Source organism: Diabrotica virgifera, chromosome 4 (assembly GCF_917563875.1).
Source record: "Diabrotica virgifera virgifera chromosome 4, PGI_DIABVI_V3a".
Taxonomy (NCBI): domain Eukaryota; kingdom Metazoa; phylum Arthropoda; class Insecta; order Coleoptera; family Chrysomelidae; genus Diabrotica; species Diabrotica virgifera.
The window spans coordinates 83,121,046-83,265,224 of record NC_065446.1 but is presented as its reverse complement, the minus strand read 5'-3'; positions in this window follow the sequence as shown (position 1 = coordinate 83,265,224).

The window sequence follows — 144,179 nt, the reverse complement described above, 5'->3', positions numbered from 1 at the left end:
ACGTTAGTGCGTCGCTGAGCAAAAAAGGTTGAGAACCGCTGTTCTAGGCAACAGATTGCACGAATAAATCTTATTCATTGGCTAGTAAAATCGCCTGATTTAACTCCCTGTTCTTCTTTTGGCGTGATGGGTAAGACTTAAAATTGACACTAGCAAAACATAAGGATTACGCTTAGTTTTAGAGGTATACCACTTTCAATAAATTGATACTTATTCACAAGAATAAAGATACTATGGAGAAAAGTCATGAATACCTCAATTCTTCAGAGAAATCCCTATCCAATGATGTATGACGTATATGATAATATATTATATCCTATTTAAAATTAAAGGTTTCTAAAATTGGAACAGAAGGAGTTAACAAATGACATATTTATATTATTAAGAGCGTAGGCCCAAAATTTGGGGCCAATCCTTTTTAAATGCATTCATTTTTTTCAAATCCTGAGAAAACTAATATGTATTTTTGAAAAATTTAAACGCAGAATATGAGATTACATTATTACGGAGGGCCGAAAGTGCCTGAAAACTTCCATAATATTTATTTTAATAAGTTACAGTGGTGAAATGGGAAGAACAAGTTTAGTGTGATATTTAATTTCAAACATCTAATTCAAAAAAACTTTTTGTTTATTCTAAGGAAATTTCAGCCCTTGGTAATAATGTAATATGTCATTCTGCGTTTAAATTTTTCAAAAATATTTATTAGTTTTTTCAGGATTTGAAGAAAATAAATGCATTTAAAGAGGCTAGAAATTTTGCGCCTACACTCTTAAAAGATGTCTCCTTTGGTAAAATCGACCTATTTTAGACAAAGTATCCAGTGGATATTACCAAATATCATCATAGTGAATTATGTTGAGTGACCAACTCTGTATAACTTGATAACAACATTTTACACCAGTTAATAGGGAAAAAATTCATCGATTTCACGTAAAAATGTTAAACAGGGTTTTGAAGGTTTTAAACGATAGATGAGGGATAAATGATGATAATTCCGTGAAGACGTACAGCTAATATTTCTTCTTCTTTTTTCTAAACAGTTACACAGAATGAAAAACTCAGTTTTTTGACTATAAATCGTTTCTTGTACATTTTAGAGAAAAATGTTTCAAATAAATATTGTAGATCTTAAAAAGTTCTTTAACTTGGTGGGACAAGTATTAAAATATATAAAGAATTGACCGAGATAATTGTAAAAAACCCTCATATTTGCACTAATTTATAAATGTTAATAACTGTATTTTTTGCACAACGAAATTTAATTTAACTACTTTAGATTATGCCAATTAAAGGGTTATTTCAGTGTTCTAAATTTCAACCAGATTGACCAAATAGTTTATGAGTTATTCAATTTGTTTATGCCAGAGAGCAATTGTTTAAACAGCTGTTCTTGCCCTAACAGTGACTCTAGAGATATTTTACAAATCCCAATCGATTATTTGAGACTTTAATTTTAAGATGTATTGAAAATGTTTAAAGATTTTATCAAAATTGTTATTAAAAAAACCGTCTGAAAAAGACCCTACTTTTTAGGTTATAAACAATTGGAATAACATTGACAGTTTTTATGATACACGCTTGTACGTAGGTTCACTGAAAAGCTGGTGAAAAAATATACTTTAAAATTGTAAAAAGAATTTTATGTGACCAATATAAATCAAGTTAGAATTTTTTTTTCAATAAATCATATTTCTATTGTTATAAACATTAAGAGCTGAAAATTTAATGAGTTGTTTAAGAAAATCTGTATTTTATGATCCACTTCATATATTGCATATGCGGTGAAAAAATAAAAAGTCATGACTACTCATGAGTCATGACCCGTTAAACTGATGGTATTCGTGAAACACCGCCAACGAATGTGAAGGTGAGAATAGCTTCGTTTTATTTTTTAGAATGGAATCCCAATTTAAAACAATTTACAATTAATTCAACTTATATGTGCAGAGCTCAACAAATCTGGGTACCGAACTAAAGTAGCAGATGAAGATGCAGACGTATTAATAGTGCAGACATCTCTTTACGAACATACATATGAACCTGACAAGATCGTTGTAATAATTTGTAATGATACCGATATAATCATAGTATTGACGCAACTCTCTGTTCCGGACAATTACATATATTTTGAAAGAAAAAAAAAGCGAAAAAGGACAATCTATCTATCTATTATAGTTGTAATAGGTTTAAACAATCTCATATAAGAAAATACGTTGGGTTCTTCTTATATAGTTTTACTGGGTGTGATACAACTTTTTAGATCTGACAAATATTTTTTATGACGAGAATGCTAACAAGGAGGACATCATGAATAACGGATATATCATTGTTGCTTTGTATTCTGCTGCAATTGATGTTACATATAAAAAACACAATAACATATTGGCATTAAATGAGTTACGATTTTTAAAATTTGTAAGAAATACAGGGAAAAAAATTTGCGTTTATCATCAATTACAACACTGGTTAGGTAAAAAACTGGATGCTACCCATACCCAATATGGATAGAAAAAGACTGATATTGATTTTGAACCCATTTACACCTTATATTGTTTGACTCCTTAAGTGATATTAAAACAAATAGCATGTAAATGTTTAACGGGTTGCAAAAGTACAAGATGTGGCTGTAAAAAATATGGTATAAACTGTACGGATCTTTGTACACACTGTGCAGAGTGTGCAGTGGAAGAACAGGAGAAAAAATGTTGCAATCGCGCTGCAGTGGTTCTTGACGATGTCGAGTCAGACTTTGTAGACGATGAACTAACTGTAACTTGCCGAGAAGTCTAGAAATTGTAGATGTTCACTAGAATAATCAAATTAAAATTCATAAACAATGTTTTATTATTTATTTTTATACTTATTAGATGCCTACCTAGACAAATATTAATAGCTTCTTTCAATTAAATCATAATAAAACAAAAATTAATTTTTTAAAAACTATTAAGGACTTTTATATACTTTTAATTAATGCAATTAAAATAAATAAATATTGTATTGTACTAATTTATAATTATTTTATACTTATATAAAAAATATACTTTGTTTAATAAAATTTAAAGGAATTTTTACGAAATACTTGTAAAATTCAATAACTTTTATAGTATAATTAAATCAATTGATTTTCACGGGATTTTCCCATTTTCCTGGAAGTTGAAATTTGCACAGTTTTTATTATTTTTTTGAGCTAACCCAGTTAAAAAAAAGAAGGTTGCGCGAGCTATGGAAGGTGATAATTTATTGCAGTTTTTTTTCCAAAAAAAGGAAGCGAAGCTCGAACAGTTCCCACCTTCACTTTCGTTGGTGGTGTTTCACGAGTACCGTCAGTTAGCGATACCGTTATAATAATAAGTTTTTTTATTATTTCACTGCCTATGCAATCTATACACAGGATCATAAAATATAGATTCCCATAAATACAATATGTTCAATTTTCAGCTCTTAATGTTTATAAACAAGGCAAAATTGATTTATTAAAAAAATAATAACTTGATTCATATTAGTCATATACAATTAATTTTTCTATTTTAATATGTATTTTTTCATCAGCTTTCCAGTGAGCCTACATGCAAACGTGTGACATAAAAACTGTCAAAGTTATTCTAATTGTTTATAACCTAAGAATTAGGGCCTTTTTCAAACGGTTTTTTTAATAACAATTTTAATAAAATGTTAAATTTTTTTAATATATCTTAAAAATAGATTCTCGAATAACTGATTGCGATTTGCTAAATATCTCTAGAGTCACTGTTAGGGCAAGAACAGTTGTATAAACAATTGCTCTCTTGGATAAACAAATTGAATAACTTATAAACTATTTGGTCGATCTGGTTGAAATTTGGCACACTTAAATAGCCCATTAAATAGCATAATTTAAAGTAGTTAAATTATAAATCATTATGCAAAAAGTAAAGTTATCAATATTTATAAATTAGTGCAAAAGTGAGGGTTTTTTGCAATTATCTCGGTCAATTGTTTATATATTTCAATATGTGTCCCACCAAAGTAAAGAACTTTTTAAGGTCTACAATATTTCTTTGAAACATTTTTCTCTAAAATGAACAAAAAACGTTTTATCGTCAAAAAACTGAGTTTTTCATTCTTTGTAACTGTTTAAAAAAAAAGAAGAAGAAAAATTAGCTGTACGTCTTGACGGAATTATCATCAGTTATCACTCCTCTACCGTTTAGCACCTTCAAAACCCTGTTTAACATTTTTTCATGTTTTTTTACCTATTAACTGGGGTATTTGTTTAATTTGAAAACGTTGATTTTCCTATATTTATATAATGAATTAAATCTACAAATATCCAATGAAAAAACAAGAACGCAAAATTTTAAACGCTTTATTTATTTTCTATTTTAAATTTAAAATAAAATTCACTGAATTATATTTATTCTGTTTATTGAAAAACAAATTTCATATATAGTTAAAAAAACTAGAAGAGGATTAAATCAATTATTCTAATACAGTCAAAACCGCTTATTAGAATACCTCTTAAAGGAATGTCCCGGTTTAAGGAATAGAAATTTGAGGTCCCGAAACGTTTCTACTAGCGACCAATGATCTGTTATTAGAATATCCCGGTTATAGGAATACTTTTGATTGGCACGAAGGCAATTCCAATAAGCGGGTTCGACTGTATACCTGATTTGATATTAATTAAACTTGATCTAAATAAAAATTGTAATAATTCTTAGCAAGAACTAGCTCTGTTGTAACATTTTATGGTATATTATTTAAAGTACATACCTCTAATATCCCAAATAGTTTTACCTAATTAACTATAAATGTACTTAAAATTAAACTTAAAGGTCCGTATTTTACAAAAAATGTTGCTTATTTAAAATATACCACAAAACTAATGATAGGGACTCCAGATACGTCAAATGTAAAGAAACCTATAAAACAAAATTTTGCAAGATACCGGAAAAACCAGAGGCGTAACAAAAGCTTGCGGGGGGCCCAATATATCAAGGGCCCCATCTTTCTGCTTCTTCTTCTTGTTCTTATTCTTCTTCTTCTTGTTCGTTTATATAGGCAGTACTGCTTGTTTTTCTTCAACGGTGCCTTTCATTCTGCCCCTAAGTTGTCATTCCATCTTTTCGTTGGGCGTCATATACTTCCTCTGCCTAACGGTGACTTGTCCCTGGCTATTCTTACTATCCTTGATTCAGGCATGCTGCTTATGTGTTCATTCCACTCTTCTTTTCTATTCCTTACCCAGGTATTTATATTGTCTACCTCACATATGCGTCTGATTTCCTCACTTCTTCTTTATTTCGTTGGTCTCCAGGTGTCTTCGTGTTTTGCTTGTATCTGGTCTTATTTCTGCCGTGTAAGTCATAACTGGCCTAATAACTGACTTATATATTCGGGACTTTGTTTCCAATCTTAGGTGTGTGTTTTTTCAGATTGTGTCGTTTAGGCATCCATTCTACTGGCTTTATTATCTTCTTCGATATTCTAATATAATGCCATCTAATATAATGTACAAATTTGTTGTTATATAAATTGTTATACCTAATATTTTACGCATACATACGCAACGTTTTTATGCTCCGTTTTTGCAGATTTTAATTTGTGCTTAGATCAGTATAATTGTAGTTGATTGGATTCACAGGTCTGGAGTCCCTCTCTGATCTGGTTTTTTGGTAGTCCACAGAAGAGTTCTCGGCCTTGGAATGGGGTATTGGTCCTTCTTTTGCGAGGCTATCAGCTTCCTCATTTCCTGCAATTCCCTTGTAATTTGGCACCCAAATCAAAGTTACTTTGTTGCGTTTCGCCAGCTTCTTAATGGATTGTTTTAGTCCCAAACCAACTTTGGCTCACAAGTAAACGGCTTTTGAGCCTTTAAAGTAGCTTGACTATCTGATAAAATGAAGACTTTTGCCCTACTAGTGTCTCGGTTAAGACATTCTTGGGCACGAATCGGTATGGCATGTATTTCTGCCTGGAATATAGTTGGGGCCTTTCCAAGAGATTTGGATAGCCTGAAAGTCGGCCCAGTAACTCACACTCCCGCCCTTTCATGTATCTTAGATCCATCTGTATACCATACGAGTGAACCTTTCTCCAGTTTCGGTTCAACTGCTTCACCCATTTGATGGTTTTTTATGACCACTTCAAAGGGTGTTTCAAAGTCAAATTTGACTGGCATCTGTCGGATTATCCTTAGAATTCAAAGGAATTTCTTCCAGGATTTTAATATGGCACACTAGATCGCCAGGTTTCATTATTTGTATCTGTCGCAGCTTTAATCTGTGGATACTGCCTTCCATCTAATGCAGAACTGCAGGGGAGGAAGGTTCAGCATCGCCTCTAAAGCTGCAGTGGGGCATGTTGACATTGACCCTGTGATTTCCAGACAAGCTAACCGCTGTACTTTTTCCAGCTTGGCATTAGCTTTGTTTGTTGTGTTTTTGGCAACCATACGAGTGATGCGTATGTGACCATTGGCCTAATAATCGTTTTATATGTCCAGAGAGTCATTTTTGGTTTTAGGTCTTAAGTGTTTGCAAAGAATTGGGGCATAATATGTGCTTGGTGTAAAGCAGAAATACATGACAATATTAAAAACACTATCTAAAATAAAACTACCACAGATCGTGATGAGAGAATGACAACTAATAACTTAAAAAATAAAATGGACCAGTTTGAATTTTTTTTCTAACTATTTTACAAAATAAAATTTTGGAATCTATAGGAAAATCCAGCTGTCATCTTTTGCGGTCCAAAAATATGTATCTTTCACATCCAACAGTAAGTACTTCTACATAACTGTAAAGAATTTTTATCGAATCTAGGGCAAAACTAGAGATACGTCATTTTTACAAGAATCCAATGATTTTGCTACTAATTGTGACTTGCTCTGTACTTGTAAGAAAAAAAGGTTTGATAGAGTGAAGAAGCATTTTGATGAATTATTACAAGATCAACGCATCTCAAACCCTGACGAAAGATATAGTGTAGGCTTGTTTTCAGAAATCTCGATGTAGTCATTCAACAAATTCAAGCTAGATTTATAAGTATATACCGGGTGTCCCAATAAGAATGGCTCTCGACCATATCTCAGGAACCGTTTACACTACAGCTTTGGAAAAAAGTTTATAACAAAAGTTGCCCCTAGAAAAGCCTGGAAATTATTTTCATAATTGTAAGTCCACAGCTAGAGGGCGTAATTGAATATCAAAAATTAAAAAATCGAAATTTTACAAAATTTGCCTAATGAAAGGCACTGGAAATCCAATAATCGTATTCTTCATACAATTCTGTGCATATTTTATTTCACAAGGTTAAGTCTACCTGTGCAAATAAGAGGTGGGGGTGAGTGGGAACATTGTTATGAAAAATCGCTGTAAGTCCGGTTCTGCTTAATCGATTTTTACAAACTTCGTCTTGTTGAAAATGTAATAGTTATAATTGGGAAACAGCCTATTACGTAATATGCCGGCTAGAAGGCGCTATTTATTTTTTTTAGAAATCTAGTTTTCTTTGGAAAATATTAAATACAAGTATGTATTTTTTTTCCTGCATTACAAAATTAGATCAAATTAGCAACAGAATACCGAAAACCGCATGTCGATACCTTTTTTCTTTCTCGAGATATCTTAAGAAACATGTAAATTTTAAACATAACAAAGGAACATTCTCCAGGTGTCACCGTATATAATGAATCAAAACAACAATAAGACAAATAACACTATAAAATATAACAAAAAAAGAGTGTGTGTACTTTGTACGCGAGTAAGAAGTTATACTTCTATTATTATGATTTTAAGGAAATAAATACATATATTTGAAAAACTTTAATTTTATTTTTATTTAAATATTACACTAATCTTATTACTTAAAATAATACCAAAAAAATAGCGTTAATATGTAAATTTTTATGAATTGTTGCCTCCGCGCATTTGCTTTTCTCTCGATGAATCGTAGAAAATGGAAAAACGTCAGATTCTCTACACAAATTTTTAATTTTTATTTCATTATATTTTAATATCAATTATCCTATTCCCAACTAAGATAAATAAATAACTGTTAGTTTCACCGGTAAACTAAGTTAAGGAAGTCAAAGTGGAAACAAGTAGTGTGCTATGGAAAAAATAGAAGTATTAGAAGTATTAACTTCAAGAAGTCATCTTGTGTCAAATTATGTGTCAAATCAATAAAACATAAAAATTTGTTCATTGATGGTGTGTTGCGGTTTGTTTCTATTAAATTTTATATAAAATTTATACAGAGTGAAATTCAAGATGACTTTTACAATCTAAGAAGCATTTGACATGATAGCCACATTCTTTGAATTCATAAGAAATGCAACTGTTGCGGCTAGAATATCTGCAATGAAATATCCCCAAAGACGTCACCCCAGTAGTAGAGTTGTTCATATTTTTTTTTATTTATTATATACGGTGACATCTGGAAAATGTTTCTTTGGTTTTTCCATAGCACACTACTTGCTTCTATATATTTCCACTTATACGACAGCAACAGTTATGCTTAAAATTTACACGTTTCTTAAGATATCCCGAGATAGAAAAAAGGTATAGACATGCGGTTTTCGGTATTCTGTTGCTAATTTGGTCTAATTTTGTAATACAGGAAAAAAATACATACTTGTATTTAATACTTTCCAAAGAAAACTAGATTTCTAAAAAGAAAATAAATAGCGCCTCCTAGCGGGCATATTACGTAATAGGCCGTTTCCAAATTATTACATTACATTGATGAAAAAGAGCTGTTTTCAACAAGACCAAGTTTGCAAAAATCGATTAAGCAGAACCGGACTTACAGCGATATTTTCATAACAAGGTTCCCACTCACCCCCACCTCTTATTTGCACAGGTAGACTTAAACTTGTAAAATAAAATATGCGCAGCATTTTATGAAGAATACAATAATCGGATTTCCAGTGCCCTTTCATTAGGCAAATTTTGTAAAATTTCGATTTTTTAATTTTTGATATTCAATTACGCCCTCTAGCGGTGGACTTACAATTATGAAAATAATTTCCAGGCTTTGCTCGAGGTAACTTTTGTTATAATTTTTTTTTAAAGCTGTACTATAAACGGTTCCTGAGATATGGCCGAGCGCCATTCTTATTGGGACACCCGGTACAAAGTGAACGACGATTTTAAAGTCTTATATCCTAGAAGTGGGTATCTTTCCAAACCGGATTTAGAAGGACACAGTTGGAATCAGCGAACTCTGTTTATGATGTGACCATATTTTTATAGATTTAACATTACCCGTCATTACCGCTAGTTCAGAGAGATCTTTTTTTAAACTTAAATTAATAAAATCATATCTTTGTAGTCAAATGTCAGAAGCACCGTTATTTTCTCTAGAGCTTATAAGTATTGAAAATGAAGTTGCCCATCAGATAAATTTTTATTTTTATTAAATTTTGCAAATTTACAATCTGCTATTAAAAGCTATTAGTAAATGTGAGTATTGCAAATACATGAGAGGAGAAGTTATCCACTGATAACATTCCCAATACTAACACTAGCAAGTTAAGTTAATGTTTGATTATAATTTGAAAGTAAAATTGAAATGAAAATTAAAATTAAAGAATAAAATCTGTTGGCCAATGTCTTTTCAATCTTCGTCTGACTTCTGGGGTTGGAGATGTAGTGGTCTTGCTTCCTCGTTGGGGTGGGCTGGCAGATGTTCTAAATAATTTCTTGTTAGTCTACTGATTTCGTCTTCAACGAACGATTTACCAGAGTCGTCATGCAGTGTTTTGTTACTAACGTACTACGGGGCGTTGAAAATCATTCTCAGTATTTTGGATTGGATTCTCTGAATGATTTTGGTATAAGAAGGCTTGGCACATCCCCATAGTTGCACTGCATACGTCCATATAGGCTTTATTATGCACTTATACAAGAGAAGTTTATTGTCTGTAGATAACTGCGATTTTCGGCCTATTAGCCAATTTATTTGACGTATTTTCATGTTGATTTGGATTTATTTTGCTAAGATGTGTGCTTTCTAAGTGAGCTTTTGGTCAAGTGTCATTCCCAGGTATTTTACTTCTGTTTTTACTGGTAGTAATATGTTGTTCAGTGTGATTCTCGGACATACGATGTTCCTGTTGATGAATGTAATTTGATTAGACTTAGTATGGTTAACTTTGATTTTCCATCTATTCATCCAGTCTTGTAGTAGATTTAGGTGTATTTGAAGGTTTCCTGATGCTACTTGGGGGGTCATCATCGATGGATATTATGCCTGTGTCATCTGAGAACATAGCTACTGTAGTCGTATTTGTTGTTGGGATATAAGCAGTGTATATGAGTTACAGGAGGGGACCCAGGACACTTCCTTGAGGGACACCGTATTTTATGGGATAGTTATGAGAAGTTTCTGTAAGAAGAAATCTGACTTGAAAGTGACGTTCTGTGAGGTATGATTTTAAGGGTAGATAGTGAGAACTGGAAAATAACATCAGATAGATAATAATAAAATTGTAGATATATTAGCTAACAGTAGTGCACAAAGAAAGCTGTTAATCTCATAGAATATTCTATCTATCTATCTAATGAGGCTTGAACGCCCATTCCTGGGCACAGGTCTCACATGTTAATCACCATTGGTCTCTATTCTGGGCGATCTGCATCCAGTCCTTTCCTGCCGTTCTCATAAGTTCGTCTGTCTATCTCATCTGTGGTCTTTCTCGTTTTCTTTTCTGTTCCAATGGTCGTCAGTGTAGAATTCGCATATTCCATCTTTCTTCTATTTAAGTTTTGCAACCTGTCTTGATACATCGTTCAACTTTGATTTTTCTCTGATCCATTAGTTTTTTTTCCTGTCTTTAGGATCGATACCCAGCATCTGTCTTTCTATTGCTCTTTGTATTTTGGATATCCTGTCGAGGTTTTCCTTTGTGAAAGTCCATGTTTGTGAGCCATATGTGATAAATGGTAATATGCACTGGTTAAATACTTTGTGTCGCATATATTGAGGATACTTTTTTATAGAAAAAAATATATATACTAAGGATTTCCACAGTTTTCACTGTATTCTTTTATTCAACCGTTCTCTCCAGTTCTTTATGTCTTGCCAGTCTTCTTCCTGTAGATTTCTTCTCTTCATTGCTTCGTCCACTTCATATGTGAAGGATCTTCGGAGTCTGCCTCTTTTCCTTTTTTCTATCGGGCTCCTCTATGTTATTCAGTTTATCTAACGATTTTGCTCTGCTCTTCTGACATGTCCGTACCAGGTTAGTCTGTTCTGTTCGATGTAGTCTATTATGTCTGAGCTCACTTCCATTCTTCTCTTTATCTCTGTTATTTATCCTATCACTCCTTGTTAGTCTGCAGCTGCTCCTTAGAAATTCCATCTCTGTTCCTCTTATTTTAATTTTGGTTTCCTTATATATTGTCCAATTTTCATACCCATAAGTGAGGAAACTTCTTGTCATTGTATTATAAATATATTCTTCTGTTTGTTTTTATGCTTATGTTCTTATCACACAGCATCGGGTTTAATTTTCGTATGCGGTCTCTTGTTTGTCCTAGTGTATTTTTTATATATTTCTCAGTGTTCCTTTGTTTGATATTATAAAACCTAAATACTTGTACTTATCTGTTCTTCTGATTTGTTTACATTCGTCTATTTCCAGTTGTTTAATTTCTGTATTTTCGTTGTTAGGTATTCGTTGTAGGCATTCGTTGTTAGGTATTCAGTTTTGTTTAGGTTTATTTCCATCCCATGCTTTGTATATTAATGTTCCAGTTTCCTCATCATAAAACTGAGGTCATCTTCGTCTTGTATGATCACTATTTGGTCGTCAGCAAAACTTAGGATATATAGATGTTCGTTCCTTACTGGTATACCCATTCCTTCGCACTTTCTTTTCTATGGTTTCAGATTTTTTTCCAGGGATATTTTGAACAAGGTAGGGAATGTGGAGGATAGAGAAAAATGGTCAAACGTGATCGCGAACATCCATTAGTGGATTGCATAAGAAGAAGAAGAAGGGAATGTGGAGCAGCCCTGCATTTATAGAATAATACTATGTAATAATGTAATAATTTATTAATTTTTGTTCTCTTTTATTCTATAGTATATTTATATATCAATAAAGATGAAAAATGTAAGTTGTTATAAACAGTGCATGAATACATTAATACATATAGGTTTTTGTTACACAAGTCGCATTTAGTAATTTTTTAAAAGGGGCCCTATTTACAATTCTTTTGTTCTATTTTATTCTATACTATATTTATATATCAATAAAGATGAAAAATGTAAGTTGTTATAAACAGTGCACGAATACACTAATACATATAGGTTTTTGTTACACAAGTCGCATTTAGTATTTTTTTAAAATTTATTTACAATTCTGCGGGGGGGCTTCGACGGAGTTTGTTACGCCACTGGGAAGAACAGAAGGCAAAATGTGCAAATTATCAAGAGCAACACCTAGCAAGCTTCAGGGGAAGCTGAAGCCAACAGCCAAGGATATACCCAGATAACAATCTCAAGAAAATACAAGGCCATAACAAACAAGAAGAACAAGTAAGAACTTATACGCCCAAATCACAAAGCCCACCGAAAGTACAATGACAGATGTGACAATAATAATTACTTCTAAAAAACATAAAACAAGACTCGAAATAATGGTGAAGCATCTAGGTACAAAATTGGTCTAATAGTCCATTAACCCGGCACTGGTCGCTATAAATATGAGATTTTCTCTCACGGCTTCAGAATATTGCACACAATTTTTTTCTTGATCAATTACACATGCTGTAGTTCCTTCTAGTCTCCTAATTATATCTTAATTATCCTTCCTCTACAATCGAATAGACTCATCTGCTCAGATGGTTCAGCTGACTTAGTATGGCCCGATTGTTAAGTCAGTGCGCTTCACGTGAGATATTCTCTCATCGCGCAACCACCGTGTATAATATTATTTAGCATTATTTTGTAGCATTATTTTATATTGTAGCATTATTTTATTTTGTATTCGCAATATGAATCGTACAAAAATATATTTTATATTGCAATATCGTTATATTGAAATATTCAAATTAATATTATTTCTATACTAAATTTATAATTAAGATGAAGTAGAAATAAACAAACCAAGACACGTTAAATGCTACTAGGAGCACCCCCGAATCATAATTTACAATGTGTATACATTGTAAATCACAAATCATGATTTCCAAAGTTTATACATTGTAAGTTATGATTCAGGAGTGGTGCTAGTAGCATTTAACGTGTCTTGGTTTGTTTATTTCTGCTGCATATTGATTGTATTAGATTAGATTGTATTAAATTAGATTAAAATGTACAAGCGCATCAATAGTCACATTTTGTAAAGCTAATAATAACCTGTAATAAGAAAAGAAATGAAAGAATATTAAATAATTATCTAGTAAACAACGAAGATATTTTGGCAGTAGGATCCATCCAGCCATTCAATTTACCAGAGATTGCTCTACCTACCCATTTGGATATACTAGTAGCTAAAAACCTAGGACTACAAACAGAGATCCGATCATTCAATAATAAGGAATCAGGACATCACAACTCCATATTCCTAGAAAAAGGCTCATGGGAATGTTTCACAAACGTGGACACTCAGCAAGGCTAATAGAGATAAAAATAGTAAAGGCACAAAAAGCGATGGAAAGATCAATGCTCGGGGTGTATAAACAAAAAAAATAAACAAATGGATTAGAAGCAAAACCAAAGTAAAAGACGCAGGAGAACATGCTGCCAAAATAAAATGGAGCTTCTCACGACACAATGCCCGATTGAAGGATAAAAAATGGAATCACAAAATACAACAATGAAGACCATGGTTAGTAAGGACAAGCAGAGGAAGGCCAGAACTGAGATGGGCTAATGACTTTAAGAAGGTGGTAGGACACAACTGAAAGCAACTGGTGCAAAATAGAAAATACTGGATTAAATTGGGGGAGGCCTATATCTCAAAGTTGGATTACTTAAGGCTGAAGAGGAAGGCACTTGGGAAAAAAATAACAGACCATGGCATTTAGGAAAAAATAAATCGATTTTGAAATACAGTACATATCGACTTACATCTGAATATGGGAGTGAAGCTACAATAACTGCGAGTACAAACACCACCTCCAAGCTTGAAGTCGCCCAGAACACTGCCCTTCGCGTCATCACCGGTGCTCCAAAATCAACACCGATTACATCAATGGAAGTCCAGACCGGTATTGAACCAATACAATGCCGCAGAGAGCAACACGCGTTAACCTTCTGGGAAAGGCAAAGACGAATACTTCCACAAAAATGGGACGAATATAGACAAGCAGCCTCACGTCTTAAAACACAAACCACTCCGCTTACAGTAGCAAATCAAATCATGGAAAAATACCACATTGACCTGTCGAAAGCCGCCCCCTTCCCAGCGCAAACTACACTCGCCCGCTGTCTACCAAACACAGAATTGCGTCTTGAAAACCATAACGACCCGAAGCACTTATCGTCAGACATTGTCCTAAGGAAAGCCGCCCTAGAGACGATACACACCAATTACCCAGCGCATGAGTGGCTTCACATCTACTGCGATGGCTCCTCGATGCCGGACTCGGGAAGAACAGGAGCAGGATATGTTTCAATGTTCTCCAAAGGCTCCATAGCTGTGGGTGCCCCTCTCACCAACTATGATGGCGAAATTGCTGCTATACACGAAGCCGCTAAAAGTCTCGAGAATCTCCAACACCCCCAAAAAGTTGCCTTCTTCATCGACTGCCAAGCCTCAATCCTCGCCCTGTCGACAAATCGATATACCGACTGTGCCCAAACAATATCTTGCCGCGTCCAACTATCGAACTTGCTGGAAAAAGGGTGGCTGATTACTTTACAATGGATCCCTAGTCATGTCGGTGTTGAAGGGAATGAAGCGGCGGATGAACTTGCAAAAGAAGGCACAACTCTTCCACAGCCCCCTAGCTTCCAATCGTACACATCAGCAAAGTCCACCATTAAAAGAGGAATCAAAGCGAAGATAAAAGACCAGCAAATACAAGCCGGTGCTGGAAAATCTTGGGCCCACCTAATAGAGTCACCAATCCCTCACAACTTGCCGAGACCCATCAGTGTAGCCGCGTTCAGAACAACTACGGGGCATGACTACCTGGCCTCCCATCTACATCGCATCGGCGTCCGTGAAAATGACAACTCTCCACTATGTAATCAGCCCCAGATGGATGCTGCTCACTTCCCAGAGTGCCCAGCCCTGATAACAGACCCACCCGAGGAGGATGAAGATCGCCTACGAGAAACGGCTCGTCTATACTGGTCAGCGCGCCGCCAAATGGCTAACATGCCAAGGGTGGGAGTTGGCTAGTAAGTAAGTAAGACACACATCTTTTTGAATTGTGTTAGAAATGACATGATGAAAAAAGTCTACAGGTCAAAAATGGGAGGAAATGCATAATTGCATTTATAATGCATAAAATTTATCCAAAAGTACATTAACATGTCAAAATATTAAGGGTCAAATTTTGTTAAGGTGTAAGGATCGCTGAATATGAATACGCAATCAGAACCATCCCCGGAGCCACAGGTGACCAGAGTCATTGCTTAAGCACGTCATCTGGAATGTGGAGGGATTTCAGCACTAAATTTATTCAGCACTACTCGGGGTTTGTTGGGATCGCTGAACTTAAATGCGTCATCAGAACTGACCGCCGAAGCCGCTGGTGGCCAGGCTCACTGATGAGGCAGGTCATCTTCTGGAGTCTCGAGAGTCTTCGGCACTAAATTGATGTAAAAAGATTACTCGGTGGGTTTTAAGGTTTCTGAAGACGAATATGACATCAGAACCTACCTCGGTGTACCTTGTGCACAGGGTGACTGATATGCACACTATGTGGCATTTCTAGGCTCTCGACACTAAATTGATGCAAATAGATTACTCGGAAAGGAAACAAAGAAGACCCCAACAATTGTAGAGGTACAAATCTACTGAACACCGCACTTAAGCTAACCAGAAAAGTCCTAAACAACAAAATCAATAAACTAACAACTTTATCAGATGAACAAAAAGGATTCAGATCCGGAAGATCCTGCGTAGTCGCCGTATTTGTACTGAGACAAATCACAGAAAAGGCTATTGAGTAAAATAAACCAGCATGTCTATGTTTTATCGTTGATGTTGTATAGACCTGACAAAGGCTTTCGATAGCATCCAAGTCAAAGACGTCTCACATTTACTGTGTGGAAGAAACATACCAATCAATATTATACAAACCATCGAAAACATAATCTACTTTCATAATCAAATGCCGGCAAAGATAAATGGAAAACTAACGCAGTTTACACCAGTACAAACCGGAGTCAAACAAGGTGACTCATTAAGCCCACTGCTCTTTATTTTGATAATGGACGAAATAATCGAAGCAGTACGTAATGGTCATGGTTACAGAATGGGGAACAAAGAAATCCAAATATTATGTTATGCAGACGACGCCGCAATAATAGCCGAGACAGAAGACGATCTCCAAAGAATAACACACATCTCCAATACAACAGCCAAGAAATACAATATGATAATATCAGCAGAAAAAAACTTTATGACATCTAAATACCCACTACGATGTAAAATCGAAATTGATGGGAAAATAAGAAAGCAAGAAGCAAGGTTTAGATATCTGAGAATAGATATAACCAGTTACGTAGATGTTAAAGAGAAAGTACGACAACAAAGCTTAAAAGCAAGTAAAGCGGCGGGATCTCTTAATGACACAATCTGGAAGAACAAACACCTAAGACAAGACACAAAAGCAAAAATCTATAAAGCAGCAAGTAGACCTATATTAACATGCAAAGCGGAGACAAGACCTGACACATCTAAAACGAGACGACTACTAGTAACAACAGAGACGAAAATACTCCGACGAATATCAGGGAAAAGTCTGTTGGATAGTGAGAGAAGCGAAAACATAAAAAGATCATGCAATATAGAAGACATAAATGGATGGGTGACAAAACGGAAACACGAGTGAAACGAACATATTAGTAGAATGGCAGAGGATAGGATGGTACGAGTAGCACGAGAAAAGTCACTAAATGGACGAATAAGTATTGTCAGACTAAGAAAAAAATGGTGCGATAACTTAAACAATTGTGGGAGGCTAATGTTAAAAAAGAAACAGGCTTTAAAGCCTACATACAAGAAGGAAGAAGAAGATTACTCGGAGGTATTTGGGGTTGGTTAACATAAATATGCCATCAAAATGGGGCTTCAAAAACCGAAAACTCTTGAAATTCAATAACGTGGGTGCCTTAGCAGTGATTGTGGGCACCAGGTGTTCCCGAGGTTAGTTCTGATGGCGTATTTTTGTTCATTAACCCCAAAAACCCCCCGAGTAAACGGCTTGCATCAATTTAGTACCGAAATCCCTCGAAAGTCCAGAAGATAACGTGCCTTAACAGCAACCGGGAACTAGGTGCTCTGGGGGTCAGTTCCGATTGCACATTTATGTCAAAAACCCCTTAGTAATATGATTGCATTAATTTAGTGCCGACAATCTTTGAAACTCCAGATGACGTGCCTTAGCAGTAACCCAGGAGACCAGGTGCTTCGGCATGTCGATTATGATGACGTATTCTTGTTCAGCACAGAGGTTAAGATGGCCGGGACACATAGAGAAAATGAAAAACGACCTACTGATTAAGAAGATCACCAGATGGAAACCAGAAACTGAAAGACCCAGAGAGAGATGGGAGGACCAGGTCATGAGAGATATCAAAATTCTAGAAGTGAAAAACTGGAGGGAACTATGCCCATATTGAAATGAGTGGAAGAAAATTGTAAGGAAAGCCAAGTCATACAACAAACTTTGACAAAATAGCGAATTCGAGAGCTCTACGTAAGAGCGGCAAACATTCCACCCGGAATGAAGAGCCCTGATGATGATTCTTGTTCAGCGACCCCAAAAACCTCCGAGTAACAAAAACTGGCCCTTAATATATTTATTTTGACAATGTTATGCCCTTTTTGATGTATTTTGTGTATTGTAAATGCAATTATGAATTTCCACCTGTTTTTCTATTGTAGACATTTTTCCTGACGTCATCCCAAACACAATGCAAAAAGTTGCAAGTCGATAGGTACTGTATTTAAAAATCGATTTACTCCGATGTTTCTTGTTCTATAGGCCCTGGTCTAACTACAACACGAAACAAGAAAAACGAAAACGAAAACAAAGTGGTCAAACATTAAAAAACTTGTAGGTATGGGAATTGGTAATATCCCTGCGATCAACAACAAACCGTTCAACTAAATTGTATACAAATTTTCGGATATTCAGTTTCCAATGGTGACTTATTTAGGACTAATTATCAGAGAATAATAATTTTTTTTAAATGTAGTTACATATTAATTTATAAACTTTTTTTATTGTTTAAATTTTCCGTTTAGTAATTGAAAATATAGCTCAGAGAAATAAGAAAAAGAAATATCCTGTTGGTGACACAAACCCCTTCAGGCCGAAACCAAATTTTTTGAGTAGTATAGACATCTATAATAATAACCTATATGTTTCCTGCAGCCGTAAATGTTTGCTTTTTTCGTCTATTACCAAAAAGTTAAGCATTTTAAACAAATTTGAGAGTAAAAAACTTCTAAATCATATAAAAAACTTCAATATGGCGATCGCTGAATATGTCTATCCTTATTGGTTGCTTAGAAAATTGCAAAATAAATCATAAATTTAGTTTTTATAAATATTCATAACTTATGTAAAAATTAACTTAGAACCTTATTACACGGAATGCTGAAACTTCTAGTGCTTAAATCATACCCTAAATTCCAAAGCAATCGGTAAAATAGTTTAAAACTTATTTAATTTGTTTATCACAAATTAATTTTTTTGCAACACTAAAGTCAGAAATTGATGAAGATAAAGTAATACTTTGAATAGTTTATGAAAGAAGAAGATATACACTATTAATTTAATTAAAAAAATGACAAAAAATAATTCTAAATATTGCAAAATTATTTTGCAAGGACAGGTGAATTAAAAGGGGCGGGGCTAACTTCGTCCCTAATTGTCCTAGGAAAATTGTTTTTTTTTTCTAAATGTGTATAAAAATTCAGTCTTTCTAAATATGAAAAAATAATTTTTCTACGAATAACGGTTAAAAAATTATTCTAATTGTTTATAAGTAAGCAAAAAATCGACATGTTTTTGCAAAATAATTTTACACTGCTTAAAATTACTTTTTGTCATTTTTTGAAGTGCAAACTTCTTTAGGGACGTTGTGCACTTTCTTTGGATAGGGGAAAAAGCATTTAATTCGCGACCGTCATCGCGACCCTCATCGCGACCGTCATTGCGACCATCATCGCTATTATGTGTTTGTATATATACATTGTGTAGACGTATTTAAATTTATAATAAATGTAAAACCTATTTTACGATGGGGAAAAAAGATTAATTTCGCGACCATCATAGCGACCGTCATCTCTTCGGCGAAATAAATGTTGTACGTGTATTTATTATCTGTATGTATACATAAATTGTGTAGAAGTATTTAAATTTAAAATAAATATAAAATCTATTTTAGAATGGGGAAGAAGGATTGATTTCGCGATTGTCATCGCGACATCGCTTCGACGAAATAAATTTTATACGTATATTATCATAATATACGTATAATAATAGTAATATTATCTATTTTGATTCACTCATTCATTCATTCGTGATTGAACTCACGAAATGTAAATTGCTTGTTTAAGTGAAAACTTCTTTAGGGACGTTGTGCTATTTTTGGATAGGGGAAAAAGCATTGAATTCGCGACCGTCATTGCGACCGTCATCACTTATACTATATATATATATATATATATATATATATATATATATATATATATATATATATATATATATATATATATTATTTGTATGTATATGTAAATTGTATAGAAGTATTTAAATTTAAAATAAATGTAAAACCTATTTTAGGATGGGGAAAAAAGATTTATTTCGCGACCGTCATAGCGACCGTCATCTCTTCGGCGAAATAAATATTTTGTACGTATATGTATTGAAGTTAAAACTTCTTTAGAGACGTTGTGCACTTTTTGGATGGGGAAAAAGTATTAAATTAGCGACCGTCATCGTTTCGACGAAATAACTTTTTAAAGCGAAAATTTCTTTAGGGACGTTGTGCACTTTTTAGATAGAGAAAAATATTGAATTAGCGAACGTCATGGCGACCGTCATCGCTTCGGCAAAATAAATTTTTAAAGTAAAAAGTTCTTTTGGGGACGTTGTGCACTTTTTAGATGGGAAAGAAGTATTGAATTAGCGACCGTCATCGCTTCGGCGAAATAAATTTTTGAAGTGAAAACTTCTTTAGGGACGTTGTGCACTTTTTGGATGGGGAAAAATTATTAAATTTGAATGGGGAGAAAGTAATAAATAAGCGACCGTCATCGCTTCGACGAAATAAACATTTGCAGTGAAAACTTCTTTAGGGACGTTGTGCTCCTTTTGGATAGAAAAAGTATTAATTATCGACCGTCATCGCTTCGATGAAATAAATTTGTAAAGTGAAAACTTCTTGAGGGACGTTGTGCACTTTTTGGATGGGGAAATATATTAAATTAGAGACCGTCATCGCTTCGACGAAATAAATATTTGAAGTGAAACTTCTTTAGGGACGTTGTGCACTTTTTCGATGGAAAAAGTATTAAATTAGCGATCGTCGTCGTTTTGATGATATCAATTTTTGAAGTGGAAACTTCTTGAGGGACGTTGTGCACTTTTTGGATGGAGAAAAATATTAAATTATCGACCTTTATCGCTTCGACGAAATAAATGTTTGAAGTCAAAAATTTCTTTAGGGAGGTTATGCACTTTTTGGATGGGGATAAATTACTAAATTAGGAACCGTCATCGCTTCGACGAAATAAATATTTGAAGTGAAACTTCTTTAGGGACGTTGTGCACATTTTGGATGGGGGAAAAGTATTGAATTAGGGACTGTCATCCATCGCTTCGACGAAATAAATATTTGAAGTGAAACTTCTTTAGGGACGTTGTGCACTTTTTCGATGGAAAAAGTATTAAATTAGCGACCGTCATCGCTTCGATGAAATCAATTTTTGAAGTGGAAAGTTCTTGAGGGACGTTGTGCACTTTTTGGATGGGGAAAATATTATATTAGCGAACCTTCATCGCTTCGACGAAATAAATTTTTGAAATGAAAACTTCTTGAGGGACGTTGTGCACTTTTTGGATAAGAAAAAATTATTAAATTAGCGACCGTCATCGCTTCGACGAAATAAATTTTTTAAGTAAAAGCTTTTTTAGGGACGTTGTGCACTTCTTTATGGAGGAAAGTATTGAATTAGGGCCGTAATCGCTTCGACGAAATAAATATTTTAAATGAAACTTATTTAGGGACGTTGTGCACTTTTTCGATGTAAAAAAGTGATAAATTAGCAACTATCATCGCTTCGACAAAATAAATATTTGAAGTGAAAACTTCTTGAGAAAGGTTGTGCACTTTTTGGATGGGGAAAATTATTAAATTAGCGACCTTTGTCGCTTCGACGAAATAAATTTTTGAATTGAAAATTTCTTTATGGTCATCACTTCGCTGAAATAAATTTTGTACATATATAAATTATGTGTATGTATACATAAATAGCACAGGGCATACGCATCGCGTATATCGTATATGATATAGGTACAGCACTTCTTTTAGGATGGGGTAAAAGCATTGAGCTCGTAATTTATATACTATAAGAAGTTTTCACTTCTGTCGGCACTCCCACGAGTGCCTTCAATTTTTTTAATTAAGTTATTAAAAGTATTAAAAATATTATTAAGTAATTTTTTTAAGTAACATTATAATTTTCTGACTTACAGTGTTGCAAAAAAAAATGAATTTGGGATAAAGAAATTAAATAACTTTTAAACTATTTAACCAATCGCTTTGAAATTTAAAATATAATTTAAGCACAAGAAGAAATCAGCATTTCGTGTAATAAGAAGGTTTTAACTTAATTCTTACATAAGTTATGAACATTTATAAAATCTCAAAATTTATTATTTCTTTTGCAATTTTCTAAGCAACAAATAAGGATAGACATATTCAAAGAACGCAATATTGAAGTTTTTTATATGATTTATAAGTTTCTTATTCTCAAATTTCTTTAGAATGCTTCACTTTTCAGTAGTAGACGAAAAAAGCGAAAATTTACTGTTTTTTGATCTTCATTTGTTTATAACTATGCATCATCAAAATCGTCTGCAGAAAACATAATAGGTTATTAATATAGATGTCCATACTACTCAAAAATTTGGTTTCGGCCTGGAGGGGATGTGTCATGAGAAAAATCTTATTTCGCTGGACTAATATTGTTGTATCTTTCTTCCTCTATTTTACCACGTAGAGAGTTTTTAGCCCCAACTTGTTTTGTTCTAGCATTTCAATTTTACAATATATAAAATTTCAGAAGATCTTCCGAGAAACTAACTAGAAACCCATTTTTATATTTAGTTACTCAAAAATAAACTTCTCAACTTTTGAGCATCAAATGTATACTACTTTATAGCTTGGCGAGGTCGTTATCACACATGTTTTGTTTTTAAAATTCTTTGTACTTCTTCACTTTTCAAGAAAGTATCCCATCTCTGAACTTACTTGATATTCAGAAGTGTTCTTAGAGATTTTTTACATGAAAAACTTCGCCGTAACATCTTGTAACTACCATGACTTAAAACTGACGTAGAGTGAGAAACTTTTGTATATAATGTATTCTTTATACGATAAATACAATTTTAGTTTAATATTTCAAAATATGACTTATATGTTATATACAGTGATGAGCACGCTAATAACCACCGGCAAAATAGCGCAATAGATGGAAAATCTAATACATTGCGAAACAAAAAGAGATGAAACTAGTGGAAATGGAAATGATCGTTATAAACGTATACAGTACGTAAATCGTTCAGCTGGACATAGGGAATTTACATTGAGAGAATTGTGGCAACTGCGATAACCTGTGTTAGTTGAAGCTCGAGTACAAGTTTTTGGTGCAATAGAGCTGTTAGAACGAATATAATGAGTGAGCTTTGAAGCAAGGCTGTCCATAAATAAATCAAAATTTTTAAAATATTTTTTATTTAAAAACTAATTTCATAACTATACAGTTTTCCCATTCCCTTAGGCCAAAAATATTTAGATACTGCAATAGACTGTCATATTTTGACGTTTATTTATGTCAGTCGAAATAATTTTGAGGTTAATGCCCCTTAATGCTAACAACCATAATGTCATCGAGAGAGCTTAGTTGCCACAATTATCTCAATATAATACAATGTATGTATTTATGTATCTAAATATATACAATGTATGTTCCCTATGTCCAGCTGAACGATTTACGTACTGTATATAAATTAACATTACATTACATAGTTTCCCAGCTTTACACGTATCAGAGGAGTATGACAACTGTCACTGTGTCAGTAGAATTTTATAAAACACTCCTGTCACAGACATCTAAAGTTGGGGAACTATGTAATGTAATTTTAATAGGGCTTTTCATCGATTGTCATTTGTTTCGAGCTTCTGTCATATGTTGTATAATCTGTGTATAATATTAATATACACGGATTATACGACACATGACAGAAGCTCGAAACAAATGACTGTGAATGAAAAGCCCTATTATTCATACGTTAATAAGGATCATTTCCACCTCCACTAGTTTCATATCTTTGTGTTTAGCAATGTGTTATGTTTTCCATATTTTGCGCTGTTTTGTCGGTTATTAGCGGGCTCATCACTGTACAGGGTGAGGCAAATAAAGGGCCTATTAGAAATATCTCGAGAACTAAAGGCAACAGAATCATGAAAATTGGAATAAAGGGGTTTTGAAGGATGATCTATTAAATGAAAATATTTTCATCTCTTTGCAACTTCCGGTTATACCGGAAGTTGCTTATAACTTCGTTTTTTTTAATGGAACACGCTGTATATTTTTACATTTTTGGATTCTCTTCGATGTCTTTTTTCTTAAAATATGAGGGTTTGTAATATTATACAGGGTATTTTAAAAGGTAATTACGTTTTGTTATTAATTTCGTAGCAAAATTAACACCATGTAGAATTGTAGTAGTTTGACATCTAAAACTCTACTTACGTTAAAATGATTTTTAATATACTCTACTATTGTTAAGAATCATTAGTATAGCTAAATTTTTAATTTTAGTATACAGGGTTGGTCGAAACTCGGAATGAGTATTTTCTGAGTTTTCTTAAATGGAACACCCTGTATTTTTGTATTGTAGTGAAATGATATTTTATAGTACTTTTTTATTTCTTAAGCATTCCCTATACCTAACTGCTTTAATTTGTGCTCAATTGTTAATCGCACCAACAATCTTAACTAAGTAGGTATTTCGATAGCTAAACCATTATTGGTAATTTTAAGGACCAGTCTGGATTAATATGTATTTATTTCTGAAAAATTATTTGGGATTAAGTATTTTCACGGCCAACCTAATAAAATTTTATGTATTTTTTGTTGCAATTAATGTTTAGCTTGAATCACCAATAACTCACAAATTAAAGTAGTTAGGTATAGGGAATGCTTAAGAAATAACAAAGTACTATAAAATATAATTTCACTACAATACAAAAATACAGGGTGTTCCATTTAAGAAAACTCAGAAAATACTCATTCCGAGTTTCGACCAACCCTGTATACTAAAATTAAAAATTTAGCTGTACTAATGATTCTTAACAATAGTAGAGTATATTAAAAATCATTTGAACGTAAGTAGAGTTTTAGATGTCAAACTACTACAATTCTACAGGGTGTCAATGTTGCTACGAAATTAATAAAAAAAACGTAATTATCTTTTAAAATACCCTGTATAATATTACAAAACCTTATATTTTAAGAAAGAAGATATCGAAGAGAATCCAAAAATGTAAAAATATACAGGGTGTCCCATTTCAAAAAACGAAGTTATAAGCAACTTCCGGTATAAACGGAAGTTGCAAAGAGATGAAAATATTTTCATTTAATAGATCATCCTTCAAAACCCCTTTATTCAAATTTTCATGATTCTGTTGCCTTTAGTTCTCGAGATATTTCTAATAGGCCAGTTATCTGCCTCACCCTATATACATAGATGCTATGTAAGACAATGTTAATGCGAGTTAATAGTAAAAGCAAGGTAACAACTATTGGCATATCTCGCAGCAAGGAAAAAAACAAAATATGTATATAACGTTGAAAGGCAACCGCTAATACGTATTTCGGACATTTTGGTCGTCATCAGTATGGTGCAGCCAAGTTAGAATAGGAGTATGTTAACTTGAAAGGATCACTAGTGGAGCAATGCAACCAATTTGTGTCAATAATGTTAGAAGACACTGAGGTTTCCAGAGAAACAACTAACACACCCACGGAGGAAGCTACAGTTACCTCAGGAAAGTCAGTGTGGTATTCGTTTTCTCAGGTAGGTGTAGCTTCTTCCGTAAATGTGTTAGTTGTTGTTCTGACATCATTATCTTCTAACATTATTGCTATAAGTGTTTTTCATTGCTCATGTAGTGACCCTTTTCCAAGTTAATATTCTGTTCCTATTCTCACTTGGATGCACCGTACTGATGGCGACCAAATAGATACGTAATGACAATTTTGAGCTACTGCCTCCAGTATTGCCCTGTATTCAGTACAGTGGAACCTCGATAACTCGGATTAATCGGGACCGCGGCTGATCCGGGTTATCGAAAATCCGGGTTAGCCGGAGAATATGGTAAAAATTAATAAAATACGGGATACTTACAGATAACCTCCATTATAATTACAAAAACATGAAACACATATGCACAGTACGCATCTAAATTAATACGTATAGTTGTATATAGTGTATAGTTTTGTTCATTTCTTGGTAAAAAACTCAGTCATACTGTAGAGATGTACCAACACCATATGATGCTGCAATAAATTGATTAAAGATTCGCCTTTATCAATCCTACCTAATGTTTCTAGTTTCTTTTCCATTGTCACTACAACATTTTTACGTTTTGTTACCATTACGTAGACAAAAATCACGCAAACACAATCTGAAGCACGATTACAGAACGGAAGTGATTAATACGACTGTACTACACACAATAAGGTCACAAGGAACAATGTTGTTATTTAAGAACAGACTAAGTCCATTGTTTTAAAAAGAAATTTTTTAATAGTCACGTCTATTTTATACAATGCTAAGACAATTTGTCATAAATAAAGGAAAAGGAATACAGACAGGTGCCTGTTCTTTCCGATAAGCCGAGACGGTCGCTCTGCCACGGTGTACATGAATCATTTTTACTATTGTATATGTAGTTCAAATTACACAAATATGGGCCATTTCACGAACATACACCTGTTTTGGATTACTTCGACAACGAATATTTTACTGTGCAACATAAGAAGTACGAAAGTAAATGGCGCTAATAATTATTCCAATAAACAACAATGTAATTTGCAATTTACTTTCGTTCTTCTTATTTTGCACAGTAAAATATTCGTTGGAAAGAGAGGACCAGGGAGAAGAAGAATATCTTGGCTTCAAAACCTGAGAAAGTGGTTTAATACATCGACAACCGGACTATTCAGAATAGCAGCAAGCAAAGTTAGGATAGCCATGCTGGTCGCCAACATCCGGAACGGATAGGCACCTTAAGAAGAAGAAGAAAATATTCGTTGTCGAAGTAATCCAAAATAGGCGTATGTTCGTGGAATAGGGTATACACATTCCTATCTCTCAAATATTATTTTGCCTACATACATTTTTATTTGATAAAATTGTAAAAGTGTTTATTTGTTAAATGTTTGTCTGATGAAAATCGGTCCGGGTTAGCCAGACTTCCGGGTTTTTGGGGGGCCGACTTATCGGGGTTCCACTGTATTTCTTTATTACTTCTATTATGTGTCTGTAGACTCCCCTTTCTTTTATGTCCTTTCATACGTCCTTTCTTCGGATTCTGTCAAACGCCTTTTCCAGGTCAGTGAAGCACATATGTATCTCTCTATTCTTCTTGATTACCTTCTCACTTACTTGTCTTAATGTGAATATTAGGTCTTGCGTGCTTCTGTCCTTCCTGAATCCACACATTCTATTGCGTGTGTATTCCTCGTATTTGAAATTATCATTGTTTTTGTTTTCTCTGTATTAATTTTCATATTTGTGTTTGATAGTTCTTCTTCTAGAATTTCAAGATTGTTCTGTAAGTCTTCTCTGGTTTCTGCTATCAATACCATGTCGTCTGCAAATAGTAGCTCCGATAGTTGAGTCCGTTTCATTTGCCAGTATCCTAATGTTAGTTTTTTCATTCTTCTCTTGGCTTTCTTTATCGCTTCATCCAGTACCACTGAGAATAGCAGTGGACTCAGCACGCATCCCTGTTTGACGCCTTGACTTGTAGTAAATTCTCTGGATTCCTCGTTATTGGTTCTTATTGTATTTGTATTATTTTTGTACAAGCGAATAGCTTACTGTTTCTAAATCTATGTCATTCAACGTTATTTTTGTAACGTTCGGTGTATTCGTCATTACTTTTGTTTTTTTCAAGTTCATCTTAAGACCAACTTTTTCCGAAGCTTAAAATAGTTGCGTTACCATGGTCTGTAATTCTTCGAAACTTTTAGCGAATATTACAATGTCGTCAGCATGTCTTAAATGACTCAGTTTTCTTCCATTAACATTTATTGCTCTATCTACCCAGTTAATGTCTTTGAACACGTCTTAAAGTCCCAGTGTGAACAGCTTTGGTGAAATAACGTCTCCCTGGCGAACTCCTCTGTTGATTGGTATAGCTTTGGTTTTCTCATCTATTTGTATTTTCATTGTAGCTTTCCTATAAATATTATGTATGAGAATTCTGTATCGAGAATCTATCCTGCAGTTGTTCATAGCTCTCTCTATTGCCCAAAATTCTATGGATTCGAATGCCTTTTCATAATCAACGAAGTCAATGTATAAGTTAAAGTGATATTCATTGGCTTTCTCTATTAGCGTTCTGACTGTAAGAAGATGATCCGCTGTACTGTAACCCTTTCGGAATCCTGCCTGCTCTACCGGTTGATAGCTATCAAGCTTCGACGATAGCCTATTAGTTATTACTCTCATAAACAGTTTGTACATTTGGGACAACAGGGATATTGGCCTATAGTTCTTCAGATTTCCCTGTCTCCTTTTCTTGAAGAGAATTATTGTCAAGCTTTATTTCCAATCATCTAGGACTTCTCCTTTGTGAAGGCCAAGGATTTTTCAATTCTTCGAGAATAATTTCACTCCTTTAACATTTCGGCAAGTATTCCATCTGGGCCCGGAGGCTTATTTTTCTTTAGGTGTGCCATAGCTTGTTTTATTTTAAAGGATTCTATGTTAGGGAGTACTTCTGAGTTCATATTTATTATCTTTATCTTAAGATTTTCCTTTGCTGTGTTATCTGGGTCTTTGTTTCAGGAATATAAATCACGGTAAAATGTTTGTGTAACTTTTAGGATTTTGTTCTTTTCTCTTGTTTCTTTTTCATCTTTATCTTTTAATGAGATTGTTAGAGGTTTTCCTATGTTTGGTCTTAAGCGTTTTAGGCCTCGATTCTTTTCTATAATTTTTTCTACCTTGTTTTCATTGTAGATCCTTAAGTCTTCCTTTACTCCCTTCTTTATTTGTTTATTCAATTCTTTGAAACCGTCGGTGTTTCGCTTTCCTTCTATTACAAATAGGCGTCTCTTTTCCATCAACCATTTTGTTCCAACGCTTATTTTTTCTTCTTTACTTTTCGTTTTCTTTGCCACATTCAGGCCTGCTTTCAAGAGCTTTCGTTGCATTTCTCTATTATTTGTGTTCATGTCGGTATTTTCTTGTTAATAATATCCTACAAATTCTTCTCTTACGACTTCTCTGTACTCATCTCCCTTCTGTCGGATTTTAGTTTGATCTATCTGATTATAATTATGTGGCCTGTTTCTACGGGTTTTTGTCTGTTTATAAACAATCCTTGCTCTTAAAAGATGATAATAGCTGCCAGTTGTGAATTGATTGAGAGAAGTTATGTCTTCAAAAATGTCTTTGCTCCCACATAAGAAGTAATCGATCTCGTTTTTTGTCTTTTTATCGGGAGATATTCGGTTTGCTTGTTTTTTGAAATATGTGTTCATGGCATATAAATTTTGTTGTTCTTAGAAGTTATTTTTCTCTTTTTGCATTTCGTGTGCCATAACCATGCATTCCTATTTTAGTTTCAGTATTTTCTTCTTTTTCACCTAATTTTGCGTTGAAATCTTCCATAATTATAGCATATCTTGTATCATTTTCATCTAATGCTGTTATCAGACCTTCGTAGAACATTTCAACTTCCTCTTCCTGATGTGATGTTGTGGGAGCATACACTTGTATTACCTTTATCTTAGTTTTATTATCTAGGTCTACTATAATATAAGCTACTCTATAAGAAACGCTTGTATATATTGAAATGTATGGCGTAATATACATTTTGATAAGAAATCCTACTCCACCATATGTTTCGTCTATTTTCCCTGTATAGTACAGGCGATTTCCAGAGTTTAGGTGCATGCATTGTTCGCCTCTTCTTTTCACTTTTGACAGCCCTACAATATCCCACTTTATCTTGGATAGTTCTTCTTCTAATTCGTGTACTTTTTCATCTTTAGCCATTGATTGAATGTTGTATGTGGCTAGTAGTAAATTTTTTGTTTGTTTGTATCTAATTTGGAGCGTTTTGTTGAGCTTGTGCCTCCCCCAGAATCCGAGAGGCTGACCGTTTTTCCGGTGTGAGAGTCTGAGCTGCTTGCTTTACCGGCCTGGGGAACCATTCCATTTTGTTTCAAGTTCAATATGTTTTGTTTTGAGGGGTATATTGGCATTAAAACACCACGCTTGCCGGACGGTTGGTGAGTGTTCGCAGTATCATAGCCGGTTAAATCAATATCAGATTGTCGCCTGCGACTTTGTGGAACCGCACCTGTCAGGAATTTTATTCCACAGCCACGGGCCACTAATGATACAGCTGCTGACCTGTATCATGTCTGGATCAAACGCTACATTTGATTTTACACAAACCCTAAAACTGGGGGTCGCCACTTCCGCCATACACACCGTACTGAAGATGTTCTTCTCCGCCGTGCATACCGTTGTGGTCTTCATCCGTTACCCTGGACAAGGAACCCTAAGCAGGTACTAGTTCCCGGGTCAGGAAACTCCTGGAATCTGCGGAGGGTAGGGACTGTTTCACTTTCCCTGATAGGACTGTCCAAAGGAGTTCCTACCCGCTACCAGAGTTATAAGAGATACTACCACCAAATAGTTATGTTTATCTGTGGTATATCTCGTAGTTTTACCTCCTCTTACAAATACCATTTTCACAGATGCCACCAAATAGTCATCTCAGGATTTTTCGTTCCTTCGATCATTTTTGTGTAGCGGGCAAACTACTGCAATATTTACTATTACTCTTTCGGGATTTGTTCCTCATTCCAGGCTCTCAAGTTCCGCGGGTATACCATCACTTCCTGGAGATTTATTTTTTTTGTGTTTTATTGTATCCCGTTCTTCTTGAATTGATGGAGGATCTAATGGTGTATTGTTGCTTACTCCTCGGGTGGTTGATTTGTATCTTATACTTCGATAGTAGGTAGTTCTTTATAGTATTCCACCCACATATTCAATACTTCTTCTTGTGTATTGAGTATATGCCCCTCCTTATCCTTACATAGTCTGAGCCTTGGTTTTAGTTACTTTTTTGCATTATTCAGAATTTTATAGAATTTTCTGGTTTAATAATTTTATGCCTCAAGTTCTTCCAGTATTCTATTTTTATAAGTTCATTTTTCTTTTATGGATGCACTTCTATTCTGTTCCAAGATCTTCATATTTTTGCTGTTTTTCTGAGGTTCCCATTTCTGTGGTGTTATGGCGGAAGTTGACATGTCAAAAAAATCGTGTTTTTGGATTTTAAATGATTTGTACTCTAAAAAGGATGTTTTAACAAGGTGACATAAGCAGATATGTGCCTAAGTTAAAAATTAAGGTGTTATATGCAGTGGCATAAGTTAACATGTCAAAATTAAGAAAAATTTAAGTAGCCAGAACATGATATATTTATCACGTGATAATAATAATGAATAATTTGTTAATGTTGATACTAATTAGTTTTATTTATATGTATACTATTTACTTACTATGTACCAATACAATATATTTTATTTTCTTAAGTTTGCAAATAATTTTGTCATTGTTACCAATCTCCTTATTTTGATATGTCCTACCAAAATTAAAAAAAAGAATGTGTGTGTACTTTGTACGCACGTAAGAAGTTATACTTCTATTATATGATTTAAACGAAATTAATATACTTTTTATTTATATTTTGTTTAAATATTAAACTAATTTATACTTACTACTTCTCAAACATTTTTATTAGAATAGTGCCAAAAATTAAAATAATAAAAGAATAAAACACACACAAACACATTAAACAAGCCACAAATGATGTCTGAACATTAATTGTCAAAAATTTTTTTAACTAAATACGTATTTTCTGAAAATACAATTATATAATAAATATACTTACAATCATAAAATGTATTAAAAAAAAACAAAAAAGAAAGTTTCTATTGGGACTCGAACCAGCGCTGATAAGAGCGGTTGGTATTGGAATTCATTCGCCTTCTCCGCTTAGCCACGGACACTATGTGTCATTATTTACGAAGATCGACTAACTAAACGGATTAAACTTGTGATATTTTGATATTTTGAAAATTGATCAAATTATTTTAATTTTGAATTGAAATGATTTAGAATTGAAAAAATACAACAAAACATAGAGTAAAAAACAATATATTAGGTGAATATTGATGGAAATTTTGATGGTAATCAAATTATATAAATAAAAGTATTACATACTATGTATTTTGGCAGATCAAATAGGTAGGTTTATAGCCATGATACATTAACAATTATTACGTACCTGTTGCTTTTAAAAACTATTTAAAAGTCACTACAATATTATAAACCTTTTTGTTTCTGTCCTCACAACAATAAAACTAATATATTATACATTTGTTTACCTTTACCTTTACCTCCAAACCACAGCTGCCATATCGGATAATTTTTGACATGTCATTTGAACATCCAATCAGAAAAAAGTTATAATGCGCATGCGCCGGGCTGATAGGTTTTAACATATAAAAAAATCACCCTCTATCGCCGGTAAAGAAGTATAACTTCAAAAAAAAGATGGCAAAAGTTGATATGTTTTTCTCCCTCCGATTATCCTCCTTCTATGTAATAAATTGTTTTTGAAAGTAAAAAATTTGCATAATGCTGTCCATATATTTTTGTCTAATATCATTTGGTTCACATATTTGAGTGCTACGACTTTATATTAACAGGACAAATTGTTTTTTCAAATTAAAAAAAGATGGCAAAAGTTGATATGTTTCCCCCCCCCCCCTCCGATTTTCCCCCTCTTATGTAATAAATTTTATTTGAAAGTATAAACTTTATATAATGCTGTCCATATATTTTTGTCTAATACCATTTGGTTCACATATTCGAGTGCAACGATTTAATATTAACAGGACAAGTTGTTTCTATCATTTGCCAACAAATAGCAATTTGGACATATCAGCTTTTCAAAACGGCAAACAGGTGTATGTTCTCAAAAAACTTTTGATAGTGTGTAAAGAATATTTTATTATCAGCTAAGTACTTTCAACACATAACGTGCCATCATCAGAGCTTCCTAAAAGGACATTTCAGATAAAAATTTTTTTATATAAAAATGAGTGAAAAACTTACGTCCTCTTGTAAATACTTCATAGAAGAGCAATTGCTAAACGACACAATAAAATACATGGAGACTGGGCAAAAGCCACTGATATCGGGTATATCAACCCCTTAAAATGAATAAATCACATCTAAATTCTTTTATTTATTAAAAAGACAACATGGCTGAGTAAAACCATTTTGAGCCCACGTGAACAGCTGAGGAAGACTGTCATTTATTAAAATGATAAAGAAGGTACCACAATCTTAAGCAACCTCTATATTCGTAAATAATAATTAAAATTAATGAAAAAATTGAAAATGACTAAAAAGCTTTTGAGTCATTTTCAATTTTTTAATTAATTTTAATTATTATTTACGAATATAGAGGTCGCTTAAGATTGTGGCAAAAAATTTAAAATGACTAAAAAGCTTTTTAGTCATTTTCAATTTTTTAATTAATTTTAATTATTATTTACGAATATAGAGGTCACTTAAGATTGTGGTACCTTCTTTATCATTTCAATAAATGACATTCTTCCTCAGCTGTTCACCTGGGCTCAAAATGGTTTGACTCAGCCATGTTGTTTTTAATACATATATAAAAGAATTTAGATGTGATTTATTCATTTTATGGGGTTGTTATACCCGATATCAGTGGCTTTTGCCCAGTATCCATGTATTTTATTGTGTCGTTTAGCAATTGCTCTTCTATAAAGTATTTATAAGAGGACGTAAGTTTTTCACTCATTTTTTATATAAAAAAATCTTATCTTAAATGTCATTTTAGGAAGCTCTGATGATGGCACGTTATGTGTTGAAAGTACTTAGCTGATAATAGAGTATTTTTTACACACTATCAAAAGTTTTTTGAGAACATACACCTGTTTGCCCTTTTGACCTACTTAGAAGTGTATACAAGTCTTAGAGTCTTTTCCAATTTATATCAGCTTTTGCCATAACGCCACAGATTTGATGAAACAGTTTATATGAATCGCTCTTTTTTCATGTAATGTCCTCACACTCAGTATCGTACCAGCCATTGCTTGGTATTGGTCTGTCTGGCCCTAGAATATTATTTGCTGTGTCTTTAATATTATTTTTGCACATACTCCATTGTGCACTAAATGTTAGATTTAATTAATTATGTATTAAGTATTTAATGTAATTATCATTAATGATATTATACATCGACATACGTTTCACTTAATGTTTTGATTTAACTTGTTTGCAAATGAACCGTGACTTTTGGGCAAAGACAAAAAGAAACAACTGTTTTTGCGTTATTGAATATTCTTTAACATTTATATTTCATCTCACATCTCGTAAGCAAGAATCTTCCTAGGACCGTACTTTTAAGCGACACATAAAAAACGTATAAACTTTTTCGTATAATGTGAACGTTATCTGCCTAAAACAAACTTATATTTCTCTGTCCGGAGCCAATTTCCTGGCGAATTCCTCTTTAAGACAGCAGAGATTGTAAAAATCCGGTTCGAAGAACCTAATCTTGATAGCTGCCACTGCCCACTGCAATTAACACTTTAGATGGACGAAGGAGCCACGTTTGAGATTAGAGTCAGTTCCCTCTATCGCTCTCGACTTAATACTAACTTATTATTTCCATTTATGTTAGATCAAACGATAGCAAAGGGGCAAAGGCTATTAATTCTGAAGACCTACTTAGAAAAAAGTTTATGGTGAAGTAGATGTTTGTGATATAAAATCGGTTAAAATGTCCTTGGAAATTATAACTTTTCAGCCACATGCTTGTTATCGTTTTGTGCTAATTTAAGAAGGAATATTGATTTACTTAGTACAAATATCCATTTTTCCATTTACCTCTACCGAAAGTATACATTTCCTGACCTGATTCGGTCGGAGGAAAAGTCGTACTTTTCCTCCCTAGGGAGACAAAGTACTTTTACTCCCTAGGGAGTAAAGGTAAAAGTGACGTCATGGGATGTCATTGATGAAATAACTTATTAACGCCGTATATAATATTCTATTTTCTATTACGTAAATATTTATACATTTTAACTTTTATTTGTAGAACACCCTGTATTTTGCATAATGGTAAAAAACAGTAAATTCTTCTTCTTCTTGACTGGCTTTACAACTCGGGGTGAGTCTTCGCCGCATCCACTATGGCCCTCCATCGTCTGCGATCTTGCGCTTCGATTTGCCATTGTTGTACCCCAATCCTAGATAGATCGGTTTCAACATCATCCTTCCATCTTTTTCTGGGACGGCCCACTGATCTTCTACCGTCTGGTCTCTCGAAGAACACTTTAGCACTCTGTCTTCCTCTGATCTTACTACATGACCTGCCCATCTTATCCGATTAGCTTTTATAGAATAGAATAGAATAGAAATATGCTTTATTGTCATGAAAAATTGTACAATTTTATCGACAAAACTTATAAAAAGTCAAGACAACAAAACAATAACAATTCAATTTACTAAAATTACATAAATCGTCAATATATTTACAATAATAACAATAATAATGAAGTTAAACAGAAGTAGTCAATTGCAAAATTTAAGTAAATTGCAAATGTATAGTCTACCTAGTAATTAATAAGTTTAAAAGTTAAGCTGCTGCATATGACACCCAAATATAGACAAAAAAAAATGATAATAAAAATACTACTTGTGCAAAGGGTACTGTAATTTCTTAGTTATTGATTAAGAAAATCTTCTACTGAATAATATGGTCTTTCAGATAGGTAGGCTTTTGTCAGTTTACGGAATTTGGGGAAAGATGCTGCAGATTTAAGTTGTAGAGGGAGATGGTTGTAAAGTTTTTTTGCGGAATATAATATAGATTTCTTTACTAACTCAGAGGACGGGGTCGGCATATAGACGTCAAACGTAGAATTTCTCGTGAAGTAGTCATGATTAGGTCTTGGTGGAAAGACATGTAGATGTTTACGAATTAAGCAAACAGTTTCTAAAATATACAAAGATGGAAGGGTTAAAATTCTGTGATCTTTGAAGTAACTTCTGCAATGTGTTGTTCTTCTGAGGCCAAACAGATATCTAATTGCTCTTTTTTGTAATTTGAAAATAACATCGAATTGGGCAGCTGTACCAGAACCCCAAAAAGGAAGACCATAACGAAGATGTGACTCGAACAAAGAAAAATATGTTATTTTGGAAGATGCTAAATTGAGTTCATTCGAAACAGATCTTATAGCATAGCAAGCTGAGGATAGTTTCTTCCTTAACAAATCGATATGGTGGGACCATTTAAGGTTGCTGTCTAAAAAAATACCAAGAAATTTCACAGAATCAACGGTACTGATCTGGCTGTTATTAAGAGGTAAGGGTTGAAGGACTCCTTTATAAGACAATGCTACTGTTTTATCTACGTTAAACGAGAGTAAATTAGAGTCAGACCAGGTTTTTATTGTAAGTAGATCAGAAGTTATAGTAGCATGAAGAGTTGCAATATTTGAGTTGCTCCAAGTGATACTGGTATCATCAGCAAAAAGAAAGATTTCTCCATCGATTTTTAAACTAGTGATGTCATTAATAAAGATAAGGAAAAGTAGAGGACCCAATACTGAACCTTGAGGTACCCCACATACAATGTTTTTGAGACTAGAGTCTGTATCGTTTGCTCTAACCAGTTGTTTCCTATCATCCAAGTAAGATTGGAACCAATCTAAAGAAATACCTCGAATTTCGTAGAAATTTAGTTTTCTTATCAAAATGTTATGATTTACACAATCAAAAGCTTTGGCGTAGTCACAAAAAACGGTGGCAGTGTGAAGATTATTGTTCAGTGCTTGATAAACCTCATGTAGTACAGAAAAGATGGCATCAGTGGTGCATTTATTATTTAAAAAGCCGAACTGATTTTGTGATAAAATGTTGTTTTCAACTAGAAAGGACATAAGTCGGGCTTTTATGAGTCTCTCAATAATTTTGGAGAGTACCGGTAGTAGTGCAATAGGTCTATAATTGCAGGTATTAGATATTTCACCACCCTTATGAAGAGGAATAATGATGGCTGTCTTCAGGCACTCTGGAAATTTACCTTTCTCAAAGGAATCATTAATTAGTGAGATGAGGACTTCTAACACATTTTCTGGGAGATTAGAAAAAATTTTTATCGATAGACCATTAGTACTACAGGAGGATTTGCTTTTGATACTATTGATTGTTTGGATCAGTTCAGATTTATCGACTCGTTTTATAAAGAATGAATTCGAGACCTTTCTTGAATTAGGGAGATAAGCAATGGGATCTTGTTGTGGCAAAATAGTTGATGTAATATTTTTATTCACATTAACAAAGTATTCATTTAGATTTTCAGGGTCTGGAAGGGAAATTGTTTTAGCAGTGTGGGTTTTATTTCGAAGATCGTTTATTATGGACCAAGTTTCTTTTGCAACACTTTTTGAGCTTCCCAAACGGTTATGGTAGTAGTCTTTTTTAGCTGATTTTATAAGTTTAAGATAGGTTGCCCTGTACTTGGTGATATATTCAGTGATAGAAACGTTGGTAGTAAATTTCCTGATATAGAGAAGAGAACGCATATTCTTGGAAGATATTCGGATACCTTTAGTAGTCCAGGGTTTGCGATGTTTTGGCTTAATTGCAATTAAAGGAAATGCTTTATTGAAGATACGGACAAGCTTATCCAAAAAAGCACTGAAATTATTATCCACGTCCATAGCAGGAAAGCGCCACTCAGAGGTTAAGCATAAATTTTGGAAATTACGAAAGTACTTATATGTCTGACGATGTTTTCAGTACCATATAGAGTCACCAATTCAGCATTGCGGCGCCTTCTCCACTCTCCTGTCAATTCATCTCTTTGAGGACCAAATATCATTCTGAGCACTTTCCTTTCAAATATCAGCAATTTATTTATTTCTGGCTGATGTAGAGTCCATGTTTCACTCCCACATGTAACAACTGGGCGAATAATTGACATGTACACTCTTAATTTAGATTATCTTTTCAGCAGCTTAGATCTTAATAATGATGATAGGGAGTATAATGCTATATTTCCCGCAGCTATTCTTGCTGAGACCTCTTTTTCTATGTGATTGTCCTCTGTGATTACTGCTCCCAGATATTTAAACTCTTTTACTACTTCAAAGTTGTGGTCATTAATAGTTACGTTCTGCCTAACTCTTGGTCTTGGATTTTTGGTCAACAGTATATATGTCGTCTTCTCTTCATTTATTCGAAGGCCCAGGTTACCTGTTTCCTCCTCGAGCTGTGAAAACACCTCTCTTACGTCTCTTGTAGAATGAGCGACTGCATCTAGATCATCGGCAAAGGCCAACAATAGTTTTGATCCTCGATTTGCGAATCCCCCTGTTAGTTTAGACGATATTTTACTTATTGCGTATTCTAAAGCCAAATTGAATAGCAATGGTGATAAAAGGTCTCCTTAAGCCCTGATGTTATACTAAATGGCATCGATGTTCTGTTTCCTATCTTTACCTGTGCATATGAGTCTGCCACGCACATTTGAGTGAGCTGCACTAATTTTCTTGGTATTCCCATTTCTAGCATTGCTAGTCATAGTCTGCTTCTTTTTATCGAGTCATATGCTTGCTGGAAATCTACGAAGATTTGGTGTACATCTCGGTTGAATTCCCAGTTTTTTTCTAATATTTGTCGGATGGTAAATATTTGATCTATTGTTGACCTTCCACTTCGAAAGCCGCATTGGTAGTCGCCTAGAATATCTTCCGAATACGGAGTGAGTCTCTTTAGTAAGATAATTGATAGAATCTTATACGCTGTACTAATAAGCGATATGCCTCTGTAGTTTCGGAATTGCTCTTTATTTCCCTTCTTATATATGGGTATTATAACGCTTCCATTCCATTCTCTAGGCATTTTGTGCTGTTGCTATACTCTGAGAATAATGTCATACAATTTTTGATGTAAAACGTTTCCTCCTTTTTTTATCAATTCTCCATTTATACCATCATTTCCTGGTGCTTTGTGATCTTTAAGGGATGCTATTGCATTCTTTACTTCTTGGAGTGTTGGTGGTGGTATTTCCACATCTGCAGAATGAAATGTAGTCTCTGATTCCTCCATCTCACTTTCAATATTTAGTAAATTCCGAAAGTATTCCTTCCATTGCTCTACGATTTCTGTTTCCATCGTTATCAGTTCACCTGCTTCATTTCTCATAGCTTGTGTTACCCCAACATTTCCACCTTGTCTGACTGTCTTCACTTCCCTAAAGAATTTTCTTATTTGATTCCTCTCGCCACTTATTTCCATTACTCGTATTTGCTGTTCTATGTAGCTCTCTTTTTAGTTCTGAGTAGTTGCCTTGTCTGTTCCCTCGTTCTGTGAAAATCTGCTTTGTTCTCATCTGTAGGGTTTTGTAGCATTTTCATTCTTTTGTGAGTTTTTGTTTCCAGCATTTCTTCGCATTGTTTGTCAAACCATTTCTGTTTTGGGCGAGTCCTCTTTTTCCCAATGGTTTCTTTCGCTACTTGTTCTATCACTGATGCCATTCGCTGCCATACATCTCCTAGGTCTACATTTTGGTCTTCCTCTCCCAGCAATTGAAATCTGTTGCTTATGGCTACTTGGTACTCCAGTTCTTTATTTGGTGTTTGCAGAGCTTCTATGTCCCATCTTTCTCTTTGTTCTTGTTGCTCCATCTTCTGTACTGATATTCGTGTTCTCAACTTTGATTTTACAAGAAAATGATAACTAGCGCTGTCATCTCCTCTCGTACTTCATGTATTAATAATGCTACTAGAGTGTCTTGCATCAATGAGGACATGATCTATTTGGTTACGTGTTCTTCCATCATTTGACACCATGTGACCTTGTAAATGTCCTTTCTTTCAAATTGGGTGGATTTAATAATCATGTTATTAGATATTGCAAATTATGTTAGCCGGTGTCCATTATCATTTGTTGTATCGTGTAGGCTATGTTTACCAATTACTTCTCTTAAATAGTCTTCCTTACCTAGTTTAGCAGTCCCCCATTACTATTTTGATGTCATGTTTTGGTGCTGCTTTATACTGTTGGTCTAGTAATTTCTTAAAATTCGTCCTTCCTATCTTCTTCGGCATCTTCTGTTGGGGCATAAATTGAGAATATAGTGAGATTGAACCACTTACCTTTGAGTCTAATATAGCAGATACGTTCGTTTATTGGCTTGAAATATATCACTGCCGTTTTTAATCTTTTTGCAATTACGAATCCACATCCGTATTCATGTCTGTTCTCACTACCCGACCAAAAGACTATAACATCTTCCATTTCTAAATTTCTCGTTGCTGTCCATCTTATTTCCTGTATTGCTGTTATATCCGTGTTATATTCTTGCAGTTGTCTAATGGCTCTTGTCGCTCTTCCAGGTCTGTACCAACTTAACACATTCCACGTACCTATGCAAATATCCTTATTCCGTTGCGTGTGTCGTTTATATCGAGTATCCGTCTTGTTCCGAGGCAATAGTTTCTGTTTCGTGGCTTCAAAATTTTCATATGTACGGGACGCCGGCCCATAGCACAACCCCCTTTTCGGAGGACCATTTCACCCAGTAAAACAGTACATTGTTATTTTGATTTAACAATGTTTACATTATGTAATAATTTGACTTATATTTGACAGTTGACAGTTATACTATACCTACTTGTTAGTTTTATTTCTCTAATAAAATGTGTTAGTTAGTTACATAAATAAATTTTTAAAAATGAAAAAATTACTTGTTATTTGAGGAAGGTGGAAAAATCATATGTATAACATGGGAGTAAAGTGCCTTTTCCTCCCTTGAATGAATACTGCCGTCCGCTACGCGTCGGGGAGTAAACTTCATTCTCGGGAGGATTCTTCTTTGCTCCCTTGTTATACAAATAGCTATTTAACCTAATTTCTTATTTTTTCCATAACTAGAGATAGTAAATATTAGAACTAAAGGAAAACACATATCAGAAAACCTGTCGGAGTAACTCACCACAGTTTTGATTTGGTATGCCCATCGTGGAGGAGATCTTCGGTCTTCTACCCTTCTTTCTACCAATAGTTTCATAGTCCTCTTTTTATACGAAGCTCTTTCAAAATTGACTAGATGGGTCTGGGTTCTGTCCAGGATACGCGTGCGTAGAATTTTATTGAAGACTCATCTTTCGAAGGCTTCGATCGTATTTCAATCGATTTTTTTGAGTCAATGTTTTAACTGTACATGTAGCAATGGTCTGATCCTTGTATTTCGGTCTTTCCATACTTTGTAGCATACGCTTGATTTCTGAGAAACTATCGCCATTATTGGTTCTCAGGGAGCCCAAATATACAGTTACAAGGCGACAGTGTACAAGGCGACAGAAACTCTCTATCAGCGAGTTTTTGTCACCTTCTCCTGTAACGATGTGCCTCTCACCAGACATTCAGAAGCTCGCCAGCAGAGTACCGAACGCGCATCAATACCAACGCAGTCTAACTAAGTTCCACCACTCCGATAAATGTCAGGAGATGGGCTACCGAAATTCTATTTAAGAACAGAGCCGAGGAACATAAAATCAGTTCCACCCAATTTCCATCGAAAAATACGGTTCCAAATGAAAGTGTTTAATATTTTTCAAAAAACTACCGAGCGGCACTAAGCTTCTAGCTACATTTTGGTCGATAAGATCAACCAAGTTCTCTTTCACTTGATTTTTAGCCTTTTCTGATAATGTGGAAGGCCCAGCCTCGTCAATATTATTATGTATTCAGGAATTTTTTTCACTATTTCGTAAAACAAGTTCAACAGGTACCCTAAGAATTCTCCCGGACAACCTGTTCAAATCATTATCTTCCTCATCACCAGACTCCTCGTCTGTAAGCACATTAAACTCTGGGGGTACCGTATATCCAGGGTGCGCCAAACCTCTGCTTTTCTTTGATTGCGGCTAAATTATGGGATATACAAAAAATGTTTTTAACAAAATTAATGTATATCGAAGCTGCCTATAATTTAAAATTATTTTAGATTATACAGGGTAATTCAGAACGACGGTACCAACCAAAGTTGTGTTTTTTTAAATGGAACACCCTATATTTTAAATCATTTTTGAATATATTTTTTAAAAATATTAAGAATTTATATAAGGTACTATAGGCCTAAAGTTAACATTTTCGAAATATTTACACTTTTATTGAGGAAAATGGTAATATTCAAAGGGCTGTAAATTAGGCTTTCAAGGTAATAAAAATTTAAATGACATTGTCAAAGCTTTTTTAGTATACTGTTATTTTTAAATAAATTAACATATTTGACATATAGCCATAAAATATACAGTGTGATCACTATTTGCAAATACAAAATTTTCTCATTTTTTTTAAAATGGGCACCCTGTATATTAGTATTGCCTTTTGTAGTAAATAATACAACCTTTCTTTTGGTATAAGGCTGTATGTACGTAGCATGTTTCGTTTTATAGATATTTTAAAAAGAATCCATAGATTTTATGATTTTGCGGATTTTTTTTGAACAATTTTTTTACAAAAAAAAAATAATTATAATCTGATATAAGAAACATACATCAAAATGTCAAATATGAAAATGGAAACATAAAAATATTTTACCAAACTAATGAATGCATAAATCAGTTATTATAACTTAGTTATAAATGAAATAAACAACTAAATTTGATATCTACCCTCGTAATTTTTTCTACCACACATTTTACTGTACCAAATTAATTGTTAGTTATATTGTATTTACGGGTAATATCAGTTAAACTTTTAATTTACCTTTTAAATGTTTTCACATCTTGAGAACCTAATTATTATAAAGTATGCTTTGAAACAAATGAATGTTAAATGATGTATCAACCAAATTAATTATTAACATAAATAATATTAACTGGTGTCACAAAAGCTGGTAATATTTTTGTAGTTGAAATTTTTGTAACAATTTTTTATATTTTAAATTTTAATTTTTCAACCGAACAATTGATGGATATGACATTTGTTTTAGGCGAAACCATTGGAAATTATTACCAGCTTTTGTGACACGACTACATAGATACTATTTACTTCACAATATACTTCTATAACGTTCATTTGATTCAAAGCATACTTTATATACGCTCTCAAGATGTAGGTCACATCATCACATCTGTTATCACATCTGTTAGATATTAGGGATGGCGGTTTTTGACATAAAACCGGTTTTCGGTTATACCGGTTTTTTTTGCTTACGGTTTAACCTGGCGGTTATAACCGGCCAAAAAAACCGGTTTTTGGAAAAACCGGTTTTCGGTTTTTTTAATCCAATAGGTTACAAAGTTACATTTACAATTACAATTTTCCTCTCCTCCCAAAATCAAAAAATAAATACAAACGTGTTAAAAGTAATACATGATAAATTTTTTTTTGATGGTAGTAAAAATAAAAGATATATTGCATTATCCAATTTATTTTTAAGTAAAATATTTATGTTGATATTATTTTTTTTAAATCCCATTTCAAAGAGTCTGGGACATTTTTTATAAGTTGAAATGGTTGGGGAATTTTTTGATTTTGGGAGGAGAGGAAAATTGTAATTGTAAATGTATATTCTATTCTAGAAATTCTAGAAATCTATCCTATTCTATCTACATCTATCTATCCTGTTCTATCCTATTCTAGAAATATATATTATATATTTCTAGAATAGGTACATTTTAACTCATTTAATATGTATCCTGTATGGGTGTATCGTTTTGATAACGTAGGGAAATTCTTGGAGATTCGTATTCGTAATCAGTAATACGATATGCATAGGCAGAGCATTATTTTTGGTAATCAGATAAAATCATTCACCGACTTTCAATGTCAAGAGTTAAGAGTTTAGTGTGAAAAATAGATGATGTTTGGCTTGCGTCTAATTCAAACAGACACTTCTTATGTAAATATTATGATTACAAATACCTTTTCAAGGAAATATTAAATAAAACTTAATAACTGATTCTGCTGGCTGATGTGAGATTGCACTTTCAGTTGGCTTCTGTATTTATAAAATAAAATAAAATTTGAATTATGGTTTTGTTTGGAATAGTTACTTGAGAATAATAATTATGATTGGGATCCCAAATAATACCTAACCTAATCCTAATCACCGTAAAAACCTAATAACCGGTTTTTACTTTAAAAAGAAAAAACCGGTTATAACCGGGACAAAAAAATAACCGGTAAAACCGGTTACTGCGAAGTAAAAAAACCGGTTTTAGGTTTAAACCGGTAGGTTTTTCCCATCCCTATTAGATATCGAACTATCAATTTATTCTAAACAAATTGAAAAAGTTCAATGCCTAAAGTTTTTGGGTTTGTATGTTGATGAATGTCTCAATTGGAAAAGGCAATGTGATGATATCATTTCCAAAATAAACACAGCATGTTACCTACTTCGAAACCTCAAAGATATACTAATTGAAAAACAGCTAATTATGCTGTATTATGCTCAGGTGGAGTCTCGTTTGCGGTATGGCATAGTATTTTGGGGTACGTCTTGTAAATTCAGTGAAGTCTTTCTATCTCAAAAGAGAATAGTTCGTTGTATTGCTGGTATTTCTCGAATAACTAGCTGTAAGAGTTATTTTACTAGATACAGTAGAAACCGCTTATTAGAATACCTGTTATAGGAATATCCCGGTTTAAGGAATAGAAATTTGAGGTCCCTAAACGTCTCTACTAGCAACCAATGATCGGTTATTAGAATATCCCGGTTATAGGAATACTTTTGCTTGGCACGAAGGCTATTCCAATAAGCGGGTTCTACTGTATAAACTTTTAACTGTGCCGTGCTTATATATTTTTGAATTTGTGTTTTTATTCATTCAAATCTTGAGAAATTTAAAACTACTAGTCAAATTCACAATATAAATACAAGGCAGAATCAAAAATTACATGTGCCTTTTTCTAAAGGAAATATCCATTTTTACTCACCTGCAATAATAGGTTAAAGAATATATAATATATAAGTTACCCGAGCCAATAAAAAAATGTAAAAATTTGAAGATATTTAAATTAACTGTAAAAGATTTTTTATTGCAGAATACGTTTTATTCTGTTGATGAATATTTTAATAGTTAACATTATTTTGAGTATATTATTAATTTTACATTTTCTATTTGTGTTTGTGTTTGTCTTATAATCTTAGGTTTAGTGTAATTTTAGATTTATATTGATTGTGACTGATCCTATACAAATTTTTGTCGAAAAGGAAATAAAGTATACCGATTTAGCGATACGGCTCACACTCCCTCTAAGGGGAAAATTGACTCATCCCAGATACCAACGGTATCAAAAGGATTGAGCTCTGGTGGGACTCTTTCCGTGTTTTCAAGCCCTAGGTGACTTGGAATGCAGGTGTATCTCCCAAAAATTTTCGTACACTTCTGGCCGTCGCGAGTAGTACAGCTTTCTGCATGGTCTTATAAAGATGTTCATTCAGACCCAGCTTTTTTATGCTTTCGAGGAGGGTCTTCGGAATGACTAAAGTAGTAGACATGATAATCGGTATCGTCTGGGTACTGTGCATTCTCCATTGCCTTCGTATTTGAATTTCCAGATCTCTGTACTTGACGACCTTTTCAGTAAATTTACTACGTAGATTATTGTTGTTAGGTATCGCCACATCAATTAGTGTTGTTTGTTTTGTTAATTTATTAACTAGTACGAGATCTGGTCTATTATGTGCCACTGTTTGGTCTGTGAGCACAGTGCGGTCCCAGTATAGCTTGAAGTTGCCATTCTCAAGCATACTCTCAGGAACGTATTGATAATACGGGAGATGGTCCGTTTGGAGAAGAGTCAGCATGATAGCTATCTTCTGATGAAGGATTTTTCCCACTGCGTCATGCCGTTCCTTGTATTCAGTTGCAGCAAATGCCTGGCAGCCCCCTGTAATATGTTGTACGGTTTCTTGGGCTTGACATCCATATCGGCATCTGTCGTTTTGAACCTGAGGGTCTTTGATGATATATTTCAGGTAATTTCTGATTGGTATAACCTGATCCTGAATGGCCAGTAATGAACCCTTCGTTTCAGGGAACATCTTTTCTGATGTCAACCAATAGTTCGACGCTGTATTTTCGACATAGTCTTGGCTGACCTCATTGGGATGTCGCCCGCGCAGAGGTTTACCCATGCAGGTGCGCATTTTTTCGTCTTTAGTGAGGTGGTTTATGCGCATTTCTGGTTCCCTCAGTTTGAAAGGTGTTGTGTCATCTACTGCGCAAATAACGCGATGTAGAGTAGATGTCTCAGCTTGCAACTGAAAATAATTTCTTAAATTAGCAATTTGTTTATCTAATTGCTCACCTATATCCATAAGTCCTCTTCCTCCTAGATTCCGTGGTAATGATGTTCTTTCTACTGCACTTTTAGGATGGTGTTTTTGTGCCTTTGTGGGGTGTTCTTACTTTTCGCTGAAGATTCTCTATGTCCGTTTTTGTCCACTTAAAATGCCAAACGAATAGCTAAGCGCGGAAAATGCGTAGGTGTTTAGTGCCTTAAACAAATTTCTACTGTTAAGGTGTGAACGAAGCAGCTGTTTTACTCTTCGTATAAACTCAGTAGTTATCTCAGTTTTCATTTGCTTATGGTCAATTTTCTGCGCTTGCTTTACTCCAAGATATTTATACATATCGTTTTCACCCATGGCCTCGATGTTCTGGCCATTTTGCATATCGAATCCACCGGGCTGTACTTTTCCTCTGACTATATTTAAAACACGGCACTTGTCTAGTTCAAAGTGCATACTAATGTCATTTGAAAAGGATTCTACAGTTCTTAGCATCTCATCTAGTTGGTTTCGAGTGGAAGCCATTAATTTCAAATCATCCATATACAACAGATGATTAAGCTTCGCCACCACATTGTTGTTATTTTTGATGCTAAAACCTGCGTCAGTGGAGTTCAATAGCTGAGATAGTATTAATTAATAATTCTAGGAAATGCGAGATATGACGGCGATTAAATGGACTGGCGATGAACCGGCGGCATCGAAACGTCCCATTCCGGTGGGTTCATAGCTAGACAGAACCACAGTGGACTTAACGAACCTCCTTGGGAAAGGCCCCTTGAAAAGTATTATTATTATAGGTAAATTAAAAAGTTATTAACTGATCTTACTCGTTAATACAATTTAACTAACAAAATTGGGTACAATAAAGTTACTAGGGTAGAAAAATTTCTAGGCTAGATTTTAAAATTGGTTGTTTAATTTAATAATTAATTTATCCATATTAATTATTTACTAGTATGGTAAAAAATTGTTTGTAACATAATTTTAAAATTATTAAATTCAATTAAGTTGCACTTGCATACGTTTTATTTTAATCTTCAATTACGTTTTTATTTTTATCTTTGATATTTTAGTGTTTGTTTCTAAAATCAGATTATAATTTTTTTTCAAATAAATTTAATTAAAATTATTCGCGGATATGAAATATCCGCGAAACTCGAAACGTAAAATCTATAGTGCTTTTTTTAAATATTTTCAAAACCAAACACGCTATGTACATACAACCTTACACCAGAAGAAAGGTTGTATGTACATACACCAGAAGAAAGGTACACCATTACTAATATACAGGGTGTTCCATTTAAAAAAAAATGAGAAAATTTTGAATTTGCAAATAGTGATCACACTGTATATTTTATGGCTATAAGTAAAAGATATTAAATTATTTAAAAATGACACTATATTATAAAAACTTTGACCTACCACTTAAATTTTTATTACCTTGAAAACATAATCCACAGCCCTATAAATATTAACATCTTTCTCAATAAAAATGTAAATATTTCGAAAATTATTAACTTTAGGCCTATAAGACCTTATACAAATTTTTTATATTTTTAAAAGCTATATTCAAAAATAATTTAACATACAGGGTGTTCTATTTAAAAGCATAACACTTTGGTTCATACCGTCGTTCTGACTCACCTTGTATAATCGAAAATCATTTTAAATTATAGACGGTTTTGATATACATTAGTTTTGTTAAAAACATTTTTTGTAGATGCCATAGTTTAGCCGTAATCAAAGAAAACCAGAGGTTTGGCGCACCCTGTATAATATAGCATCAAAGTTTAAAGTTTCAGCGGCATCAATCATCTCCAGCACTTCTTGAAGAGAAAACCTTTTCTGCAACAAAAAATACTTAAATTTTAAAAGTCCGATTTTTGCTCCCTAAAGTTACATATATGTAACACCAAAAATAAAAGGCATAATTTACAAAACCATGATAAAATTTCGAAAAAATTTTATTGTCAATAAGAAAAGACATTAATTTAGACTCAATTGAAAACACTTGAAACGAAATATAATAACAAAAAAATAGTAAAAAATATACTTACTCAAACTTGAGATCTATTTTTACCATAAATAATAAACACCGTCACATCAAACACCCAACTAAATAAACAGGTTAGATCAAATCCTCGAACCAAACGCTAAAAACTAGTAAAAAAGTGTCTTTTGAAAGTCTTGCATCGACATCTAGTTAAACTTAGCATCATTTTTCGAATTTCAGGCTTATGATTTTAGCAGATTCTGCGTTACATATAAATATGTAACGCTAGGAGCTTAAGGGTTAATAATTTTATTTTCTCATTCGTTCATAATTATCTCTTAATCAATTATAAGACTAATATTATATTTTTACCTTCTGGATTTAATAGGAAAATTCAGTTATACAACATAACATCGAAGTAGTTATTATTTTACAAGAGACTGAGTTATGGAATAAAGTTATAAAATGGCGATGAAATCACAAGGCCTAAAGCAAGCCATTGCCGAGAAATCGGTTTATGGTACTCCAGTGTGTTGTGAGGGTCGTAAAACGTTGATTGGTGACGACGCAGTATGCTGTTGGATGACAAATGAGATTGTGTCCTCGACGGTTATCAACAAAAACGAACACTAAAAATTTAGCTGGCATTTTCAACAAAAATGAAATAACTGGATATATTGCACTAAGCAATAAAAATTTATTCCCCTGATCTGCTGTAAGTATATCAGTGTTTTAATAAATTCCTTAGTGAATATTTGCTACCATATTCGAATAGGGAAAAATCATTATATTAGAGTTTTTCTCTTTAGCATTCTAACTTAATGCAATATTTACTTTCACCCAATTTTGAAAAACTGTGAAGACGTTGAATTATCCATGTCGTCTGTCGATCCGTCCGTGCGTCCGTCTGTACGTAAACAAAACTCCTCCGTCATTATACCAGGTAGACAGGGCCTAGTTTACCACTAGGCCCGTGAGGCACCTGCCTCGGGCCCGCATTTTAATGGGGCCCGTAAAGATCACAAAAAAGTCTTATTGCAATAACAAAATAAATTTTCAAATTTCTTTCATTTTACGAACAGCAAAAAATGATAAATGATAACAATAAGAGCTATATTCATAAACAACTGTAGATACTATGTGCAACTATATTTCTATTAAATAATTAATACATTTAAAAAAGTTATTAATATTATTAAATTGTATTAACGGGCCCGAAAATTGTGTAGTGCCTCGGGCCTGTTTTGAAGTAAAATAGGCTCTGCAGGTAGAATGACAAACGAGGTGTCGAATAAAGGCTTATAGCCCAAGGATGGTACTAAAAGTGAGAAATTTGAACTAGGACTTCCCATTTTTAAAAATGCAACCGAAAGTACTGTTTTAAAATCGACGAAATAGTACAAGCGATATGTTAATTGACGCTACTGATGTTGATTATAGTTACTTTCTTGTATTCGTTACAAATCGTTACTTTTTTATAAAGTAATCATTTACAGTATTCGTTACTTTGATTACTATGATTACTTTTGTTACTTTTGTATTTGAGTACCGGCAATCATATCGAGAATCGTATTTCTCAGTCAGTAGGTAGGTATTTTGTATAAAGTAATCATTTACAATATTCGTTACTTTGATTACTATGATTACTTTTGTTACTTTTGTATATGAGTAGCTGGTAATCATATCTAGAATCGTATTTCTTAGTAGGTAGCTATTTTGTATAGGTATTCCGATATAACAACGACCTTCACCGATCTGTTTATGGGATAAAAATAATTTGATTACTATTATTATGTTCGTTACTTTTGTATTTGAGTAGCGGTAATCCTATCGAGAATCGTATTTCTCAGTAGGTAGGTATTTTGTATAGGTATTCCGATATAATCACGACCTTCACGAAGTACGAAGTAATCAGAGTAATCAAAGTAATCAAAGTAGATATAATAGTCGTTACTCACTCCGTTACGATTGGTACGAAGTAATCAGAGTAATCAAAGTGATCAAAGTAGATATAATAGTCGTTACTCGCTCTGATACGATTGGTATGAAGTAACGAAGTAATCAGAGTAATCAAAGTCATCAAAGTAGACACAATAGTTGTTACTCGCTCTAATACGATTGGTATGAAAAGTAACGAAGTAATCAGAGTAATCAAAGTAATCAATGTAGATACAATAGTCGTTACTAACTCTGATACGATTGGCACGAACTAACGAAGTAATCAGAGTAATCAAAGTAACGATTTTCCTCTAATAATCGCTACTTTCGGTATTCGTAAGTAACGAGTACTTTGTAACGAATAGTTACTTTTTCAACATCACTATTTGACGCGCGTTAACAAGATGAGAACAAATATATACTTCCGGTTTCATGACTGTCTGTCTGTCCGCCAATATCACTCATCCGTTACTACTACAGATAGAATGACAAATGAAGTGTCGAATGAAAGCTTATAACCCAAGTATGGTATTCAAGATACGAAATTTGACTTCGATTATTCGGTTTTAGAGTTGCAACCGAAAGTATCATTTTAAAGTCACCGAAATAGTACAAGCGAAATATTATTCGACGTGTGTTAGCAAGATGAGAAGAAATGTTGTATACTTTTAATTTTTATAGTATTTCCAGTTAAAAAGCTCTAACCGGAAGTGTCATATTAGAATGGCAGAAATATTACATGTGACATATCAATCGCAGTATATTGAAAAGACGAATTTGAATCTTTAGTTCCGGTTTTAAAGTCGTTTGATTATTTTCTAAAAATGTATTTTCGAATAGTGGATGATTCTTTTTGGCACGTGAAAGCAGAAGCATGTGAAAGTGTTAAAAATATCTATACTGCAGCGATGGTTCTCCAGTGTCGTAATTAAATCATTATAGGTACGGGTGAAGTGTGAAAAGCTTCGAGAACGATCCATAATGTGGCATCGTGGATTATATCTAGTGGTTTTGGGGTAGTCTTGGTTGCGGAGGCATAAACAACTGAACTGTAATCGATTTTGGATCTCATTAAAATTTTGTACAGAAGCAGCAATCAAATATACATTTTGGATAAGGGTAAGGATACTTTATTACGACGGGATTTGTACTTTGGGTGTCCCTGTTTAGGATTGTGGTTCTCATCAGGGTTTTCGGTTGAATGTGTTTGCGGTGAATTACGGTATTTGTCCATCAGACTATCAGAACCAGAGAAGAATTGGAAAAGGTGTTCTTTCCAGAGTGTGTGTGTATGTATGTGTGTACTGTTATATGATATACTTCTCCATGCTTTGCCGTCGCCCACAATTCCTACTAACCATTGTACACTGTAACAGGCATCCAAGCATGCGTGCAGTCCTCGTCGGAATTCAGGAGGCGGCTTTCGACATTGCATGGACAGTTTGTGTGCGAGTGTGAGAAAATAGTTGCGGCTATTTCCTCGGGACGAACAGGTACAATTGTACAATGAAGTTGGGAAACCGCAAAAAACCAACTTCTCCCTGTTCGGGGAAAGGAAAGAGGTCAAAATAGGTGGGTGCGGTAGGCTAACGGAGTGGCCTCAAGGAGTTCTTCGTACTCTGCCGGGAGTTCGTCAATGCATGTTTGCATTTAAGCAGACGGTAGATGAAGTTTTTTCCGTTTGGGCTTTCGACGGCAAAGTACGTGGCCCAAAGAAGAACAGGAACATTTTAGAGTTTGTTGGGTATCGGATAGGGGGCCGTTGATGACTTTTATTGTGAAGTTTCTGTTCAGAGAGTTTATTCATTAGATAATTGTAGGGATATTAGAAATTTTATGGATTTCGTTAGAGAGGAATCGCCAGGCTTTGTAGTTTGCTCAACGTAGGATTTTACGTTCTGCACGCAACAACTTCAGGTTTTGTAATCTATTAAATTTACTGTAAAGGCCTGATGTGAACTCAATAACGGGTCGAATATAAGTCTTGTATTTGTGGATGAGAGTTTTGGTGTGATTCTTGCCAATTTTCCCAGAGAGAGGGTAGAGAAATCTGGCCCTATTTCTTACTCTATCTAAAGTTGCCTTTAGGTCTGCATCCCAATTAAGAGTTCTGGTAAACATCACTCCCAAACAGGTTGCAGTCGGGCTGAGCAATAGCCTTTCTCCCATCAGCCTCATTTTTAATGATTCTTTGCGACACATTGGGAGAGCGAAACACAATTGTTAATGTTTTGTTTGCGTTTTGTGTTACTCTCCAGTTACAACATCATTCTTTGACCGCATTAAGCAGAGTCTGAGCTCTTCTATGGGTGAATGGTGGGTTGTAGCGTGAAGTTCTTGTGAGCAGAGCCGTATCGACAGTGTAGAGGAACAACCGGGTGCCTGGGATATTTAGGTTTGAGAGGTCACTGTTGTATATTATGTACAACAGTGGTGATAATACTGCTCCTTGGGGAACTCCAGCTTTTGGAGTAAATGTGGTTGATTTTTGATCGCATATTTTTACTCTAACAGTTTGGTTATGGAGAAAAGAATGAACAATTCTGGTGAATTGTACAGGTAGCCTGATGTCAATGAGCTTCCGAACAAGTCCGTCATGCGAGAACTGATCGAAAGCCTTTTGTACAGAAGCAGCAGTGTTGAGAAGTCCGACCCCAGAAACGATTTGATACGGTCTTAAGCAAATTGAGCCTTTTGTTGCATGTTCTCGCCAAGGGTGGTATGTAATTAATCGAGGAAAGCTTTTGATTCAACCATATACCAAGGAATTTCACGGAGTTTTCTGATGGACTGACGCTGTTGTAAAGATATAGGCCTGATGCAGTGGATAATTTCTTCGAAATCAGCATACCAGTTCTCTTTGTAACGGAGAAATGGAATCTTGTACTAGCTGTCCAGTCATCTAGTTGAATGCATATAATTTTTTTGCTCCTTTAATATACACCACTATATCGTCTGCATAGATGCTAGCTTTGAGAGGTTTAGGTAATGTATTTAATATGTCTTTTATGGCAACTAGAAATAGGGTAGGACTGAATACTGAGCCTTGTGGCTATAAATGCTCAACGGGACGCAGTGTGCTCTATTTTTTTAATGATGTATCCCCAAAACATATTAAAGGCTCTCTTTAGATCAAAGAAAATAGCTGTGCACATTTGATTTATTGCTAATGCTTCGTGGACATCACTATGTAAGTCTACAATATTATCAATTGCTGACCGGTTACGTCTGAAGCCGGTTTGCTCTGGTAAGAAAAAATGAGAGTTTTCTAGTGTCCACATAGGCTGGGCGTTTACTAATTTCTCCATTAATTTAGCCATGGCAAATGCTGGAGAAATGGGCCTGTAGGATTCTGGGTCAAGTCGAGGCTTGATATTGCCGATGTTGCCAAATTTGATTAAAAATTTGCAGGAGATGTTGTATTGCTAAGATTGATAGTTGCTTTAGGAACACAACGGGTATATTGTCGAGTCCTGGACTTGAGTCTTTCATATCCTGTAAGGAACTATTTAGTTCTATAATAGTAAGAGGTTTAGATGGGCGGTTGCGTGAGATTCTTCTAGAGAAAATATTGTGCCTTCTTTGTCTACCTTGTATTTCCTAAAGTTAATGTTGTAGTTTATTATGATTAGTCTTCCCCCAAAAACAATTACATAGAAAAAAAATGTTTGTTATTATCATTACAAATTGGTCATTCAGGCTGAGATAAGCTTACACTAGAAATTAAAAACAAAAAGGTAAACAATACTTACTTCGTTTGTGGCTGCATGGACTAATCCTAAAGCCAAACACAAAAAATCTCGCTGATAAATTAATAGTTGCAAAACCCGCTGATTTATACAGATTTGATACTGGAGTCGGTTTCATACACTCCGTTACTATCCTGCATGTCTCATTTATAGCCCAGTAAATGACCGGTTTGGCGTGTAATTTTCAGGGGCAAGACGGATTTGCTTGAAAATTTGGATTTAGGTTCTACTTACCCTATATTTCAAAGTTGAAATTGTGCCGTTGGTTGCTTTTACTTGGGGGGTGAAATTTACCCCTTCTCGGGGGTGAAAAAACATATGTTTAAAATAAGTCTGAAAATGGATAAATTGACTAATTCTAAGCAACTTTTGTTCTATAAGGTTTTTTAACTGCTTAATACTTCTCGAGTTATTTGCGAGTGAAAATGTGCATTTTTCAACAAAAAAAAAACACGTTTTCTGGCAGTGTTTCGCAAATAACTAAAAAAGTAAGTACTTTATCGAAAAAAATATTCTTAGAAAAAATGTAGCCTGTAAAAAAAGGAACAAAATGGTATATTCACTTGGACTATAAACCCAGAAGAAGCAAAGTTGTATATCATGAAAAATACGTTCTTACTCGTAAAATTCCGAATCGAATGTTTCAAGCTGAAGTAACCAAAAAATGAAGCACTTTTCGCAGAAAACTCATAAATACTCTTTTAAAACGTCTAAAAATATATTTATTTTTATTTTTTATATAAGTTTGTAGCATCAAAATTATGCGAGTTACGCTCAAAATAAAGTTGTCCCGTTTTTTTTATATACAGTGAGCACGTAAAGGTTGGAATAAATTCATTTTCTCGAGAATGGATGACTTTGGACAAAAATCCCGAAACAGGTCAATTTTATTTTTAAATTACGACTTTTTGGCATATATATCATACTAGTGACGTCACCCATCTGGGCGTGATGACGTCATCGATAATTTTTTTAAATGAGAATAGGGGTCGTGTGATAGCTCATTTGAAAGGTAATTAAATTCTCTATTCAGTAATATAAACATTAATATAACTATTTATACAGGGTGTCCAAAAAAAAATTTTTCGATTAAATTTAGTGACATAAAAAGAAGAATGTATGTAATTTATTTAGTTCAAAATACATTTTACTGCCCTCATAAAACTGAAAAAAATGTTTATTTGAAAAATAATCATTGCTTTTCGCTTAAATTAAATGTTCAAACTGTCATGAGGCTGGTGGGTGGCGGCTTTAATATTGAATTTAAGCAAAAAACAATATTTATTTGCCAAATAAACATTTTTTCCTGTTTTCTGATAGCAGTAAAATGTATTTTGAATTAAATAAATTACACACATTCTTCTTTTTATGTCAATAAATTTAATTCAAAAAAAAATTTTTTGGGCACCCGGTATAAATAATTATGTTAATGTTTATATTACTGAATAGATAATTGAATTACCTTTCAAATGAGCTACCACACGACCCCTATTCTTATTTAAAAAAATCATCGATGACGTCATCACACCCATATGGGTGACGTCACTAGTATGATATATATGCCAATAAGTCGTAACTTTAAAATAAAAATTGACTTGTTTTAGGATTTTTTTCCAAAACGTCCATTCTCGAGAAAATTAATTTATTCCAACCTTTACGTGCTCACTGTATAATAAGTCGTGAAAATCTCCCCCTATTTAACATGCCAAATGAAATTAATCGTTACTGCTTTACCATTTACTTTATATATGTATTGCTAATATGATCTGTAAGTTTGACCGGTTTGAAGTGCTTATTTTTGGAAAAATTTGGTTTTATATTAAAAAAACTTTTTTTTTTATTTTGGAAAAATTACACTCTTTTCAAAATCACTTCAAAAGTATTAGTGTTACGAAAAATATCAAACAGTAAAAAAATATAGTTTTGCTCGCATAAACACTGCGTTTTTTTTTAATTTTATGTAAGATAAAAATTGGGTAAGATATGGCTGTTCAAAATTTGCATACACTGGTGATTAATAACTCGTTCAAGCTCTTTTAACTCAAACTCTTTTAAAAAACAAGGGATTAAAAAAATATATTTAAGTACTCTTATTGCCCTTAGAAAAACCTACAAATTGGTTTTTTTTAGCACTTTATAGCTTAAAAAGTAACTTAGTTATGATTAAAAAACCAACCACATACAGGATGGGGCATTAGTGCGAGGAAGTCCAATTACTCGTTTGTAGTAAGAGATACGAAAAAAGTTATTTAGATAAAGTTGGGGCACAGATAGGACCATACCCTAAATATATTTTCAAATATACAGGGCCACTCGCATTGACAGGGTGACACAAACCTATGTTTTTTTTAAATGGAATACTCTGTATATTTTTGCATTTTTGGATTCTCCCTGATGTCTCTTCTCTTAAAATAAAGGATTTTGTACTATTACATGAGATAGTTTAAAAGATATTTATCTATGGTTTTTGTCATTTCGTTGTAAGTCCATAACATATCGAGGATACATTTCTATTTTAAAATAACTTACATATAAAATCAGAGTTTGTAGTGAATTTTGAGAGTAAACTAAATGTAAGGCCAAATACTTACCATGTCGGGTTAGTATAATAAGGTTTATTTTCCTGTTTTTTTCCTCGTGACTTATTATGAGATCACTAACACGAGAATTTTGATCAAATTCTACAATTTTTACTACAAAAGTTAAAGTTGAATTACAGAGGAAAGGTCTATCTTCCAATAAAGTTGTCGAAGCAACGCAACTCATAAATATTGGCAGTATCATTTTAGTCATCGAATTTATAATGTATAATTCAAGCAATTGAACTCCGTAATTATGTTATTGTTAACATTACTGAATGGAGAGTTCAATAACCTTTCAAATGCGCTACCACACGAGTCCTATTCCCTATTTAAAGATAAGGGGTGGGGAAAGTGGAAGGGAGGGGGTTGACAAATGACAGATGTATGTACCGTAAAAATGTGTCCCCCTTAGATCAAAAATCAACCTGTTTCGTCATTTCGTTAAAATCTAATAAATACTGACAAATATCGAGGTGGACTGTTTTCTTTGGCCCACACTGTATACACAATGCAACTATTCGAATTTCTTCGCAAGGGGTAATTTTTATGACGGTAGAAATTATGTGACAAAAAATTTAATCAGTAAAGGAATCTAAGTTTAATGTAACCGTATAATTAGATAATTCCAAATTGCTTGAATTTACAATTATATGATTTTTTTATCATAGGGGTAGTTTTCACCCCTAAAAAATTAAAATCAACTAACGGCAGTATTCAAATTTTGAAATAAAAGGTAAGTATAACCTAAATCCAAATTTGAATACAAATCAGTAACGACATGGTATTCAATTACATATTGTTTGTTTGAATTTTAACTATTCTAGGGGGTGAAATTTAAGGGTTAAACTGTGATAAAATCTTAAACTATGTTATTTCATGTTAATTGACATTCATTCATTTTATTAAAATATGATTTGAATCAATTACCCGCTTTAATTTACAATTATACGATTTTTTTATAATAGGGGTTGTTTCCTCCCCTAAAAAATAAATAGCAAACAACGACACAAATTCAACTTTGAAGTGGAGGGTCAGTAGAGCCTGAATCCTAATTTTCATGCAATTCAGTGCTGCCCCTTAAAATTACACAGTCTCGCCGTATTTCCCGTTCATTTACTGGGCTATTAGCGCAGTATCAAGAATTATGTGCGTATCAAGTATGGCGCTGAGTATGGTGTTCCTAGATGTTACCTTTCCCCTCGTTTTTACACAATGTTGTCTGTAGGTGAAGAACTGGTCTAAAGTTACTCCAAGACATATAAGTTGATCTGTATGTTCCAATGAATTACCATTCCACGCAATTTGTAGCTTTCGTTTAGCTTCCTTTGCGTAAAGGTGGAAGGCGCAGATTTGGGTTTTGGATGGATTGGGTCTTAGGGAATTCTGCGGGCTGCAAGGCAGTTTCGAGTTTCTCTTCCACCTCTTCACAACTGTTTCTCGATCACATATTGCGAGAACGTCAGCATATAAGACGTGATTGGTTTCAGTCGGCGTGGGTTGGTCGCTTGGATATACAGTATACATGTCCGTACCATATTAGCTATTGTTTTTCGATGTCTTCTATAATTGATCTTTGTACTTTTATTTGTCTCCTGATTTCTTCATTTTTCACATGTTCTAATCTAGACTTTCTAGCTGCTCTCCTCCAAAAATCCATTTTAACTGCCAATAGTGTGACGCCTCACAACCCGGCCTAGTTATTCTTGAATCTTCTCGGCGTTACGAGTAAAGGCCAGACCTTCCACGGCGATTCGAGACGACCGCTGTCAGAGTATTTAAGAACAGGAATTCGAGCACAGGCCAGTCAGTCAATGAACGAGCCGCGACGCGTGATATAATTGTATTCGAATCGGATTTAGTGAAATGTATTTATTAGTTATCGTAATTATTATGTTTAGTTAATTAAATCATAAACTTGAGTTTGTAAATAAATTAGATGTGTGAGTTGGTGTTATTTGTAATTATTAAAATAAATAAGTGATGTAAATAAAATAATATAAGTAAGTCTTCCTTTATTTAAATTAAACTTAGTGCCTAAAAATATAAATAAATAAAATAGTAGAGTCAATCGCGTAACAAATGGTGTAGAAGTGAGGATACTTTAAAAATAAATAAAATATAAATCGTAATAAATAAAGTGTGTGATCATGTCTACCTTGTTTAAGCTAAAAATTGCAGACCTGAGACTTGAATTGGAAGAAAGGGACCTGAGTTCTACTGGGAAAAAGGCTGATCTAGTCGAACGTCTAAAGAACGTTCTTCAGGAAGAGGGTCAAGATCCAGAAACCTATTTGTTTGAAAACAATCATGCTGCTTTGATTTCGTCAATTACATCGTTAGAGAACAAAGTTTCGACAGACATTACGTCGTTGGAGACCAAAGTTTCTAGTGAAATCTCCCAAGTTTCGACAGAGATTACATCGTTAGAGACCAAAGTTTCTAGTGAAATCTCCCATGTTTCGACAGACATTACATCGCTAGAGAACAAAGTTTCAACAGAGATCACATCGTTAGAGAAAAAGGTTTCTGGTGAAATTTCCCAAGTTTCCTCGGATGTTTTGAAAGTTTCGACAGACATTGCATCATTAGAGAAGAAAGTTTCGGGTGATATTTCATCCCTTGACAGCAAAATGACTAACGAGATCTCTAAAGTCACTTCGGATTTTGACGACAATATATCGCCGATAAAATCTACTTTTGAAGAAAAGATCAAGGAAATAGAAAAGAAAATGGAGGAAACGGAAAAAGTAGACAAAGGTATGGAACCCATCTTAACAGACATTAAAAATGATGAAACCAATTACAAATTGGAACCACGGTCGATAGTTGAAGGGAGTGTAAGTCTTGCTCGTGTTAAGGTGCCAAATTTCGACGGAAAGTCTTCCTGGAACAGTTATGTGAAACAGTTCGAAGCAGGTGCAAGAGCGAACGGATGGTCTGAAAAAGACAAAGCTGTAAACCTGGTTATTGCTCTTCGAGGAGAGGCTTTAGATGTACTTGAGACCATAGCAGTAGAGGAAACTAATGATTATGAACAACTTATGAAGAGACTAAACATGCGCTATGGGCAGGAACATTTGGAGTATGTCTATCAGGCGCGGCTTAAAAATCGACGACAAAAGAAAGATGAAGCTCTTCAAGAATACGAGGTCGATATTGCCAGGTTAGTACGGTATGCATATCCAACAGCTCCCGAAGACATGATGGAAAAGTTGGCTGTTCAAACATTCATTGATGGCCTTCGTGATCATAAAATGCAAAGAACACTGCGGTTAGCTCGTCACAAGACGCTGATCGATGTCTTGTCTGCCGCCCTCGAATACGAATCAGCTACCCAGGCCTCTGGCGGGTACAGTAAAGTTAGGACAGTGAAAGAGGAAGAGGATGAAGACAAACTTGATCAGCTGGTAAATATGGTGAAGGACATTACATCGAAGAAAACGAAGACCATGAATTGCTGCAGTTGTGGCGAAAATGGGCACGCACGGAGTTTAAGTAAGAACGCAAATCAAGAAACTCGCCAGCAGGAAATAAGAGAACGGACAGACCCTAGGGGGGCAGCGTCGACTCAGAACTTCTCTAAAGACCATCTAATACTAATAGCTTCTTTGAACTGTCGTGAGGATAGTGTATATGTAGATGGAGAAATAAATGGTAAAAAGTATACATTGTTGGTGGATACCGGAGCGACCAGGACCATTATACGACCGTCAGTTATAAACAGTCATAAGAAGCTCTTACCAGCGAGGTTGCGACTGCGGACTGCCACAGGTGAAAATGCCAACATCAACGGAGAAATCCAGATACAATTGGGGATCGGAGCAGAAAAGTTCGTCCATACTGTCATAGTTGCAGACATCGAAGAAGATGTTATATTAGGAATGGACGTAATGAATTTGCATGGATTTCAATTGGATTTTAAGAATAGGGTAATCAAAGTTGGCAACGAGGAGGTATTTCTTCATCCACATGATGACAGCACTGTGCTAGCAGCCATTAAAGAAGATACAGTTGTGCCTGCGAGGAGTGAAACGATCATCGTAGCGCGGCTACAGGGAACTGTAGAAGAAGGAACGCCTGTTATGATGGAGCCATGGAACCACGACGAGGAGGTTGGCCGAGGAATCATAATTGGAAAGGAATTGGTTACTTCTGCTAAAGAAATTCCCGTGAGATTGATTAATGTCAATGACTACCCAGTGACCATCAAGAAGGAGACAAAAGTAGGAACTTGTGTACCCGTGACGTCCATAATCCGTCAGACGACAACATCAGATAATTCCAAGGACATGTTTGACCAAATGGTTGCAGTTGCAGGCCAGTCTCTAAATCAAATGAAAAAAAGAAAATTAAGGGAATTTCTTAGGCAATATCATGATATATTCGTACCGAAAGGAGGAAAGACAGGAAGAACGACAGTTGTCAAACATAAAATTGACACTGGTACCGCTAGGCCAATTCGTCAAACAGCTCGACGATTACCAAAGGCAAAGAGAGAGGAAGCTGAAAGGATTGTTCAAGAAATGAAGAAATACGGGGTGATAGAGTCTTCTACGAGCCCATGGGTCTCTCCGGTGGTCCTGGTCAAGAAGAAAGATGGAACTACGAGATTCTGTGTGGACTACCGTTTGTTGAACAATGTTACCAAGAAAGATAGTTATCCTCTGCCTCGGATCGACGACACGTTGGACACACTGGCTGGAAGTAAATTGTTTTCTACGTTGGACTTGAAGTCTGGATATTGGCAGGTAGAAATGGATCCAGTGGACAAGGAGAAGACGGCCTTTACGACCGGATCTGGATTATGGGAATTCAACGTTATGCCGTTCGGACTCTGTAATGCTCCTGCGACATTTGAGAGGCTTATGGAAAATGTGTTGAGAGGGTTATCTTGGAAGACGTGCCTGGTGTATTTAGACGACATAATCGTTTTGGGGGAGACGTTTGAAGACCACCTGAAGAATTTAGAAGACGTTTTTAATCGACTTAAAGCTGCCCAGTTAATGTTAAACCGCAAGAAATGTAAATTAAAATGTTAAAGTAAAGTCAATTATCTAGGCCATATAGTCAGCAAAGAAGGAGTGGCCGTGGACAAAGGAAAAATCGATTCCATTAAGGAATGGCCGGAACCAACTGATAAACATCAAGTGAGAAGTTTTCTGGGACTATTTACGTACTACCGGAGATTCATTAAGAAGTTTGCAGATATCGCTAAGCCATTAAAGCGACTTACAGAGGAAGCAAGGGATTATTGCTGGGATGGAGACTGCCAAACGGCCTTTGAAACTTTGAAGAGGCATTTAATTACAGCGCCAATATTAGGGTATCCACTGCCAGAAGGAGAGTTCATCTTAGATACGGATGCAAGCAATGTGGGAATTGGAGGGGTGCTGTCGCAGAACCAAGGAGTACAGGAACGAGTCCTTGGATATTTTAGTAAAGTGCTTTCAAAACCTGAACGAAATTATTGCGTCACGAGAAGAGAACTTCTAGCAGTAGTAAAATCAGTGGAACACTTCTATCAATACCTCTACGGAAGGAAGTTTCTAATCCGAACCGACCATGCCGCCCTTAAATGGTTAATGCAGTTTAAGAATCCAGAGGGTCAGATAGCCAGATGGATTGAACGACTTCAAGAATATGATTTCAAGATCGAGCATCGGGCCGGAGTTAGCCACAGGAACGCTGATTCTCTATCTAGAAGACCGTGTCCAGCAGAATGTTCCCATTGCAACAAAACAGAGTCAAAGGAAGCAGCAGTACCAAGAACAACAGCGGTCAACGACGAGTGGACGCCTACCAAGATCAAGGAAGAACAAGAAAAAGATCCAGTTTTACAGAAGTTTCGAAAATGGAAAGAAGAAAATCGTCGACCATCTTGGCAAGAAATATCAAGCCTAGGCTCAGTAGTTAAGACGTATTGGGCCCAGTGGGACTCATTTATCTTGGAAGACAGCTTGCTTAAACGAGAAATAGAAAATGATGATGGTTCGGTGAGGAGAACACAGTTGGTGATTCCAAAGAGCAGAGTAGCCGAAGTACTTCGTCAGTTACACGACAGTCCATCAGAAGGGCATTGTGGTGTAAAGAAGACCCTTCAGAGAATTCGGGAACGATTTTATTGGATGAATAGTTCCGACGATGTGAAGGACTGGTGTAAGAAATGTACTACCTGTGTTACAAGTAACGGGCCCTACCGGAAAAGAAAGGCTCCTATGAGACAGTACAATGTTGGAAGTCCGTTTCAAAGAATAGCTTTGGATATTGCCGGGCCATTTTCAGAAAGTGACAATGGATGCAAATACATGTTGGTGGTAATGGATTACTTCACGAAGTGGGTGGAGATCTACGCAATTCCAGACCAGAAGGCCGCCACTATTGCAGATGTGTTAATCAAAGACTGCATCAGCCGATTTGGAGTACCTCTGGAGATCCATAGTGACCAAGGAAGGAACTTTGAGAGCGATCTATTTCAAGGAATCTGTGATAGACTAGGCATGAAAAAGACAAGGACCACGGCCTATCACCCGCAATCGGATGGAATGGTGGAGCGTATGAATAGGACAGTCGGCAAGTATTTGACAAAGATGGTGTCCAATCATCAACGAGACTGGGACCAGTACCTTCCGTTCTTCGCAATGGCCTATAGATCTGCTGTTAATGAATCAACTGGGCAAACACCAACAAAAGTCCTATTTGGACGTGAGATGCGTCTACCCTGTGATCTAGAGTTTGGATGTCGACCTGGAGAAGATGTTGCTGGTGAGGATTACGTGAATGAATTACGAAGAAGAATGGACGATATACATGAGTTGGTCCGTTCTAATCTTCAGATCGCTAGCGACCGAATGAAGAAACGATACGATACCCAAGCCGAGAAGGGGTGTTTCAAGGAGCACGACAAAGTCTGGCTTTATAATCCAAAGAAGCGAACAGGTTGTTCTCCCAAGTTGCAGCAGTTCTGGGAAGGTCCGTACCTCATTGTCAAGAAAATCAATGACGTTATCTACCGAATAAGCAAGATTCCTAGGGGAAAGCCGATGATAGTCCACCATAACCGGTTGGCGCCGTACGAGGGAGACCACGACGTAGATGAAGAAGTGGAAGTCAAACAAATTCGAGGAATACCTGACCTTACCTTTGAAGAGTTCATGGGTGCCTACGGAGGTACCGGTAAAGCAAGACATGGTGTTACCAGTGAAGAAAAGCGAGATCTTCTCGCACTTCCCGATGACTATTCGCTGGCCCATACCATCCCGGCCAGTATCAAAGGCGCACGAGGGATGGCATCCGCCTTCCGAAGGAAGTGCCTTCCGAAGGAAGTTTGGTCGAGTTGCAGAACTTCAATGCCAACTGCCAGCTCCTGGCAAAGCATTGAAACTCCAAGATGCATCACGTTACCTATTCTATCTGGTGACAAAAGACACTGTCCGTGACCACCCTACCTACCAAGATGTATGGGATGCATTAATTCAATTGAGAGAGCACGTGTTGGAGTCCGACGTGCAAAAGTTAGCCATGCCAAAGTTAGAATGCAGCCAATTAGACTGGAGAATTATCCGAAATATGGTAGAAGAAATTTTCAAGGACACCGAGGTCCAGGTGTTAGTCTGTTGCAATCCGCATAGTTACTGGTGCGGAGAGAAAACCGTCCCCTGTCAGTTTTATACAACTGGTAGTTGTAAAAGAGGGTCCAGTTGCAGATACCAGCATCCAGTTCCAGTCCCGACAAGGTTCCAGAAGGAACCATCTTTTAAGGGGGAACAATGTGACGCCTCACAACCCGGCCTAGTTATTCTTGAATCTTGTCGGCGTTACGAGTAAAGGCCAGACCTTCCACGGCGATTCGAGACGACCGCTGTCAGAGTATTTAAGAACAGGAATTCGAGCACAGGCCAGTCAGTCAATGAACGAGCCGCGACGCGTGATATAATTGTATTCGAATCGGATTTAGTGAAACGTATTTTTTAGTTATCGTAATTATTATGTTTAGTTAATTAAATCATAAATTTGAGTTTGTAAATAAATTAGATGTGTTAGTTGGTTTTATTTGTAATTATTTTTTTTTTATTGAATTAACGTGTCTCGATTACAATGATCATTGACACAGGTACAATTATACATTATTGAACAATACATACATACAATTGAGGGGCTTAAGATAAAAGGGATCCAAGTGCACTTTTACTAGTTTGGAGATATTTAAGGTTAAAGTTTTTTGGATAATTAAAATTCCTTGTACATTAGCTACTGTTGTACATAGTATTATTTTATTAATAAATACTTAGAAAATTATTATACTTACATACATTTTCAAAAAAATAACCAATTCAGCTGTATTTTGATAAAAAGCACTTGGACCCCTCTTATTCTAATTATTGTCTGGTCTAAAATGTATCCTTAGGATTTTTACAGGAAAAAAAGGTGAGTTTTGAAAAACATGTATTAATAGCTGTATTGGATACATTATTTATTTATAATATGAAACGCTGAAATAGAAAAACGACAAAAATATCTTTACACTAAGCAAGTTTCACTCATAATCAGATTCCAGCACTGCAGCATCTTCTATGTCTTCGCCAAACTTAGTTGGCTGCGAGGAAGACTCCAACGTTTCAGTTTTTTCTTGATATCCTTCTTCAGACACTTCGTTGACGGTATTGATTTTTGATTTTTTATTCTTGTGTTCATGTGGAAGCTTGTTGTAGAACTCGTGGTAAACCGGTGGGATAAAATCAAGAAGTTTTTGAATATTGTCCCATTTCAATTTATTTATTTTTATCGGCTCAACGTTAAGATTTTTTTTAAACATGTTTTCCATGGTAGTAGTAGGACGTCCAGTTCCTTTTTTTACACATGCGCATGTAAAAAATACAGTCTCTTCATTTAATGTTTCCTTAAAAGAAAACGAAAAGGTTTCGGAAGATTTTTTAAACAAAAAGTACCGCACTGGTCTCCATTTAAAAAGAACACCATCAGTGTCTTTTTTGGGATCACTTATAACTTTGTTTATTGTTTCAAAACTGTAAAAGTTTGCTTGGTTCATTCGATGTACATTAAACTTTTTACATGCTGATTGAATTAGCTGGGCCCAGTGCTCTGGAATAAACACCTGTGGATTCTTACGCTTCACTTTTTCGATTATGCCAAAATCTCTGTCACATTCCATAAATGTATGGCCTGGTTCCAAAAACTTGTGGTGAATCTCTTGAATATGAGTAGATTTAACCAAGAACATAAACAGCTTTACAATGTTTTTATTTTTGTTCTGCCCACCGCAGCAATCGCTGTATGCTATGATCTTGGTAACACTTTTAGAAAGTATATTTTTTACAAAATAAATGAGGCACGAGCCAATCTCTTGAGATCCTCTGCTTGAAGTGGATTCATCCCAGATTAACATTTCTGATCTTTCTGTGGTTATATTGTGAATACAAAAATTATACGTCCAAAGCTGTCGCAAATAAAACGCTTTAGAGGTAGTTATTAAGGGTGTGGGAAGGGTTTGCTGGAGATCAAAACAGATGACGTTCGTATCTACAGATGTTTTGTATTTTTCACTATCTTGATTTTTCATTGTTTCGGCCATCTTTGCTTTCCGTTGATGAAGCTCTTGATCAAATTTGGTTATTTTTACTTTTTCTGCATCTGCTGAATATTCTATAATATTTCTATAGGCGTCACATCTACTGCATGTATCTGAGTTTGGCCTGTGAAATCTTAGGTTAAACTCCGTGTTAAAAATGTGTCTGTAATATGAGAGCTTCACTGGATCCTCATGTAGTTCCTCGCATTGTTGAACATATAACTGGTACATTTTGTTTAAATTCAAATCCGGAGATAAGTATCTTGTATTCAAATTTGAATTCCTTGAGTAATGGCTTATATATTTTGGAAATTTGGCTATATGCTCCATAGCACTATTACGTTTTTGTGGATCCATTCTTTTAGTAGGTTGTTGCCCTCTTAAATCTTTTTCGCATACACCAACCTGATCTGTTTTCTTGCAAACAGTTCTAAATCTTTTATTGCTTATGTTCAATGTTCGAAGAAAGAACAGTTTGCAGACTCGCTTATTTAAAAGAAATATCTCTGTGCTGTAGCTTTTATTTTTCTCTGTCAATTTAGACCGAGCTACGTTCTTCTTTTTTATACAGGAAGATACAAAGGAATTTTGAAGATCATATGATGCCAGTTTGTAAAAGCTTTTGAACAAATGGGCTCGTTTTCCTTCCGAGATATTTTCGTTGCATTTATACCTGCAGTTGTGATTGTACTCTTGCACAGATCGTGCAGCATGTTTTTTTCCTTTATAGCCCACATATGCCATTCCAGTATTGCGTAATTTTTTACTTTTGTTAATTTTCCATTTGCTTTCATTTCTCATCTTTTTACGTGTTTTGTTTAAGTTTACATTTTCTGAGATTAAGGATTCTTCCGATGATGATAAACTACCTGGGTTAAAATCACTTTCTTCATCTGTTTCAAACGGGTCGACGTTCTCTGTAACAAAAAGTACTAATTACCAAATTTGGTTAAAAGCAATACTGCTAAAAAATTAAGAAACAGAGTCCGAGTAACAGGCTGTATACCATAATTTTAAAAAAATTTTATTAAAAAACTGTTAAAATATTGTTAAGCTATTTAAATAATACTATAACAGAGATGGTTTTTATTTATGTGCATTTTGCGAATTTTATTTATGTATCAAAAGCGGCACGATTTAGCCGTAAACCTCAATCTCAATGAAAAATGTACAATAAAGTATGAATAAAGTCAATTTTAAGGTTAGCTCAAAACAACAATATACCCAATCCGAATAGAACTAGCATTATAAAACTTAATAAACAAAAACCTACTCACCTTCACTGTCACTGCCATAATTATTCATTTTATATTAATTTTTTTAGCTATTTCTACCGTTTTTAACTATTTTAAACACAATAATATCCAAGATAATAAAATACTTTACTTTCTATAAATAGAAGTACATTGAATTTAAGTTGGAATAAAAGGGAACCAAGTGAGCGCTTGGATCCATTTTAAACTGAACGTTTCTACATTTTTATTTATCAAACTTTTTTCAACGCCCGGTAGATGGCAGTCTATGTATGAAATTACTTAGATCCATTTTAAAATGAATAAAACTATACTTTAGGTATTCAAATCTGTATTTAACTCGATATTTAAAAAATTGCACTTGGACCCTTTTTATCCCAAGCTCTTCAATTAATACATAGACACTAGTGATTTACATTACATGAACATTTATATTTTATTGAAAATATTTATGCTTCTTAGGTAGCTTATGGTGTGGAGAATATCAGTTGGCGAGTTTAGTGCTTCATTCAGGCTACTCTTTAGTCCATGAAATCGTCGTTCATGTTGATATTTTGGGCAATCGAATATGATATGTTTCACTGACAGCTGACATTGGCAATATTGGCACATAGGAGGGTCTTCAGAAGCCATTAAATATCCGTGGGTTAGTCTGGTATGCCCAATTCTCAGTCTTCTAAGTACTACGGTTGATTTTCTGCAGAGATTCGGCGGTGTAAATGTACCAATATTCGGTTGAATTTCTTTCAGTTTCGAAGGCAGCCTATCCCAATGGGTTTGCCAGCAATTGCCTGTTAAATGTTTAAAATGACATTTTAAATCTTTGTCTATTTGAATACATTCAGGATCACTGGTTGATGATAGTGCTGATGTGGCTGCGGCGTCTGCTCTTTCATTTCCCTGAATACCTACATGGGAGGGTACCCAGATGATTGTCGGGAAGACTCCTTGAGAGGTCAGTGAGTTAATTGAGTCATGGATGGCTTTAACAATTGGATGTCTTGTGAAAATATTTTTTATGGAATTGATAGATGCTAAGGAGTCAGTGCAAATTGCTGGAGATGCGTAGTTATGTGATAAAGAGTTTATTGCGTGAAGTATTCCTACTAATTCAGCTGTATGAATGCTGCAAAATGATGGGAGGGTCGATGTTTTGATGATTTCTGTTGACGTTGTGACTGCACAACTAACTCTGCCATTATTCTTGGAGCCATCAGTGTAGATTATTAGGTCAGAGTGTAATTGGCTAACAATATTTAGGAACATGTGTTGGAGAATTAACGGATGAGTTTCATGTTTGGGATATTGACTTAAGGTAGTATTTATTTTGGGGATAGTTTTATTCCAAGGAGGAACGGAGGAGATCTTATTGGGGGAAGTAGCTGTCAAGTCTATATTTTGTAAAAGCGGTGAGAGTAGCTGTCGAATCGTGGGTAGTTTGCCCGAAGTAAGAAAAATATTTTCTTGGGGGTTAGCTATCAAAGAATGTACTAAATTACTGGGAGTGGCTGATATCCTAGCAGCGTAGTTAAGTAGTAGCTGCTGGCGTCTGACCCAAAGTGGAGCTTCATCAGCTTCAACGTGTAAACTATCTGAGGGACTGGATCTGAATGCTCCCAAGCATAGCCTCAGAGCACTGTTGTGTATCGGATTCAACTTCTTTAAATCAGATTTTGATGCAGTCATGTACAAAAAACAACCATAATCTAACCTGGAACGAATCAGGGATCTGTATATTATCAGCATCATTTTCTCTTCTGCTCCCCATTGATGATGTGCAAGTGTTTTCAAGATGTTTAGTTTACCAGCACAGTTGTCCTTTAGATTTTTTAAGTGTATTTTCCAATTTAACTTCTGATCGAATACTAGCCCCAAGATTTTATGATGATTTACTGTGGGTAAAGCAACATCGTTTAGATATATTTCCGGGTTATGAGCACTTGATTGCTTTCTGGTAAATCTTAGTATTTTAGATTTTGAGTTGGAAAGTTTGATGCCATGTTGTGTTGACCAGGAATATACGTTGTTTACAGCGTTTTGAATAAGATTTGATGTACTGGATATGCTTGCTCCACTACAGTAAATAAGTAGATCATCAGCGTATAGTAGAGCTTTTACCGGTTGATTAACTTCTTCTGAAATATCATTAATTGTTAAGTTGAACAGAGTTGGACTTAAAACAGAGCCTTGAGGTACACCATTGAGTTGTTCGAGAACATGCGACTCACTTCCATTTATTCTAACTTTAAATTTACGGTCATTTAAAAAGTTATCTATGAATGCGTAAATATTGCCTGTAATATTATTATCGATGAGTTTCTGTAATATTACATTCTTTGGAATATTGTCGAAGGCGCTTTCAATATCGAAGGCTGCCACAACTGTATCATGTTTCTTATTGAAATTCTCGGTTATATGATTTTGTAGTAATACTAAATTGTCCATTGCGCTTCGCTGTGGTCTGAATCCCGATTGAACCGAGCTAATTATGTTATGCTTTTCAGAAAACCAGATAAGTCTATTATTGATTAATTTTTCCATTAATTTGCACATACAACAAGTTAATGAGATGGGTCTATAAGAGGATGTCTCTATTGAAGGTTTGTCGGGTTTTTTAATTGGAAGAATGATTGATTGTCTCCATAAGTTAGGAAACTTTCCGTTGATCCAAAGAGAATTATAAAATGAAAGTAATTTTGTAAGTCCATTGATAGCTAAATTTTTGAGGAATATGGATGGTATATTGTCAGTTCCTGCCGCAGAATTTTTTAGCGTGGATATCGCAAAAGTAAGCTCTTGAAAGGTAAAAGGTGAATTTAAAGCGTGAAGGTCATCTGACAGATCTGTAGTAGAAGACATAACTTTATGGGGAATTAGAGTATTTTTGTAGTGGTCATTTTTGCTTTTATTATGAAAATGAGTTGCCATGATGTTAGCAATTTGGTCGTCTTCCGTTACTATTGAATTATGAAAACTAAGGGCTGAAATTGACAAGTGTGTTGTTTTCCCATGCATTTGTTTGATTTTCTTCCAAACTTGACCGGAAGGAGCATCGACAGATATGGAAGATATATATTTATTCCAGCAGTCTTTTTTACTTTGTTTTATGACTCGTCGCGCTATAGCTTTTAGTTGTTTGAATTTGATCAGGTTTGCCTCGGTTCTGGTTCTACGATATTTATTTAATGCCGTTTTGCTTTCTCGGATAGCGTTCTTACATTCAGTATTCCACCAGGGTACAGTTTTTCGAGACGCCGATATTGTGCATGTTCCAATGTGTGGTTCAGCGGCTAGGGAGATTAAACTCACTAAGGAGTCTAGTGCTGTATCAGGATCTTCTGACAGTTGTACCTGGTTGAGCTTGTTTTCAATGAAGTCTGAAAAATTTTTCCAGTTAGCTTGAGATAATTTCCATCTTGAAATTTTTGCTCTGGGTTTGCTGATAGAATTAGAAATCAAGATAGGAAAGTGGTTACTATCATAAAGGCAGTCCATTGTGGTCCAAGTTAGAAGTGGTGTTAACCTTGGATCACATAAGCTGAGATCAATTGAGGAGAAAGTACCACTAGAAATGTTGAAGTGTGTTTTGGATCCAGTATTTAAGATGCAGATGTTCGAGGAGTTTAGAACATTTTCAACGACTTTTCCTCTACCAAATGTTCTTTCCGATCCCCAAAGTGAATTGTGGGCATTAAAATCACCTACTAAAATAAAGGGGGCTGGAAGTTGATTAATTAAATTTATTAGTTCAGATTCAGTAAGATTGTGGGAAGGTGGTATGTAAATGCTACAGATAGTAATTATATTTGGGCACCAAAGAGTAACCGCAATGACTTCTAGTGTGGTAGTTAAGTGTACTTCTTGACAATAGTAGTCTTTAGAAATATATATCGAAGTGCCTCCGCTAGCTCTAATGTAATTTGTTCTTAAAAAGTGATGTGCTTCAAAACCATTAAGATAACCCTTGTCCGTTTGCTTGAAGTTTGTTTCTTGTAGGCAGATAATGTCAGCATTGGTGTCCATAATTAATTGTTGAATACGTTCTAGACGGGGGTAAAACCCGTCGCAGTTCCATTGGATTAAATTGAAAATGATTACTTTATATTTCTGATGTGGCTGGACCTTCAGAGAAATGGTCTTCTTCGAAATTGTCCTGTGAGGATACCGAGATTATGCTTTCTGCGTCAGAATTACTTGAGCCTAGTTCCATTTTAATTTTTTTAATAATTCTAGTGAGTCGATTTTTGAGAGATCTATCTGTTAGTGATTTGTGGATCTTGGAAATATCAGAGAGGAGATTTTCTATATTTTTTGTAAACAGAAGTGCTTCACTCAGTGGGCTGGATTTACCGTAACAATTCTCTAAGAAAGCTATGAAGTTATCGACCGGTAACATAAAGGAATCTTTTTGGTAGTGGTCTCTGATTGCATTCTTGGATTCCAAAGATATTTTGCAGTCATCGTGAATTGAAGAGTCCCTTTTGACTTTCTTTTTGGGTTGAGTTGCTTTTTTTGTGGCTTGCTCTGGTCTGATAAACTCTGAATTAGTTGGTTGTTCTATTTCTGACGAGTCAGATGACTTTGGTCTCTTTGCACCTTTTGAATCTACATCCATTTTTTGCGTGTCATTGGGAGTTTCCGAATTATGGTCTTGTGGAGCTACCGGTGGTTTGTTTATACTTGCAGCTTGGGAAATATCAGAAGGAGGGGAAGGTGTTTTGTTCGAATTTTCTGATTGATTAGATTCAGGAGTGGAGCAATTTGATGCAGTGTGGCCAGGTTTTTTACATAAGAAGCAAATCATTTTATCTGTGGATAAAAATATTCTATGATCAAGATTGTCAAATGGAATAATCAGGGATGTTTCAAGTTCAGGATTATCATGGGGTGGCACAAAATATACTTGCCTACGGAAGGACAAAATATGGTTGTATTCATCTCCTGGAATACCAGCTCGTAGAAATGATATTGGAGAAACTAACTGAAGTCCTATATTTTTCAGGGCGGTCTCTAACATTTCATGTGGTATTGAGGGACATATATTAGATATGATCAGTCGTTTTGCTGGTGTGACTAATTTTCTTACTGACAGGATATGGCTTCCGATGTTAATAGTAGGGTTTGTGGAAATAAGCTGCTCAACTAGGTCGGTTTTGGTTAAATAAATACATATTCTGCTGTTTGAGATCCTTGAGGCGAAGCATATATTTCTTGGTCCGATAATGTCTCCTATGGATTTGACGTAGTCGTATAACTTAAGGTCTTCTTCAGAGTGCATCACTACGGCTTGCTGTTTGCTGGGGAAGGATACTTTCGGTGGTATATTTTTCTTTACTGCTGCTGTGTACGAAGTGGAAGGCTGTGAAGTGTTTGTCATTATGGTGGTATCTTCGGTTGGTGAACTCATATTTTTTTATTTAGGGTGCCCTCGTAGTCAAAAGCAACCCTAGAGATGATCTTTTATTTTTGGCTTCTATTTGTGTATATTATATTCAGCAACCAGTAATTACTCATCGTAATTCTGGCTGCCTATCGACAGCTGATTAGTTGTTCCAATAATAGGTTTGTTGTGATTATTGATAAGAGAAGCAAAAAGTTGTTTAGCAAATATGGTGTTGTGAATGTTTATATTTAGTGCCAGTAAGTGCAGTAAAACTAAATTTCACTCACCGAAATATCACCAGCAGGGGCACAACACAATAAATTCACTTCACTGTGACTCCTATCAATTAACATCAACTTTTTCTCCACCAAAACTCAAGCGCGGCTCCTCCTTAGGGTCAATTGGTCAATGACCCCCCTAAAATAATCTCATAAAAATACCAATTTTATTAAAAATATCTTTTATCTAAAACTTCACTCTGAAATACTCTCAGCAGTCTGCATTGGCAAAACAAATATAATAGATATAATAACGTCGCGCCTCGCGCTATACACAAGCCCGTGGCTGGGCCGTATTTTAAATTGTCTACATACAGTTCTTATGGCTTATGGACAAATGCATGTAAAATAGAAAAGAGACGGCAGATAGCAATTTCGTGGGCGAGAGTGGGAGTGACCTTTCCGTCGTATACCTGTAGTAGAGTCGACGGCCTCACGTTTAGTTAGTTACCGTCTGCTTGTTCAATGAGAAGGTCATAGACTATTTTGCAGAACTAAAGGATAGAAGAATTGACTTAAAATATAAAAATATTTAAAGTAAGTTTCGTTTTAATAAATTTACAATTTATTATACTATAAATATTCCTATCTATATATCAGTCAATAACCTGTTCATACCATTTTTCCTATATTTTTTAAAAGATTTACTCTAAAAAAAGACAAATTTAATTTTCGGAAAACTAGGGTAAATAGTATTGAGTTTTATCTAAGTCTGTATTTTTTATCTAAAATATAAATGCTAAAAGATCTTTTAAATACTTTAAAAAATCAACAGTTTGAAGTTTTCAAACCAAAATGACCCCCCTGAAGATTGACCCACGAGCCGCCGCTGCCAAAACTGCAAAATATTACAGAGGTCGTCCAATGCGAAATAACTCGTTCTAGCTCGATTAGGCCAGTCATTTGTAATTATTAAAATAAATAAGTGATGTAAATAAAATAATATAAGTAAGTCTTCCTTTATTTAAATTAAACTTAGTGCTTAAAGATATAAATAAACAAAATAGTAGAGTCAATCGAGTAACAATAGGTTACCTTTAAGTTTTTGTGATAACTGCCACACTTCTGAGCCATAGACGATTACTGGTTTTAATAAATATGGTATTATATATTCTTTTTTTCGTTTCCGGTCTTATATTTTTTGCCATAATACTGAATTCTATGCACCTATAACTTGTTTTCCTTTGGTTATTCTGTCTATTATGGCTTCATCACTTCTCCCTGTCTTCGTCAGTTTTACCCCCAAATATGTACACTGGTCACATTTCTTAATAGTTTCATCTTCTAAGTCAAGTTCGTCTGCAGTATTTTCTCCTCCTACGCAAATATATTGTGTTTTTGGACATTTACTTCGAGGCCCCATTTTTTGGACTTTTCCATTAGTTTTCTAGCCATAAACTCCGGGTCTTCTTTGTCTTGGGCAATAACTACCTGGTCATCTGCATAGTGCAACGTATATAACGTTTCATCCCCAATAGATAACCCCATCCCTTTACACTTCTTTTTCCAGTGCCTGAGTGCTTCATCGATATACATATATGTTGAACAGTATGGGAGATAAACAACAGCCTTGCTTCGGTTCTTTTGTTACCTGAAAACCATTAGACACTTTTCATATTTTAACTTTTGCTATTGTGTTCTTATATGGGCGTAATGAATCTGGTCACATTTTAATACTTTTACCCTCCGGTAAGTGCAGGTAACAAATAAGTATGTAAGAAAGTGGTCACAACAAGCGCAGGTATTAGTTAGTTATTACTTCAGTGAAAGGCCAGCATAATCACCCATCAGAAACCAAACAAAAAATATCAAGACAAATTGTTACTGCAGCATGCAAGAGGAAAGCAGAAAGTGATATAGTGGAAAAACCAGCAAAAATTATTCGAAGTGCGATAGATAAAACAGACCACGTTAGTGTTTTAACCTGCAACGACTTAAAATGTATAAGGGAGAATATGTACAATCAACGTCGAAAAACGTATCCGACTATACCGCGCAACGTAGAGGAAGTACACAAGTTCCTTAGTGATTTTCATCATAATTACAAGACATCCAAAAATGAAGAGTTTATTCTATACAATGAATGTTCACAAGGAATAATTGTTTTGGGATGTAAAGCAAATTTAGCAGTTTTAGCTAAATCAGAGATTTTATACATGGACGGAACTTTCCAATATTGTACAAAATTTTTTAAACAACTTTTTACTGTGCATGGTTATTTTGATGGACACTACATTCCATTATTATTCTGCTTACTTAAAGGTAAGTGCGAGTTTTCACCTAACGCAATCTTGGTGGCGCAAAATTCAAAGTTTAGGCTTATCTTGTGAATATAAAAACAAAAGTTCTGATATCGGAAATTGGTTGCGTTTGTGTTTTGGTATGGTTCTCCTAGATAAAAATATTGTTAGTGACTTTTTGGTATTTGAGATGATGGAAGTGATGCCAAATGACAGTTTTGACTAAATTTCAAAATGAGGTTTATATCAAATGTAACAGTATAAATACTCCTATAAAATCGAGGAATTCGCATACTTTACGAAGAAAGCGCTTTTTGAAGAATCTTTTACAAGATCCTAAGGAAAATCAAATTACAACCATGCATTTTGTAAAAAGTGTTTCTCACATATATTGTGCTACAATAAAATAAGATATATTTTTTGTATTTTCATATTATACTTGTACCTACTACGATATAAATAAATTTCTATAAATTAAAAAAAAATGTTTCCAGTTTCCTTACAATTTTTATTACCTGACTGATGTGACCAGATTCGTAGCCCTCTTTTTTGGCCAGTGTGACCAGTTTCGTGCATCAAAATCCTCATTACCTGACTGATGTGACCAGATTCGTATCGCCCTCTTATATAGCTCATTAATAGCATCGATTAGTGTAACGCTGGTACTGGTTTTCTCCAATACTTTCCACAACTTCGCAACAGGCACGGTGTCATATGCTTTTGTTAAATCGACTAAAAGTAAATGCACTTCTCGAGATCTCAGTGTTATTTTCTCGAGTATTTGGGATAAGCAGAAACTAGTATCTATTGTGGATCGTCCTGCTCTGAATCCGTTTTGTTATTTTGACTCAAAAGGGCCGTATTCTTCGCATACGCGTTCTTTCATAATTCTTCCATATAATCTGCTAAGCGTGCTTGTAACAGTTATTCCCCGATAGTTATTGCAATCTTCCTTATTTCCTTTCTTATGGATAGATGTAATCCATCCTTCTTTCCAACTTTGTGGCACTGGTTCTCCATGCAAGTGCCTATTGAAAACTTCTGTTAGTATCTCGAATAGTTTGTTGGTTCCATTTTTTATTAACCCTGCATATATCCCCTCTGGACCAGAAGCACGTCCATTTTTCTGCAGTTTTTTAGTGTCTTTGATGTTAATTGTTGATGGCTCCCCTTAAATCAGGACTTTTTAATTAATTAATCGTCGTAATTAATCTGAGGTTCACTATACCAATGAAATCAAGGACTAAGTTTGTAGAATTTATACAGTGCGCGGGAATAAATGTTACCCCTCTCTATTAACTTATTTATTTTTAGCACATAAGCAAGTCTCTCGGACTTTTAAAATAATCATAGTATATTATAGCATCAATGTTTCGAACTTTACGCGATCCCTCTTCAGGTGACAAGCATAACTTTGATTTTTTTAAATAGGAAAGTACATCATGTGACACCTTATTTAAAAGCTTTTGAAAGACTTATTACAAAAATGTATATTACCTTAATCCTTGTTAAGAACATAGGTACAAAATTTCGGTTGAATTATTTTTAAATGCATTCGTTTTTTTTTCGAATCCTGAGAAAACTAATAAGTATTTTTGAAAAATTTAAAGTCATAATGAAATATTACAGTATTATCGAATGTCAATAGTCCCTCAGAACTTCTATAATGTTTATTTTAATAAGTCAGGGGTGAAAAAAGAGAAATATTAGTCTGATTTTTAATTTCAAATATATTATTCAAAAGAAACTTTTCGTTTATTCTAAGGGACTTTCAGCCCTCCATAATAATATATTATTTAATTCTGAGTTTAAATTTTTCAAAAATACCTATTAGTTTTCTCAGGATTCGAAAAAAAATGAATGGGTTTAAAAAGAATTTCGACCAAAATTTTGCGCCTACGCTCTTAAATAGGATTAAATTATTATACATTTTTGGAATCAGTATTTTAAAAGCTTTTAAATGGGGTGTCACATGATGTATGTACTTTCCCATTTAAAAAAATGAAAGTTATGCCTATCACCTAAAGAGGGATCGCGTAAAGTTCGAAGCATTGATGCTATAATATACCATGACTATTTTAAAAATTGACCTGTCCGAGCGTTTTGCTTATGTGCTAAAAATAAATAAGTTATTAAGGGAAGTAACACTTATTCCAGCGCAATGTATATTGAAAAGCATTCGTACTAAAACACTTCCTTGTGGGGGCCATTCTTTTGAACTCTTCACCTACTTACTTTGTCCTTCAGCATGACGAAAATACGACTATTTTGCAATAAGGAATACACGACCTCACGGTATTTTTTTAAACTCATGAAGCGTTTCAGTGTTAACCGAGCTAAAAAAATTAATTTCTTTTAATTTTTTAACAAAAGCAAATACTCGAATGACTTTGTGCAACTGAAGCCGCGTAATGCAATTTCGAGTAATTATTTCACAAAGGTTGAAAGCCAAAATTTGGCTGAGTATGTTATATTTTAATTTCATTAGCAATTGTGTTTATGCTTCCCGATTAATTAAATGTAAATTCGTGGAATGGAACTGTGGCTGATGTAATCTCATATTTAAAGAGCTGTAAACACGCATTTCTCATATTCATTCGTGGCTTATCAGGTCACATTTAAAGGGTAGTTTAGAGCCCGAGGCAGATAAAACCATTTCATGTGGATATAATGTAATTACCTGAGGAGAGCTTGTATGTTGTTTGTTTTATTAATAATTTAAACAAATAAAAATGCATCCTCCTTTACAGACAGTTTTAAGTTCTGCGATAATAAATAATTAAATTTTGGATATATAAAATAAAATTAAGTGATTCTCCAAATTGTTCATGCGGAAAAGAAGGTACAGCGGAGCACATGATATTAGGCTGTTCTAAAATAATAAATGAGGTAAAAGTATTAAATGAAGAAATGGCCAAAGTACCCAAATTCACCAGACGATATAACTTAAAGCAACTATTAAGAGCAGAAGATTACAATATTTATCAGATTTTGTACAAACATATTTTATGTATTAGAATAAGTGTATAACCTATGTTTTTCCCTCCATTTTAAGCACTATGTGTATCCTAGGTTCACCTGTCCTGTCTAAATGCTCTGATCGACCCCTGAGCGTCAAATTGAATCCTAGTCTAATATCCAAATTTATATTAGAAAAAAAAGAATAATAAAAAAATTTAAAAATAATAAAAAATAATAATTAAAAACAAAATAATAAAAAAAACAAACACCTTGTATAGACTGTGTAAATTGTTACTCTGCACAGTCTAATATGAAAAATTTTCATCAGTTAAACAAATTAGTGAAGGTAAAAGTAAATTAAGGGTAGAGTAACGTTAACACCATTTTAACTGTTTCTAATAACCATCCAAATAACATTTAGTTGTAATTACATTTGTCTTATCTATTTTATTCCGACATGTAAAAAGAAATTAGGGGTACATTTTATTTGCTTCTAATTTATAAAAAAATAAACCAAAAACAAATATAAATAAAAAAAAATAAACAAAAAATGCAAAAAGAACAACCTATATATATACTGTTTTTGTAGTTAATTTTTAGTATTGTACATAATAAAAATAAAAAATCAACCAAAAACAAATATTGACAAAAAAAAAACAAAAAGCAAAGTAAACAAAACAACCTCTAAACTCGCCAGTACTTTGTGCTGCCAGTCCTAAGCCTGGATAAAGGTCGAAAGGGAGGTTGATGTTACCCTCACTCAGATTACAATCCTGTTTGAGCACCCTGTATTATGTACCTAATGCTTTTCGGTCTTCCACTTTTCGGTCTAGTGAAGTTTCGGTAAAGTGATTTTCGGTCTAATTATTTCGGCCTCTTTACAATAAACCGTCTTAAAAAACACTTATAGTCAAGAGGCCCAAGGATAAGAACTCCATTGATCACGATTAAATCCCAATGAAGATGATCAAGGAAACTATTGACATAATAAAACCTATTTGTCTGATCATGAATATTAGACCAGGGCTCATCTGTAAAAATATTAGTACATTTGGACGTTGAGAGGTGACTCAAATTTTTTTGCAGAAATTGCTTGAAAATAAATCAAATAATAATATTTGAGTTATCCTCCCTCTCAAGGTCCGGAACATTGTTTAAATAATCAAAATGTCAAAAAATTAGGGAAAGATTCTATTTTTTTCTTGGTTTTTTGATTATAACCTTAAAAGTATTCATTTACGAGAAAAGTTGTACTGACATAAAAGTTGCATAATTAAATTTCCTACAATATAAAATTGGTTAAAAATTGAAAAAATAGTCACCCTTGTTGCAAAAAAGCAATAATTTTGAAAAAAAAAACATACAAAAGCAAGTATTCGCATTTTACGTTTTTCAACCATTTATGCTACACTTAGGACCTTCATGTTTCACCCTGAAAAACTTTATGATACAGTAAAACAATATTGTAAATTTGATTAAGATCGGTTCAATAGATTTTGCAAAATAAATTTTGCAATTCAGCTTTCGTAAAAAAAATTCATTTTTTCAAAATGTTACAGGACTGAAAATAAAGCAGATAGCAAGTTGAGTTTTTTTTTGCGTATAGAAGTGTACTGTACCTTTCATTTGAAATTTTGCCGAATTAAAACCGATTAACACCACGGCGTCAGGAATTTTTTTAAGTAAACATTAATTATTGGTGCTACGCGCAGGACAGCGGATAGTTTGCTCTGATTGGGCATTCCAATGACCTTTGATAATGATTGATACATTTTAATTTTTATTACATTTCGATATAAATAAATAAATTTGTTTATTGCAAAATAAAAACACATACTCTATCCTTTGAAATAACACTTTTATTCGCAAAAACTTTCTTTGTTCATATATTTTAACTTAAATAATAAAAGTTTATTATTTTTAAACATATGCAATTGTTTAAACAATATTTCACAAACAATAATAAAATTATTTTGATTTTTGTGGAATTAAAATATTAAAATACAACAAAATATAGAGTAAGATAATAATATATTAGATAAAGATTGGAAGAAATTTTGGTGGAAATCAACTTGTGTGAATCAAACACCGCTGTCCTGCGCGTAGCACCAAAAATTTTTGTTTATTTCAAAAATTTTCTGACGCCGTGGTAATTAATCGATTTTAATTTTGAAAATTGAAAATGAAAGGTACAGTACACTTCTATAAGCAAAAAAAATTTCAACTTGCTATCTGCTTTATTTTCAGTCCTGTAACATTTTAAAAAAATGAATTTTTTTGCGAAAGCTGGATTGCAAAATTTATTTTGCAAAATCTATTGAACCGATCCTAGTGAAATTTACAGTTTTGTTTTACTGTATCATAAAGTTTTTTTGGGTGAAACATGAAGGTCCTAAGTGTAGCATAAATGGTTGAAAAACGTAAAATGCGAATACTTGTTTTTGTATGGTTTTTTCGCAATTATTGCTATTTTGCAAATAGGGTGACTATTTTTTAAATTTTTAACCAATTCTATATTGTAGGAAATTTAATTATGCAATTTTTACGTTAGCACAACTTTTCTCGGAAATTAATACTTTTAAGGTTATAATCAAAAAACGAAGAAAAAAATCTAATTTTTCCTTAAATTTTTGACATTTTGATTATTTAAACAATGTTCCGGACCTTTTTGAGAGGGAGGATAACTCAAATATTATTATTTAATTTATTTTCAAGCAATTTCTGCAAAAAAATTTGAGTCACCTCTCAACGTCCATCTCAAAACAGATCCGCCCTGGACTATATGAATGGATCTTATAAAACCGGTGTGTTTCTTGATAACCTCAAAAAAAATCCGTCCCATCTTAAAAAGGAGGATGTAAATGACACTAACAACTATCATCATCTAAGTCTGTCGACATGTTTTTCTAAGATCATTGAGAAGATAACAAATCTCATCTTAAAGTTTAAAAAAAATTAGAATATAAGTCAGCATGGTTTTCTGGGGAATAGGAGTACTGAAACAATAATTTTTTAATTGCCTCAGATGTCATTCATAATATCTAAAACCATATAAATTAGACTACTATGCTATTAGACAGCAATAGCAAATCCTTATAAAGATTTATCTTGCACATTTTAGACAGAGGGAAGACCAGTGGTGGTGTTGAATATGCTCCAAAATTGAAAACCGTATAGAATTAAAAATCCCAAGATAATAATTATATTAGATCCATATCTCTTTAGTGTTTTTATCAACGACTTACTCAATAGTCTAGGTTACTCAAAATGTGTTCAGCTGGTAATAGAGAGTATGGTGCAAAAGAATAAAATAATTTCATTATTTCAGAACCACACGTTTTAAAAAAAAAACTCTTTAAATAGGTAGGTCAATTTTAATTTTTGGATTGCTATCAATACCTATACCTACTTGTGTTGGACAATACGTCATCAGTGTTGACGTAATGACATAATCAACTATTTCTTAATTACAAACAGAGGTCACGGGATACCTCATTTGAAGCTAAATCTCCTTTGCAACGATGTAATTATTTGAATATTTATTTTAGCAATTTCAATATTAATGTATCAGCAGACGGGAAAATATGAGATAAGATGCATAAGAAGGTAATGCGCCTGGAATTTTGTAGATAAAACGTGATTTTTGAAGTTATACACTTCTTTAGGCGCAACTGGGAAAATGTTGACAGTGAATATTTATAAAAGCGACAGTATGAAGTACGCTCGTGCCGACAATATGATGTTAGTCGCTAAATCTTTCAAGTTACGTATGTGTCAATGTAAATAATTTGTGAAAAAAATATATTGGTGTTTTTAGTAAATATATTTATTATAATTTTTGTGTCTTTGGATTTGTCTTCGTTGGGAATAGGATACTTAGTATTAAAATATAATAAAAAGAAAATTTAAATATTGTGTAGAAAATCTGACGTTTTTAAGGTTTTCTACGATTTATCAAGAAAAAGGTAAATGCGGGGAGGCTACAGTTAATAAAAAAATGACGTATTGACGTTGTTTTTAATTCTTGGTGCTATTTAAAGTCTCAAATTAAAATTAGTTTAATATTTAAAAAAAACATTCAATTAAACTGTTTAAAATATATTTATTTCATTGAAATCATTATAATAGAAGTATAACTTCTTACTTGCGTACACAGTACACACACTCTTTTTTTTTTCTTGATTAAAGGAAGAGATGATTTTATTTAGATATAGTGGATCGTATGATTATCAATAATTTTCAGTAGTAACTGCACAAGAGCTCTAAAATTATCGAACTTTTTCCGAATGACACATTGACAGTTTTAATTTCACGACCCGAAGTGGAGTGAAATTATGTCAAAGGGTCACGACGGCGATAATAATTTTAGAGATCGAGTGCAATTTGCTGCGATTATTTCATGAATAAAACTGTTTAAAACCAAAATTTTGTTGTAATTTATTTATGTAAGTACACATTAGTACAATTAAATACACAGTTGTTATAAATATTTGACGGTTGAAAGTCATCACTTTTATAATTTTTAAAACATTAATTGTCATTAATGTCACTGAATGTATTTTTTCGTAGCAACGAAGGGCATCTGACGTAATATACTTGACGACGGGATATTATCAAAAATTATCGGGTATAATGTCACAAGAGAGTGAGAATAAATTGAAAATAATGCGACAGTTTTTCGAAAATTTGTTGTCTGGCAATAGACACGAGAGCCCGCAGGGCTCGAGTGGCTATTGCCCAATGACAATAAATTTGAGTTAAAATGAAGCATTATTTTCTTATTTATTCTTACTGTCGTGTGATATTCGTAAGATTATTTTTTAATACGTATATTATGGATATTTTCTTAAATCTGACAGTTGTCAAAACTATGAAACTGGTTGCCATTAAACAGAAACAATCTACTTAAAAAAATTCTATCGGTAATTTTCTACAGTAGATAATTCTCAGTATAATTTTAATCTGATTGGACAGAATTAAACACGTGATCAAATATCTTACTATACGATTTTAAGTTAAAATCATTAAAAAATAATCATTTTAATTTTTATTTCTGCAGCTTTTTATTGGTCAGAATCTCCTATGAATGAAATAATCACTTTGGGTCATTCCATTTCAAATCACTCAATTTTGGAGCAAAAAAAATTTTGGACCTCCGATTTGTCTGAAAATTGGTATAGGTATAGCTTCTGCGGGACGTAAAAATAAGATATCTAAGGTCAAAAAATCTTCTTCTTCTTTTTTTCTCAAAATGTTATTTTATGCGATTTTACAGTGATTTGGTGTTTATACAAATTTGCATTTTCTATCGTAAAGTATCAATGGAAAACGTAATATTTTAATAGAAGGGACTTTAAAATGTCATTATATGGCATTATAATAAGTTACTTTGATTCAAAACAAGCTTTTGATCAAATTGTATAGTGTAGAAACGGTAAAATACCGTACAAAACATAGGACTTTAGGTGGTGAGAAGGATTTGAATTATATTAAAATACAAAAAAAAAAGTTACATGCAATATTATAGTCAAAAATATAGGCGTCTACTGTAAGTACAATTAACTCGAAAATATCGACCTCACGACAAAAATTGTTAAAAAGAAATTGTAATAATTGTAAATGCGATTTATTTGGAACAATTTCAGTTCCTACCATTTTTGTCGAAAAGTTCAAACTGGCAGAGATATTGAGCAAAACAGGTTCTCCTTTAAAATCAAGATGGCGGCTAACGTAACGGAGGAATTCATTCGTGATTTTAAATTTAGGCTACTATTGACTCCCCTAAAGATCAGAAAAATAGAATTTTGGGCAGCTCGGCATTCAAAGTCAAATGCTATCCCGACTGGACTAATATATACTTTTGAGTCTGATATTACTGCATGTAACTTTTTTGGTATTGTAATATAATTCAAATCCTTCTAACCACTTAAAGTCCTATCTTTTGGCTATCTGTGGGCAAATTTTCAGCCAAATCGATGATGATGTATTTTGGGAATGGAGGAAAACGTAAAAAACGGTATTTTAACGTCTTTTACCCTATAAAATTTGATCAAAAACTTGTTTTGATTAAAAATAACTTGTTATAATGCCATATAATGACATTTTTGAGTCCTTTCTATTAAAATATTATGTTTTTCATTGATACTTTACGACAGAAAATGCAAATTTTTTAAATAAACACCAAATCACTATAAAATCGCATAAAATAACATTTTGAGAAAAAAAGAAGAAGAAGATTTTTTGACCTTAAATATCTTATTTTTACGTCCCGCAGAAGCTATATACCAATTTTCAGACAAATCGGAGATCCAAAATTTTTTGCCTGAGTGATTTGACATGGAATGTACCCTTTACTTTTTCTTATTTTTATTAAATAGGCTAAATAATAATACAAAATATTGAAAAAAATATTTTTTTATAAAATTGTACTTTGACAATTATTATTATTTACTTTTAGAATTTTTTGAATGCACAGGGTGATTCACGCAAGCCTGGCATAATCCATTAGCCTTATCTTTAATGGAGCACCCTATATATTTTTATATTTTTAGAAGCTGCTGAAAAGCCTGATTTCAACGACCTATATCATATTTAGTGTGTTATGAATAATACAGGGTGAAATTTTGAAATTTTTATGCATGGAAGCCACTTATGGAATAAAATTGTTTGTGTGCTGTACCCTGTATGTGTATATTTTTATGTTTTTAGAAGCTGCTAAACAATTCCATCTCAAAAAAATGATTATGTAGGGTCTGTTATGAATAATACAAGCTGAAATTTTAAAATTGTGTATAATTTTCGTCAAGATATTAGATATATAAAATTTTGAAATTAACAGTTTGACTTACTTTAAATAATGATATTATTTTTTAAATTAGCTAAATAAAAACATAAATTTTCTAAACTAAGTATGAATATATTGAGTTTTGTATTTAATGTCTTGAAAAAATTTATAAATAATTTCAAATTTTCACCTTGTATTATTCATAAAAGACCCTACATAATATACTTTTTTGAGATGAGGTTGCTAAGTAGCTTCTAAGAATATAAAAATATATAGGGTGATTCATTAAAACTAACGATCATGGACTACGCTACTCTTGCATGAATCACCCTGTATATCTAGATTTATTTTATAAAGCTTCCATTTAAATTTAAAAGTCTGTCCCAGCATTTTTTATAATTTTCTAAAATAATGACATAAACAATAAATTTTATTCCAAGTGATTTGCACACTTTATAATTTCAAAAGTTCACCTTGTATTATTCATAATACATCCTACATGATATAGTTGGTTTGAAATCAGATTGTTAAGCAGTTTTTAAAAATACAAAAATATACAGGGTGTTCCATTAAAAATAAAGCTTATGAACTCTGCTAGGCTTGCATGAATAACCCTGTACATTTAAATTTATATTTATATATAAGAATCGACGGGTCTCCGCGATTTGTAGAGTTTTTTGAAACCAGGACAGAAATCATTTTATTCCATAAGTGCCTTTAAAACTGTATATTAACGAGTTATAAGAAACAAGGAAAATGAGCACAAAATAAATATTCACAAAAAAAAAAAATTTAAGCACAAAAATGAATTACTAAAAGTAAAGCAAACAAAAAAGAGATAAATAAATAATAATATTGGCTTTAATTATAAAATACAGTATTTTATCAGTGAAAAGCAACAAAGTATCAGTATCAACAAAAATATTTTTTTCTTTTCTCATACTATAATATTATATCAATTATGATTTCACTACCTGTATCATAATGAACTTCATTATGATACAGATTTTCATTACGATACAGATTTTTAACCAATAGAATCGCGATATGACATTCGCGATAAAGGTGGCGCACGCGCAGTGACCAATGGCGAGTCAAATACATTCGTTTTGACAGTTCTCAATATGTAAACAAGCTGTCAAACTGACAAACTACTTAATTTGTTTGCGTTACAAAATTAATAAATTCGAATATATTTTTTGTTGTAAATGATCATAGAAAAAATCGTGGATACAACTTGCATTTATTTATCATTATTAAACTCGTACCCTATACGAAACTCGCTGCTAGGCGGCTCGTTTCGTATCTCTCATACTCGCTTCATAATGGCCATCATTAATTGCTTGTTGCATAATATATTATTAAATATATTGTGAAAATTAAGCTTTTACGAAACCTAATAAAAGACAATTATTATACTTTGTTTTGTTTCTAGACGCAGGTCAAATTTATTTAATTATATGAAACCACCCAAAGCCCACATACCCTATTTTCGTTAAATGTGATCTACAAATACATAACACAGCTTGTCATAAATAACGCAGTAGACATTGGCAAACCGTCAAATGCTGTTATAGAACATCTATACCATTTGTGTAATATGGCCCCAATGACGATAATCTATCACCCATGAGAACTAGCCCCATTATTGTACCATTAACAATTAGAGAATTGATTTCAAACGATGCTTTTATTTGTAATTTATGGTTATTTAGCACTAGTGAAAATTAAAAGCAGACAACATGTATTACTCCATTTGTGAAATGTATATGACAAAAGCGAAAAATGTAATAGAAAAATGAGAACATTTAAAAATTAAGTTATTGACGTAAAAAGTATTTAAAACATCTGAAAACCATAAACGTAAAATGAATAAACAATACATACGTTTATAAACATATAAAGGAAAAGTCAAACAATAATAGCCCTGGATCCCGCGTACCAAAAAAAAGTTGATTAATAACAAGCTGAAAATTTGTTAATAGCTTAACGGCGTCTAGTCGGAGAAACTTTGATGTACGGGAACATTGGAACAGGGGAAGTTTTAATTGGTGAACAGTTTAAAAATTTGGATCGTCAGATTACGAAAACGTCTCATGTATTTTGTCGGACAGAACATCCAATTAATTTGTTACCCGTTCATTAAGAGGCTACAGTAGCGATCAACAGGTAGCAACAAACGTGTTCCAAGATTGCGGCTCTAATTTTGAATATTTTGTCGAGATATTTGGCACACGTATTCGTAATATAATAGAGAATGGCGGTACAGAGCCCAATTTCATAAATGTGTTAGTACGTGGAAATTACTCTATAACTAAATAAAATATTGAAAAAAGGAGCCTCTACCGCCATTAAGAAGAAAAAAAAATAAACTTTCTTCAAATAAACTTTTTTATCCCATGCCTAGATTTTGTGTAATCTTGGAACTACCAAAATTTTTTATTTCTAACAAGAAATCGAACATATTATAACTAAATAACTAATAATTAGGCGATTAGGCTAGTGATTCAATTTTCGCGATAAGTCTGTCGATTTACTTCTAAACGAAACTGAGTTGCTTGAAAACACCACGAGTCCGTAGGACGAGTGATGTTTTCTTTAAGCAACTCAGTTGAGTCTAGAAATAAAAGACAGACTTATAAGATAAATTAAATCACGAGTGGTATTTTATTAGACTATTTCACGAACAAAGTGATAGGTCAAAAATTCAGTAGAATGAGAGGAAGGAATTTAATAATAACACATTTGATCTAGGTAACCCAAATCTACCCATTTTTTGAATAATTCACAATTAGTCATAATCATGAAATATTTATTATAACTATAAATAATTTGTTATAATTATTTTTTACCTATAACAATAAATAATTTGTACACGAAAAAAATACATTATTCTCGACTATAATTATTATAAACGGTGCAATTGTATAAATTTTGAATAGTATGACCGTTATTAGGTGGATACAATGTATTGTTGCTATTATTACTTGATGTACTTGGAGTATTCCTAAAAGTATTCACTATGTTCTGATGATGTTCCTTTTGACGTATACAGCTACAATAATTTTTTTGGCAAACGTCAAACTTTGCTTTGCGATCGGTATCCATGGTTACGTCGTTGAAAACACGAAGCTGATAGACCTATCAGAATTGAAAGACAGTTGGTGTTTTCGCGATAACACAAGCTGTCTTTGGTTTGTGATTGGTCAGATTATGTGAAAATTTTAAGATGAGTGAAATAGTCAGTAGTAGTAATTGCACAAGAGCTCTAAAATTATTGAATTTTTCCCGAGTGACACTTTGACAGTTTTAATTTCACGAGCCGAAGGCGAGTGAAATTGTATCACGAGGGCAAAAATTCTATATTAATTTTAGAGATCGAGTGCAATTTGTTGCGATAATTTCATGAATAAAACTGTTCAAAACCAAAATTTTATTGTAATTTATTTATTGTAACTACAAATTAGTACAATTAAACACACAGTTGTTATAAATATTTGACGGTTGAAAATCATCACTTTTATAATTTTTAAAACATTAATTGTCATTAATGTCACTGAATGTATTTTTTCGTAGCAACGAAGGGCATCCGACGTAATACACTTGACGACGGGAAATTATCAAAAATTATCAGTTTAATTTAGATTTCTGTAGCTTTCTATTGGTCAGAATCTCAGTAGTGTGTTAATTTAAGAATTCGTTTTTGTTGTTTCATAGGAAAGTAGTGTTTATTGATAGTTAATTTATTATATATTTGTTATTGTTTTATAAGTTGTTGGCCTCTTTGAAAGAATAGATTGTTGTTAATTGTGAGTTTTAGTTATATGTAGGTAGGTAAGTATATTTTGCGTAAAAATATTTCGAATTCTAATGCCAGTATATAAAGTTTTAGGAGGATTTCTTATTCTAAAAATATTATCAATAGTTTAACAAAATGGAAAAAGTAAATCAAACGAAAAATAAAGTGAAACCTTCCAAGAAAAAGTCCATTAAATCCGTGCCAAAATTATGCGAAAATCGAAATTTGTTTCGCTTCACAACAAAAAATGATTATTTATTAGTGTTTTATTATTAGATATTTCATGCAAATACCTTTCTAAATACCTATCTTAACATAAAATTTTCACCCATTTTGGTTTATTTTTATAAATATATATTTATTAATAATAAAATCGTTTTCTATTACTTCCATTTAGCGCGACTATGATATTGTCAAAATATTAATTTTAGATAATGTCAAAGATTACCACTGTTCTGCCGTGTTAACTCAAAAGGGCGTAACTGCAATTTTTATTAAAAACGAGTTTCATATCCCACGCGTTATTTAGTAATCTTTTCTACAAGTCTACCTGAGTTTCATAGCCATATCTGCAATAAAACCGGATATATACTGCTTAAATTAATAGCCGTATCTGAATTTTTTACTAAAATGTTAGCTTTAAAAGCCGCAACTGTAAATGTTAACACAAAAAGCCGTAACTAAAAAGTTTTCGGCAGATACGGCCTATTCACTTAACATTTCAAGATATTAATATGTTGGCGCGAAAAGTAGTAAACTGTCAATTTACTTTATAAAGTTATTAACTGTAAAACTAATGTATGAATCATTTAAAGCAAAGTACAGTATTCAATGTTCGTATTATTTATATCGTCAATTCGTTAGTGAGCTTAATATTTCATTTGCAAAGCTTGGAAACGAAGAGTGCTTTACTTGTGAAAAATACGAAATTCATAAAAAAGAAAGCTCACACGTGTTAGATGACGGTCTAGTTTGTCCTGAATGCGAAACATATCACAAAATCATCAAGAAAAATTTATAAAGGCCCGAGAGATGTACAACGCTGATTTCAGATTGTTGGGCGATTCTAGAGTTTATACAGCTGATCTGCAGAAGGTATGAATTTTATTTTGAATAATATCTGTTATATTTGACCTTACACAATCTTTTTGTAGGTAATTATGCTCCCAAGATGCGATACTTTCAAAGAAATTATATTTACTCCTAGACTGATAGCCTTTAATGAGAGCTTTGTTCCAGTTGGTACTTCTAAAACTTCTACAGCTGTTCTATGGCATGAAGCTATTTCTGGACGAAAAAATGCTGATATTGTTAGCACATTTTATGCATTTTTAAACAAAATTAGGGATTCCGAAGAAGTTGTTATTTGGCTGGATAATTGTTCCGGTCAGAACAAAAATTGGTGCTTGTACACATTTTTTGTGTATGCTGTAAACTCATTAGAATTGAACATTAGGAAAATAACTCGTAAGATATTTTGAGTCAGGTCATACATTTATGGCAGCTGACTCATTTCACCATAGAGTCGAGCAATCACTAAATCGACAAGGTAAAGTTTATGACTTCTTTGATTTTGTAAATGCGGTTAAAACGTCAACACGTAATGTCGAAGTTATCGATATGGCTTTTAAGGATCTTTACAACTGGAAATACGAATCATCTCAATATAAAATAACAAGGTTGGTCCCTCGTCCGTACCTTTAACAAATGGTGGAAGTTCAGTTCATGAGAGGTTTCCATACATTAGGTTATAAAACTAGTTTTGAAGGAGAAATCATAAGTGCCAATTTTTTAAAGGCTAATATAAAAAAAATGGCATTGCAAAACCACTCTCTATCTCTCAACCACGAGGTATTACCATGGAAAGAAAACAGAATATAATCACTAAAATTGATCAAATAATGCCCCCAAGTCGCATTACATTTTGAAAAAATATTTTTGTCAGCGAAAATGTGGACACAATATTGATGATTAATATAATATAATAACTAGTTCGAAGTAGAAAATTTAGTATTAATTATTTATATTTGTTTGACTGAGTATGATATTTTAGTTAGTCTGTATTGTTGTTTACTTTTTTAACTTTTCCTAATTATTAAGAATAACTTACGAAATTAATACATTAATATTGTAACGTTCATTTGTTTAATGCAATAAATATTTTCAAAAAATCATGTAGTTACGTTCTTAATTATATACCTCATGTTAAGTGAAAAAGGCGTATCTGTCAAAAGTGATATTTTCCCAAGTTGATACTCTACCAAAATTTGTCACATGATAGTATAAACCTATTTCTTAACTTCTATATGGTGCAAGTCACAACTTTTTAAAAAATCACGATTGCCTAATCAAAACCAGTAAAACTGATTTTTCTCGCAAACTAGTTTAAAGCAGATACGCCCTTTTGAGTTAACACGGCAGTGTTGCCAAAGTTTATGATACTATATCCCGAAGTTATATTTTGTTGCTACCTGTTGATCGCTACTGTTTACTCTTAAACTCTCATGCAAAAATCAGACTGCTATTACTAACCAACATGATTCCTGCCGTTTGACATGTTCTTCGTGTTCCACTCATTAAAATGCCCAGTTGGTGACAAACACCAGTCTGATTTTTGCATGACAGTTTAATAAAATGGTAACAAATCAACTGGAAGTTCTGTCCGACAAAATACATGGAACATTTTCATAGTCTGACGTTCCAAATTTTTAACCTGTTCGACAATTAAAACTTCCCCTGTTCCAGTATTCCCATACATCAAAGTTTGCCCGACTGGACACCGTTAAGCTATTAACAAATTTTCAGCTTGCTATTAATCAACTTTTTTTGGTACGCGGGATCAAGGTCTATAAGGAATATAAGTCATATTCTAAATTTGAAAAAATACATAGGGAATAATCAGATTTTTTTGACATGCCATTCCTATTACAACGAACATTTCATTCGCTAGAAATAGTGACGAGTTTATATGACGTCATTATTATATTTGACGAGATTGGAAATTGTAACTGACTACACGTGTCTGTCCATATGTCTGTGAAGAATATGGACTAAAAATGAATATAAAAAAGGCCAAATACATGATAATAACTAAGAAAACAAACATACAAACAAGCATACATTTGGGAAATGTACCGATAGAAAGGGTTGATAAATACAAATACCTAGGAAATTGGATTTCAGAGAAAAATTATCAAACAACCGAAATAAGGACCAGGATAGAAATAGCAAGAAATGCGTTTGTAAAAATGAAAACAGTTCTCTGCAACAAAGACCTTAGCTTAGAACTGAGAGTAAGAGCTTTGAGATGCTACGTGTTCTCGATACTACAATATGGACTTAAAAGCTGGACATTAAAGCAAGAACACATAAATAAGCTACAGTCATTTGAAATGTGGTGTTACAGAAGGATGCTTAGAATAGCATGGACACAGAGGAAAACGAACACGGAAGTATTGCGAGAAATGGGTAAAGAATGCGAAATAATAAACACAATAAAAATAAGAAAGTTACAATATCTGGGACATGTAATGAGGGGACCGCGATATGAAATGCTAAGACTGATAATACAGGGAAAGTTAAGAGGCGGAAGGAGTATAGGAAGAAGGAGAGTGTCATGGTTAAAGAATTTAAGGGACTGGTTTAGATGCAGTTCTATAGAACTCTTTAGAGCAGCGGTGGATAGAGTAAAGATAGTCATGATGATATCCAACCTCTGATTAGGAGACGGCACTTGAAGAAGAAGAAGTCTCTCCATAATATGGGAGGTTAAATATAATGTCAAAATATTGTTTTCAAGTTATAATCTGGGAAGACTAATATATTTTTAATAGTATACTAATAACCTAAAGATATATTTTTGTTTTAACACAAATCAATTAAAATATCAAAATCAAATCGAAAAACTACAGTAACAGAATTTAGTGTGTATGGGCCATTCCACGAACATACGCTTGTTTTGGATTACTTCGACAACGAATATTTTACTGTGCAACATAAGAAGTACGAAAGTAAATGGCGCTAATAATTATTCCAATAAACAACAATGTAATTTGCAATTTACTTTCGTTCTTCTTATTTTGCACAGTAAAATATTCGTTGTCGAAGTAATCCAAAACATGCGTATGTTCGTGGAATAGGGTATAGACAGTTTCATAGGACAGTTTATATTTTAACCATCTTCACATTATAAAAAAAAAACCTTATATATCCTTCTATAGGAAAACATGAGTATGACATTTATAGAACAGATAGATCTCTTTGTTTTACACTCTTAAAGACAAAGAGGAACCGTATAGCTTAAGTATTATTAAGATTTAAAAACAAAATGTCACAAAATATAAGGCTACAATATGACACCGATGTATACTCAGATTTGTACCTCCTTCTCCCAACAGGGTGTTTCAAACTTAACATAAGAATAACATTTCTTTTCTTCCACCCGGTATAAGTACAAAAAAGAAGTTTGAGTAAATCTTGGCACAACTGTGTAAATACTAAAAAAATATCTAAAATAATAAAAAAAATAGCAGAATCCGTTAATCCGTTCACGAAAAAATCAACTATGAAAATGAGCATAAATCTATAAATATATTTTAATGATATATAAGATGTGAAAAAGTTGACTGAAAGTGAAAATAATTGTATATTGTTTTGAAAAAGTTGTTAGCATTATAAGAAAAAAATTGGTAATTTGCAGTATATTTTTCAAATAAAATCCACAACAAGAGAATTTTCTGTAACTGGCTGTATACCATAAATCACAAGAAATTTAAGAAAAATCCTTTATAAAAGGTATAAAATTTATTAAAATCCCTTTAAGAGCTACATTACAGAACGCCCAACTAGTTGCCATCTAACAGTCTTCATGTAGAGACAAACTCACCTTTTTAGCAACCCACGTGATGGTGTAGGGGATGCGTCATTCTGTGTCTAAGGGCCCAATTTTTAAAAAAAAATTCCATCCTTTGGAATTTTAAGCAACCATGCTAATACATATAACAAATCTTTATTCCGTTTAAAGGGTTTATACCCTTGTATTTCTTTGGTGGCTCAGGTTGTGGTCAACCAGTTTTAAACACTGATGATGATATTGTAAATATCGAATCGTTCTGTGATGTAGCCCTCAAAGGGATTTTAATATATCGATACATTTTTGGCAAAGTAACGTAAGTGACATTTTTGGCGAATCATCCTTTTCCATTAAACAAACTCTATTATTGTTTAGAAGGTACTGCCAAAGTGTTGTAAGCCTAGATATATTATGTTTGAAGTAATTCTAGACTTACTACACTTTGACAGTACCTTCTAAACAATAATAGCTTTAGTTTAATGGAAAAACATAAAATGTCACTTACGTTACTTTGACAAAAATGTATCGATATTTTATACATTTTATAAGGGAATTTTCATTAAATTTTTTCAAATAGTTTAATTTATGATTTCACACAGAACTTTTTTTCTAAAATTGTCTTCGTTTAAGTTACAACAGATTTTTCGGGATCTAAATATGTCCCTTCTTTACGTCCTTCCTCGTATTGTGCCTTAATGAAATTGATGGTGATACAAAAACCATAAATTCTTATAAAGTAAAGGAATCCATAGTGATCTTTAAAAAATTGGGGAATCGATAATTATTTTGATTACAACGTCATTTTAAATTTTTTTACTCTCCTGCAATTGATTCCTTACTAACAATAAAACACTGAAAACGTTTGTTTTCTATACTTTCACAAAATTTATTACAACATATGACTACAGCGGTTTCGGCAGAGTGCCTTTCTCAAGTGATACAGTTTACAATGTGTTTGCCTTTTTAAGTCTTTAACTGAAGAGGTTGAGGAGTGGGGAACTGTTTGTCTCGAGTTGGTCATTCAGAATTATATCTGTATTTCTCAATTTATTAATTTCCATAGATTCTAAAAAAGATAGCTTAAGGCCTTTATTTTGGATATGCAGAATTTGAAACTCTTCATTGAAAGAATGATTATGATCTAGAAGGTGAAGTGCGTATGTAGAAGTGTCTGTTTTTCTATTGTTGATAGCCCTTTTGTGTTCTGCTATCCGTTTGTCAAAGGTTCTGCCAGTTTGACCGATGTAAGTTTTCGGACAGTTACCACAAGTTAGTTTGTACTCACCACTCTGTAGTTGCTTTCTCTTTCGGATTTTATTGTTCTTAATATATTTACTTAAGTGGTTGTTAGTTCTGAAGGCTGGTGTTATTCCTTTCTTTTTTATGTATCTGACTATTGTTGTTGTTATCTTGTCAGTATATGTGAGAGAGCAAAAGGTACTGAGTTCTTTCTGTGGTGGTGGATACACTAATTTCAGGGCTTTCTTATGGAGTTTTTGGTTTAAAATTTTGTTAATTGTTTGTTCGTTATAGCCATTGTTTACTGCTATTTGTTTAATGATGTTTAGTTCTATCTCGAAGTTATTTTTTGTCATGGGAATTTCTGTCAGTCTATGTATCATGCTATGGTAGGCTGCTAATTTGTGTTGTGTAGGATGGGATGATGAATTGTGTATGGTTGTGTCAGTATGGGTATGTTTATGATATACGGAGAACTCATGTTTGTTGTGTAGTCTGGTAATCGTTACATCTAGAAAGTTTATGGAATTATTCTGTTCTGTTTCTATTGTAAACTCAATATTACTATGAAGTGAATTAATGTATGATAGAAATTGGTCAAGTTGTCTGTTAGTTCCTGTAAATCATACTAGTATATTATCCACGTATCTCCACCAATATATGAACTGTTTAAATACAGGATGTTTAGAAATTGTTGTTTCAAGTTGGTTCATAAATATATCTGATAGCAATGGGCTTAGAGGATTACCCATAATAAGTCCTGCACTGTTGTTTGTGTATATTTGATTATTGAATTCAAAATAGTCTTGATTTATGCAAATTCCAAGAAGGTGTAAAATTTCAGATGCAATGATCGGATTTGTACTATTATGGTCTAAAAGATTTTTAACTAAAACAAAAGTTTCTGTAGGAGGAACACTAGGAAAAAGATTTTTTACGTCAAATGAAATTAGTCCGGAGTTGTTGGGTAATTGAAAATACAACATTTTTACGAACAAACAGTTAACAAAATTTTAAACCAAAAACTCCATAAGAAAGCCCTGAAATTAGTGTATCCACCACCACAGAAAGAACCCAGTACCTTCTGCTCTCTCAAATATACTGGCAAGATAACAACAAAAATAGTCAGATACATAAAAAAGAAAGGAATAACACCAGTCTTCATAACTGACAACAACTTAAGTAAATATATTAAGAACAATAAAAGCCGAAAGAGAAAGCAACTACAGAGCGGTGTGTACAAACTAACTTGTGGAGACTGTCCGAAAACTTACATCGGTCAAACTGGCAGAACCTTTGACAAACGGATAGCAGAACACAAAAGGGCTTTCAACAATAGAAAAACAGACACTTCTACATACGCACTTCACCTTCTAGATCATAATCATTCTTTCAATGAAGAGTTTCAAATTCTGCATATCCAAAATAAAAGCCTTAAGCTATCTTTTTTAGAATCTATGGAAATTAATAAATTGAAAAATACAGATAGAATTCTGAATGACCAACTCGAGACAAACAGTTCCCCACTCCTCAACCTCTTCAGTTAAAGACTTAAAAAGGCAAACACATTGTAAACTATATCACTTGAGAAAGGCACTCTGTCGAAACAGCTGTAGTCAGTTAGTTGTAATAAATTTTGTGGAAGTATAGAAAACAAACGTTTTCAGTGTTTTATTGTTAGATAAAATGAACTTCCTTACTGTTTTTACTGTATGCATTGTTGCTTAAATACTTAAATAAATTGTACGATTCAAACGCACAGACGCAAGATTATAGAAACGATTCTATTTTCCACCACTATATGCAGTACTTAGACTAAAAAGGAATAAAAAACAGAAAGGAAAAGCCATTAAATCATCGTCTGCTCTTGATGTGTATATCAAAGTAAGCTGGTAAATCCATATAAGTTTGTGCTAAAGCGACAATTGTGTTGCCACTTTTTGATAAAAGCGTTTGAGTAGTGAATCTCCCCAAGCTGCGACATAAGCGACAGAGAAGGAAAAAAGTAAGTAAAATTTTTACACACAGAGGGAAACCTAGATGCCGTTATATGGGAACTGATTGTGAAGAGAATATGCAAACGGCAAGGTTCTTATTGTATGCAGAAGACCATCATTAGTTTCTAGAAAGCATTATTTGTCGCCGGATGCAGACGGAATTTTTAAAGTTATTGTAAAATGTATTATTTAAATATTATTGAAGTATAATTTGGTGTTATATCATATACGAGGCTTGTTCAAGTGAAACTTATCTTTGCTAACAATGGCGTTGTACATGGATATGAGCTGATTCAAAGATAAAGCTGATACCTGTTCAAAGAATTCTTGTGGCCGTTTCTTAAAGAATTATTTTTCGTCATTTTGTACTTTTTCGTCAAAGATATGAAAATATTGAAATATGTGGATGCTCTAATATCCTTCATGTCTTTCGGTACCGATTTTCTTGCAATACTTTGGCAACATGAGGCCGATCATTTTCGTGCAGAAATGTGTGGGAACTGAGAAATTATCTGGACGTTTTCGTCTCACTGCTTGATGACAAGATAAGATAAGTTTTGTTTTTAAACCATTGGCGAACTATATTAACTAATTAAGTAGGTAAATACAACTTAAAATTTAAAAATCTTTCTAAATAAATAAAATAAAGTATTGCACTGATTTTGAAGATTTAAGGACTAATGTACAGAGAATTTCGAATGCTTTATATACAGGGTGTCCAGAACCTCTACCGCAAACGAAGACAGGAGATTCCTCAGATAATTTTAGGACAATTTAACCCAATTCACATAGTCTGAAAATGCTTCCTAAGGAAGCTAGAGCTTTTTGAAGATGGCGTCATGTAATTAGTTTTTCTTAAATAGCTCCAGAACGCTTCTATTTAGAAAAATGAAAATTGGTGTACATATTTACTTTTCAGAAATAAATCGATTCCATCCATTACGAATTTCAAGTACCGGTCATAGGCGTCCTTTTTGGGTAGGGCAACGGTTATTTTATCGCCTAACTTTTTTGTCTTTCATTTTTAAGCATTTTTGACTCTGAATTATTAAATTGTGAGGTATTCTAGTACTAAAAGGTACTCTTACTTTAAGTCGATAGGATACACCATTTTCTAGAAAAATCGATTTGAAAATTTTTCGTTCTTTGAATTTCAAAAAAGAAGATTAAAAAAAAATTATTTAGAAAGATGAAAACTGGTACATTTATTTATATTCCAGAGATTAATCGATTTCATTAATGGCGAGTTTCTAGTTCCGGTCATAGGCGTCCGTTTTGGGTAGGTCAACAGTCATTTTATAGCATAACTTTATTATCTTTAATTTTTAAGTATTCTTGACACTAGATTATTCAATTATGAGATATTCGAGTACTAAAAGTTACTCTTGCTGTAAGTTGGTAAAATACATCGTTTTTTTTTAATTTTTTTCAACTTTTTTTTCAAATTCCCAAAACCAAAAACTTTCAAATCGATTTTTCTAGAAAACGGTGTGTCCCACCGACTTAAAGTAAGAGTACCTTTTAGTACTAGAATACCTCACAATTTAATAATCCAGTATCAAAAATGCTTAAAAGTTAAAGACAAAAAAGTTATGCGATAAAATAACCGTTGCCCTACCCAAAACGGGCGCCTATGACCGGTACTAGAAATTCGCAATGGATGGAATCGACTCATTTCTGGAAAGTAAATATGTATACAAATTTTCGTTTTTCTAAATGGAAGCGTTCTGGAGGTATTTAAGAAAAACTAATTACATGGCGCCATCTTCAAAGAGCTCTAGCTCCCTTAGGAAGCATTTTCGGACTAGGTGAATTGGGTTAAATTGTCTTAAAATTATCTGAGGAATCTCCTGTCTTCATTTGTCGGTAGAGTTTCTGGACACCCTGTATAATCAAAAATACGCAAAAATTGTTTTCCACCTACCTCTACCGAAAATATACTTTTCCGGAACTGATTGTAGGGAAAAAGTACTTTTCCTCCCTAGGGAGTAAAAGTAAAAGTGACATTATGGTATGTCATTGATAAAATAACTTATTGACGCCCTATACAATATTCTATTATCTATTACGTAAGTATCTATACATTTTAACGTTTATTTAACCCTGTATTTTGCAGAATGGAAAAAACAGTAAATTCTTATTTTGATTTAACAATGTCTACCTCAATAATTTGGCTTATATTTGACAGTTGACATTTTTGCTGTACCTACTTGTTAGTTTAAGTTTTCTAATAAATTGTGTTAGTTACATAAATAAATTATTTAAAAATGAAAAAATTACCTGTTATTTGAGGAAGGTGGAAAAATCATATGTATACCATAGGAGTAAAGTGCCTTTTCCTCCATTGAATGATTATGCCCTCCGCTGCGCGTCGGGCAGTAAACTTCATTCTCGGGAGGAAAAGTAGCACTTTCCTCCCTTGTTATACAAATAGCTATTTCCACCTATCTCTACCTAAAGTATACATTCCCTTGCCTCATTGTAGGGAGCAAAGTCTGTACTTTTCCTTCCTAGGGAGTAAAAGTAAAAGTAACTTTATGGTATGCCATCGATGAAATAACTTATTGACGCCTTCATCATCATCAACCCGTACGCGTCCACTGCTCGACATAGGTCTCCCTCAGCTCTTTCCATCTTTCTCTGTTTTGTGCGGCTTGCATTCAGTTGCCGACAATACGTTTCAAATCGTCAGCCCATCTGGTTGGTGGTCGTCCTCTGCTCCGTAGTGCTTCTTCTCGTGGCCTCCACTCGACAATACGTTTTGTCCATCGGTTGTCTGACAATCTGGCGACGTGTCCTGCCCAATTCCACTTGAGCGACGCGATTCTTTCGACGGCATCCGCTGTTTTTGTTCTTTGACGTATTTCTTCGTTTGGGATTCGGTCCCTCAGGGAGACACCCAACATCTGGCGCTCTATAGCCCTTTGAGTTATGCGAATCTTGTTCACTACCTTTTTTTTGAGTGTTAATGTTTCCGCTCCATAAGTGAGTACAGGCAATACACACTGGTCAAAGATTTTCCTTTTCAGGCATATGGGTAAGTCCGATTTAAATACATAGCTCAGTTTACCAAACGCTGCCCAGGCTAATCCTATGTGACGTGGGAGCTCGCACGTCTGGTTATCTCTTCCCAATCGAATTTCATGTCCCAAGTACTTATAAGATGCAGTCTGCTCAATATTCATTCCATCAAGAACAATATTACGATTTAGCACCAGATTAGTCAATGTTTGCGTCTGGTTGATGTTAATCTTTAGTCCGACCTCTAAGGAAGCGTGATATAACTTGTTCAACATTATTATTGCATCATCCATACGATCGGCTATAAGGACGGAGTCATCTGCGAATCTCAAATGACTGAGCTTCTCTCCATTTATGTTGATACCATATTCGTTCAGATCTGCCTTCTTAAAACTGTGTTCTAAAAGGGTTGTGAACAGCTTTGGTGAGATGGTGTCTCCTTGCCGTACTCCTCGCTGTATACAGAATTTATTTGTTTGTTGATCAGATAGTCTTACGCTAGCCGTTGCGTTGTGGTAGATATATTTTATCATGTTTGTATAGCGATAATCTATTCGGCATTCTGTCAATGCTTTTAACATTTTCTGCTGGTTTATGGTATCGAACGCTTTCTCGTAGTCCACGAATATCAGTGCCAATGGTTTGTTGTATTCCGCAGACTTCTAGATCAAGTTTTTTATTACCAGTAAGTGGTCGTTAGTGCTGTATCCGGATCTGAAGCCAGCTTGTTCTCTAGGCTGATAGAAGTCTAACTTAGCCTCCAGTCTCTTTTTGATAATTTTTGTGAAAAGTTTATATATGTGTGATAGCAGACTGATAGGACGGTAGTTTTTTAGATCTGTTATGTCACCTTTCTTGTGCAATAAAACGATGACTGCATTGTTCCATTGAGAAGGCGTTTTTCCTTGGTAAATGCATTCGGTGAAAAGTTTGGCCAAAACCTGGATAATTTTATTTCCACCTTGTTTGATTGCCTCGATCACGACTCCGTCATCGCCAGGGGATTTATTATTTTTCATTTCTGAAAGTGTCTTTTTAACTTCGTATGGTGTTACTTCTGGCATTAATTTTGATCCCTGGTTTGTGATTTTGGACAGGAGCTGATCTTGCCTTGCGTTGGTGCTCTTATGCGTTTCGCGATAAAATGATTCGACAACCTTAAGGATTTCGGCTCTATCCGTAGCAATGCTGTTGTCTTTATTTCTTATTCTGTACATATTTTTGTTGCCAATGTTATTCGTATTTCGCCGCAAAACTTTTAAACTTTTGTTTTCTTGAATTATTTGAGTTATTTCTCTTGTATTGTTTTCTCTTATGTCTTTTCGGATTGACCGGTGGATATCTTTATTTAATTTTTTCAGTGTTGTGTAGTTGGAGTTGTGTTTTTCCGTCAGTTGTCTTCTTTTACTTATTAACTCTTTGGTATTTTGGCTTAATTTTTCTTTATGGGTCACGTCCGTCGGGCAGCACTCCCTTTCGGTTTCTTTAAGTGCCTCCGTTATGAGATTATTTGCTAGTTCGATGTCTTCTATTTCGTTTTCTAAGTCTTGTATACGTCTGGTTAGTATATCTTCATAGAGGTCGTTGTTTTCTGGAGGAATCCATTTCTTCTTTCGTGTTTTGAAGATCATCTTTGTTCTTTCCAAGTTGATATTTAATTGTATCCTTGCTCGGATTAATCTGTGGTCGCTTCCTATCGAAAATTTGTTAAGTACTTCAATATCTTTAATTATATCTTTTCTGTTCGTTATGATAAAATCTATCTCATTTTTGACACTGCCATCTGGGCTTATCCATGTCCATTTACGCTGAGGCTTTTTATCGAAAAAATAGTTCATCACGGATAAATTTTCCTGGTTAAGAAGTTAAGCAGTCTTTGCCCTCGTTCATTTCTTTCGCCGTAGCCATACTTGCCCATTGCTACTTCTGCATCATCTTGTTTAAAGCCCATTTTCGCGTTAAAGTCGCCCATAACTATTGTGTAGTATGCTGGTGTAGTATGTAATGCTGTTTGTAGGTCGTCATAAAATATTTCAGTTTCTTCATCCGAGTGGCTAGTCGTTGGAGCATATGTCTGGATTATCTTAAGGTTATATCTTGCATTTAATTTGAAGATGAGGTACACAATCCTGGGACTTATGCTGTTAATTTTAGTTATATTTTGGGCGTGCTTTCTATGTATAATGAATCCTACTCCGCCATTTGAAGTGTCTTCTTCTCCTCTAAAATGAAATAAGTGCCCCGATTTAAGGGTAATTTGCGCTTCTCCTCTTCGTCTGATTTCAATGAGGCCGATGATGTCCCATTTTATTGTTTTCAGTTCTTCCTCTAGTTCCATCATCTTCTGGTCCGATATAATGTTCTAACATTATATGAGGTGATATGCATTTGTCGTTCTTTGTGGTAGCCTGATCTTTTCCGGGGATTCTTAGCACCCTCTGCTCCAACCGTTTTCCACCCGCTACCTTGGCTGGGGGTGTTGGAGCCGCCGGAGACTGAGGGCCGTTCAGTAGTTTCGTCTTTCATGGAAATTTGCCTTTGGGGTTTTAGCCATTAAAACGCCACGCTTGGCTAGTACGTGTTGGCGAGTTGGTTAGGATGTGGAAGGAGGAAATGGTGGAGATGGGAATGCTTTGGGTTTGGACATGGTTTCCCCGGTAAAGGGATGTTGGGGAAATCCATGAGCTCGCGTAGGGCAGGTGTGCTATTCCTGAAGTAGATCTATTCCCTACCGGGATCGCAGAGAAGTATCTACCCGCTATCACTTGCCACCATATTGACGCCTTATATTATATTATATTATATTATATTATATTATATTATATTATATTATATTATATTTTATATTACGTAAGTATCTATACATTTTAACATTTATTTATAGAACACCCTGTATTTTGCAAAATGATAAAAAACAGTAAATTGTTATTTTTATTTAACAATGTTTACATTAATAATTTGACGTTTATTTAACAGTTGACAGTTATACTGTACCTACTTGTTAGTTTTAGATCTCTAATAAATTTTGTTAGTTAGTTGCATAAATAAATTATTTAAAAATGAAAAAATGACATGTTATTTTAGGAAGGTGGAAAAATCATTTATTTAACATGAGAGTAAAGTGCCTTTTTCTCCCTTGAATGATTACTGCCTTCCGCTACGCGTCGGGCAGTAAACTTCATTCTCGGGAGGAAAAGTAGCACTTTGCTCCCTTGTTATACAAATAGCTATTTTCTCTTAAATCGAGATTTGACCTACGTGTATCGAAAATGCAAAGTTGGAATAAGTAAAAAAAGGGTACAGACGGTACTGGTAGACTAGCGCGAAGTTTCATACTATTTTCTGTATTTTAAAATATAAATAATATGTTGAAAATAAATAAAGTAATTTTGTATTTTAATATTTATTTTACTTTTTAATTAATTATGCGGCATTTTTAACTGGCATTTGATCTGCCCAAAACCACATCATAGCAAATACGGTTCTGACGGGTACTCAAAGACTCGCAGTCCTTCAAAACATGAAATATATCTAGGCATATTATGGGATACATCTTCTTACATTTACTGCACCAAAAACCATGGTTTAATTGATAGGTAACTGTCTGTTTTCTTACTGTAAGTAAAAGTCAACAATTTCGAATTTTAAGTCTAAACTTTTCTTCAATTAATACATCATTTTCAAAATATTAGATTATTTCCGATTCGTTTGTGTAATATTTGTTCTGTCCATACTTAATACCTATTGTCATTTTATCAGACAAAAAGCAAAATATAAACTAAACTTGTTTTAAATTTTTGTTTGACACTGTTAAATATTAAATCATTACAAATGTTTGAAACTTGGGAAAAAATTGGCAACCTCGCATGGACGCTGTCAGTATTCAATGCAAATGTCATATTAAAGACAGCAAGATATTAATTAGCAAAATTGATTATTTTGGTAAATATCATCCACTTTTTCATTATAATCCAGTAATCTACTAAAAATTGTGAAATATTCCGCACTAATATGAAATTCAATGATGACTAATTTTACATTTTACGCTTAATAATGTAAATGTTAGACACTTTCGTTACTCTATTATTTTACGGTAAAATGCCAACTGTTAAAAACACTCAATTTTATTTTGCAATTCATTTAGCCTATAGTAAAATTTATTCTCATTTCTTTTTCATGTTAAGAAGATACATTTTATACGTCTTGACTTTTTTCTATACTTTGAACCACGAGTTTTCGAATAAAAGTATTTTCGCAATACACTTCGAGAATAAGTGGTTTCTTTGGAGTTTATTTTTTTGCAATACCACTTACTTTTTCTAACGCGGATCAAAAACTTGCTAATATCTCCAGACTCCTTATCGAAGATATTCCTTTTTCAACTTTTTACATTTTCTTAATGATAAAAGCCATTATGGCCATACGCGTCGTCAGTTTGACACAGTTGGGAGAAATAAAAAAATATTTCGTCAAGTTTTAGCAGTTCGTATCACAGCAGGTTACCGTGTTAAAAAGGGTAATAAAATGTGAGATGGGAAGTATAGCATACTACAGTGTGTAACAAAAAGGCAGGTCATAAATTAAATCACATACCGCACATCCGCTCAAAAAGTGGCTTAACTCAAAAAAACAGTTTTATTGCACCAACAGTTTAATAAAACAACGAAATCTTATCTCAAAAAGTGTTACGTTTATAGTTCAAGTATTTGTCGTTAGATGACACTAAAGGCATTATATGATTAACGAAAATCAACCGTGCACCGAACATAAACAGTGTCACATATCGACTTGTGCAAGGCATTTGTCCATCTAAGATGTAGCACTTCCGCTCAAAGAGTGTCATAACTCAAAAAAAAATTAAATCGGTTTTATCGCATTAAGAGTTTAATAAAACTATAAACGCCCATCTCACAAAGTGTCGCGTCTATGAGTATTTATCGTTAGATGACACTAGTGTCATTATACGATAATCCAAATTCAACAACGCACCGAACACAAACAGTGTCACATATCGACTTGTGCAAAGCATTTGTCCATCTAAGATGTGTATAAAGCGTCGTCTGTAGAGTTAAGAGTGATTACTTTATTAAAAACAGTCTGCGTATGTGCTCAAGAAAAGTGACACATTTATTACTTATTTATCTTTCTTTTTGCAGTATGTTGTGTTTAATGTTTTTATTTGTATTTAAAGTTACATAATTAAAAAGTATAAGTCTGTTTAGTCGAGGAAATGAAGCTAGAAAAATGGCAAAACCTCGCAATTTTTTCGTCCAGCATCGATTTTTACAAAAATTTGGGATTAGGCTCAATTCATCCTCCAGTTCATTTTCTATACTGAGCCATTGTACGCTTTTGGTTTTTTAAGGGTGAAAACGACCCCCAAAAAAACTACTTGTAAAAAATTATAAAACAACATTTTAAACTTTAATATTTTCAACATTTCCTTCTTATTAGTTACATAGTAATTGTTTTATGCTTTAAGATATACTATCATAATATTTGAACCCTTAAAACCACCCTTTTTGGAGCTTTATATCAAAAATTACTTATCCTAAAAGAATAATTTCGGCTTGCATCGATTTACATTAAAATTTGGGATTAGGATCATCTCACCCTGTACTTCATATTCTATAACATGCTCAAGGGCGTCGATTATTTTTAGGGGTGTAAAATACCCCTTATTGTCAAAAATTGTAACATCGTAAACTTTAATATGGGTAAAATTTGGTTTTGGTTGGCTAAAAATAATTATTGCTTTATGCTTTAGGATATAATATCATAATATTTCAACCCTTAAAAATCACCCTTAAGAACATTATAATTTTTATAAGTAGATAATTTAATAGATCTATACAGAAAAAAAAAGTAGAATTAATGAATTACAAAAACATTTATTTACACAAAAATACCGATTTACAAATATTATGTAGAAGTAAAAATACACATTGTTTTTAAGTCATCTTCCAGTATACGAACCAGTTCTGTGGTATTATACATGCATTGAAAATGTTCCACAAGCGAACTATTCGAATATTTCGAAAAAAAAACGGTTTTATAAATATAGCTCTTTCATTATTGGCGCTAAAAAGTTTTTTCAAAAATGGTTTTGTAGGATTTTTGAATAACTATAAGAATGTGTAAAGTAAATTCCGTTAGATCCCTTACTTTTTAATTGGGGTGGGTTTAAAGGGCCTGAATAAGGGGGTGTTTGCTCGTAAATAGAGGATTTAAATAGCTATATCTCGCTAACTGTTCACTGTAATGAAAATCTATGCACACCACAATTTTAGTTATTAAAAAAGATATAATTTAGTAATCTATCATTTTTTTCGTATCTCCAGTATTTTCGGAGATATTTGGAAGTAAAACGTGAAAAATACGAAAGTGCAAAAAATTAATTTTTCTTTAAACTCCAATTTTTCTAAAATTTGGCCTTTTAAATAGGTAAAACTTCTTGGGTGTATTGACAATACAAATATACAAGGAATTGCAGAAAGGTGAAAACCAATTTTTAATTAGAGGGTATTTAGGGGGTTATTCTCACTGATTTTTTCGTAGAGAAAAGCAGGTACCGATGGTTTTTTGATCATAAATCGCTCTATTTGTATGTTAGAAATTTTTTATTTTTATTCTTTGTAAGTTTTAATTGTATACTTGAAAATAGATAATTTAAGATTTCCTCGAAAAATGCAAAGTTTTCCCGTTATTTGGCTTTGAAAATTTCAAATTATGCATTTGACGAGAAAAGCTAACTTTTAACATGCCGTATCTCGGTTTGTATTGGTCTTAAAGATATTATAGGAAAAGAATTTAGTTTGTGCTACTAAAGGATACAATTTTGTTATCTACAGTTTTTTTGATTAAATGCATATTTTTCGAGGTATTCTCAAAAAACCCTCTAAGAAGTCGATTTTTTCGACGAAAAACCGTTACTTTCAAGCGCGAATAACTCGAAAAATATTAGTTTTACGAAGAAAATGTAAAAAACATTTTTTTCTTAGAAATACTTTTTACATCGATTTATATGGTTAAAATGTAATAAAAAATTCCCACCCCCGAGATGGGGTGGCAACCACCCCCAAGGTTTTAGCGTACAGCGGCATGATGTAGAAAATGATCCTTGGACTATTCCCTACCTTCTGTGAAAATTTCAAGTAAATCCATGCTGGACAAAAAAATTTCGAGCCAAAATGCTTCATTTCCTCGACTAGTTAACCAGATAATAATAATGATATTATGTATATTCTGCACTGCAAGTGTCGTTTTTGATATAATAAATAATATTTCGTAAAGCTTTCGTTATTTTATCTGTATAGTGTCACAACTCAAAAAAAAATACTTTTTTTTTAATATTTTTAATATAGTTACCTACTTAATATGCTATTTTATATAGCTTCAAAAGCCATTGTAACTGACTAAAATAGTTATTATTCTAATTTTAATAGTTTTTACATTAAACCCGAAAATGTTGTAGGACAAACCTTAAACGTCGTTTTCTCGAAACTTTTCTTTTTTGATTTACGACACTCTTTGAGCGGAGGTGCGATGTGTATAAAGCGTCGTTTGTCGAGTTAAGATGTGATTACTTTATTCAAAACCATCTGCGTATGTGCTCAAGAAAAGTGTCACATTTCTCACTTATTTATCTTTTTTTTTTGCAGTATTTTTTGTTTGACGTTGTTATTTGTATTTAAAGTTACATCATTAAAAAGTATAACAGCTGTAACTGTACTGCAACAGCCACTTTTGATAAATAATATTTCGTAAATTTTTTGTTATTTTATCTGTATAGTGTCACAACTCAAAAAAAAATATATTTTTTAAATATTTTTACCAGAATTAATACATTATTTTGTATAGCTTTAAAAACATTTGTAACTGACTAAAATAGTTATTATACTAAAATTTTAAGAGTCTCGGAAAAGTTCTAGCACAAATTTTAAACTTCGTTTTTTTGACTTATGACACTGCTTGAGCGGAGGTGCGATATTCTGGTACCAAAAATGTTTCGACTGAACCTAACTTACCTATATAAATATGCACATAAAAAAGTTTCAGCCCTTTAAAGTCACAAAATAAAAATCGGTTTTTTCCAATGTATATCGAAAACTATTAGTGATTTTTTATTGAAAATGGACATGTGGCTTTCTTATGACAGGAACATTTAAAAAAATAACAGTGAAATTTGTGCACGTGTACGTTCCAATTATATTATTATTGTAGTAACCATTAGTTAAACACGATGCTTTTAAAACTTTTTTTACCTTTTAGTACTTTTTCGATAAACCAGTTTTTATTGAGATATTTTGAACATTGTTAAAATCAATCACATATTTTTGTAAATGGTTAATAATTAAGATTTTACAGGGTGCTTCATTAATAATCAAGAATATTTTAACTCTTGATTCCTGGGGTCAAAATATTGAGGTTTAACCCAAATCACCGCAGTTCGAAAATGCTGCCTAAGGGTGCTAGTGCTCTTTAAAAATAGCGTCCTTTCATTGGTTTTTTTTATTATCTCTAGAACTGCCAGAAACTGGTACGTTTATTTGTCTGCCAGAGATGAATTGATTTCATCAATTGCGAATTTCTAGTACCGGTCATAGGCGTCCCTTTTGGGTAGGGCAACGGTTATTTTATCTCATAACATTTTTGTCTTTAACTTTTAAGCCTTTTAGACACTAGATTATTAAATTGTGAGGTATTCTAGTACAAAAAGCTACTCTTTCTTAAAGTCGGTTAGGCACACCGTTTTCTAGAAAAATCGATTTGAAAATTTTTCGTTTTTTGATAAAAGCTGGCTTGTTCAAAAAATAATAAAAAGTAAAAAAGTTTCAAAACATTGTGTTAACTAATGGTCCCACAATAAAAAACTAATTGGAACATACACAAAATGATTGTAATAAAGACAATGACAGTAATAAAGTGCAATGATGACAGTAATATGACAGAAATGATGACAGTAATGATGACAGCAATGATGACAGTAATAAAGAAATATTGTTCTCCCTTTAAAATAGTTCTTTTGGTATGACGAAATTCAGATCCATTCAAGTTTCTTAGTAAAATAATAATTTTACGTTTTATCAGATAGTTTTGTCAGGGCGTGTGTAGACGGTTTAAAATGTAAAGAACACATCAAAAAGAAGCTCATATTCTATACGTATACGTATCCCTCATACTCACATCATAATGACCTCATTAAATGCTCGTTGCATAATATACTATTGTTTGTTTATGTAAATCCTTAAACTTAGTTGTACAGGGTGTAACAAAAAGTCAGGTCCTAAATTAAATCACATATTGTGGGACCAAAAATAGTTCGATTAAACCTAACTTACCTTAGTAAAAACGTGCACATAAAAAAAGTTACAGCCTTTTGAAGTTACAAAATGAAAATCGATTTTTCCCAATATATCGAAACCTATGGCTATGTAGCCAGAATGAAGGACGGGAGGTGGACCCAAAAAATTACAGTGTAGAGACCAAGAGAAGACCGAAGAAGTAGAGGTAGACCACCTACACGATGGACAGATGACGTCAAAAGGATTGCTGGGAATTGGTTGCAGAAAACCCAAGATCGACAAAACTGGAAGAAAGTAGGGGAGGCCTATGTTCAACTTTGGATGCAGAAGGCTGGATGATGATGATGATGATGGTCGAAACCTATTTGAGATTTTTTGTTGAAAATTGACATATGGCATTCTTATGGCAAGAAAATCTTCAAAAAATAACATTGAAATTTGTACACCCCAAAGAAATTGGGGGGTTTATTTATGGGGGTTTTGTTCCATTTGCCAAACTTTTGTGTACGTTCCAATTAAATTATTATTGTGGTACCATTACTTAAATACAATGTTTTTAAAACTTTTTTGCCTCTTAGTATTTTTTCGATAAGCCATTATCGAAATGCGGCTTCTTTTTTAAAATGTTTAGATATAAATTTTATGGGCGTTTCGTTCCCTTAAACCCCTGAAAGGTTTTTGTATGTTTCAATTAGATTTTTATTATGGTACCATTAATTAACACAATGTTTTGAAACTTTTTTACTTCTTAGTATTTTTTGAACAAGCCATTTTTTATCAAAAAACGAAAAATTTTCCAATCGATTTTTCTAGAAAACAGTGTACCCAACCGACTTTAAAAAAGAGTAGCTTTTTGTACTAGAATACCTCTTCTTCTTCTTTTGGCATCATAAACTTGGATCAGTCTTTGCCTGTCTGGCTATGTTCTTCCATTCAGATCTCTCTTAAGCCCTTCTCCTCCATTGTCTTATATTCATGGTTTTCAGGTCGTCTTCCACGTCATCCAACCATCTCGTCCTGGGCCTTCCTTTTTTTCGCCTTCCTACCAGTGGCGGATCCAGCAGTGGTAAGAGGAAGGCCGATAGGCTAAATCTTTAGATAATTTTCTACTATGCCGACCTGTTTTAGCCTACCGGCCCACCGGAAAAGTCCCGTACTATCTCTGTATCTTTAGAGTACGAAGGGCGAGTCAATTCCCACAGCACTTAGGCCACAATTGACCCATTGTACATCCTCCCAGGGTGTTGTCGTCCTTAGCTCATTGTCCATCTACCATTTCCAGGAAGGTGGACAAATAACCAGGGCACATCTCCCCTATGTCGGCACGTGTAGGTCAAGACTCGCCGAACGCATACTCTCGTATTGACGAAAACTCCAGCCATTTATATAGAACATGCTCGACAGTTTTGTCATCTCGTTCACACTTCCTGCACAGAGGTGTGTCTACTAGCCCCAGTGTCTGGAGGTGTTTGCTTAGTTACAATGGCCAGTAAAAAACCAACTGTCCAGCATACGTTTTTCCTGGTCATAAGCTCTACCTTCTGGCTGAGACAATGGTCTACCAGATCTCCTATCTCCTTTGTTGGTGGTACGGTGGCTGCATTTGAGGGTGGGTAGACCGATGCTGGTATTAACTCTCTATTTTTGCCTTTTGCCCATGAGAATTTTACTTTAACCGCAGTTATGTCTGAGGTGCAAAACTTTACCAGGGGAGGCTTTGATTTTTCTGGGAACATATATTGCTGTTCTTTGTTGTTGGTTGTTTTGTAAGATGAATTTTTAACCACTAAAATTGCTAAAGCCAGTTATTTTGGTCTTAGTTATGCAAGGTTCTCGGATTAATGCTATTGCATTCTCCGTTACATCCAGGAGACGGCAGATTGTCGCCGTTGTCACCTTTTTGTGTTGGAGATTGCATTGAATAATAACTACCTTTTTTCCGATGTCCTTGGCCATGGCGAAGGTATCGTACTAATTCGTTTCGGCGTTCATTTCCTCCTCGATTGAGGAGGCGGCTTCCTCTGCAGGGTTCGTCGACCACCATCTGATGGTTGTCGTCCTGCTGTGGACCATGGATGTCTCAGTTTCAGTGACCGTCTCCGGCTGCCGAGTAGCTGAGCTCCCTGGTTCCAAGGAGGTGACCTTCATTTTTTGGTGCTTGCTTTTAGAGTCAATGAGGTGGACGCTCAGCTCAGCCTCATTGGTGTTTTCTTAACGACAGCCATGTCCTCGTCTCCGATTCCAAAGACGAACAGGTGTCCGTTTAGATCAGTCTTTACCTCGTGGTGAAAGGTGTACTATCTTGTAACTGACATGTCTGGAATTTACGCCGTTAGCCTCCGCAGCACTCTTTCTGGGACATCGGAGGTGGTAGTAACATCCCCCGGGATCCATAGAGAGGCTTTGGTAAGCTTCGGAAGCTTATCCTGACTTACAACAGCTAGTGATGCTTCCTTCCACTGTTTGAAGTCATCTATAACGTCTGTTTGAAGTTATTGAATATACCTTTTATACAGGATTTTACTGTTTTTTTTTCATCTATAACCTTTTCCAGCCACTCAGTCGTCACCACATCCACTACTCTGATGATCTCACCAGAATAGGTCCACGATTTAAACGTGGGTGCTTTTACTTGACTGTTGGAATTGGATTTCCTGTAAACTCAGCCTCAGCAAGATATTTGCGAGCCATATCTTATATGTACACAAAATACTAAGAAACTATAATAATATACGCCAGGAAATAATAATAATTATTAACTGTAGCAGACAGGAATGTCAGGATTCGTACATAACAGGCACCACAGTCTAAAAATAGATTTTGATAACGCGCAGTGTAAAACTGCTTAGAATTCGACATAATACGCGCTATTTTACTAAACATTAACTTCAGAATATATTTTTTATTCGTAAAATATAGGGAATTTTTTTTGTTTCAAAATATGAGGATATCTAGAATGATATTAAAGTCAAATAAAAAAATAATGAGTTAAAAATTGAAAATACTTTTGAATTTATTAAAGAAAAACATACGCTGGGGTCCAAATTTACCCCCCTTGGTCATCCGAAGGTTAAACTGTCGACACGCACTGCATTATGCTGCCCGTGTATGGAGGCTCTAACAGGTAGACCACGAGAAAGACCCAAGACGAGATGGAAGACCCAGGTAATTGCGGGATTATGGGAGTTAGAGAATGGATAACCCTAAGCAAAAATAGGAACGAATGGAGGAATATTGTAGAAGACACCAACTCACAGAACGAATTGTAAAACCAAAATGTTAATGCGGACTGATTCTCCACGGCAAATAAATCGGAAGAGCCCAAAGATGGCGCACACTCCGCTGGGAACGTAGATTCCATGGTATTGATGATTTTATACACGCAAATTGTTTCTGTTACCGTTTCTGTTTACTTTTATGGTTTTATTTCTTTTATTAATTGGATTTTCTGTTATTGTTTAACTTTTTTCCTTAAGAGTTCTGGTTAGCTCCTCTCTTCCATCATACAATTACTACTGGAAATATTTTTAATTAGCGAGAATGCTAACAGCGAAATTTAGTTTTTATCGTACGCATGTGAATTAGGATCATTGTGAAGATATTCCTGAAACACGCTTATTAATTTATCAGGTTCACAAAAAGAAATAAATTCAATTTGTCGGCGGTGGCGGATTTTACCGAAAAATACGAAATACGAAAACAAATTCATTTTGTTTTGTGCCTCCCGATATCCCAGTTCTTTTTACGCCCCATTATGTGATGTGATGAGCATTTTTGCGGATTCTTTTTGTCGAGAGACGCTCGTTATAACGGCGTTAAGAGAATTATTTTTGTGATAAATCGTTTTCTTCGCGCCAAGCTGACTGACCACTGGTGGCGAAACTGGGGCCACAGATGTATCGTAAGGTGTGTTTACTCAATCCAGGGAAACAAAGGATCTTTCTAATTATAGCGTATCCCAAAATGGTGTGTAAAAGTAAGCAGAATAAAGCGTGGCTTAGGCTTACGTAGGTGGGTAGCTATTAAGTAGATAACTACTCGTATAAGATGATTTACATCCTATTAGAAAAATTATTTAATTCTACTTGTTCAATAATATGACAATTATTTAAACTGTTTTATTTATTAATATTTTATTTATTTATCGTACGGCACTTGACACATTTACATATATTTTGTATAAAACATAATAGGTACATAGGTTTACAAACGCACTTCTAACTTATTTATATAGTCTATCGACTCTGGAGTCGCCATTAGGAAACTCTGACCTGCTATGATATGATCTTGTGATGATCTTGTTAGACACTGTTCTGTGATGTGACAAATGGTTTGTGGTTGTCCTCAGTCACAGAGTGGGGATGGTCGTTTACCCCATTTGTTAGTGATGTTGATTATAGTTACTTTCGAGTATTCGTTACAAATCGTTACTTTTGTAAAAGGTAATCATTTACAGTATTCGTTACTTTGATTACTATGATTACTTTTGTTACTTTTGTATTTGAGTACCAGTAATCATATCTAGAATCGTATTTCTCAGTAGGTAGCTATTTTGTATAGGTAGGTATTCCGATATAACAACGACCTTCACCGATCAGTTTAAGGGATAAAAATGATTTGATTACTATGATTACTTTGGTTACTTTTGCATTTGAGTACCGGTGATCATACTCGTATCTTTCTTTCTTTCTTTCTTTCTTTCTTTCTTTCTCCCCTTCCTTGTACCCTATCAGGGTGTCGGATTTGGGATCGCTATTTTAATTTACATTTACCCATCTCTTCCATTCTTTTCTGTTTTCCGCCATTATTTTAAATTCTTCGAGTGATTTTCCTTTAACTTTTCCCGCCTATACTATTTGCTGTAACCATTTTTTTATTGGTCTGCCTCTTTTTCTTTTTGCAATGTTCCTTGCTTCGTGGACTCTTCTCGTAATTCTGTGGGGTTGCATCCTCATCAAATGCCCATACCAATTCATTTGTGTCTTTTTTAGTTTATTCATTATTGGTTCTTGGTTGGTCATTCTCCTAATAGTCTAATTGCTTAATCTATCCCATTTTGTCTTTCCAACTATCCTTCCAACTCTATGTTGTTCCAGAATTGTCCAGTTTTCACTTGCGTAGAGCACAGTCGGTATCACTATTGTGTTATATATGTTTATTTTTGTCTCTCTTGCAAGTTCTCTGTTCCCTGGTATTGGGGCTAAGGTATAGTATAACTTGTTTGATTTCTTTGCTCTATTTGTTATTTCATAGTCTATTTTTCCGTCGTTAGTAATGATACTTCCCAGGTATTCGTAAGTTGTAACTATTTTCAGTTCTGAGTTTTTGCATTTTATCTTTATTAAATTATCTTTTTTGCCGTTGATTATCATTATCTTACTTTTTCCTCGTTTATTTCCATTTTTAGCTCTTCTATTTCCTCTACCCATATATCCATTAGTTTCTGCATTTTGTTCTCGGAATCTGCTAAGTACTACGTCGTCCGCATACATTAAGGACTCTATTATTACCAGTTGTAATCTATGGTATCCTATTATTGTCTGTAGTTGGCTGGTTCTTGCTCTAGTTTTTCTTATTAATTCATTAATTACGATTATGAATAGCAAAGGGTTGAGACTATCTTTTATTGGTTTCCTTCTTGTAAAGTTTTTGCACACGTTCTATCTTTAGTTTGTTTACTTTTACTTTCTTGTACTCTTTTCTTTCCACCTCCTCTATTTTTTCATCCTTCAGTTTTACAGTGATAATCCTGTGTTTTGTGGACAGCTCCGGCTCTTTTTCCGTTAAGATATTTTGTAATTTTTGTTCCAAATTTCTCGTATATACTATATAGTCGATTAAGCTCTTTGCATTTCTCTCTTCGGCCACAAATGTATTTGTCTTCAATGGTTTGTTCACTGAATGTATTTCCTATTATCAGGTCATTCGTTTGGCAGAATCCTGGCATTTTAATTCCATTTCTATTTAATGTTTCTTTCCCATATTGTCCAATACATCCTAATCCCCTATAAACATCCTTACCTACTCTAGAATTCCAATCTCCTAAAATTATTATTTTTTTCTCCTGCCTCTCTTAACTTATCTAATGTATATTGGAGTTCGTTGTAGAATTCTATCATAGCCTCTTCTTCACTACCTTCTGTTGGTCCGTATATTTGTATTATTCCTATCTTATCTTTTAGTTCTATTTGGGCTGTAGTTATTCTAGATGATACTGCTTCGTAATTTGTTATCCTTGATTCTATATTCTTTTATTCACTATTATACCAACTCCTTCCTTTGCTCTTTGTCCCTGCAGTACTCCGGAATAGTATAGACTATATTTCTCGTTGATATTTATATGTCCTCTGCCTATCTTTTTTGTTTCGCTTATTCCCAATATTTGCACATCCATTTTTCCCATTTTCTCTGTAGCTTCTATTTCCTTGCCTGTCAGAGATGTGACATTTCATGTCGCTATTCCTATATGATTTGTCTCGTTATGATGTATTTCCTTATTACCGTTTTCTTCTTCATTATTACTAGTATTATCGTTGATTTCATGTTCCCTGGTTTTTGTATTATCATTATATCTGCTATTTGTTTCGTTACTGTGTTTATTTTGTAATACTTATATTTAATTTTTCCCTACCTTCAGTACTATTTATATAGGTTTGAATAGGCTTTCCGATATAACAACGACCTTCACCAATCTGGTTAAGGGATAAAAATGATTTGATTACTATGATTACATTGTTACTTTTGCATTTGAGTACCGGTAATTATATCAAGAATCGTATTTCTCAGTAGGTAGGTATTTTGTATAGGTACAGTGGAACCCCGTTAACTCGGATTAATCGGGACCGCGGCCGATCCGGGTTATCGAAAATCCGGGTTAGCCAGAGAAAATGGTAAAAATTAATAATATATGGTGTGCTTACAGATAAACTCCGTTATAATTGTCACACAGACACTGGTAAACCAAGTTCGCATTCCACACAAAACCACACATACAAAGCGTCGTCAAGAGTCTCATTCTTAGCTTTATTAGCTTTGCACCGATTGTCCAAACTGTCTTTTGTTATCATTTTGAAAAAAAATTCTTCGATTTTAGTTCTATTTTTCTTCCAATCCGATACTGTAGATGTACCGACACCATATAATGCTGCAAGATTCACCTTTATCAATTCTACTTAATGCTTCTAGTTTCTTTTCCATTGTCACTACAACATTTTTACGTTTTGTTGCCCTTATAGACAAAAAACACGCACACAAAATCTGAATAGATTTACGAACGATTACAGAACGGAAGCGAACAATACGACTTAACTACACACAATACCGTCTCTGATGTTATGTTATTTAATAACAGTGATGACTAAGCCCATTGTTAAAAAAATAATTTTAATAGTCTTTTCTAAACAATGCTAAAACAGTTTCAAATAAATAAAGGATAATACAGGTGCCTGTTGTTTTCGATAACACGACAATGAATGTGGTGTGCCATGAGTCATTTTTACTATGGTATAAGTTCAAATTACACAAATACCCATTATCTCTCAAATATTATACTACATAGAGTTGGTACAAAACCTCGTGAACCTTGAAAATGCGTATGTATAACCGAAATAAAATGAAGCCAAAAACATACGACTATTTTATTTGCTGCGAATTGCGCGACAGGGTCCCATCTGCACCCTGATATTTTCAGTAATGTCGGATTCAATCGTTTCGTTCTTATATTGACGTCACCAAATGAATGAATTAGGTTCACGAGATTTTGTAACAGCAATACATTTTTATTGTTGAAATGTTTGTTTGATAAAAATCGGTCCGGGTTAGCCGGAGTTCCGGGTTATCGGGGGCCGACTTATCGGGGTTCCACTGTATTCCATTATAATAACGACCTTCACGAAGTACGAAGTAATCAGAATAATCAAAGTAATCAAAGTAGATACAATAGTCGTTATTCGCTCTGTTACGATTAGTACAAAGTAATCAGAGTAATCAAAGTAATATCGAAGTAGGTATATTAGTCGTTACTCCGTTACTCGCTCTGATACGATTGGTACGAAGTAACGAAGTAATCAGAGTAATCAAAGTAATCAAAGTAGATACAATAGTCGTTAATCGCTCTAATACGATTGGTATGAAGTAACGAAGTAATCAGAGTAATCAAAGTAACGATTTGCCTCTCTGTATAGTAATCGTTACTTTCGGTATTCGTAAGTAACGAGGACTTTGTAACGAATAGTTATTTTTTCAACATCACTACAATTTGTGCATCATGTAACCATATATGCCGTGTTGGATTCTGATTCGGTTCAGCATAGTCCATGTGTTGCGTGGTAAATCAAAACCTCTTGGTGTTTGTTTGATGCAGTGATCATTTTCCACAGCAATCTTTGCAGTTTTTATTGGTGGTCGTCTGGAGCGTAGACGGTTACGGTTGACAGCATCTATATCTATATCTTGATGGATTTGCAAGCTCTCGTTATCAATTATCTTTCTGTACTCACTAGTGAGGCAGTGTATGTGCCGTAGTTTGGGTGGTGGAATGTTGTTCAATACTGGGAGCCATAATAGCGTAGGGGTGGATTTGATATCGCCAGCAATCATTCTCACTGTATTATTCAAGTGAACATTTACTTTCTGTGTATGTATGTGGGCTGTTAATCGAGACAGGAGAGCAGTAGTCTACGGTTGAGAAGAAAAGGCCCAGGCCCAGGGCAGATTATCGCATGGTGGAAGCGATGGATCCCATGTTGTTATTTACATATTACATATTAATAATTTTATAATACTATTACATATTAAAAAATTGAATAGTCATGACGTTAGGAATAGTCCTGAAACATTTGCAAAAAAAACCTGCACCTGCCTTTCTATTTGTCTTCTTTTTTGTGGATATAGCCTATACACGCCAAGCTCCAATCTTCCAGAATATTTTATTATTGGATTAAACATTTATTAAACAAACAAAGTACTCAAATCAAAGAAGAACAATGGATACTTCTTTTCATTTATTAAAGATCTCCGCCAACAATGCTATTAGTATAGGCGGTTCGAGATTTATTAACGCAATCGCTTTATTTCCAGATCCTGTCGTTTCCCAAAGTTAAAGAAGTAGCTGGTCTAAATAGACGAATACGAAATTCGAACAACCTGGTATAATTATATAAATGAACTGTATCATGATGATAGACCCGAAGAACTGGAGACTTTAGACGAAGATGAAGGACCAGAAATACTAAAATCGGAAATACTACATACATGCTATAAAATTGGCAAAAAACGAGAAAGCCGTTAGTCCTGATCACATACCGACAGAGATGTTAAAGCTCACAAATGAGGAAAACGTTGGAATACTGGTTAAACTTTTCCATAATGTTTATTCGACCGGTGACATTCCTGAAGATTGGTTAAAGTCCGAATTCATAACACTACCATAAAAACAACGTCCGAAAAACTGTATCGATTATAAAATGATCAGCCTTATGAGCCACACTTTGAAAATATTTCTACGTATCATCCATAGTAGAATCAGAGATAAATTTGAAGAAGACCAGGATGGAACACAATTTGGCTTCAGAAATGGACTGGGCACCCGCCACGCAGTCTTTGCACTAAATGTATTATTGCAGAAATGCCGAGATCAAAGGAAAGACGTCTTTGCTGTATTTATTGACTATGAAAAGGCCTTTGGTCGTCTGCAGCATCACAAATTAATTAAAATATTAAAGGATAAATGAGTTGATGATCAAAACGTACGAATCATAGAAAAATTATACTGGCGTCAAACGGCGACAGCTTGCATAAATGGAAAATCAACAGAAACATGTAAAATTCAAAGAGGTATGAGACAGGGTTGTATACTGTCTCCACTGTTATTCAACTTATATTCAGATGCAGTTAAAAAGTGCTTTTGACAGGGTCAGGCGAAATATATTATATTATATTAAATATATTAAATAAATATATATTATATATAAATATATAAATTATATATATAAATTATATATATATCAAATAAATAATATATTAAATAAATTTAATATATTAAATATATTATATTTAATTTATTACAAGCTGAACAAATAGACCATCAGATAATAAGGCTAATTAATGAAATTAACAAGAACAACAAGACCAGAGTTGTAATGTCAACAGGAGAAACATAATGCATAGAACTAAAAGGAGGAATCCGCCAAGGAGACTCGTTCAGCCAGTTGTTATTCAATATGGTGATGAATCAAATAATTTACGAAGTAAGAAAACGACATGGATTCCACATGGGAGTGCATAAAATCACGATAATATGCTATGCTGATGATGCAGTACTAATTGCTGATAACGAGGATAACATACAAAGGCAACTGCACACTTTCAATATCACAGCAAATAAACTTAATATGAGAATATCAGTAGAAAAACTAAATGTATAGTGATAAGTAAAGAGCCGCGTAGATGCAAGTTAGAAATAGACGGCAAAATTGTAGAACAAGTAATGAAATTCAATTACCTAGGAGTAGAGATCACTAGTAACAGGAATTTAAGAACAGAGACCACAACACAAGCAACAAAAGCGGCAAGAGTAAGTGGTTGCCTCCGAGAAACCATATGGAGAAACAAATATCTGACCACGGAAAGCAAAATAAAAGTATACAAGACAACACTAAGACCTATCCTAACATATGCAGTGGAGACAAACCGATACAAGAAAAACGAAACAACAAATCAACAATATCGAAATGAAAGTATTAAGATCAATAGCGGGCATATAATTACGAGACAGACAAAGCAACAGAAGTATACGAGAACGATGTAAAATTCAAAATATTAACAGGTGGATAAAAACAAGAAAGAAGACCTGGAACGAACATGTAAACCGGATGGAACCAGATAGACTAGCGAACATCTGTAAAAACAACAAGCCGTCTAGCAGAAGACCCGTTGGAAGGCAGCCGAAAAGGTGGAAAGATAATGTACAGTCAACAACAACTGAAACAGAATAAGAGGCAGACAAAGAGGAGTAATCCTAGTCGGGCGAAGAAGAAGAAGAAGAAGAAGAAGAAGAAGAAAAAGATATTCAGATAGAATATTTAACGAAGCGCTGCGTAATTTGGAATGGGGCGTGAAAGTTAATGGAATCCTGATAAATACAATCAGATATGCAGATGATGCAGTTATTTTAAGTGATGACATCAATGGATAGCAATGTCTGTTAAATGCCATTGACACAGTGAGAAGAGAGTTTTGCCTAAACATAAACTGTTCGAAAACAAAATGCATGATGTTTAGCCGTTTAGCACATCAAGATTCACGGTTATATGTTGATGGTCATATAATTCAAAGAGTACTCAGTTTTAAATATCTTGGTTGCCATATTACTGATCAACTAGATCCAGATAAAGAGATAAAATGTAGAATTGAGATAGCCTGCACAACATTTTTAAAAATGAGGTCATTCTTCTGTAATGATAACTTGCACTTGAACTTCGAAAGAAAGCGTATGATTAAATATTACGTTTGGTCAGTCCTCTTATATGGTGTCGAAGCATGAACATTAAAAAATCCGCCATTTATCGTTTGGGGGCCTTTGAAATGTAGCTGCACAGACGGACATTAAAAATAACATGGACAGCTATGCTGACAAATGTGGCAGTCCTTAAGAGAGCAAATGCTACTAGAGAGCTGCTTGACAATATCAAATGTAGAAAGATGGCCTATTTTGGACACGTCGTAAGGGGATACCGATATAATATTCTTGATGCACGTGAAGCCGTAGCCTTAGAGTTTTATTGTAGTGTCATCATCAATGGCGTTACAACTTGCGTGAGTCTTTGCGGCGTATACTATTGCCTTCCATTGCATTCCTTATTATAGTGTGAGGTTTTGTTATAGTGTGACGAAGGTAATCACCACTACGCTGTCTCTGAGGCCCAATACCAGCCCTCTACCATTAGATTAAGTATTGAGTCAGATTTTATTTGAAGTTTTCTTATTACCAGAGAACGGCAGTTCTCGCCAGTGGCGCACAATACTCCTACATGCGACACTATATATAGGTACACGAAATTTTGGATTTTCTAAATCTGACTGAATTGAAAATTGGGCCAAATCCCATCTTAAAGTTTAGGAAAAGACTCGCTCATCCATATGTCAACTCTCCATTTTGATCCAAGGGTGTGGATTTTACGGCCCGTCCCATTTAGGATCTGTTTTTCGTTCTCGTCCCCAAAACTCCCAAAAATTTCAAAAATTTAAGTCTAAGCTTTGCGGCTTCTAACAGGACTGATAATTAACTTTTCAACTCATGTCTAATTTTGAAAATCGGTTATACTATTCAAAAGTTACCGAGCTCAGAAGTATGACTCAATTTTTATTTAAAAAGGAGAAAATGTTTGTGGATATGTATGTATGTATGTGTGTGGAAATTTGCACCGATCTGAATTTTTTTCTGTGTTTTAAGAGGAGGTTAGGGCCGATTCAGAACCGGTGTAGTTTGTGACTTTTGACAACCCATAAGCCAGCTGTAGGGCTAGGTAGACACAAAATGGCACATTTTTTGGGCGTATATATCTTAGGTTCAAGGAGAGTCAGGAAAACCGAGAATACACCAAATCAATAGCGTTGATTTAAGCTTTCAAATGAAGCCTAAGCGGTCAAGATCATACTCACACGCGGCTCAGTATAGCTGAAAAACTGAAAAATTAAACTTTGAAAATTTTGGTTTTCCGACAATTACTCAAAGTTTCAACCTACGAATGGCGCCAATAACTGAGCGTTTGTAGGAGGACTCTAGACGCGTCTAATGTTGTATACCTCATATCTAAAAAATTCGAATTTTCAAGTTATAGGCTTCATAAGTATGATCAAATCTATTTCTTATGGGAAAAACGGATTTTCAAGCTCAAAAATTCCTGTAATACCTTCAGTTATTATACTTGGATGCATCAGATACTACTTGTCAATACGTTTCAAACTCATGTTTAATGATCAAAATCGAGTTCCAAACGTATAATCCAATTAACCATTATCGCCGGAATGGTTTATGTAGTTGTAGTGGTTACGATGCTAAGCTTGATTGGGCAATTCGTATTCATTTGCCGGCCATAATAATTATTAGGATGGCTGGGATATGAACTCGGATTGTCTTATCACAAGTCTGTTGCCGTAACTACTATATCATTTGGGAGAGAATGCGACAAAGGAGACCATTTATAACGCTTAACGTGTAATCGAGAAACATTACATTCAACTTCATACATTTAGTATACACATAACTTTGAAAAACTCCTGATACAAGAATAAAGAACCGCCCAACGCCGTAAAAATAAGTGGCTCATACAATTTTCCAGCTACAAAAGAGCCGATATGAATAATACGTGGCGCGGAAGAAATGTATTTTCATTTTGATGGAAAATAAAATTTTAGTTTTATTTTGAAGGATTTTTTCCATAATACTTGCTAAATTTGAAGTAAAACGCGCCACAAAAGAGCCTCACAATGCAAACTATGTCAAAGTTACTCTTTTGTGGCACGTTTTACTTCAAATTTAGCAAATATTATGGAAAAACTTTTTCAAAATAAAACTAGAATTTTATTTTCCATCAAAATGAAAATACATTTTCGCGTCACATAATATTCTTATCAGCTCTTTTGTAGCTGGAATATGGAATGCGCCACCCATTTTTACGGCGTTTAGCGGTTTTTTATTCTTGTTTTATTAAACTCCAATAACTGTTGTCCATTCTCGAATATTATTACTCCAATAGCATTGGCTTTTGCATATAATATATTGACTAAAATCAAACATTTGCAGATAAGTTGTATCATTTTAGAAGGTGTGATTAAATGTAGGTACGCCAATGCTATCGACCAACACTTTTTATTATTAAATCTCGCGTATTGTATTTCTATTTACAATTGTGTGTACTCTCGACTAGAAAATTACGTGGCGTCAGCTGCGGCAATTTTCTAATTCAGTAATTTGCAGGATTACAGGAAAATATACCCAAGCTCAAGCACGGCTCCGTCCTGATGCCTCCAACGCCTTAACGAAGTTAGGATCTCGACATGAAAATATAAATGGTTTTTCTAGAGCAAAACAGGATTTCTTGTTTCGTCTGTTTCCACAACACTTTGTGTCGAAATCAAATTAGAGTGTGTGGTATTTTCATTAAATCAAGTAACTGTACAAAATTTTTGTTTCCTTATTTTTATTAAATTACATGTTTCGACAAAAGTAGCTTTTTCTAGACTGTACCAATTAGGGCATTGTATTTTTAGATTATTATATACATACATATTTGGGACCATTCCCTAGGAATCAAATGTAGGATAGAGAAAGCAAAATATGCATTTCAAAAAATGGTCAAGCTATTCAAATGTCATGATTTATCAATACCCATAAAAACCAGGTTACTACAATGATAATATACAGGGTGTCCCAGACTAATTTAGCCACGCTATATCTCTTAAATGAATAGAGATTTTCGAATGGGACAAAAAGTGATCTATTCTACTTGTAATACACTTTAATATGGCGTAGAAAAAAATAATCCCCTAAATATTTATCCCTTAGTTACAACCCCTATCTTTATTTTTTTAATAGCAACCTGTATATTTTTTTATAGTTTTGGATGTGGTCTTCTATCGTCTATTCAACATATTTATTAAAAATATAATCGGTTCGTAAATAATAATCAAGAAACCAATTATTTTTATATTTTTGTTAATTAAGTGTCCCAGACTAATTTATCCAATTTCTTAACAAAATATAGATTTTTTAAAGGGACAAAAACTGATCTATTCCATTTTAATATTCTATTTTAACTTAAATATGGCGAAGAAAAAATATCCCCTAAACATTCATCCCTTAGTTACTTAAATCTTAAACGAATAGAGATTTTCGAATGAGGCAAAAACTGATCTATTCCATTTTTTGTAATACACATTAATATGGCGCAGAAAAAAATAATACCCTAAATATTCATCCCTTAGTTGTAACGAAAAAGCGATGGACTACCCCAGCTAATTGAAATAATATTCGAAAATATTACCTCAACTAACCAAGATAGCCATCGTTACACCCTTAGCTTAGCTCAGTCACTCAGGTGTGTGTTCGTCTTGTCCTAACCTCAGATATGAACTATGAAAATTGGAATGGAAGCAAACAAAACATAGTTTTTAACTAATCATGTTTATTGTTCATAAAGATGTAATAAATAAAATGACTTAGTAAATTTCATTAACAAATGTATTTAAATTCTTGCCAAAAACTAACAATTCTGGATTATACTTATGGCTTTTGGTAGCTGATGGTATCTTCTTGATGTCGTATGGTACTGCTGCTGGTTCTGCAACGGGCTCTGGGGTTGTAGGTGTTGTATTCCACCAGGCCTATGGATGTTGGTCGTTGCAGTCTTGGTTATGTGGTTGCAGCCCTGATGACATGGTCCTCGTTGTTGTATCGCCGGCGATTTGAGGGTTGTTGAAACTCCCGGAGGGAGAAAAGTGGTTTCTTTCCAAAAAACTATAAAATAGAGACACATATCAATCATCAAGAAGAAAAACCAACGTGTGCCATCTGCCGTTCTAATCGTCAGAAAGAGTAGCAGATGACAAGAATAAATCAAATGAAATTTAGATGAGAATAGTTAAAATTCTGATTACTAAACGTGCATATTAATAGATGAAAAGAAATATAGAAATCAAACACATGGTTGAACATTTGAAGGTTAGATAAAAAAAAAACATTAGAAAAACTGTTAGACGGAGAAATATAATCACAATATATTATTCTTACCCCAAGAGGAAGATGATTTGTTGAAATAGAAATGATTTATTTTTCGAATTACATGCCTTTTTAAGGATTAATTTTTCCCTTCCAGTGTATGTCAGGGAGTAGGGGGTCAAGTCAATGAAGTGACACTGTCATTGAAAACAACATTTAAAATGACAACCAAGTACTATGAAGTAGCAGCATGTTCCGTATTGAGACAGATACTTACGGAGTAAGAATGTATACGAGGTACGTTCAGTATGTTCAGATGATGATTTAAATAAAAAGAGATATAGTAAATAGAAGATAATAAAAGAGGGTAATAAAAGAGAGCGCCAACCGATTTTTAAAGGGGAAAATGGGTAAACCAATTAGAAGAAGATAATTATTAATGAAATATTAAAGAAAATAAGGTAAAATAATTATTTAAAAACAAAATATCAAAGATGTGACGTTTGTAACGTTACATAGTTACAACCTTAGTTACAACCTGAAAATTCTGCTGAAAATTATCCACGCCAGAATACACTCTAAACTGGAGCTGGATATTAGTGACACTCAATATGGGTTCCGCAATGGAATGGGTACCAGAGAGGCATTATTCTCCTTCAACGTGCTGACACAGAGATGTTTGGATGTTAACCGTTCTCTTTACGTCTGTTTTAGAGACAACGTTTACAATAAAGCGTTTGATAAAGTAAAACATGACCGACTCATGGAAATTCTAAAAACTAAAAACCTAGATGAAAGAGATTTAAGACTAATAACACATCTTTATTACAATCAGCGAGCAATAGTAAGAATTGAAACGGAAACATCTGAAGAAATGAAAATAAAGAGAGGAGTCCGGCAAGGCTGCATACTATCACCTCTATTATTTAACGCTTATTCTGAAGAGGTAATGCGAGAAACTCTGGAAGATGAAACAGTCGGCATAAGAGTAAATGGAGTCTTAGTTAACAACATCAGATATGCAGATGATACAGTAATAATAGCCGATAATTTACAAGACCTGCAAATACTCATGAGTAAAATAGTAAGGAGTACGGACTCTCTCTCAATATCAAAAAGACAAAGTTTATGAAAATTAGTAAAAACAACCATAATATTAACGAAATCTTGATAGTAGAGGGCCAGCAGATCGAAAGAGTAAAAAAGTACACTTACCTAGGGACACTTATAACCGAAAATAATGACTACACTGCAGAAATCAAAGTCAGAATCGAGAAAGCACGTTCTAATTTTATGAAAATGAAAAAGGTCCTATGTAGCAAAGATTTAACATTAGCTCTTAAAGTACGCCTAACAAAATGTTACGTATATAGTGTACTATACTATGGACTGGAATCATGGACGTTAAATGTAGAGACAATGAGACGACTTAACGCCTTTGAAATGTGGACGTATAGAAGAATTATGAGGGTTTCCTGGGTAGATAGAGTAACGAACAATGAAGTACTGAGAAGAATAGGTAAAGAGAGGGAAGTTGAACTTACAATTAAAGAAAGAAAACTGCAGTACCTCGGACATGTGATGCGGGGCGAGAAGTATGGCATCCTGCGACTCATAATGCAGGGAAAGATAGATGGCAGAAGAAGCATCGGCGGAAGACGAATTTCATGGCTGAAGAACCTGAGAGAATGGTTTGGATGCAGCTCAAAACAACTATTTAGAGCTACTGCCTCAAAAATTAAAATAGCTATGATGATTGCCAACTTCCGTAGCGGAGATGGCACCTGAAGAAGAAGAAGTTACAACCTCTGACTTTAATTTATTTAATAGCACCCCGTTCATTTTTTTGTAGTTTTGGATGTGGTCTTCGATCGTCTATTCAACAGATTGTTTAAAAATAAAATGGGTTTGTAAGGTAGCAAGAAAATATCAGATTATTTTTTATTTTTGTTAAATTAATAAAGATAGCCTTAAAAAATAGAATAGAAAAGAAATATGCTTTATTGTCACTGAAATTAGATAATTCGTCAATATTACAAAATAAAAGAATGAAAGTAAAACAAAAACAATTTATTGCAAACTTTAAATAAATTGCAAATTGAACATACTACTCGTACAAATAAAATACAACCTTAGAAACAATACAACTTAAAGGAACAATAAAAATAAATGCAATAAAAATTACATGACAAAAATAAATCAAAACACCAACTAACTAACCAATATTATTTACATTACGGGTCGGTTGTTCGAACGCTAATCAAAAATGATCATGATCAAATATTTAATTACTGTCACAACTGTCAATGTCAACTTTGTTTGGGTTGCTGAAAACATAATTATGGATTACAATTATGAAATTAGTTAATCAATTATGTTAATAATTGTTATATTAATTGATTAACTAATCTCATAATTATAATCAATTATGTTTTCAGAAACCCAATCAAAGTTGACATTGACAGTTGGTGACAGTAATTAATTTCATTTAAAATAGTGCATAGAAGGAAAGACGAAGAGACTCCCATATTTGTCGGCTTATGTAAAAATCACGAGTGTCACTTTAATAACAAATCAGAAAATTATAAAAACAGGATATTGAGAAGGCAATAAAGACCCCTTTTATCAGGATTCAATATTGCGAAACTTTCGTAAAATGACATTAAATTAAAATTAAAAAGCATTCGACCAAGATATATATGGCAGATCTACTAACAACAATTTAATTGAATCATCCACATTGTTCAACCTTTAATGAAGAATAATCTGAAGCGAGTATAATATGTATGCTTTTCATTTTGGTTGAACAATGTCATTGAATCATCCACATTGGTCAACCGAATTAAATGGTGTATTTCCGCCTTTAGCAAGGTGAAGACAAATGTATAATTTTGGTTTTTATATTATTTCCAGTTAAAAAGTTCTAACCGGAAGTGCCTTAGTATAGTCGCAGAAATAGTACATGTGACATATCAATCGAAGCGTATTTAAAAGTCGAGCTTAAATCTTTAGTTCCGAAGTCGTTTCCGTTTCCACAATTCGAGGTTTTAGTATCAAACAACGTTAACTACAAAAACAAAAGTGGCAGAAAATGCGAAAAACTGTTTTGAAACGTAATATCGGCCAACAAATTTGTGATTACGGAGATAAAATACATTACAATAGAAATCTGTAAATTTATATAGAATTATTATGGTTTCTTTGACATATGGTAAAAATTATTACAGGTTATTGTTATTCTACAGAGAAAAAATAGAATTTTTTTCTAATAATGACCTGATAACGCTTTTTGATATTACCGATATATATTTTTTGTAACCGTTAACGTCGCACCTGATAATAATAGTTTTACTAGAGTGTTAGCACTGCTGGGTGAAAATTTAAAAATGTAATTTCCCTAAAATGTTGAGAAAATTTCACTGATATTTTCCATTTTTTCAGGATATCCTTTAACTTAAATTCGCTGATATTTTCAAAATTTTCAGCATATCCAATGCAGCACTAACCCTGTATTATAAAAAATGTTATAAGTGTATTTAAATAAAAAACTTTATTTTTCTAATAACATACAAATATTAAACTTATAAAATGTCTAAATACATATACGTACCATCTTTAAACGTCTTCATCTTCTGAAACATTTTTATTATGATCATCACCCCTTCCTTGAAGATTCTAGTAAAAGAAGTGATATTGGTCTTTAATTTTTGCTCACAGAGTTCTACTAAACCTTTTAACTTTTTATTATTAGTCGTTAACGGTTTGTCATATTTTCCTCTTGGCACAAGTTTGTTAATTGAAAATGTTAGAAGTTGCCTTCTCTGTAGTTTTAATTTCGTAAAGTTGTCTGATTTAAAATTATGTTTGAAATAACTGTGTGCAGTGTCTTCTTTTATAATATGTATATTGTAGCCAAATTATGTTCAACCAGTTGACAACATTTCCTTCAATGTCAGTTTTTTATTTTTAATAATTTGAATTTGGAGTTCTTTAAAATTCAAAATGTCTTCCTGATCTATTTCAACTACTTCGTATTTTGATTTCTTTAAAGCCATTTTAATCCCTGTACATATACCATCCCGATGGATCATAAATTTCCAAGCCTTTACTCGCGTTTTCGATGTGGGCACCATATCACGTTCCATTTGGGAATATCCGGGCTCAAAATGATCGATTTTTGAAATATTTAGTATTTCAACAGCAAACAGAAACATTTTGGCTCGAATAACTTTCAGATATAAAAACGAAGTCTTTCCCAGTAACTTCACTTTTCATTGTATTTGTAAGGCAAGAGACTACCTCAGAAGATCCACGACCCGCTAGTGCTTCGTGTCATACAAAGTTTTGTGCTACGACTGAACATTTTTCTGTTAAACACTGACAAAATCAAAATATTAAATAATTACGAGAAATATATACGTAACCGGCAATAAGAAAATAACATATGTTTTCTTTTAACTTCGGCAAAACTAAAAAATGTAATGAATGAGTAATCAGATGGTGGAATCGAACAATATCGAAAATAAACAAATGTATTTAGCTATCCAGTATCAAAATGACGTTTTTCATACAAATACGAATTATAATAATAACGCTGTCTACAATTACAGCTTAAAATATTAGTGTCAATAAACGTTAACAGTCGATAACTGTTTTTGATGTATCACGAAATTCACTGTGAAATAACGTTATCACCTCTTAGATGTTTTTGACATGAACAATTTTTTCACAATTGGTAGTTAACGTTTAATGTATTTTGTAAACTGCTGCAGATAGAGATACAGGTTTTTGTTACTAAATGAAGTCGAAAACGGTGAACTCGATTATAGATATATCTCAATTTCACAAAAAATGTAGATAACATTGTTTGACACTAAACCCTCGAATTATGACCGAAAGTTTAGTAAAAATGACTCAAAACTAGTGGAGTTGTATATTAATCGACGCAAAGTGTCACGAAGAGTTAATATATTGACTTACGGTTCTACTTTCGATCACAAAACCTAGCACTTACAAGTCCAATTACCTACTTGTTAATTTTACGAAAAAAATTTATTCTTTATTAAAAGTTCTGCATTGTCTAAAACCTAAGATTCGACCATCAATATTAAATTTTATCTATTTTATACGAGGTATGTCAAAAAATATGTATTTCCCTAAAGAATAAAGTACCTACCTTTATTTTTAACAATATGTATTGAAAATTGTTGTTATGAAAAGTTGTTTGCAATTAAAAACTATGTTCTAATAATATGCAATTACATTTATTATTAATTTTACGAAGAAAATTTATTCTTCATAAAAAGATCTGCATGCTCTAAAATCTAAGGTATATCAAATTTTAGCAATTTTATTCGAGATAACTATGTCAAAAAATATGAATTTCGCTCAAGAGTAAGTACCTTTATAATTCACAATATTTAAATTAGGATATAATTTTACATTAACACATAATGTTTAATTCAAAAAAAACGTTTCATAATAGCAATTTCCACAGTGGCGAAGCGTCCATGTAACCACTGTTACCATTGGTAACAGTTACAAATCTTGCAAATAAATATTTTATGACTACTACGAAATAATTCCATTTATATTTTTTACCAACAGATCAACAGAAATACTTGTTATAGTATCTAATTCAGTAAATACCCAACTAGACGCACGAAAATATTGGCGAGATATGTGAATCCATGACACGTTATCATATGCCGTTACCAATACTGGCACTGGTAACTGTAACGCAGGAGAAACCTCGCCATCGCTCGGGACTAGCTCTGAAAATTTTGAAAGACCGACGGGTCTAGAGACGGCGCGCGGGCACGCGGTGCATATCAGTATTGTTACCATTTCGAAGATTGGTAAAACGTTGGTTTAGTATGTTTAGTACCTATTACAGATTACAGTGTGCGTGCTTTTAAACATGGAAGAGTGTTGCTACGTATTGCGTAATTGATCAACTACTTGAAAAGTCATTCTACTTGTATATTTTTATAAATATAATTTTAAAGAAAAAATGATATTATTGAAAATCGAATAATTAAAATATAAACAATAGTTTTCAACATCTGTTCTTTTTCCTACTTGTTCATTTTGTTATGTTAATTTTATGGTAGAATAATATGTTTAGTTTGTTTATTATTTATTGTTATACCTGTTACATATACATAATTACATACACATAATTTGGGAATAGTGATTTGTTTAATTTTATCCCACAGGATTGAAAAAAAAACTTATACTTGGGAGGTTCAAAATATTTTTTTAAATAGGATTTTTTTACATCTGGTTTTGGTAACACTTTAGAAAAAGTCACGCGTCGCCACTGATTTGCCATATTATGAATTTAAATACGTAAATAAACAAAGTTTTCGTTAGGATAATCCTCGAATTTTTAGCTTAATTTAAGTAAACCTAATTTTTCTTATAAATATGTGTTTTTGTTGTAAAATAATAAACGCTTATTACTCTGGGCTAATTAGCAAAATTCATGGAAAAGTTATTTACCAGCAATTTTATTACTGGAATCGAATTATAAGATCCTATATATTAATAATATAGGTATGCAAAGTCCGCAGATAATGTGCTACTTTTTTTATAAACAAAATGGCACCGACAAATCGTATTTTTTTTCAATTATTGCTCTATAACTCTGAAGATTTTAACTTTACAAAAAAACACCGAAATAAAAATTCACCGCAATTAAATTCTGCATAGAGATTTTCGGAAAATGCGGGTTTTCCCAACAAAAACTCTAATTTTCAAATAAAGTTTTAGGTAAGTAAATATTAATCAATAATTAAATAACTTAGTGATATCAAAGCTTTCTTGGTACAGATTGTAATTCCAGAAGCCGGTGAAAATTAAACGAATATTTTAGCAACAATTCAATTGTTAATTAACAATTTACGATCGAAATAATAACCAAAATAATCATGATACATTGATCAAACTTATAAAGATTATAAAGATGAGATGCTTATTTAATATTTTATCGACAAAATATAAATTTTTCGTTTTTTGCATAAATATTAAATTTTGAAAAAAAAAATTGTTATAATACTCTGGTCTAATTACTAAACTACAAAGAAACGTTATTTACCAGCAATTTTATTGCTGGAATCGAATATTATGATCCTATATATTAATACTATAGGTATGCAAAGTCCGCAGATAGTGTGCTACTTTTTTTATTAACAAAATGGCGCCCCCAAATCGTGTTTTTTTCAATTATTGGTCTATAACTCCGAAGATTTTAAATTTACACCAAAAACACTCAAATAAAACTTCATCCCAATTTAATTCTACATAGTGGCATGTTTTCCCGATTTGCTCCGACGAAAATTTTCCTCGGAAAATGTGGGATTTCCCAACAAAATCTCGAATTTTCAAATAAATTTTTTGGGCAAGTAATTATTTATCAATAATTAAATAACTTGGTGAAATAAAAGTTTTCTTGGTATAGATTATAACTGCAGAAGCCGGTGAAAATTAAACGAATATTTACAGTCGCAATAACAACCAAAATAATCATGAGACATTGATCAAACTTAGAAAGATTATAAAGATGTGATGCCTATTTAATATTTTGTCGGCAAGATATAAATTTTTCATTTTTTGCATAATCCTTAAATGTTTAAAAAAAATAGTTATAAACAAATTAACATTTCTCAGAAATTGTTTATTATATTCTAATTTTAAAAAATACTTAAAATGCGTATTTCAAAGGTCTTGAAAATGACTGCTTTAAAAAAATTTTCCAACCATTTGCAAAAAAGTTATGGAACAGCAAAATAAATATACGATTGCTCCGTTGTTTATAATTTGTTTTAATTGTTTCAAAGCTTAAAAGTGAGTCTGTGGCACAATCTAATTACTCACAAAGAATATAAAATAGTTCAATAGTTCAATGGTTATATTTTAATCAAAGATTTAAATTACTTTTTTTGTAATTTTTAGCGCGAAAGTAGGCTTGATACAGAGCCGGAGCTAAAATGTTCCCTGGAAGCGACTGACACGCAGCATACATATTAATACTATAATTTTATTTATTAAGTGTACGTCGCGCGACGGCTGTCGCTTCGAGTGAAAATTTTAGCTACAGTAATGTATTAGTCTACTTAAATTACAAAAAAATATATTTATAATCTTTAATTAAAATATAACTATTAAACTAATAATCGATATTTCTTTAATTATCTTGTCCTTTAAACTCACTTTTACGCTTTGAAAGAATTTTAAAAAATTATAAACAACGTAGAAATCGTGTGTTTATTTTGCAGTTTCATAACTTTTTTGCAAATGGTTGCAAACAAGTTTTAAAGCATTCATTTTCAAGATATTTGAAATACGCATTTTAAATATTTTTTAAAATTAGAATATAATAAAAACTTTCTGAGAAACGTTAATTTCTTTTAACGTATCATAATTATTTTGGTTATTATTGCGACCGTAAATTATTAATTAACAATTGAATTGTTGCTAAAATATTCGTTCAATTTTCACCAGCTTCTGAAACTGTAATCTAAACCAAGAAGGCTTTTAAGTCACCGAATTATTTAATTATTGGTAGATAATTACTTATCTAAAACTTTATTTGAATATTTTGTTGGGAAAACCCGCATTTTCCGAGGAAAATTTTGTTCGGATCAGATCGGAAAGAACATATCTCTATGCAGAATTTAATTGCGGTGAATTTTTATTTGAGTGTTTTTGTTGTAAAGCTAAAATCTTCGGAGTTATAGAGCAATAATTGAAAAAAACACGATTTTCGGGCGCCGCTTTGTTTATAAAAAAAGTAGCACACTATCTGCGGACTTTGCATACCTATATTATTAATATATATATATATATATATATATATATATATATATATATATATATATATATAATCATAAGCTTCGATTCCAGCAATAAAATTGCTGGTAAATAGCTTTTCCCAAAAATGGCCTATTCTCTGATAATCAGCCCAGACTATATGAATTTTAATGATTAACAGAACCAGATAACAAGAGTTACGTTTTTTTAAGTTATTTATAGCCCAGTAAATGAACGGCAAATACGACGATACCGTGTAATTTTCAGGGGCAACTCCGAATTACATGAAAATTTGGATATAGGTTCTACTTACCCTCCACTTCAAAGTTGAAATCGTTCCGTTGGTTGCTTTTACTTGGGGGGTGACAGTCACCCCTTCTCGGGGGTGAAAAAACATATATTCAAGATAAGACCGGAAATGGATAAACTGACTGATTTTAAGCAACTTTTGTTCTATAGAGTTTTTTATGTAAGTTAATAGTTTTCGAGTTATTTTCGATTGAAAATGTTTATTTTTCGACAAAAAAACTACGTTTTCGGACGGTTGTTCGCAAATAACTCAAAAAGTAAATACTTGATCGAAAAAAATATCCTTAGGAAAAGTGTAGCTTATAAAAAACCGAAAAAAAAAGTCTATCAGTAAAGTCTATCAATCGAGTAAAAAAAAGTTATAGCTCATGAAAAATACGTTCTTGTGCGTCTAATTCCAAATCGAATATTTCAAGGTGAAATCACCGAAAAATTAAGCACTTTTCGGGAAAAACCTATTTAAACTTTTTTAAAGTGTTTATAAAAAGATTTATTAGAATTGCTCATAAAAGTTTCTAGCATTAAAAATAAGCGAGTCACGCTCAAAATAAAGTTGGCCCTCTTTTTTTTGTAAAAAAATCATGCAAATTTCCCCGTGTTTAGCTCCTGAAATGAAATTAATTGCTACCGCTTTACAAACAATTTCCTTAGTTATCTATTTTTATATGATCTGTCAGTCTCACCGGTTTAAAGTGCTTATTTTTGAAAGGGTTATAGTTAAAAAAGCTTGAACGGGTCATTAATCACGAGTGTATGCAAATTTTGAACAGCCATATCTTAACCAATTTTTGTTTTGCGGAAAAACAAAATGAAACTAGCATATTTATAATAACAAAACCTATATTTTTTTACTCTTTAAGATTTTTCTTATCGCTAATACTTTTTAAGTTATTTTGAAAAAAGGAAATTTTTCAAAAATTTTTAGGAAATTTGTTTTACTACGAAACAATTTTTTTTTCAAAAATAAGCACTTCAAGCCAATTAAACTTACAAATAATATAAACAATATACATACAGTTAAAATAAATGGTAAAGTGGTAACGAATAATTGTTTTTAGGGTGCTAAATAGAGGGAGGTTTTCACAATTTTTTTTACCAAAAAAAGGGGCCAACTTTTTTTTCAGTGTAACTCGTTTATTTTTGGCGCTAGAAACTTTTGTAAAAAATAAATATAAATTTTTTTTAGGTACTTTAAAAATGTTTTCCCGAAAAGTGCTTAATTTTTCGGTGATTTCGCGTTGACTTATTCGATTTGGAATTAGACGAATAAAAACGTATTTTTCATGAGCTACAACTTTGTTTTTTCTCAATTTATATACTTTACTGATACACCATTTTTTTTTTTGTTTTTTTTTAAGCTACACTTTTGCCTAGAATATTCTTTTCGATAAAGTATTTACTTTTTGAGTTATTTGCGATAAACTGTCTGAAAACGTAGTTTTTTGCCGAAAAATCAACATTTTCAATTGCGAATAACGCGAAAAGTGTTGACTTACGTAAAAGACTTTATAGAACTAAAGTTGCTTATAATCGGTCAATTTACCCATTTCCGGGCTTATTTTAAACACGCGTTTTTCACCCCCTGAGAAGGGGTTACTGTCACCCCCCAAGTAAAAGCAACCAATGGGACAAATTCAACTTTGAACTGGAGGGTAATTAGAACCTAAATCCAAATTTTTATGCAATTCGGAGTTGCCCCTGAAAATTACACTCCAAAACGGTCATTTATTGGGCTATTAATCACTTTTTAAATTTTTCTAAAACTTAAATCCTTAGTATCTCAGCTTTCTTGTTTTGTTGTTTACCATTAAGTTGCAATAAGGTCTTCGATCCCAAATGAATGAAAACTGTGCTCCTGTTAACAAATGATCAGACGTTAACACCAGTAAGAAATGCATTAGAGTAATAAATAATTATATAAAAACCGGAGACTTGCTTTCATAATTTCAATTACATCAGTGTGATGATGGCGTGCTCTTTATTGCTGTAAAGAAAGCGGAAGTAGAGAGCCGAGGCTATTACGTAGACCAGAAGTTAGTGCATGAAAATGTCTCCCATAAGGATAAGCCAACAATTTAGCGTAGAAAAGCAGCGAGGAAATATATTCACTTCCAAAAGTTCGCAACCAACATAATAGGCGTTTAAAATTCTGAATGTTGTTAATAGTCGGAGAGATAGAAGCGGATTTTGTGCGTGATAAGTAATATGGAAAAACTATACGGGGATATGTTGAACTAGTTGTGTACATTACTTTCCCCAACGGCCGGAAACCAGAGTGGGGCCGAGGGTAGATATAAGGGGTCAAAGTCGCGGTTTTTATTATTTTCTTTGTGACGCTCTTGACAGGGATAGTGCACTAAAATTTGGGAATAAGTAGGTCATGACGTAACTAATTAAAATCTACAGAGGCGGAAACCTGCGTGGCCGACAAAGAGGTGGGGGAAGGGGTGAATATAAAAATTAAAATTGGGTTTTTTGTGACGTTCCTGATCGAGATAGTGCACCAAACTTTGGGAATAAGTAGATCATGACATAAGTAAGTAAAATCCCGAGAGCCGGAAAACAGATTGGGGGACGAGGGTAGTTATAAGGGGTTAAAGTCGCGGTTTTTATTATTTTTTTTTGTGACGCTCATGATCAAGATAGTGCACCAAAATTTGGGAATAACTAGTTCATGACGTAACTAAGTAAAATACCCAGGGGCGGAACGCTGCTTTTGGGGACAAAGGGGTAGGGGCAGGGGTAAATATATAAATTATAAGGGGTTTTTTGTAACGTTCGTGATAGAGATAGTGCACCAACATGTAAAGTTGAATTATATGAGCACTTTTTAAGAGCACAATATATAACAAATATTTGGCTAAATGCTCATAAATCAGTTCCAACAGTACTCATTCCTACTGATTATGGATGGAAACTGGCTGATGATAATTCCTATAAATTTAAGTGGTTTAAAGGCCCACAGTTGCCAGAATCTATTCGAGATATTGTTATAGGGGATGATGAGTCTCAAAAATGAGATGGATGATTTTGAGTGTGAAAGTGATGAAAATGATGATAATAACGAGTCTGATGATAATTATATTAGCGGTGATGATGACTAATGTAATTATATGTATTGCATAAAGTATATCTTTAAGTAAATTTTTGTACATGTTAAAAGGCTACATCAGCGCATCATCAAGACGAAAAACGCGTTCCAAGATTGCAGCTATTGTTTTGAATATTTTGTCGGGTTATTTGACACACATATATACGTAATATATTAAAAAATGGTGGTACACAGCCCAATTTGAAAAATATGTTAGTATGTGAAAATTACTCCAAGTTTAATTAAATAAAAGAAAAAACAAAAAATTACACTTTTTCGAATAAACTTTTAATCCCATGCCTAGATTTTGTGTCACATTGGAACAACTAAAATCGTTTATCTATAACAAGAAGTCGAAATTAACTGACAATATTTGGCAACATAGAGAAATAGTCACCGTTATCACAATGCCTATTATTACAATATTGTGCTTTCGTCTTTGATAGTGTCACCTACTTCCGACGCACTGTTGCCAAAAGTTCGCAAAACTTTCGAAAAACGGTGAAAAACCCCTTTTAATTTTTATATTCACCCCTGTCCCCACCCTTTTGCCGGCCGTTCCGCCCCTGGAGATTTTAATTCGTTACGTCATTGCCTACTTATTCCCAAATTTTGGTGCACTATCTTGATCATGAGCATCATAAAAAAAAATAATAAAAACCGCGACTTTAACCCCTTATAACTACCCTCGTCCCCCAATCTGTTTTCCGGCTCTGGGGATTTTACTTAGTTATGTCATGATCTACTTATTTCCAAATTTTGGTGCACTATCTCGATCAGGAACGTCACAAAAAACCCAATTTTAATTTTTATATTCACCCCTTCCCCCACCCCTTTGTCGGCTACGCAGGTTTCCGCCCCTGGAGATTTTAATTAGTTACGTCATGACCTACTTATTCCCAAATTTTGGTGCACTATCTCTCTCAAGAGCGTCACAAAAAAAATTTAAAAAACCGCGACTTTGACCCCTTATATCTACCCTCGGCCCCCACTCTGGTTTCCGGCCGTTGGGTAAAGTAATGTACACAACTAGTTAAACATATACCCATATAGTTTTTCATATTACTTATCATGCACAAAATCCGCTTCCAGCTCTTAGACTATAAGTTGGTAATTTAGAATTAATACGTTAAAAGCAGATTTTAGAAGTTATTGGTTATTATTACCGAACATTTACTAAAAGTTATTAGGAGTTAAATATTTTTAACAAAAAATAAGGAGCAATATTCTCAGTAAAGCATTTCATTTGATTACAATTAGGCCAAACACTTTACTACCAAAGGTATCCACATATCAGCCAAGAATATACGTTCACTACTACTACTGTACATGAAGATATTTACTGCCAACGTCTCTTTCACTGAAGATACTCGTATATCACCAACCCGTATATAACTTATAAAATCAGCTAAAAAAGTATACTATACGCTATGAGCTCATAGGTAGAGGGGATAATTAAAAATTCGCGAACGCCAGCAGTGACAAGTCTGTAAGCTTTTACTGGAAATTTGACATAAATGTCAAAGTGATTAATTTAAAACATTAAAATTAAAAACATTAATAGGAAATAATATTAGTTGGTGAAAGCTGTGGTGTATATTTTTACCTTTAATATACTTACGTTTTAAATACTGAATTTAAGTTTTTTTATATTTCGTAATATATGTAATTATAAATTAATCTAAGCGCCATCTACACGATAATTGTGAAAGTATCCGAAGTAAGAAATTAATATTTCCTTAATAGAAGGTTAAAATGAATAGCAAAATCTTTCGATTACAATTTAATTACTTTTTTGCGTTGTAAATATTAAGCGATAACAATTAAATAATAAATTTAAAAATTACCGGTGAAAGTTGCATTAGTAATCCGCTAGCAGCGACACCAGAGAAGCTCAGAGCGTATAGTACTTCCGCTCTAACTTTTCCCATGCACGAGATTATTCACGAACTACTTTTTATACTAGGTCTCTTTTTTAACTCACAGGAACTAGTATCGCCAAATTAAGCCGCTTTTCCATAGCAATCACAATAAGTTAAACAAGGATAATCAATATCGAATGTCTTTGATAGCTTATGACTTTTGACGTTTATAATTTTCAATGACAGTGGCAGTTTTTTTATTTATTTGCTTTTATTGTTTATTTCGTTTTATAAATCAATAAAGTTTTATTTATTTAATAAAGATGAATACCATTTTTATTCAGTTGCAATGCGAAGCCAAAACTGTCTTAATTTTTGCTTAGTTCAGAGAGCGCAAACCAGCACTCTAATCGACGATTCGCCTCTTATTAGAGGCATCATCAGAGACGCATAGATTTGCTATCTCTGACCCAAGTGAAAATTTTTAGCCAAATTTTTAGAAAATTTTCACTTGAGTCAGAGACAGAATATTTGTAATGAGTTTTTCCCAAAAAGTTCTTCATTTTTTTTTTTGTTATTTCACGTTGAAATATTTGATTTGGAATTTGGCGAGTATGAACCTATGTTTTATTATTACTTAGAACTCTTGTATGGGGTCTAGGGATCTCATATATTCACATTATTTTTCACCTTTTTATTGTCTATATTTTTGCTAAGAATGATTTTTTTGATCAAATTCTTACTTTTTGAGTTATCTGCAAAAACCGGTCTGAAAATGTTTTTTTTTGTTGAAAAATGAACATATTTACTCGCAAATACCTCAAAAAGTATTAACTTAGTGAAAAAACTCTATAGAACAAAAATTGCTCAGAATTAGTCAGTTCATCAATTTCGGGACTAATTTGGAACCTTTATTTTTTCACCCATCCTAAGGGGTGAAACTCACCCCCAGGACAAAAGTGCACATCGGCCCAATATTACTTTTCTTTTATGACATAATATGTTATCTACGTGTATGCCAATTTCATGTCAATCCAAGTGGTTCTTTAATATTTGGAGCAACAACCGTGTTTCAATGTAGGTACTGTAAGTTGCTAAGGGCAACCGATACAATAAATCACAATGGCAACGAAAAATAAATGTCCACTCTACTTTAAAAATCATTTTTAATAGCTAAATGTTTTTTTAAGTAATTTTTATTTTAAGATAATATAAGTCTTTCTTTAGTCAATGACTTTGAAATAATTTCTTAATTTTTATAAATAAAGTCACTACGATTTAAAAAGACAAACACAATTATCTCGGCTTCAGTTGGTTGTAGAAAATTTTTATTTTTTTAAATCTTCGCTTTGTCTTCAGCAACAATAATCTATAAGTTAGAAGCACATAGGATGTATAGGGCCGCTTCAGTGCTAAATGTTTTTAACGAAATTTGCCCCCTTATTTTCAAACCCGAAAATAAGAGGTTTAAAAATGTTTTACGTATTTACTTATATCATAATATGAAAACAAAACTCTAGAGCGGATCTTGCATTACCTATCTATAATTCTTTTTTTCAAAAAGTTATAGTCTTCGACATTTGACCTCTCGGGATAAACAATTTATAACATCTAAGCAACAAGTTCGCTAATCGGGCTTTTCAAATTTGTTTTATGTTTGGAATTGAAAGGTTTTCATTTTAAAGCCTTAAGGAATAAAAAAAAAGTTATTTTAACAATAAATAATGCAATTGCAAAAAAACGGCCATTTTGGACTTTTCGCAGGCTGTTTTGAAATAACAAATTAACTAAATTATACTTGCTATAGCTCGAATTGTAGGTTTTTTTATTTACTAGAACTTTCTATGTATTTAAAAGTTTTTCTCTAAAATGAGTATCCTAAGCTGGAAAATTAAAAATCTTTAAAAATTACAAATTTAACAAATAAAAAACGTCATAAATAAAAAATCTCCCAAAATTTTTGGTTACATTTTAGTAGAAGTTATTCCTGGCATCGTCCTTTACAACACCTGATAGGTTTCAAAAATTCCTGAATTATATCCTGAAACCGACCTATTTTTCACCGACATCATGGACTATAATTGTTTTTTATGTAATTCACTCGATAGTTTTGTATTTCTCAACCTAAGGTAGTATTAAATTAGATTATAATAATTAATAGAATATTAAATCTTCTTAACAATAGTAAACTTTGTTATATATATTATTATATTCGTAATAGTCAATATTTTGGTGTGCAAGCTGTTTAATGTTGAGTCCATCAATATCCTCAATACTGAAAACAGATTAAACACTTCAATAAATTAACTTTATAAAATACGTTTACGGGATAATAGCCATTTCCTAATTATTACCACTGACACTCTGACAGTACGTATAAATAGGGCTTTTCATTAACAGTCATTTGTTTCGAGCTTCTATCATGTGTCACATAATATTAATATATCTACGTCATACGTTATTGGTATATAACAATGATACAAACCAAAGACGTATGGCGTAGATATATTAATATTATGTGACACATGACAGAAGCTCGAAACAAATAACAATCGATGAAAAGCCCTATACTACACATCGACGTACGTTTCAGTTTATTTTTTTATTCAACTTATTTGAAAATGGATCGTGACGCATGGGAAAAGTTAGAGTGGAAACCGGCAGCAATTAATGCCTCCTTATTCATTGTACAAACATTAAAACCGCGCGGAAAAAACTAAATTCTCATTCGAGTAAAAGCTGCCGGACGGGTTAAAGCGGTTGGCCCGCTCGAACCTGCTTTGACTATGTTCATTTTGAAAACGTTTAAAAGCGGGTCCGCGCGGTTTGACCGTAAGCGGAAACCGCTTCCTATATGTTCGCCGACTTTAGAAGGAGAGCGGATCTTGCATTACCTCTCTATAACTCTTTTTTTCCAAAAGTTATAGTCTTCGACATTTGACCTCTCGGGATAAACAATTTATAACATAAGCAACAAGTTCGCCAATCGGGCTTTTCAATTTTTTTTTATGTTTGGAATTGAAAGGTTTTCATTTTAAAGCCTTAAGGAACAAAAAAAAAAAGGTATTTTAACAATACATAGTGCAATTGCAAAAAACGGCCATTTTGGACTTTTCGCAGGCTGTTTTGCAATAACAAATTAACTAAATTTTACTTGCTATAGCTCAAATTGTAGGTTTTTTTTATTTACTACATCTTTCTATTTAAAAGTTTTTCTCTAAAGTGAGTACCGTAAGCTGCAAAATTAAAAATCTTTAAAAAATACAAATTTAACAAATAAAAAACGTCATAAATAAAAAATCTCCCAAAATTTTTGGTTACATTTTAGTAGCAGTTATTCCTGGCATCGTCCTTTACAACACCTGATTGGTTTTAAAAATTCCCGAATTATATCCTGAAACCGACCTATTTTTCACCGACATCATCGACTATATTTGTTTTTTATGTAATTCACTCGATAGTTTTGTATTTCTCAACCTAAGGTAATATTAAATTAGATTATAATAATTAATAGAATATTAAATCTTCTTAACAATAGTAAACTTTGTTGTTGTGACTTTTTTTTTTAATTTATTTATTACCGTTCTATACTTATCTTTATATTCGTAATAGTGAATATTATGGTGTGCAAGCTGTTTAATGTTGAGTGCATCAATATCCTCAATACTGAAAAAAGATTAAACACTTCAATAAATTAACTTTATAAAATACGTTTACGGGATAATAGCCATTTCCTAATTATTACCACTGACACTCTGACAGTACGTATCAATAGGGCTTTTCATTCACAGTCATTTGTTTCGAGCTTCTATCATGTGTCACATAATATTAATATATCTACGTCATACGTTATTGGTATATAACAATGATACAAACCAAAGACGTATGGCGTAGATATATTAATATTATGTGACACAGGACAGAAGCTCGAAACAAATAACAATCGATGGAAAGCCCTATACTACACATCGACGTACGTTTCAGTTTATTTTTTTATTCAACTTATTTGAAAATGGATCGTGACGCATGGGAAAAGTTGTAGTGGAAAACGGCAGCAATTAATGCCTCCTTATTCATTGTACAAACATTAAAACCGGGCGGAAAAAACTAAATTCTCATTCGAGTAAAAACGGTCAGGCGGGTTAAAGCGGTTGGCCCGCCCGAACCTGCTTTAACTATGTTCATTTTGAAAACGTTTAAAAGCGGGTCCGCGCGGTTTGACCGTAAGCGGAAACCGCTTCCTATATGTTCGCCGACTTTAGAAGGAGAGCGGATCTTGCATTACCTCTCTATAACTCTTTTTTTCCAAAAGTTATAGTCTTCGACATTTGACCTCTCGGGATAAACAATATCATGGTGTTATTAACCAATATTATAGTGTTCAAGCTGTTTAATGTTGAGTCCATGAATATCCTCAATACTGAAAAAAGAATAAACACTTCAATAAATGAACTTTATCCACAGAGAACGACAGTTCTCACCAGTGGCGCACAACACCCCTACAAGCGACACTATATATACACGAAATTTTCGATTTTCTAAACCTGACTGAATTGAAAATTGGGCCAAATCCCATCTTAAAGTTTAGGAAAAGACTCGTCCATCCATATGTTACCTCTCCATTTCGGTCCAAGGGTGTGGATTTTACGGCCCTTCCCATTTAAGGCCTGTTTTTCGTTCTCGTCCCCAAAACTCCCAAAAATTTCAAAAATTTAAGCTCGACCTTTGCGGCTTCTGATAGCACAGATCATTACCTTTCCAACGCATGTTTAATTTTGAAAATCGGTTATACCATTCAAAAGTTATCGAGCTCAGAAATATGACTCAATTTTTATTTAAAAAATGGAAAATGTTTGTGGATATGTATGTATGTATGTATGTATGTGTGTGGAAAAGTTACACCGATCTGAATTTTTTTTTCTGTGTTTCAAGAAGGTGTGAAGGCCGATTCAGAACCGGTCTAATTTTTGACTTCTGACTACCCGTAAGCCAGCTAGAGGACTAGGTAGATACAAAATAGCATATTTTTTGGGCGTATATATCTTAGGTTCAAGGAAAGACAGGAAAACCGCAAATACACCAAATCAATAGGGTTGAGTGAAGCTTTTAAATGGCGCCTAAGCGATCAAGCTGAGACATACACACTGCTCACCATAGCCAAAAAACTGAAAAATTTAACTTTGAAAATTTTGGTTTTTCGACAATTACTCAAAATTTCAACCTACGAATTGCGCCAATAACTGAGCGTTTCTAGAAGGACTCAGGACGCGTCTAACGGTGTATACCTCATATCTGGGAAAATTCGAATTTTTAAGTTATAG